The sequence below is a fragment of the Brachionichthys hirsutus genome, chromosome 13 (assembly GCF_040956055.1).
Source record: "Brachionichthys hirsutus isolate HB-005 chromosome 13, CSIRO-AGI_Bhir_v1, whole genome shotgun sequence".
In the NCBI taxonomy this organism is placed as follows: Eukaryota; Metazoa; Chordata; class Actinopteri; order Lophiiformes; family Brachionichthyidae; genus Brachionichthys; species Brachionichthys hirsutus.
Window position 1 is genome coordinate 2608769 of NC_090909.1, and position 135403 is coordinate 2744171.

At 46.5% G+C, this 135403-nt stretch overlaps 15 protein-coding genes across 19 annotated transcripts in view; 8 read left to right on the forward strand and 7 right to left on the reverse strand.

Moving 5' to 3' along the window:
• Window positions 1–18647: 18647 nt before the first annotated feature.
• hey1 (hes-related family bHLH transcription factor with YRPW motif 1) lies at window positions 18648–20875 on the forward strand. The gene is given in 7 exon segments (XM_068746889.1): window positions 18648–18733; window positions 18817–18880; window positions 18997–19080; window positions 19165–19246; window positions 19386–19506; window positions 19508–19870; window positions 19872–20875. Coding segments are annotated over 7 exon segments (987 nt in total). The 3' UTR covers window positions 20059–20875.
• Window positions 20876–23477: 2602 nt separating this feature from the next.
• On the reverse strand, window positions 23478–28527 carry stmn2b (stathmin 2b). The gene is made up of 5 exons (XM_068746891.1): window positions 28509–28527; window positions 24548–24643; window positions 24293–24465; window positions 23652–23843; window positions 23478–23544 (listed from the first exon to the last, which is right to left on the reverse strand). Exons 1-5 carry the CDS (start codon window positions 28525–28527, stop codon window positions 23485–23487), a joined length of 540 nt encoding a protein of 179 aa, XP_068602992.1. The 3' UTR covers window positions 23478–23484.
• Window positions 28528–30546: 2019 nt separating this feature from the next.
• On the forward strand, window positions 30547–37505 carry si:dkeyp-120h9.1 (Y+L amino acid transporter 2-like). The gene is made up of 12 exons (XM_068747426.1): window positions 30547–30560; window positions 31280–31483; window positions 31639–31814; window positions 31976–32118; window positions 32453–32578; window positions 32679–32823; window positions 32952–33075; window positions 34418–34521; window positions 34668–34764; window positions 34903–35052; window positions 35828–36011; window positions 36166–37505. Exons 2-12 carry the CDS (start codon window positions 31361–31363, stop codon window positions 36258–36260), a joined length of 1467 nt encoding a protein of 488 aa, XP_068603527.1. The 5' UTR covers window positions 30547–30560; window positions 31280–31360; the 3' UTR covers window positions 36261–37505.
• A 7901-nt stretch (window positions 37506–45406) lies between these two features.
• Window positions 45407–71040, forward strand: ripor2 (RHO family interacting cell polarization regulator 2). Its single transcript, XM_068747298.1, has 22 exons — window positions 45407–45500; window positions 56916–57036; window positions 59343–59498; window positions 59647–59725; window positions 59926–59949; window positions 60261–60314; window positions 64685–64834; window positions 65146–65209; window positions 65404–65447; window positions 65898–66023; window positions 66207–66355; window positions 66445–66574; window positions 67473–68192; window positions 68603–68784; window positions 68943–69105; window positions 69192–69324; window positions 69416–69577; window positions 69849–70004; window positions 70206–70408; window positions 70512–70595; window positions 70750–70840; window positions 70940–71040. Exons 1-22 carry the CDS (start codon window positions 45422–45424, stop codon window positions 71038–71040), a joined length of 3171 nt encoding a protein of 1056 aa, XP_068603399.1. The 5' UTR covers window positions 45407–45421.
• A 389-nt stretch (window positions 71041–71429) lies between these two features.
• Window positions 71430–75967, reverse strand: gmnn (geminin DNA replication inhibitor). Its single transcript, XM_068747266.1, has 6 exons — window positions 75911–75967; window positions 74529–74630; window positions 74267–74411; window positions 74103–74185; window positions 73897–74007; window positions 71430–73806 (listed from the first exon to the last, which is right to left on the reverse strand). The coding sequence occupies exons 1-6, from the start codon at window positions 75965–75967 to the stop codon at window positions 73636–73638; spliced, it is 669 nt and encodes a 222-aa protein (XP_068603367.1). The 3' UTR covers window positions 71430–73635.
• A 562-nt stretch (window positions 75968–76529) lies between these two features.
• On the forward strand, window positions 76530–80081 carry c13h6orf62 (chromosome 13 C6orf62 homolog). The gene is made up of 5 exons (XM_068747050.1): window positions 76530–78081; window positions 78217–78393; window positions 78479–78604; window positions 79061–79195; window positions 79282–80081. Exons 1-5 carry the CDS (start codon window positions 77953–77955, stop codon window positions 79405–79407), a joined length of 693 nt encoding a protein of 230 aa, XP_068603151.1. The 5' UTR covers window positions 76530–77952; the 3' UTR covers window positions 79408–80081.
• Window positions 80082–80086: 5 nt separating this feature from the next.
• Window positions 80087–81710, reverse strand: acot13 (acyl-CoA thioesterase 13). The gene is made up of 3 exons (XM_068747051.1): window positions 81362–81710; window positions 81084–81268; window positions 80087–80991 (listed from the first exon to the last, which is right to left on the reverse strand). Exons 1-3 carry the CDS (start codon window positions 81443–81445, stop codon window positions 80832–80834), a joined length of 429 nt encoding a protein of 142 aa, XP_068603152.1. The 5' UTR covers window positions 81446–81710; the 3' UTR covers window positions 80087–80831.
• Window positions 81711–81904: 194 nt separating this feature from the next.
• Window positions 81905–85581, forward strand: tdp2b (tyrosyl-DNA phosphodiesterase 2b). The gene is made up of 7 exons (XM_068747315.1): window positions 81905–82289; window positions 82494–82618; window positions 82732–82881; window positions 83074–83165; window positions 83768–83886; window positions 84309–84479; window positions 84606–85581. Exons 1-7 carry the CDS (start codon window positions 82143–82145, stop codon window positions 84885–84887), a joined length of 1086 nt encoding a protein of 361 aa, XP_068603416.1. The 5' UTR covers window positions 81905–82142; the 3' UTR covers window positions 84888–85581.
• Window positions 85582–86043: 462 nt separating this feature from the next.
• On the forward strand, window positions 86044–94646 carry LOC137903392 (protein shortage in chiasmata 1 ortholog; the record flags this gene model as incomplete). Its single annotated transcript, XM_068747544.1, has 26 exons — window positions 86044–86082; window positions 86149–86278; window positions 86365–86455; window positions 86573–86757; window positions 86853–87015; window positions 87128–87233; window positions 87562–87622; window positions 87832–87961; window positions 88210–88304; window positions 88583–88760; window positions 88958–88977; window positions 89869–90072; window positions 90190–90384; window positions 90498–90590; window positions 90753–90934; window positions 91194–91266; window positions 91530–91599; window positions 91688–91863; window positions 91934–92039; window positions 92269–92380; window positions 92476–92597; window positions 92691–92778; window positions 92995–93126; window positions 93295–93444; window positions 93577–94213; window positions 94533–94646. Coding segments are annotated over 26 exons (3624 nt in total), but the record flags the coding sequence as incomplete, so codon positions are not given.
• A 3078-nt stretch (window positions 94647–97724) lies between these two features.
• On the reverse strand, window positions 97725–101717 carry tmem64 (transmembrane protein 64). Its single transcript, XM_068747648.1, has 3 exons — window positions 101013–101717; window positions 98445–98600; window positions 97725–97913 (listed from the first exon to the last, which is right to left on the reverse strand). The coding sequence occupies exons 1-3, from the start codon at window positions 101715–101717 to the stop codon at window positions 97725–97727; spliced, it is 1050 nt and encodes a 349-aa protein (XP_068603749.1).
• Window positions 101718–103583: 1866 nt separating this feature from the next.
• On the forward strand, window positions 103584–115311 carry necab1 (N-terminal EF-hand calcium binding protein 1). The gene is made up of 13 exons (XM_068747377.1): window positions 103584–103673; window positions 105008–105032; window positions 106453–106561; window positions 106961–106986; window positions 107148–107245; window positions 108542–108678; window positions 111544–111665; window positions 111857–111933; window positions 112158–112205; window positions 114432–114544; window positions 114816–114893; window positions 115020–115111; window positions 115283–115311. Exons 1-13 carry the CDS (start codon window positions 103584–103586, stop codon window positions 115309–115311), a joined length of 1044 nt encoding a protein of 347 aa, XP_068603478.1.
• Window positions 115312–116533: 1222 nt separating this feature from the next.
• On the reverse strand, window positions 116534–121487 carry pip4p2 (phosphatidylinositol-4,5-bisphosphate 4-phosphatase 2). Of its 3 annotated transcripts, XM_068747151.1 has the most exons (9): window positions 121323–121487; window positions 120284–120432; window positions 120001–120107; window positions 119799–119922; window positions 119531–119599; window positions 119109–119161; window positions 117941–118031; window positions 117616–117778; window positions 116534–117547 (listed from the first exon to the last, which is right to left on the reverse strand). In XM_068747151.1, the coding sequence occupies exons 1-8, from the start codon at window positions 121426–121428 to the stop codon at window positions 117635–117637; spliced, it is 843 nt and encodes a 280-aa protein (XP_068603252.1). In that variant the 5' UTR covers window positions 121429–121487; the 3' UTR covers window positions 116534–117547; window positions 117616–117634. The 3 variants fall into 3 exon arrangements, with proteins under 3 accessions (XP_068603252.1, XP_068603251.1, XP_068603253.1); XM_068747150.1 differs by having other exon boundaries at window positions 116534–117778; XM_068747152.1 differs by lacking the exon at window positions 119531–119599 and having other exon boundaries at window positions 116534–117778.
• A 2708-nt stretch (window positions 121488–124195) lies between these two features.
• chrac1 (chromatin accessibility complex subunit 1) lies at window positions 124196–125594 on the reverse strand. Its single transcript, XM_068747422.1, has 3 exons — window positions 125381–125594; window positions 125090–125216; window positions 124196–124806 (listed from the first exon to the last, which is right to left on the reverse strand). Exons 1-3 carry the CDS (start codon window positions 125537–125539, stop codon window positions 124727–124729), a joined length of 366 nt encoding a protein of 121 aa, XP_068603523.1. The 5' UTR covers window positions 125540–125594; the 3' UTR covers window positions 124196–124726.
• A 770-nt stretch (window positions 125595–126364) lies between these two features.
• On the forward strand, window positions 126365–127602 carry gatad1 (GATA zinc finger domain containing 1). Its single transcript, XM_068747444.1, has 5 exons — window positions 126365–126544; window positions 126708–126830; window positions 126930–126989; window positions 127163–127346; window positions 127415–127602. The coding sequence occupies exons 1-5, from the start codon at window positions 126365–126367 to the stop codon at window positions 127600–127602; spliced, it is 735 nt and encodes a 244-aa protein (XP_068603545.1).
• A 5043-nt stretch (window positions 127603–132645) lies between these two features.
• Window positions 132646–135403, reverse strand: part of LOC137903516 (rho guanine nucleotide exchange factor 19-like) — a 2857-nt gene continuing 99 nt past the window's right edge. Inside the window, exons 1-3 of one of the 3 annotated variants that reach the window (XR_011105765.1) lie at window positions 133585–133643; window positions 133355–133437; window positions 132646–133097 (exon numbers count right to left, since the gene is read on the reverse strand). Coding sequence is in view for 2 of the 3 variants with exons in the window: in XM_068747666.1 (XP_068603767.1) it covers window positions 134739–134759; window positions 135017–135099; window positions 135247–135351 (209 nt within the window). In the remaining variant the exon portion in view is untranslated. Of the gene's footprint in view, window positions 133098–133354; window positions 133438–133584; window positions 133644–134629; window positions 134760–135016; window positions 135100–135246; window positions 135352–135403 lie in introns of those variants that run through there. The other 2 variants (XM_068747667.1, XM_068747666.1) reach the window with 2 other exon arrangements.

Consider the following 135403-nt stretch of genomic DNA (forward strand, 5'->3'; position numbering starts at 1 on the left):
CACACACACAATCGCAGACGAGTTGCTTTTTTTTCCCACCAGCTCCAACTTGTGGGAAAATCCTTTGCTGGTCAGTAATTGATTCCGCCCTGCCAGCTCCATTAGTTTACAGCGCACACACACACACACACACACACACACATTGAGATAAAGGCAACCCAAACCTGACGTCCCATTGGTGCAGGTGTTTCTCCTTTTTTTTTTTTACTTTCTTTGTCCAACTAAAGCTTCATTTTGTTTTTTTTCTTACCATTTGAAAGGTTGCCTCCATTTTTTTAAATTTAATTTTGAATATTGAAGATTTTATTTGAATATTGTATATATCGCTCCCGTCCTCCTTCTCCCTCCCTACAATTCATTTTACTACAGCGTAAAAAATACTGCACAATACTTTATTTTCATGGGGAAAAGAAAGAAAGAAAAACAATAGAAAATGTACAATCAAAATCAAGAAAAAAGCTGTGAAATTTTACTTTGTGTTTTCCTTCCTGCAGAAATATTGCACGGCTGAAGCCTCTGCTGAACATGCAAATCCAATATTCTGTCATTTCTTCTGTGAATAAACTCAGTTATTAGACAGACAACAGTAAACAATGCAGGAAACCTTGAGGACAAATCAGAGAGGCTGTAGTTCAGGGTCCAGCATCTTAATGTTGCCCCCCTCCCCCCCTTCTTTATAATCATCCTGACAGTGCATGCTGGTTTGCGATCATTCAACCACCTGCCATGACCCACAAATCAAATGCATTCATGCACACATACGCCCACTGACCCTTACAACCACTCTCCCAGCAAGCCACACGTACAAAACACAGCAGACACGCACACGCATGTGCTTGGGAGCCCACACCCACACCCACACCCACGGACGCAGCTCCTTATCGCCGCCGTCCCACCCAACCCCTCCCGTTTATTATCACACAGCCCGAGGCCTCGGCAGCATCCAGTCTGGCTTCCATTCAGCACTTCCTATCCCCGCTGAACTCCCATCAGCCGTTCAGCTCACCATTATCAATTACCGTCATCACTATTATTACCACGACTGCCGCACTTCAAAGGCGCCATCAAAGTCGTCTCATCAGGGAGAGGTTTCACATCGGATAGAGATTTCAGTTTGCTAAATGTCAAATTGTGTTTGTACAGTTTTAAGGAAATCCTGCTTTTCTAGTTTGACGGCGTTGAAGTTGAGTTCTGGGGTGTTTTGAGGAGAAAGTGTTTTCATGTAATAAATAGATTATGTTAACTTTATTTATTCATATTCTATCTTTTTCTATTTTGCTTCCTCCGCCGCCGGGCAACGAGCGGATGTTCAGCAGGTAAAATGTTTCCCACTGTGGTTTGTGCAGTCTAGACAGAACTGGTCCAGACCAACTGACATCTCCATGGTTACAGCCGCACCTCATTATTCATGTTAACCCTATGGTGTTATTTTTGATTATTGATGTAAATTAATAATACAATAGTCATCGTTTGGTCATTTATGACATATGAACTATATAAAATAATTGTTTATATTAGCATTATTTTACTTTGTTAGTTTACCAGTGGATGCACAGTGACAGGTGTGTGTGTGTGCGTGTGTCACACACACACACACACACACTGCCTGGGCTTTCCATTTGTTGGCTGTGAAATATTAATCAGAGTCAGCTGTTGTCCTGACAAGGGAAGGATGCAGAGCATGAAACCTCCTGCACACACACACACACACACTCGACCTGCATCACACAGACATGTACATGCTCACATGCATACCAGTAGCTAGTCGTCGTCCCCCCCCCCCCCCCCCCCCACACACACACACACACACACACCTCCACTCCTTGCCCGTCTCAGAGCTCTCGTTGCAGCATCTGTGAGTCCGTGGATCGCAGCTGTCTGAGGGATTACAGCAATCGAAGGGTGATTCTTCAGGGTGGTGCGTTCAATGACCCGCAATAACTAGCCTGACGAGGGTGACGCATGTTTGCGTCTTCACTTCACAGCTCTCCATCTGATCCAATCAAAAACCGATGGGCCCTGTTTTATTTTCTGAACCACAGATCATCTTTGGATAAACACAAACAGTCGATGCAGATTATTTCTTGAACCGTAGCAGCGTTCTCCTTTTGATTTATATATATACTGTGTATATATATATATATATATATATTTAATGTCTTCCCGTCTTAACCACATATTGCATCGTTATCACTGCTGACAACTTTTTTTCTTCTTTTTTGATGTTGGGCTGCAGAATTAGCATCCAATGGTAAAGTTCAGAGCCAATGCAGAAGACAAAGTTTAGGACACATCTGACCTCCTTTAATTTATTTCCTTTGGCCTCAATTAGAAAAACACATTTATATTTTGCATTCTTTTCTTACATTAGGAATGCCGCCGACTGGAAGGGAGGAAAAGTGGATTTTCTTCCTCCTAAAACTTTCCCTGAGCTCCGGGAAAAAGTTGACAGTAATGTTTGCAATGTTTTTGCCGCTAAAACATAAAACATAATGCTCTGGTACCTTGATTTCATGACGAGCGGCTTCGGCTGATTGGATCTGACCCACCAAGAAAGGTTCTGTGAAGCCACACGTAGCGATAGAGACGACTGCGACTGTCGTACCTCATGCCCTTGTTCACAGCGTGTCACCCGGCAACCATCAGGACTGTTTTAAATCACTGTCCGAACCACTGATCAACGGGACGGCCGGGGGGGGGGGGGTTCTGGATATTTAACATTCCTGCAGTGGCTGAGAGCTATGAGAACCCAAAGACGCACAAATATCCATGGGTTTTTAATAGCTGTTTGTGTGTGTGTGTGTGTGTGTGTGTGTGTGTGTGTGTGTGTGTTAGGGCTCGGGTCTGAATCAACCACTGAAGGAGCGGAGTCCTGCTTGTCAAAAGTTGAAGAACTTCTGTCGGCGTTTGGTCGATGCCCCTCAACCAGGAAGTCACAGAAAATGAACCCGAAACAATCTGGAATCTGAAAGTGCAGGGTAACCACGTTTTATTTTGTCACGTAAACAGAATACAGACGAAATCTTTCAGCTCACAATTTCCATATTCAACAATTGAGAGCTATGGAAGCTAACGTACGATTGGACAATGACCCTTTGGAGGCGGGCCTTATAGAAAAGGTCAATTAGACTAAAGACTGGGATCTTTTTGTCTCTTGTCATACTCAACAATGACTCATTATATCATAGGTCAGGCCAATAATATAATTGTGCTGTATATGTCTGTATGTGTCTGTGTGTGTGTGTGTGTGTGTGTGTGCATCGATTACTTACAATTACAGTTAAGAGAGGCCCCCCCCCGCTCATTGTGGAGGCCTTCCCATCCTAATCATCGCTTTACCATTACTGGAGGGTGTGTAACTGCCCCCACTGGGGACCTGACAGCTGAGTGCCCCCCACTTTCCCATGCTGTCGGGGGTGAAAGGTCGCCGTTCAGCTACTGCCGCAGTTGTTATGACCCCTCACACACAAGGCCTCTCCTGTGTGGCGAACGGTACGCATTTCTAGTTGCATGCAGACGGAGTGACAACGAGGGGCCTAGTGTGTGTGTGTGTGTGTGTGTGTGTGCGTGCGTGCAACACTTGTTCAAACCAGACTTTGCAATTTATGTATGTGTGTTTGCATGTCAACCGGTCGCCTCAGTAACTGGCAGCAGGATCCGAGGGGCCTCCTGTTTGTTTAAATTGAATGACATATTGTGTGTATATTTATGCATGTGTGTGTGTGTGTGTGTGTGTGTGTGCGCGTGCACCTTTCCCACCTTCCCTGCAGCTTTTGAACTGTTGGCATTCGGCATTCAACGCTTCCTGCTTTTCTTCTAAATGAAAAGCCGTCGACCTTCATTTGTTTTTCCTGCCAGCCTCGTTTCGGTGACCGCATCTCCGCTCCCGAGGCCAGAAGAAAACAGAAAACAAAAAACACAGAAAACATCAAACTGGGGACTTGACAAGGTGCTCTTGAACTTTATCCCCTTCTCCTTTTGTTCCATTGGGGGGGGGGGGGGGCATTCAGAGGGCCGGTAATCAGCGCAGGTGCAGGTGAGGTGTCGTTGGTTGCGTTGGGCTTCCTGCCAGGTGGACAGGCCTGCGCTGCCGTTGTGTAAGATATAAGAATTACCAGCGCTCTTCTGTACGTTGTTAAGCTCTTTTGGCACCCAGTAAAGCAGTGTGCGTGTGTGTGAGTGCGTGCGTGTGTGTGTGTGTGTGTCGCTTTTGATGTGCCATTCACCCCAAAGGCCAAATGATTCCGACCCTGGAGCTCCGCGGTTCTGCATGTAAGATCATGACTCAGGATGAAATGGTTTCCTTTGTAGACGCTATCGTGCTGGGATTCTTCATCGCCCGAGGATATAACAACCTTTTATATTAAACAGAAATGTTGGGGTTTGAAGGGTTGAATAAATACCGCTCGTCACTTTGTGAGGTCGTTAAACGGGTTGGGAGGCAACTTCAGAGCGGCTGCCAGGCCGCGGCCTCGACCGCTTTGGCGTTAAACCCCGTTGTAATCCCGCAGGGTTTGGCTGGGATCCGGCTGGATCGCAGCGGCGCAGGTGCCGGGCTGATAAGACCCGGGATTTACGCAGCTAATAAGGAACTTGGGGAATGTCTTGCATCTTGGTGACCTGACAAACGGTTATATATAGACGAACGAGTCTGAATCTACTGAGTCACAAATCAAAAAATTGAGTTCATTGAAGTATTCTCACATTTAATTTTGAATATGATTTCTTTTTTTTTCACATTTGAAATTGATGTGCTGATGTTAAGGGAAGCTGAAAGAACCACATTAAAAACTGTTCCTCATGTTGTAGTTATTTATCCCCCAAAAAAGAAACTCTGGCTGACAGGGAAGGAGAGTCGGGAGAGATGATAATGGCCAATAAAGAAAAGATGCACTGTGAGGAAACAGATAGATAGAAACTCCTGAGCGTCTTTCCTGTCCCTTTGAACGTGTGTATTGTCGACAGTAATTCCATGTTATGACAGTGACATAGTCCATCCGTCCATCCGTCCCACAGGTTGGAGGGATGAGTCAGGCGGCAGGGAAAACAAACCAGCAGGCAAGAACCTGCAAGGATTACAGTCTCATCATGTGGAAACGAGACACCGCGACTGCAGCCACCTCACCGGCGACGTGTGTGTGTGTGTGTGTGTGTGTGCGTAAGCAAAGTAAGCAAGTGTGTGTTTTTTAAGGGCATACATCTCTGTATTTTATGTTTTTCCAGCTCATTTTGCGAGGTTTGCCTCTCTGTCTTATTAATAGCAATATCAGGTAACGTCATAGCAACGTAGCGCCACGGCAATGTTAGCAGTTTTTGTTCATACTACCAGGGGGCTCCGGAAGCTGTGACTGCAGGGTGGATATTTTTACAAATATATGAACAAATGAATGAAGCGCCCGACCAGCGTCTGATTTGAACCCACTAATAAGCCATGCCTCTGTAGCCACAGGCTACGCCATCGCTGGGAACGGGGGTCACAGATTCCTCCTTTGAGCCGGTATTGATTGGGCCCCCGTGGCCCCAGGCCTCCTATAGCTGAGACGATTGAAGACTCTTACGCTCTGTGTTGCGTGCCGCTCATTGCCGCACGAATCGCAACCAAAACTTTCAATCTCCCCGAGAGCGAGTAAACATCGACACAAGGGCGCTCAGGTTTCCTGCGTTCACGAACGCAGCTAGAAATAGCTGAATAAGCTCTGAGACAGCAGCTCTCTGCAGATCTGATTGGCTTTTAAGGAGAAGGGGGTTTCCACGGTGGTTTGCAAGAGTGGACACACGCGCGCACACACACACACACACACACACTTTTCAATGGAGCGTCGGGGTCATTCTTGTCTTATGGAAAACACAGCTACCCACAGAACGTCAGGACCTCAGGCCAACTTTGAAGTATTGTGTCTTTCAGAAGTTTTCGTAAGAGCCTGAGACTGTGTTGTTGTTTCTCTGTGTGTGTGTGAGTGTGTGTGTGAGCGTGTGTGTGAGCGTGTGTGTGAGCGTGTGTGTGAGCGTGTGTTTCGCTGCAACGTGCTTGGCTAGTAAAACAGCTGCGGCGACCATAATTAGACAGTGATGGTTTATCACGGTTCCCACATCACCCAAACGCTCTAACATGTTCCTGGAGTCCTCTGCTGTTTGGGCCGGCTCTGTCCTGTCTGCCTGTGTGTGTGTGGTGGAGAGAGAGACTCCACGTCCCCCTGTCTCCTCCTGTCTCCTCCTCTCAGCCACTGAGTCTGGGGACCCAGAGGAGAAGCCAACTTAAAAAAAGCCCCTCTCTCCATCTTTGTTCTGCGGGCATAAACCACTCCTCTGCTTTTTGTTTTCCTTCTTTCCCCCCTTCTTTGGCTTTCTGACATTCTTCATCCATTCCCACCGTCCCTCAGACTCCCACCATGCCCCCTTTCATCACGGAGACATGTAAGCTCACTCTTGTGGCTGGAAATAGCCGCTGTGCTTCCTGGCCCTTCATCAGCGGCACATCTTATCATATTTGAAACGAACCGCAGGGTGGGGTTGGTCCTTAAGCCGTCTGGTATGACTACATTATCCCAGGATTAATTTGATGCTGAAGAGCGACTGTAGTCGCATATTTCTCAAGGGATCGTTTGTTAGAACTCACTGCTGTGGGCAGTTTGGGATTAATGTAAAAAGTAGCATTTGGGGAAATGAGGAGAATTGAGTTTTGAATTTCCAGATCTGCTGTTATTTTTCTGATCTTCATTTCCCGACGGGGTGAATGCTGCCAACCTTAGATTCAACCTTTGACCTTAGAGAGTGACAACATTTTACCATCATCAGAGGATGATGAAAATCTGCTCCTAATTCAACCTTTGAGATGCTGATGAAGGTCAGTTTAACCGCCGCTTGGGGGGGGGGGCACCCGCTTGTGTTATAAATATCTCATCTGAACAAGCTGATGAGTGCTAACATGTTGCTAACTGGCTAGCGTCCCCCTGCTAACAAACTGATGAGACCATAAAGAGGAAAATGGTGGGTTGGTCTGATGGTCCAGCTGTGCTCTCACACTCCCAGGCAGATTTTCACACAGCTTGACTGTATGTCTCCCACACACACACACACACACACACACACACGCACACACGCTGTGTGTCATACGTGATAACACACTTTCTCCCACACTCAGACTCGCTCTCCTTGTCTCTCCGTGTCAAATAAAAGCACTAAGAGCTGCATACATAGAGCTGGAATCACCGCCCAGCGTCCAGCTCTGGGCGCTGTTCCCATCCTCGTGGCCTTTCCCAGCACAGACAATGCTTTGTGTCCCACAAAGGACGCTCTCATCCAGGAACTGGGGCCCTGTTTGGCCCTACGCAGCCCCCCCAGACCCCAGAAAGGACCCCTGAGCCACCCCGCCATAACCTGCCGAGGTGCCAAGAGGAACATCTGTGTGACTCTGCTGAAGAGACCTTGCCGAAGTTCTCACACTGAGCGATGCTATTAGTCCTCTGTGTGTGTGTGTGTGTGTGTGTGTTCGTGTCAGTACAAGCCTCTGGGTCCTGGGAGTCTCCCGGTCCAGATAATTAATGGTGTGAGAGGAAAAAGTGAGTTGCCAGACCCTCCCAGTCAATGAACCACGTGTCCCAGCAGCCGGGCTGCCAACCATAGACTCTGAAACGGGGTCATGCTATGAGATCAAACAGGGAAGTTTGGGAATGGATGGATGGATGGATGAATGGATGGGTGGATGGATGGGTGGATGGATGAATGGATGGGTGGATGGATCCTATCTTTGTTGATACTTCTTAAACTTGTGATGATAAAAGGAGCTGGTAGTTTGAAGAACATCACAGCTGGGTCCACACCCTTTCTCTCTCTCTCTCTCTCTCTCTCGCACACACACACGCAGGAAGTGACATCATCCACCAATGGCCAAAACACTTTTTTAATCGCCAACGTGTTCATTAGAGACTGTTGTTCATGATTTTCTCAGTAACTGGAATGGATCACATTCATGTTTGCCTCGTAACGAAATTATCTAAAGCCCCATGTGACACTTTACAGATGTGACTTTGAGTTATGAATGTGTGTGTGTGTGTGTGTGTGTGTGTGTGTGTTTGCTTTTTTTTGATTGTGCCCATGATTTCCTGCTGTCATGTTTGTCATGTGCTCATGTTTAGATCGGGTCGGCAACTCTTCACACAAACACGCACAGAGCGGCATTTGTCTTTCCTCCCGGCCCTCGCCGTCGTCGTCTTAGTCGCACACATCCGTCACGACGCGGTGGCGTCTCTCTCTCTCTCTCTCTCTGTTAACCTTTAACTCCTCCACTCTTGTTTCCCCTCTGTCCCCTTGTTTCTCCTCTTTTTCCCACTCCCACACTCTGAACTAAGAACTGTGTATTGATAAGCACAACACCGCAGGCACGAAGACGTACCCAGAGAGAAAGCCGCTGTCGCCTAAACAGCACGCTCCCCAAACACACTCATAAAAAGACTACAAAGCAAATATGTGTGGTGAACATCTGGGTGCATCTGGGTTCTGCGATCACTGCATGGATGTCACAAATTGGGCTTCAGTTATTTCTCCTCTTCTTCTTCTTTGTTTTTTGTTTTTTTTTTGCACTCGACCTAATCGCTGTCTAACGCAGCAGCATTAGCGATCCATATAGCGACGGCTCTGCTACCAACAAAGCATTTCCTGTTTCTGTGAAAGTCCAGCCTCTGTCTATTTCCATCTGCAGGGATAACAAACACGCCGCGAAGCAGGCCGGTGCAAACATAAACACGGGGAATATTCCCCAGTTTTCACATGGCAGGTCCGAAATACCGCGAGGCCCTCAACAAATAACTAAAATAGCGCAGACTCCTGCAGTCAAAACATTTCCAGACGAAACTATAAAAGGACACGGCGGCTTACATAACGAGGTCTGTCGGCCTTGTGAGACACGCGGTCGCACGTGATGCGGCGCGTTTCACGCATCGTTATATCAGCTGGAAGAAAATATCAATGGAGCCTTTCTTCATAGCACGAGTGGGGGAGGGGGATACCCCCAATCTGGGTACTGTAAAGCTGCCCCCCCCCCCCCCCCACAGGGACAATAAAAGTATGTATTCCCGTCAGGACCGCTTCCTGTTAATTATGAACGACTTCCTGGTGACGGAGAAGCAAAGCGCCGGATCGTACCCTGAAACACGCTGCTGCCCCTGAGAGCATTTTCAGCTGCATTAAACGTGTGTTGCGCTTTAATTCCGTGACCCTGAGAGGTCATTAAAGGTCAAACCAGAGGGTTTCAGTTACTTTTTAAAGCAGCCTCAGTCTTGAGGTAACTTTAATCGCTCTCATGCAAAGAATCGGAAGAAACTTTGGCCCCAACTGGGATCTCCAGTTTCAGAGTCGCCTCAAACACTTCCTCGAGTCGTCTTTACAGCATCATAATAGCTGCAAGGTGTCGTTGGGAGCGGCACAATAAAAAGAACTTCTCGTCCCTTTTTAATTTTTTTATGTGTTTTTTTATTACTTTTATGCTCAGATCAGACCAGGCATGGTTGCAACAGAAAACTCGAGTGCAAAGTTCTTCATCTTACTATTATTACTGCTATTATTTTAACTTTAGCTCCACTTCATATCCCTGAGCATATTTTACTTGTTAATTAAGGCATCGTTCTACATTCTGAGCGCTCTGACTTTTGCGTTACATTGTGTTTTGTTTAACACGGAACGCTCGTCGCCACATTTGAACGACCGACTTTAATCCCATACAGAAGCAGCAGTTCTGTTTAATCTGCTCCTCACACTCCAACACATTTTTAAGATAGCATTTGTATATGTGTGTGTGTTTTCATAGTGTCTCGTGTGTGGTTGCTGGTGTGTCTATGTGCCGTCTGTGTGTGTGTCTCTGTGTGTGTCTGTGTGTTTATGTGTGTCTGTGTGTGTCTGTGTGTTGTCTGTGTGTAATCCCTTTCAGCCGTTTCCCTCCCTTTCCTCCCTCTCCGTCACGGGCCTGGGAAGCAGTCGTGGGGGGGATCTCTCACAGCCGCTGAGTGTGTGTGTTTGTGTGTGTTTGTGTGTGCGAGTGTGTCCTGCAGACAGCTGTGTGGACGGCCGAGAGCAGCCGCTACAGCAGAGACACACACACACGCACACACACGCACAAACAATCAGCCTGTCTCATCACGCCACTCCTCTTGTTTCCCGATACTCTCATTACTCCTCAGTAAAGGGAGATGTCAGCTGTGTGTGTGTGTGTGTGTGTGTGTGTGTGTCCCAGAGTTCTGGTGTTCAGTTTATCATCTTTTTATTTTTTTACTGAAAGTCTGGGAATTTTAATCTGGTTTTCGTTGACATCTCAGCCTTCAGGTTAACATGAACATTTTTGGTGAATCCAGCCGAACCAAAAACTAAATTTTGGGTCACTTTGCTCTCATTTCGCGTTAAATTTATCTGATCATCAACTAATGAAAAACAAGGATTTATTGAAGACATGTCAACATTTTCAGATTTGTCATAAACAATATTGCATATTAATTTTGTCTAATGACATCATCAAAAAGGTCAGAAACTATTTTTTTTTAAGCTTTCATCAACTTAACTTTTCAGCAATTAAGTCAGACTTAAAAGGCTATTACATGGCGTGTGTGTGTGTGTGTGTGTGTGTGTGTGAGGAGGGGGCCTCACTACCAGATGGCAAAGCGCTGACCTCTTTCTTCATCAGTGTGTGTGTGCTGACACATTACAGGCTTGACTAAGTGTTCATGTACCGTTTACCATCTTGAACATGTCAGCGTGTGTGAGTGTGTGAGTGTGTGAGTGTGTGTTTGTCTTGCTGTCGACTGTGTGTGTCGGAGCTGACAGGTCGTGTGTGTCGATGGTTCACAGTGTTGCGTGTTCAGACTGAACATTAGGTTGGCGTTTTGTTTGTTTGTTGCATATTTGATCCTTTATTCATCGTCCTGTCGGTGTTCTGGTGGCTTTTTCAACATGATAGATGCAGTATTATATATATAAAAAAAATATTACTTAGAAAAGTTTCTCTGTATTTAAAAGTTAGAGTCAAAGCTGAACAAACAATCCACCAACAACAACATGGAGCGCGTTGAGAGGAAAAACTACCTTTTAACAGGCAGAAACCTCCACCAGGTCGGAAACTCAAAGTGGGCGGAGCTTCTGCTTTAATGGTTGGGTGGAGAGAGAGCGAGAGAGAGGTGGACAGGAAAGTAGACAAACTGAAATGAACAAAACAACTCGTGCTTTATTTGATTTCGTCTCGTTTGATCACGTGATTTACCGTCTGCCCTTTGGAAGCTCAGACAGGAAGTCTAGTGTCGGGGTCTCGGGGAGGCGCAGGGGACAGCGGGAAGACCCTGACCCCAGCCGGAGCGTTTAGCGCTCAGGCCACAGGGACCCAATAAAAGCAGAGCTGTTAGCGGCGCTCCTGAGTGTTAGGCCCTGTGTCAACCCACAGACCAAATAAACAGCAATCAGTGCTACGCCAACCACGCTATGACGAAACGCACACACACACACACACACACGTTCGATCACTCACATGCGTCACTCACAAGTCCAGAATCAAACAAGCCAGGGAGGGCTGGCTAATGAGTGTTTTGACTCTCTCCTCTGAGTGATGTCATTACAACACGTAAATCTGCAGAGCGTGCGACTTCCCACAAGCCTGGATTTAAAGTTACATCCTCATCAGCTAAATATGTTGGGATTTACAAAGGGCATTATTCTCTCTTTTATGCATATTATTGATTTTAAAAAATGAATTTTAATCATCAAACTTGAGAAATAAATGCACACAGAATATTTATTTATGTATAGAGCGAAGCTGGAGCCAGTCCCAATCGACTTTGGGCAGAAGTCAGGGCTTCGACCGATTTCAACGTTCAATTTAGATTCAAGTTGAGTGGAAGGAAGTCGGGAAAAACCCCGGAGGAAACGCACACAGACACAGGGAAGACATGCAAACTCCTCACAGGAAACCCCAGCAGCTAAGGGGGGGATTCGAACCCAGGTCCTTCTTGCTGTGAGGCTCCGGCGCTTCCCTCCACACCACCATGCTGGATAATATTATCATATCCTATAAAAAAGGGCACAATTTTATTTTCCACAAAATTAATGACTTAAAATAAGGTTTTAAAAAAAAAGATTCTCTCTCTCTTTCTATCCAGCGAACCGCAAAGAATTCCTGAATGCGGCGTGCACGGTGCACGGCGCTGGGATCAGACACCAGAAGTCCCAACTAATAGATCTGATTGTTTCAAAATGTCTTCGCAAAGCCTCAGAGAGGGAATGGCCAGACGGCAAAGCTCACAAGATCCCCCCCCCCCCCCACACCCCACCCCCCGTGATTGAATAAGCACAAGGAGGGATTGGGTTGGAGCTGCTATAATGAGCCTGTAGATACGACTGAAGTGGTCACATTTAAACGGGCCGAGCAGACAGACAGGTTCGAGGTCTGACCCGAGAGCTCTGAGAAGAATAGCAGATGCTGAAGATGAAAGAGGCCTCGGCCGTCACTGGAGGGGTCCGTCTCACGGATAGCGACACGCACACACACACACACACACACACACACACACACACACACACATGTGCCGCACACTTCCTGATGGGAATTCATCAGGGAGCCCGGTAGACGATGTGACACTGTGTGTACTTTTAAATCTACAAACGCTTGACCTTCCTCAAAAGACTGAACTGATGCCGCAGTTGTGATGGAGAGAAGCAAAGCCGAGTTGTGAAGTTGTCATGGCAACGCACCGTTTGCTTATTTACTTATTTCTGAGAGTTAGATGATCAAATTTAGGCCACTGGTCATATTTGTTCATTATGAATAAAGCTACTGCCGCCTGTCTTTTAGAATCAGACACACACTGAAGAAGAAATATTTGCCTCCATAAAGGAACAAATGTTCCTCTTTTTTGCTTTTGTTTTTATTCAGATTAAACAAATATAATGGAATAGTTCAATTTTGAGTATTAGCTAAGCTAACTGGGAGCTAGCTCCTGCTATACATACACTAATGGGCTCACAAATTTGAGAGCGGTGTCATGAAGCGAAGCTGTTCTTCTCTCGGTCGGACGTTTTACGGAGTGAGAGCGCCGCGCTGGATTCTGCCGTTTCAGGGAAATAACTTTCAGATTTCCATTTTCTCTTTTAAATCCCCTTTCTCGCTCTCTCGCGGCAAAAAATGAAGTGCAAAGTTATCTTCTCCTTCACCGCCTCCCGTCGTTCCCGCCATCGACGTTACACTCCTTTCACAAGGCGAGACACACGCACGCACACACACACACACACATGAAAATAAATACACACCACCGCTGGAGAGATCGATTTCACAGGATCACACAAGGAGCTCTGGTTCCCAGGCGCTCCTCACGCGCTCGGCCGACATAGACGGGTCCTCCACACAGCCTGACTCCTGACCCTCAATCATTACAGGGGTCAGGAGAGCAGCCGCCCCCTCCCTGCATGTTGGGGAGGCGGGGGAGGCGCTCTCACCCAAGGCTGCGGCGATACTGAGCGTTCTGTTCGCTCTTTATTTCTCCGTGAGGCCAAATGTCAAACGTTAAAACATGTTGCAAATGTTCGGGCTCGTTATCGAATTAGTGAGTGAGAATGAGTGATTAGAAGTGTGTGTGCTTTTGGTGTGTGTGTGTGTGTGTGTGTGTGGAACTTGGAACCATGAAATATTAAATCAGGATAAATTCCACCTAAGGCTGGTCTGAAAGTGTGTCTGGGTCAAACTCAAAGCGAACAATTACCTCAGGCTGAGACGAATGTTTAAGAGCCGCCTTTGTTCTGTATGACTCTCCGCCTCTCACGGTGACCACCCACCGGGGGGCCAGACATGAGTCGCAAACCCAACCCCCCCCCAGCAGAAACCAGCCGCTCTGCTCCCATCTTTAGCTCCTGATTAAAGTCAGACGGCTCTGATTTTCGCATCCTGCCATTATTCGCCGGCAGGTACGTCTGAATGCGACAAATGGGAGTCAGATTCTTCCTCCCGTCCACCTGTTGAATCCGGATATCAAATGTACCAGACCGAGGATTAGAAGGTCATTTAGGAGATCTGAGAAGTGCAGATGAAGGGGCCGCGTCCGCCTCGTCGGAATTTTCTTGTAGCCAGAATTAAAAAAAAAAGGGAACTAGAAATCTCAGACATGATCCTTGAAACACGCGTCCGTCACCCTGCTGTCTGGGAAATGATGCGAGCTCCACATCCAGACCCGACGAGTCGACGACAGACTTTACCCACAGGCCGGACTTACGCTAATGCTAACGGTATACTTTGCATTGATTGGTAGAGTGCTGCATTTTTAGCTGCGTTTTATTTTTAGCTGAAATGTTTAGCATCTTTTCAACTTTGAACAAGAACTTTAAGACTTGCAAAAAAATGGAATTTAGAAAAAAATTAAAGAAGAAAGAAGTAAACATTCATCCTGCGGCATTGCGATGCTTTCGGCCTCTTTCTGCAGTGTGACAGGGGGGGGGGGGCTTAAACACTTCCCATGTGGGGGGACAAGACAGAGATGAGTGTCAACGGGTCAGCTTTGACACATCCTTCACTTCCTCCACACACACACACACACAGAGAAATTAACCAGTGTGAAGGGGACGACCCATTAACACAACCCACAGGGGAACTGTCAGCGATACACAACAAACAATGAAGCCATGTCCAAGCCCCCCCCCCCCCCCCCCCCTTCCAACAAACAGACAATACCAGGGTGTCTCTCATGCACACACAACCCTCACCCCTGCCTCCGATACAGCACACCCCTCCTAGAGACACTCACATGCTGAAACAATGCCTCTCCCGCTCTACCTCACCCCCCCGTCCCTCTCTGAGGCACAATGGTCGGGTGTCACACACGTCTGGAGCAGAATTAGCCATTGCTTCCTCTCGCCTTCAGAGGAAACAACGCAGGCCTTCCTCGGCGCTCCGCACAGCTCTATTTATAAGCAATGACACGACTCGCCCTCCGGAGGGTTTCTCCTCGTTGCATTGTTCCAGGGAGACAAACATCTCTCTCGGCTTGAGCTTTGGACGCAGCCCCGCTAGCTGCCCGGCTCAGAAAGCGCGTGCTGACTTAAAAACCGTGCAGGATTGAGGAGTTTGACACCGGAAGGCTGGATTAGTATTCATGAAATGCAAAGTTTCTCTGTGCTGCTGTGAGATCTGGGAGCAAGATTGAATGTCTGGAAGCAAACTGGAGCTCCCTTTTAAACCATCTGCAGCACGGACACTTTAAACCTCTTTAAACCAACACCAAGAGATGAATTGTGATTGATGAGGAAATGCTCGGAGCTTTTATAGTCGGTGCAGATTAACCAATATATAGTCTTTTATTTTTACATTTAAATTCCTCTAAAATGAGCAAATATGATAAGTTTCCGACAAAATGTTCACTTGAGTCATTGCGTGAGTTTTCAATCAAGTTTTCAATCAAGAAACAAATAATCTCCTCTCTGTTTTATTTCATTTGTATTTATTTTAAAGTATGTTTTATGATGATTGCTATATAAAGTTTTTGCATTATAGTCCTGCAAATTTTTGAGTATAAAGATAGATTAAGAGGAGTGAAATTACACACCTAAAAAAACCCGGCTTTGTCATCATCTGACTTTACGCCGACTAATGCCTGTCGGTGTTTTTCATCAGAGCTGGATCCTTGTTTGGTCTGTACAACCAGAGCCACGGTGAGAACTGTGTCCGGGTCAGACACCAGCCGGGAGTCTTTCACCGGGCTGGTGAGACGTGGAGGGGCTAACTGAGATTTCCTGAACGCGATATCAACATCGTTCATCAACGCCGCTCTGTCAACGCTCCATTTCCCCCTCGCTGGGGTCATGTGACGCCACATTAGCGGCCCTGCAGGAAGTCCAAGCCAAACAACTCGATGCAGCCAAACACCTGACGGCACGTGGAGCGGCGACTCGAGACCTGCAGCGAGCTGCCAATATCTGGGCTGGGCTAGTAGTAGTAGTAGTAGTAGTAGTAGTATAGTAGTAGTAGAAGTTATTGACCCACTCAAGCCAGTCTGAATTTATGTGATGACATGTTATTGTTGAGAAAAATGTCCTTGTGGCCTTCCCACAAACTGAAATGTGAACTCCTCTATGATTATAGAGTGTGAGTCGGCGAAGAACATGGCATCCCTGAATCTCTAAATACTCTCAACGTCTCCCGTTTTACACATAGCCCCGAAATCGTTTGCATCAATGGACGAGGAGAGGAGCAAATGACCTTCGGCTTGAATCTCACAGCTGCTCCGAATCCCGATTAAGTTGAGGAAACGAGAGATCGAGGACGCGATCGGGACCTGATTATCTGAGTGGGATCAGTGGCCTGATTTACATCGAGAGGAGCGGAGGAGAGCTGATGATGTTGTTTCGGGGGCCGCGCCTTCAAAGGGCGGCCTCTGAAAGGCCCGGCTAATCACAACATGGGATGAGACCGGTAGAACAAAGACAGCCGTGCAGAAAATAACAGCGTGGGAACTCTGGGTGAACTTGAGATACAACAAGAGATCTCACCCCCACCCCCCCCCCCCCCTCCCAGGAGCCGCACACACACACACACACACACAGACACACGCATCCAATATGGAAGCACACCTGTGTTTATTGTGATGAAGGCTTTGGGTTGCATGAACTTAGAGGAACGAAACTCCTCTCTCTCTCTCTCTCTCTCTCTCTCTCTCTCTCACACACACACACAGAGGTCACCAATAATCAGTTCGATGTGCATCGTGTGTCTGTCCTGCTGTAAGCGTAGCCTTGTGCAACAACAATAACATGAAAACAGTCCTAAGTGCTTCCTCTCATTCATTTAAACTAAACGAGGCATCCTCCTCCTCTTCATCCTCCTCCTCCTCCTCCTCCTCCTCCATCTCTCCGATGACCGCTCTCCTTCGTTGCTTTCCAATGATAACAATCACGTACTACTGCGCGCTCGTGTGTGTGTGTGTGTGTGTGTGTGTGTGTGTTACTCGAATCGAGTAAAAACTGCAGATTTTTTTCCCCCATGGTTGGTAAAAACATTTTTATCTCCATCGGGGTGCAGATCCACGCAGAAACATTCTGTTACATAATCTGCCTTTTTTTTTTAAGGAAACTATCCATAAAATAATTATGTCAAAAATCGGGTGCAGATCCGCGAAACAATCCTGATCTGCTGAATCAAAATGTGCACTTTAATCTTTATTTATTTATAGTGTATTTATATAGGCACGCCGCAGTCCGGCCCCCCCGCAGGGCAGGCAGACCCTGCAGTGAAGGGCTCCGGCTCCACACGCAGTAACAGGAGCCACTCGTGTACACAAACACGCACCAGCAGACCCGTCAGATTACTCGAGGCGCGCAGCCCTCGCTGGAGCCGCCGGTCCTGCGGCGGCGGCGGCGGTGACGTGGAAACTTGGCTTTGATTGCGTTGTTCTGCTCTTTTGTTGAGCTCTTTCACAAAAGGCTCCTTGAAGTCCCCACGCACCGCGTCTCGGCCGCGCACGAGGCCTCTCTGTGGGGTAAGATTAGACTCGGTGGCTTCCTCCGGTTGCGGCGGTGCTCCCTGTCTCTCCGGGCTGAGTTAGTATTGGATTACAGGTTCACACGCTCGCTCGCAGACCGCCCGTCGCCCGACCCCCCCCCGACCGATTGCTCCATTCATTGCAGCGCCGGAGACGGCGGTCGGCCTGTGATTGGTTATCAGCGCCGGTGGGGGAACTTTCCCACGGCCAGCGCGTGCTGACAGCCGGCCAGCCACTCCTCATCGTCACCGGCGGGGGGGGGGGGGGGGGGGCAGTCACGGATCGAAAGTCTATTGGACCGCTGTCAAAGTTTTTTTTTCTTTTCCCAAAGATCTTCTATATGATGAAGATGAAGGTCTCTGTAGCTCTATAAAGCAGCTCTGGCTGTTGATGCGCCATTTAGGGACATTTAAATAACCAATGATGAAGCCGTGTTTTCGGTATAAACAGGCCTATATATGCCGCCTCCAAATGAGAGCCTTGGCATTAAAAGCTCCCGCTGAAAGGGTTCGTTTGAGTGTGTGCGTGGAGGTTGTGGAATTATTCTTTATTCCAATGCACCAATAGCTTTCTGAGTTTTATCCAGATGTTAAATCCTAATTAGTCTTATTATTATACAGGAAGCAACAGCTGTCAATCTAACTGCAGCAGATCCGAGGTCAAAGCGAATTTGGGGCAACCACCGACCAAATATGGTTAAGAAAAGGAAGAAATATTTATTCAGCGATAACTTAAATCGCCTCAATAAAACTCACAGAGTGGAACGTCTGAACTTTTTTCTCCTCTCTTGACAGCGCTGTCACTCAAACCCACCGCTGATCTATGATTGGTGGATTCTCCTTTAGTCCCGCCCCCCGCCGTCCGGGGCCCAGAGTTGAAATGACACCGTGGGAAAGCCGAGCGTTTCAAAACCCGAGTCTCTCCGGTCAGAGTCGGACAGACAGGCAGCCGCTGACGGAGAACCGAGAACCGAGAACCGAGAACCGAGGGCGGACCGGGCACGAACCGAACACGAATCGAGCACGAACCGAGAACGAACCGAGAACGGGCCGAGCGCGAACCGAGAGCGAACCGAGCACAAACCGAGCACGAACCGAGCACGAACCGAGAACGGACCGAACACGAACCGAACACGAACCGAGCACGAACCGGAACATGAAGCGGAGTCACGACTTCAGCTCCTCGGACAGCGAGCTGGACGAGCCGGTCGAGGTGGAGAAAGAGAGCGCGGATGAGAACGGGTAAGTCACCCTTTAATCAATGAGCATTGATCCGGCGGATATCGAACCGATATATTGATTGATGACGTCACCTCCCTTCGCAGGAACACGAGCTCTCCTCTCGGCTCCACGTCCACTCAGGTGCAGGCGAGGAAACGGCGCCGAGGCGTGAGTGGATTTAAATAAACCTTCTTCTGCGTTCGCGCGTGGAGATCAGTCGATCAGAAATGATCGCGCGCGCGTGAAATCGATATTAATCCGCGTCCGTGGGGGTTTCCCCTCAGATAATCGAGAAGCGCCGGCGGGACCGGATCAACAACAGCCTCAGCGAGCTTCGCAGGCTGGTCCCCAGCGCCTTCGAGAAGCAGGTGAGCAGCAAACCGGCACGACGTCAGTGTCTGATCGATCAACGTGATTATTGATCTATTGATTTTACCCCCCCCCCCCCCCAGGGCTCGGCTAAACTGGAGAAAGCAGAGATCCTGCAAATGACCGTCGATCACCTGAAGATGCTTCACGCAGCTGGAGGCAAAGGTATGGATCGATCTGCCCCCCCCCCCAAAAAAGACGGTTTGATCGATACTTAGAGCCCATTTACATCAGAGAGCTGCTTTGATTCTGGACGTGTCTGAACTGTCCCGTCCTCTTGCCCCCCCCCCCCCGCCCCCCCCAGGTTATTTTGACGCCCACGCCCTGGCCATGGACTACCGCGGTCTGGGTTTCCGGGAGTGCCTGGCGGAGACGGCCCGCTACCTGAGCATCATGGAAGGCCTGGACGGCGCCGACCCGCTGCGTCCGCCTGGTCTCCCACCTCAACGGCTACGCCAGCCAAAGGGAGGCGCACTCCGGGCTGGGCCACCTGGCCTGGGGGTCGGCCTTCGGCTCCGCCCCCGCCCACCTGGCCCACCCGCTCCTCCTCCAGCACCAACCGTTGGGACCTCTACCCCGCAGCGCCACCAGCAGCCCCCAGACCCCGCTGTCGTCCGTGTCCACTTCGTGCAGCTCCTCCTCTTCCTCCTCCTCCGCTTCTCCGTCGTCCTCCTCGCTCGCAGAGACCCTCACCCCCGGCAGGCGCGGCGGCGCCACCCCGCACTCGGACCAAGGCCCCGTCCGCGTCGCCCCCCCCACCGCCACCACCGCCGCCGCCCCCGCCGCCGCCCGCCCCGCTTTTGGTTTCCTCCTCGGCTCCCAAGCTCGCCCCCCCTCTCCTCTCGGCGTTCCCCTTCCCCTTCGGCGCCTTCCCCCTCATCTCCCCCGCCGCCGCCGCCGCCATCGCCCCCCAAGCGGGGACGTCCAGCGTGGGCAAACCCTACAGACCCTGGGGCATGGAGATAGGAGCCTTCTGACTGAGGTGACCCCCCCCAGGACTAGACTTTCTCTTTTCCCAGATTAACAAAGTGCTATCGTTTCCATGACGATGACGTCCCACAGAGGCTACACTTATAGCGATAGGACTTTTATTCTCCTGCCAATGTGTTGTGTTTTTGTATAGAAGAAAGTCAGTGGGGGAGGGGGGTATTGTCATTGATCTCCCACCCTTTAGAAGTTTCACCCGCTGTCGGCCTATCAGGAATGATTTTTCCAGATGGTCAAGCAGTCGCCGTCCGTCAAGTTTCTGGGTGAAACTGCCCCCCCCGGTTTCATACATAAGGGGGGGGGGGGGGGGGCGTCCCCTTTTACAGCATTTTATGGGGTGGAATAACCGAAAGCAGGTGTTTGTTTGACGTGACGCCGGGACCAGAAGTCCGGCTCCAGCTTGGTTGAAGTAAAACCGTGACTTCCCCACAAACGGCTCGCCGTCCTGACGTCTTGGCTCCGCCCACAGATTGTTTCATTTGACCAGTTCTCGCCCGAGGTGATGCAGTTCAGTTCTTTCTAATTCCAAAATGCCACCTGTGGATGCCCCCCCCCCCCCCCCCCGTGTGTCAGGAGAACCTCACTGAGATTGTATATTTTATAGTTACACAAAGCACGGACGCATCAGATTTCTTAGCCTTTCGACGTCGTTGCTGGTGGGAATGTGAACCTCCCTGTAATAAAGAGTTCAGATGAGTCACCTGCGTCTTTATCGGCGTCTTTTTTGTGTGCGTGTTTGTGCGTCCGTTCGCTCCAGAGTGTTTGAGATCAAGGATAAGGTTGCGAATGCGTCTCTGAATGCATTTACGTTATGTATTTTGTTGCTTATCGGTGTGTGTGTGTGTGTGTGTGTGTGTGTGTGTGTGCGTGTGTGTGTGCACAGGAAACCATTAACAAGGAGGGATATCCTGAACAATGGTGGCCCGGCTGGCCCCATGTCCTGCGTGGGAACCAGAGGAGGGAGGGAAGGTTGGAAGAGGATGAAGAAGGAAGGGAGCGAGAGGTAGGATGTTGAGGGAAAAGAAAGAAATGGGATGTGGGGGGGTTGAAAGTCTGAGAAAAGGAAGTGTGCGGAGAACAGCTGCACCTGCTGTTCTCCAGACGCCGTCTCTTCTCCTGCCCACACAGTCGCCAAAATATCCTTAAATGATCCGGTCTCCAGGGGAGGATGTCTATTATCATCCTCCGTTGCCTGGTTGTGAGTAAACTGGGCTGAAGCTGCGAGGTCAAAGAAGCTCTCAGTCGAGACTGTTTGTGTTTTAGCGCCCCCAGCTGGTCATAGATTATATTACACAAAGCAGAGCAAAGAACAATGGCTCTGAGAATTTGCTTTTAGATGTGTAAAATAATATTGCAACACTCTTCCACAAGCCAAAGTATTGCAATGGTTTTTTTTTTAATTTTATTCCACAAAACTATTTTAAAGTGCTTTGATGCATTGGATTATTATCTGTATTTGAATGTGACTTCACAATAATTACAATTAAACATGAAAGAAATAAACATACAAACATATTTCAGCCCTAATTCATGATATTAAATGTCCTTTGACAATTGACATTTTGGAACTTTGCACAACTGTTTAATTGTAAAACAACGTCTAACTCGCACAGGAACAACTTTTTGTTTCATCTCTCGTTTCTGACGTGATAAACTGTGTAACGCACATTAAGACCGTTGGACAAATCACCTGAAACGTCTGAAAGAAGTCCTCAAAGACAGTTCTCATTCACTGGACACACCCCCAAATCTTTATTGACCACTGCTTGCTCACAAAGATACACGTGGAGAGGGCGGGGGGGGGGGGACACGCAGAAAGAGAGAGGCAGGCGGGAGAGTCGCTGTCTGATGTGACAGCCGTCACACGCCGTGATGTGTTGCTTATATTTCACCGGGGTCAATATCGCATGCCACAAGCGCTCCCTTATCGACCTGCACTCTCTGAAATACGCACCCAGTTACACACACTCACACACATCTATGGGCCTGTCATGCGTGTGTTGAACCTCAGGCTTCGTCGCCCCCGGTCGCTGTTTGGCCGCTTTACTACGCTCACGTACTCCTTTACAGATGGCGATACTGTGTTCACGACTCGCCGTTGCAACGATGTACCTCTCGTGGCTTCAAAATCTTCCCTGTGGCAACGTCGCCGTGGCTTTTACAGCATTTCTGAGTGAAGCGTGATGATTCCAGCAGGCGATGCTGACCTCTACATGAAGGAGAAACTATAGGTTTTATTTGTGGTCTCTCCGGTGTAAGAGTCTAAATCTGGTCTCACGTGGGGGCGGGGGGGGGGGGGGGGGGGGTTCAGCCTCCACCCTCGCTTGTGTTGTATGTTGAACAGTAAATCAGGATTGAAATGTGACTGGAGGCTTGTTTCTGACGAATGGAAGAAGCTCAGGAAGGTTATGTGAGCTCCCCGGTAACGGATGGACGCAGTTAGGTGAGCTGCAACCGAGCTCTGTGCTATGATTGGCTAAAAGCCTGCCTGTGTGAAGAGCCTCTACGGGATATATGTGCGTGTGGAAAGATGAAGAGGTTCCAGATGGAGGGGAGGAGGATGAGGATGAGGATGAGCTCATTAAATGCTGTAGTGTTCTCCTGTGGTACAGTCACCATCTAGCTCACAGGAGAGGGATGTGCAGCGATTGCCTGCAGTCCCCGCAGAGGGCAAACTTCCCCCTTTCCCCTCTGCCTACTGCCTACTTCCCTGCAATAAATGGAACGCTGACAAAAATCACTCGGAGCGAACGCGCATCCAAATCTGTTCCCGGATCGAGCAGGGTAAAATGCTAAAAACGGCAGCTCGAGGGGGGGGGGGGGGCTTTGCGGGGACGCAGCCAATCACAGCAAACATCAGCTAACTGGCAAACTCACAACAAACACCTACGCCTGAGAAAGGATGCCCAGGCTGAAAGGAACAAACGTGGAAATGAAAGTACACCCATAAATATGCAAGGAGAGCAAACTCATAGAGAAAATGGCACACTGCAATCAATACTTCTGCTCGTATCGTACTGTATATAACAAAAAAAAGAAGTATTTACATAAACCGTTACCCACTGGCGCCTGTCAATTGGATTTTTTATTTTCTTTTATTCAGATTTGAAACTGAGCAAAAACATTCATTTTTGAGAAGAGTGGGCGGGAGACATTAATGTTTTTCTGTTGTTGTTAATTTTGCTTGTTTGTTTGTTTGTTGTTGTTTTTTTCTTTTCTTTTTTTTTTTTTTGGCTCCACCCCAAACCCCATCGAAACCTCCCACCGTGTCGGGCCATGGTAGTTTCATAGTAGAATGGGGGGAGTATGGCAGGGAGGGGGGGGGGGGGGGTACGGGGAAAAGACGGGTGTTCCTCAGGGTCAGGGTGGATGGTGGGAGGTTTGAGGGGGAGGGATGTAGAACCTGCTGCGACCTCTCACGCCGTCACCTCCTCTTTCAACTCCTTGTTCCGGCGCACCTCCTGGGCATGCTTCTCCTGGACACACACAAACACAGAGTGAGGACGTCATGTTTTTCTCGCAGACCTTTACTCCTTCAACTTGGGAGGTGCAGCGGGTGCAAATCTACGCCTCCACTCCTCACCCTCTCCTGCAGGCGCTCCATCATGGCGGTCAGGTAGGCCATCCGGTTCTCCTCATTTTGCTCCATCTTCAGCTGGAGCTTCTCCTCGGCCATCCGGCTGAAGTTGCTGTTCTCCTCCATGGCCTTCAGCAGCACGTCGCGCTCGTGCTCCCGCTTCTCAGCCAGGACCTGGAGCACCTGCGCCTCCTGGGACTGGAGGACGAGGAAAGAGGAGGAGGAAGACCGATGGACGACAGAGAGGATGAGTCAGAACCGGTTCGACCAATCACACACGCACATATTTACAGGAGTCCATGACTCAAAAGAATTCCCCGCTTGTCCTCTTCCATGTTTGACTCACAGCACTGGACATTACTGGAAGCTGTGACATTTGATCCTGTCATTGATTTGCCGGTATCTGATTGGCTTGGCTTGAATGGTCATATTGACTTTTGGGTTAATGAGATGCAGGATTTATCTGCTGCTGCTGGATGAGATGCTGACCAAAGTAGCAAACTTCAGTTTAGCCCTCAAACTCAAGTTGTTAAAAAAAAAACGACGAGTAGTGAAGATTGTCATCTTTGATTCGAGTCCTAAAAGCTTTCGTCACATCTTTTTGGAACTCGCCCGGTGCGATTGCAACAATCGTAAAACCGCCTTACTCTCCTTCGGTCCTCAGCTGCCTCCAGTTTCTTCTGGATGTCCTCCAGGGAGAGGTCCCTCTTCGGGGGGTTGGTGATGCAGTGGGAGACATCGGACACGGGGGAGGGCGACTTCAGGATGACCTCGAAGGCCTGGCCCGAGGCGCGTTTATTAATGGCTTTGATGTCCATGTCTGCATGCGTGCCCAGAAAAAACACGCATTAACAACCCCACGTAACCGTACGTTTCACCGGATCCTTCCGCGTTCCACATACCCTCAAAGTCGCCCATGATGTTTTTGTTGCTCTCCGGGTAAAGACAAGAGCAGATGAGCGAGAAAACCGAGATCTCCTTCATCTTCTCTTTGTAAGCTGCGGAGGAGAAGGTGAACCAAAGTGTAATAACTTGTTTATTACCGCCGCAGCCGTTGCTGAGACACATCCACGCAGAAAAGAAATATCAGTGGCCTACTAACACACAAAAAGATGAAACTTTATTAGTCTATTTCCACGTAGGAAGGTCTTGATGTCACAATCCTGATTTCAGGTTTTAATTATTCATTAAGACGCCGCGTGAAGCTGAGCTGCTCTGGGTATTGTAGGCATATTGTAGTCTTTGTTTAAAACAGAGGCTCCGAGGGAAGTGCATGGGTGTGTCCTTTCTTGGCCTAATTTTCACGACAGCCGAGCCACGATAACAGAATTCCCTCAGGATCCTCCACACATCATTAGCTATGCATTTCATTTCGGTCTATTATTTATGAACGCAGCCAGACCAACGCCCTCCTGCCTCTCAGCCGCGCCGTGGAAAACACCAAGAAGCAGCACAGATTAGGTTCAGGTTTGTAGGGGGATTTAGGAAAGCACGGGATTTAGGATCTTTGAGCTGTTATCTAATAGATCGTAGCCGAGGGTCTTGCTTATGGGCTGTGACTTGACCTCCCACCTCTGAACCATATCGGCTGCAGACTGCAGTCAGAATTCTCAAAAAGGGAGCAGAAAAAGAGCTGCAAAGGGCAGAAAATGACAAACCAATAAAAGCATCCTTGTCTAACCTTGATTCCTTTTTTTGGCACCTACTGCGTTTGTAATACGAGTCCAGAGTTTAGCGGCAGCCCCTCAGGGGGGAGTGCAGCAGAAATGACTGCTAACGCTGCAGCTTCTGCAATATTTTGCACATGGCTGCTGTGTTATGTCGAGGTGCGGCACCCCCGGTGAGGAGGTTTGCATTGTGGCTGTCACATCGGGCCATAATGCATCACCCGGCGAGCCTGCAGGGCTGAACGTTTGCCTCATTGATCCCTGATTTGCTGCAGGATACAGTGGCGAAATCAGAAATGAGACGTATTGAGCGGGAGCGTGTCCGTGACGGGCTGCAGTTGATCCAAAGCCTCTTCCTTAACATATTCTGCTCTCTTTGTCTTCACTCTTCGCACTGCAGACCGGCAGACGCCACAGTAATGTGATTAACCCTCAGATGGAGCTCTCGCTGCTCTCTGATGGTCTTGTTAACCCATTCCCTGAGGAGGAAGAGGAGGAGAGAGTTGTGTGTGTGTGGGGAGGGGGGGGGTTGAAGGATACAACGTAACCTCGGAAGAAAGGAGACGGGGGTGTGAGAAGGAGTTGGAGGAAGATGGGGCGATGTCTGGCGGTGTGGGTGGGGCTTTACTAAGGTGGTCTGATTTAAACAGACAGAGAGGAGGGGGTTAACTCCCAGTGGGACTTCCAGCTGTTCTTTTTTATGTCCCTAATCAAAAATATATGAGATTCTCCATGGAGCAATTTTTTTTTTAATTGTAGTGTTATTTATCCTCAGAGAAAAAGCAGCAATAAAATCATTCTCAGTGAAAAAACAAGCAGAAAAGGTCCAAACACCAGCAGCACCTGTGCAGAGATATCCTTCCTTTAATCTGAGTCAGATTATTCTGTCAATCTGAAAGACACAAAATTATTTCAGGAGACAAAGCCAGTTTAATGTCCCCCCCCCCCCCCCCCTCTCCTGGAGACCGGTTTCAACCAGTCAGCTCTCAGAAAGCTGTCCCAACCACAAAGATGCATCCGGCACACAGCGCTTCCTCTGCCAATCAATCATCAATCAGCCAAAGAGCACAGATCATCAATACCTCCCGAAAGCATCCCTCTCCTGTTCCCCCCAAACATCGCTGTACTACCCGTCTCCATCCCACATCCTCATCCTCCCTCCGTGGTGCTGCTGCATCTCCTGGGAGACTCTTGTTTGTCCTTCATCTATTCCTCTCCTCCACTCTCTTCCTCCCTGCCCCCCTCTGCTCCTGAAGCCACCCCCCCCCCCCCCCCCCCCCCCCCCCCCACACACACTATGAGAATCAAAACCAAGACTCTGTTGATTGTGATGTGAGCAAAGCGGCCATTAAAACAGATTGTGACTGCGTTCATCGCGGTGATTTCTGCCCTCTTGGTTCCCGTAACCCGGCAGAACGGGTTCGGCGTCTGTGTTTGGCACATACGGGCCATTTACAGCAGCAATATAATTGCCAAATTGCAAAGGCCTTACTGGAGCAAAATGGCTTTTAAATGAAGCATTATGGCCCCCGGATGACCGAGGGCTGCAGTACTGTTAAACAGGAAAGACGTGCTTGCTGAGAAGCATCACGTGCCATCACCTCTGACACCGTTATCCGACCCGGTAACGGGAGCGCCCGGCATCGATTGACTTTTTGATTTTCTGGAAACCTAATGTCACCTGAGAAAGCCTTTTGTTTCTCTATTGATTTCAAGGAAGTGGCTGAACGACCACGCCTAATTGGATACGACAAGTGTGCACGATAAGGATCAGGGAAACGTGCCGAGAGGCCTTAAGGCACGTGGGCGGGGCTCTGAGCCTGACGCTGGCTCTGATAGAGTCGATGCAGCTTGTGGAATCAGTCTCGTTTGAGCTCTCAAAACAAAAATATGATGACATTTCACATTTACATGAAGATATTTATCCCTCGCCATACTACTAGAACGCAGTACTGAAATATTTACAGCTGACATGAACTCTATGACCCGGCTGGGTGCCGACCGGCACCGTGAAACAAGCGTCTGCTCTGCACCCTTCAGGCTCTGCCTGCCGTCCACATCCCTCGTCTGAAATGATGGGGGGGGGGATGGAATAACTACAACAGTCGGGGTTTACAGACAGCAGCACCCCTACAGCTGTCTGTCTGCATGCTCGTCCATCCATCAGGGACCCAGTCACCCAGAAAAGAAGCAGCCCAGACTGGAATCACACATTACAGCCGACGTTCACGCAAAAGCGGTTTCCTTTTCCCTTTGTGAAAAATAAATACATCTTAAATGTATACATTTAATAAAGAAATATCCATCTGTAAATTCAAAAACTGACAAAAACACGGCCCTGTACATGCAGTAGCTCGCCGTCTCCATACTGAGTACAGTTATCACTATTATCTGGGCTCGATAATAACAACAGACTTATGAATGCAACATTCCGGCATTGGCTTTCATCACTGGTTATAAATTCTTTCCTCGACTGCAAAGAAATTCAGACGAGGGACGCTCTCTCTCTTTCTCTCTCTGTCTCATGCTCTCTCTCTCTCGCTCCCTCTCACTCGTTCATGTCTTTAACAGTCATACACAAATTCGTTTCAGCAGACTTAACGTATAGACGCATGCAACGGCCCAGTATTTTTTTTAATTTCTTTTTTTAAAGAAATCTGTCACGATGGAAATGTTTGACAGCCTGGGGAGCGCCTGGCTTGCTTTGTGGGGATGGGAGATGTTGGGTGGGGTCGCTGGCGCTGCATTATGCAGCACGGCTCTGAGTCAGGCGATAAGAGCAGCTGCGGCAGGCGGCATCGCCGAAACGCTGCTGTGTGGTAATAAGAGAAATATCACCTTCCTCCAATCGATTATAAATTCCTTTTAATCTTCTTGATTTATTCTGATTTTTTTTTATTTTATGTGCGTCACTGATTTGGCGAAGTCCATCACCCCATATTGATCAGAAGCGATTTATTTTGGGATAAAAGAAAAGCCACGACACGACAAAAAACAAAATGAATTAATATGAATGAAAAGAAATGGAAAATAAATTCAACCATTACAACTTAATATCATGCTGAAGAGTTTGGCCGCTCCCTCTCATCGACCCTCAGCATCCTTTTGTGCCATGGGTGTCGCCACAGCTCCTCAGCATCCTCAGAAAAAAAAAATACAATTAAAAAAAAAAATCTAAATATTGAGTATAACTTACCGATTGCGGTTTTAGCCATGTCTGAACGGTGGTACCGGGTCGGGCTGACTGGAGGAGCGTGCCTCGGCTGCTGGATGCTATCTCGGGTTGAAGGTGCTGCTGGTAAAGGCACTGAGTCAGCAGAGACGGGGGGCTGCCGGTGCGCCTGGTGGTCTGCAGTGAGAACCGTCAAGTCAGCGGGAAATAACCGGCAAGCAACCGGAAAAACACAAACGGACCTGCAGAATAAAACAAAAGCCTCTCAATTAGGAGGCTTTTATTGATTTATTTTGCTTGCTATGACAACAGAGACTGATTTTTTGGGGGGAACATTTTAATGAAATTATTAAGGTTCATGGGAACTATTTGTATTTATTTCTTAATTTTTATTTTTAGAAGCGCTATTTAAATAAGGGATCATTTTATTTTATAATTATAATTATAATTTTATTTTATAATTGTTCATGTTTACCTCGACCTCCTTGTAAAGCTTTTGTGTCAGAATATCATCCAAGAAAATCTTATTCCTTGCCACCAACATATAGTGACGCGCTTGCTTGTCATATACTTTATTTTGAAAGGGGTAACAGGAAGTCATGACATGTGACAGGACTATCTGGACACTGTACCGGTGATTAGCGTGCATGAGCGTTTTGGACCGACATCTTTTAACGCCCCTCTTAAACCATAAGGTCTGCAAATGCAACGCACCCTCATCCTGGAGACCATCAAAGAGAAAGAATGACTCTAGAAAAAGAATGACAAGCACATTTAGTGCGCTTTATTTCTTAAATTTTTATTTTCTTCGAGTTCAACCATTTAAATGTGTTGCCATTCAAGCAGAGAAAGAAACGCAAAACCTATTAAATGACACCGAAAACCTAAAAATACAGAATTTATAGCAATTATCGCCACTTGATAGTTGCAGATAGCGTAAACCACTAGGTGGCAGCAGATCTCACGTTACACGAGACTGAGAAATTCATAACTAGAAAAGCACTCGGAGAGCGCAGACCTCCGCCAAGCACCTCGGTCTTCCTGTGTCATTCGTAATCCAGATCCGATCCAGATGAAAATCAGTGTTAGGATAGAAGAGAGATGAATAAAGTCTTATCTTTATCTTATCTTATACTATCTAACCACCAGTCAGACAGACAGACGTCAGCAGAAACATAACCTCCTTGGCGGAGATAAACATGCGGTTGATCCTGTTTTTTTTTTTTTAAGTGTGAAAATTCTTCTCTGAAACAAAAGCCACACCTAATCACTCAATCTTTAGTGGATTATAATCACACAGATCCTGCGTCCTGTCCCCGAGGCGTTGCCAAGGTGACCTGGCTGCGCGCTACCGAAACCGGACATGCTTAATCAATTTGAGCATATTTGCACAGGCAGCAGAGCTGCCTAATGTTTATCTGATCCCCACTGGGTTGGGTCGTTACACATAAAGTTTTATTTAAAAAAAACAAAAAAAGAACTTTTAAAGACAGATCACTCAAAAGTAATTGTAATCAGGCGGTATTACATGAGGGGGGAAATCTGTAATTAGGATTCCTACATTTGCCTGATAAAAAGTTTTTATTCTTCTTTTTTTTTTTTACTCCACAGCATCCGCGTCACCGAGTGGGCGGGGCCAGTCGTCGTACGGTTGGCGGGGAGGAGCTAACCGCAGACGTTTTAGTCTGTCAAACGAGTCTGTCATTTTAGGCGCCGGAGGGATTGATCACGCAGCGAAGGGTAATCAATTCCGATTGTGTTGGTTTTCAGGAGGAGAGATCAGCCTTGGTTCGGGCCGCTTCCGCTCGGATCGATGTTAGCCATCGCTAATATATCAAAGAGCCTAGCTTATCAGAGTCGTTAGCACATAATAAATAAATAACGGCGTCACGTTTGCACTAATTGTGTGACTTCGTTTATCTCCGGGCTGCATTCCAGCACGATGACGTCAGATTAAAGGGATTCCAGTGAATCCTTAGCGCGATGACCCCCCCCCCCCCCTCTTTGATCTAATACACGAGGCCAGTGATGCTGCTTCTTCATTTATGTGGTTAATCGATAACAGCGAGTTGCGAGGTAACGGGGGGGGGGGGTCGCTTGAATGATGAAATGTTAAATCAGGATTTACAGGCAGCATTTGTTTATTTTCCAATCATATGTCTCTCTGCACTTTTAAAGCGTCGACTCTAAGAATAAGTTTTATTTATTCTCCTTAACTCGAAGCCGTAAGAATGAATCGATCCACTTAGTCCGCAAAAAACTCGTGAATCACTTTTACCTCGTGAATTTAGTGAATTTAGTGAACAAAAGTCGTTCCCACTCCTGAGTTGTTCTGAACGGGGTTTCCTGAACGCAGCAGGTCGCTCTTTGTCAACTTGTCCTGTCGCTAAAGCAGTTTTATCTGATATAGTACTCTAATATAAATACTGTTACACATTACTACATTCGTGACTAGAAAAAGTTTTTCTTTTTTTTTTTAAATCCGTATTTTGTTATTTGTATTTTGAACAACGTGCAACCTTTGACAAACTCATGCGTGAAATGACTGAACAAAAACAAAGGTGCGTGCGTGTGTGCGTGTGCGCGAGACAACGTAGCACACACGTCTCTCCTTAACTCGAGTTTTATGACCCGTTCCGTTGCCATGGTGATTCTTTTTACAGTTTTATCAGCGATCAGCTGATTTTCCTGAAAGGCAATCTCTTTTTTTTTTCCCCCTCTCGTCTCGGCTTGACTCCTCCTCCTCCTTTTTTTCTTTTCACCTTATCCTTCTACTTTTTTCCGCCTCATCTCAGTTCGCCGCGGCGCCACGAAGCATCCCCGTCCTCTCCGCCGCCGCCTCCCGCCCGCCGTCCGCTCTGAGCACTGAAGGGGTGATGGAGGGAGACGCGGCGTCTCAAGGCGGCGCCCTGCAGCTGAAGCAGTCCATTTCCCTCCTGCACGGGGTCTGCCTCATCGTGGGCAACATGATCGGGTCCGGCATCTTCATCTCGCCAAAGGTAAAGCGCCTCCGCCTGCATTTCCATTTGATTTGAATGTTTGTTCCCCCCCCCCCTTCTTTTCCTAAAATTTAAATGGCGCCTTTTGCTCCTGAAAGATGTTTGAAGTGCTGATTGTGGCGTCTGTCGCCATGCCTTTCTTCCCGTTCCCGCAGGGCGTTCTGATGCACACCGGCTCGTTCGGCTTCTCCCTTGTGGTGTGGGCCATCGGAGGGATCTTTTCCGTCTTCGGAGCCTTGTGTTATGCCGAGCTCGGCACCACCATCCGTAAATCCGGAGCGTCCTACGCCTACATCTTGGAGGCGTTCGGAGGCTTCCTGGCTTTTATCCGGTGCGTGGTTTTCCCCTCCGTTTCCTCATTATTCCTGGGAACACCGACTTGATAATTACTGTCTGTGTAGTGAAGCGTCTCGCGGGTTAAAGAGCGGCGTTAGTGTGGGACGTCCTCAAACCTAGAAGCTGTCTGTCCCCCCCCCCCCCCCTCTGCTGCAGACTGTGGACGTCCATGTTGATCGTGGAGCCGGCTTCTCAGGCGGTGATCTCTCTGACCTTCGCCAGCTACCTGGTCCAGCCCTTCTACCCCACCTGCACGTCCCCCTATCACGCCGTCCGCCTCATCGCCGCCCTCATCATATGTAGGTATCTCTGTGATCTGCAGAATGCGTGTCTGCCGTTGGCCTCGAACGCACCGGGAGGGAACGAGGGTCACGCAGTCATTCGGAACCTCAACCTGCGTTCTGCTTTGGTATTTTTTTTCTAGATGTGTGTGCGTGAGAGTTGAGGGAGGAACTCTGTGACTTTAGGAGCTAATTGTACCATCAGAACAAGAAAATCTGGTCGTCGCGGATCCTGAGGCGGAACCGGAGTTGTTAAACCTTTGACGATGCCGATCCCAATGGAGAAAAGCGTTAGACCCCCCCCCCTGTGAAACTGTACATTGATTTATCTTCTCTTCTCTTTCCTTGTCAGGTTTGCTGACTTTCGTGAACTGCATGAAAGTCAAATGGGGCGCCATCCTTCAGGTCATTTCCACCTTCGGCAAGGTGCTGGCTCTGATTGTCATCGTTATAACCGGCCTGGTTAAGCTGGGACAAGGTGAGACGTCCCGCCGGCCTCGTGGGGCACATTCCAGCTCTGCTGCTGCTGCAGGAATTCTGTGACGTGATAAAAGCGCGTGTGTCAAACCGTCTCGTAGGTTTTGACCAGAACTTCGAGGACTCGTTCAAAGGCTCCAAGCTGAATCCCGGTGACATGGCCCTCGCCTTCTACGCCGCTCTCTATTCCTACGCCGGCTGGGACACGCTAAACTACATCACAGAGGAGATCAAAGACCCAGAGAAGTACGAGGTGTCGTCTTGTTTTTGCTTGGAATTCCACATCCAAGGAAAACGAGCATTTAGGCTCAGCTTTAAGGATCTCCGGCCTTGAAGTGAACGATAACCACTCCTCTCCCGTCCCCCCCACGCAGAAACCTGCCCTTAGCCATCGCTATTTCCATGCCCCTCGTCACTGTGATCTACGTTTTGACCAACATCGCTTATTACACGGTTCTGGACTTCGACCAAGTGCTGAGCAGCGAGGCCGTTGCTGTGGTGAGTACGTGCAGAGCGGCCGTTTGGGAGTCCCACGCCCAGCCGGTGACCGGACGGGCGGCCGCTGTTCCACAGATTGATGTTCCAGGAGCTATTCCTGACGTCATGGGGAACAATGTCTCCGGCGTAGCAGCGGGGCGCCCCCATGACTTCTGCCCGAGTCCGGATGTTCCAGCCGAACCGGTTCTACAACATTAATCTGACGCTAACGTATAGAGCCTTCATCTGCTTAGAGTCCTTGCTACACGTGGGCTCCAAACCACATGCATGCTAATGTCGGACCCTGTTCGGGCACCGCAGGACAAATTTAAACGGCATCTGCTCCGGGCCCCTTTTAGTCTGGCCCGGCAGCCACCGGTGTCCGGTTCGGCCCCGCCGCGCTGCTATCGGTGACTGTTGAGTCGAGATGACGGCAGGAAACCTCATCTAGCTAAAGAGGTTAGCGCCAAATAAGAGGGACATGGCGGTGATGTGATTACTTCAGTGGGGGGAAGAGTTGAGCTCGGTTCTGCTCGCCGTTGGTATTTGATCATAATTCGGCCAAACAGGTTTTGTTGGCCGAACATATTTTGTTTGCGAGAGATGGACGTTGATCGTTTTTCAGGAAATGTTGGGAATCTTACCAGAAGCAGATTATTCTGGATTTTTGTTAACGTTGCAGAAAAGTGCAAACCGGCATTTAGTCCGTAGTTCCTTCAGAGTGTGCTTCAGAAACGCTCAGCGCAGTGGACAGATCCAAACAGGTGTCGGCTCCCGTTATGTAACCGAGCAGCGCTCAGTTTATTTGCGTGACAACGAAGAGGAAGTAGTGAAATTTTAGATCTGGATCTTGTATCAGAGAAAAACTTTCACACTTATCTTATTAAAAAAAAAAAAAAAAATCAAGATCAGCCACCTGTTTATCTCCGCCAAGGAGGTTCTGTTTTCGGTGGCGCCTGTCCGTCTGTCTGTCTGTTAGGTGATAAGATAAGACGTTGGAGAAATTCACTGGTTAAAGCAGCTCTTTAGGACAGACGGGTGCAGAAAGTAGTTAAGTAGCAACATAACTCAAAAAAAGTTAGACGGGATCCTGATGAATGTTTCAGGAGCAGAAAATAAAGGATGATCCAGAAGAGATCCTGGATTCTGGATCGCTTTGATGGATCAACCTGACCGTGGTGTCTGCATAAGTGATTAAATTAAATCCAGGAGACAAACGGTTTCTTTTCCAGTCTTTGGATGCTGTCAAACTTTCTGAGTGTTTGTTTTAAATTATTTGCTGTGTTTAAGCGTCCCAGGCTTTGCCTTCTGCTTACGGATGCACAGATACGAGCATAAAGCGCTTTGCTGGGTGTCTCCGCAGTCGTTTGCGGACGAGGTGCTGAGCTGGGGTCGATGGCTGATCCCTCTGGCCGTGGCCATTTCCTGCTACGGAAGCCTCAACTCCACCATCATCGCCTCCTCCAGGTCAGGACGGGAACACGCGATGCCCTTCGGATCGGCTCTCACTGCGGACAGAATTCCCTTGCCATTCAATCAAATCCTACTTTTGCGAGCTTATTTATGAGAATAAGGCATGTGTCCCCCTCCTCCCCTCCTTCCCCCCCTTGCAGGTTGTATTTTGTTGGATCCAGAGAAGGCCACCTTCCTAGCGTCCTCAGCATGATCCACATTAAGCGTTACACCCCAATTCCTGCCCTGCTTTTCAATGTTGGTACCGTATTTTGTAGGTTTTCAAATGAAACCGTATTTGCTTGTTTCAGCTTCGGATGCTTCGGCCGCTCCGATGCCGGTTTGTCGCCACACTCAAACGATGTGTGTGTGTGTGTGTGTGTGTCCCGTTTTCAGGCTGCCGTGGCCTTACTGTTCTTGACGGTACCCGATGTGTTCCAGTTGATCAACTACTTCAGCTTTAACTACTGGTTGTTCATCGGCCTGTCGATAGCCAGCCAGATCTACCTCCGCGTGAAAGCCCCGGACATGCACCGGCCCGTTAAGGTAACGTATCCCTACCTGTGTAACGTGCGCTTCCATTTCTTTATCGTGGGTCAAACGGGAAGGTGAAGGCACTCATGAATATTTACCGCAGGACAAGCTGTTCTGCATTAGAAACCGACGCCTGACTGGACTTCCTGTTTGTGTAATTGCTAGAATTGCTTCTATTGTTCTGTATAAACGGTTGGATAAAGCACAATTAGATTCACGTTATGATGGGATGGACTGAAGAACAGTGTAAAAACTTTCATTGCGATTTATTATTTTATGAATCATGAAGATTTCCATCATTGGAGCCCTGGATTGAACAAACGTGCTACCATAGTTGGCGTGTAAAGAAATAAAGCAGATGTATAAATACCTTCTATTTGCATCTGATGTGTTCATGATTTATAATAAATACTACACCGTAGCCGGCCCTTCTGCTTGCCTTCAACCGGCCAGTGAGGTATTTGCTGGTAATACGACACCGGAGCATCGCTGGCCCAGCCACAACCCTCGGCGGATATAAACGGAGCTTCTTTACCCGTCAACAGAACCTTTATCGGCAGCTTCAGCAGCGGCTCCTGACCGCGGCGACGCTTTCAATCTGACCGCTCGGCTACAAAATCCGTTAACTGGATTTCCTGGCCGTAAAAGTCTCTGTGCTGCAAGCTGGCCGAGCAATTTGAAGGGACGGTGGAGCCACAATTGCATCAGCGCAGTTTAACCCAATAAGCTTTGCATTTGTTCGTGTAATTGCTGTGCTTCGACCTCCATCTTTATTCCCTCCCTGCAGCTGTCCTTGTTCTTCCCAATCATCTACTGCTTGTGCAGCATCTTCCTGGTGGTCTTCCCCCTCTACAGCGACACCATAAACTCCCTGGTGGGGCTCGCCGTGGCGCTGTCCGGGGCGCCGTTTTACTACTTTTGCTTCCACCGCCCGCCCAGCTCCAGACCGGCTTTCCTTAGAAAATTTCTCAGTAAGGGAATACAAATCTTCTTATTTCATTGCAAAAAAAATAAAATTATAATTTCGCTTTGCAGCATCTAAGATTTCCCTGTGAAAAACTCATCTGGTGCTTCAGGCTGATTTTTTGCTGTGTCACAAAGTGTTTTCTTTTTCTATTTCTGCAGATAAAATCGCCATTTACACGCAAAAGCTGTGCATGTGCTGCATCGCCTCGCCTGAGATCGACCTGGACAATTTAGACCCGGATAAGATGGAGTGATGGAGCAACAGAGAGGTTCACACGAAGGAACGCGATCGCCAGACAATCGGGATTTGGAGAAGCGTGGCGAGAGGAGCTCATCACACATCCACCATGGAAATGTCCACTAGTGATCCAGAAGGAACTGATATTATTGGAACCTTCAGAGCCCAAAGATCACGAAGTTACGCTGAAATCGACGTTAAAGTTAGACGTCGTCTTTAATTCTAAATACCTTTCTGCCAAATAGCCAGAACTTTTCAGCAGCAAATTTGCACAACACATTTTCTTTTGCTGTTGTCGTCGTCGTCGTTGTCGTCGTCACGTAGTTGGATCGCGCGTGACGTGGCGGCTGATGAACCCGCTGGAAGAATAATCGCAGATCAACCGGTGTAAAACTCGTGAAACGTTTCCTACGTTTGGTGAAATCCTTTTTTCAGGGCTGTCTTTGCTTTCTGCCGCTTCTTAGTAGTTTTTAATATTAACTTCCTGGTTCGGGTTTGTCCTGAGTGTTGAGTGGTTGTTCAGTTTTATCCTCATTCCCCCCCAGCCGTTTACACGGGGGGGGGGCGATGAACCACGCTGAAGTTCACATTCACATTGTTTTAGTGCTTTTTAGTACAGATGGGATATTTAGCGTGGCGTTTGCGTTCTGATTGCATCACCGACTGATCGTTTATTAATAACCGGATGTCTTAACTAAGCTGGTAACTGTGCCGTTCGTGACGTAGGAACTCCTGGTGCCTTCTTGTGAGTGTCGTTTGCCAAAGGCCTCGTTCGTTTTATGACATCACAAAGTAGCTTCGGTGTCTTTAGCACAATCGTATCGAGTCCGCTGTGAGGCCAAATGTTTCTGTCGGGTTCTTGTTCGCCTCGGACGGAAACGTTCCTCAACACCAGCTTACTGAAGCACACAGACGAGTCTGATGTTACTGGACTGGAGCTGAAGTCATTGAACCAGTTGCTGGTGTGTGTGTGTGTGTGTGTGTGTTTATGAACTTACCGCGTATCTGCAGTAAGTACAATACTTTAAATGTGTTTGTGTATTATCAGATTACATATCTATATAACCACAAAGCTTTAATGTTATATACCGGTAATGTTCCAAATACAGGCCTTCTTTGTTTGTTTTTGTTGAGCTCTTTCAAAGTACTCAGTTGTATACGTTTTTCTATAATTTTTTTAATTGAACAAACCAAACTACAAATAAATTCTGTTCAGGGGAAGAGTGATTGTTTGAATAAAAGCAGAAACAGAGTTTGTGTCTTTTTATTATTTTCTAATTCTCTTTTTTGTCCTTTTTCAACAATGGCAGAGACAGAATCCAGGTCATGGAACGATGACTTTCCTACCAGAACCCTCGTTTCTCTTGCGTAAATATGATCATTTATTTATTTGATTTCGCTTCTTTCCAGTCGCCTCAGGTAGCGCGTTGGGGGGGGGGGGGGGGGGTTCACGGGCATCACATTTCAACAGTCTGGTGCAGTCTGACCGTCGATGGGTTTGTTCCTGGGGAGATTCTTGCCTCTGTCCCTCCCCAGGTCCAGAGAGTTGGGTTCCACACTGACTCATGCATAAAAGATGCAGCGGTGGATGGAATCTGTAGCCGAGGCAGCTGATCTCTCCTAGAGCGAGCAGGGCGAGCCGAAGAGGGTGAATGAGGAAGAACCTGCCGCCACTGGATGCCCAGCAGGGAGGATCTGTCCTGGGGGGGGGTGGAGGGCAGAAGCACCAGGGGTGCTGCTCCTGGATGGGTGAATGGGCCCAACGCACCGGCGCCAGCTTGGCATCATGGAGCTGCATCGACGCCTGAACTGGATACGGACGCGACCCTGGAGGCCTCGTGTCCGCCGCAGGGAGTTCAACCGTAAGTGCCTTGACCGGAGGATCCGTCGTCCTCCGTTCACTTCTGACCACCGAAGTTTTCCCCCTCGCTTTGTTTCTCCGAGCGCGCCATCCGGGCCTTCTCGTAATTGTAACCGAGTGGCTGCTTTGAACCCGAGAAGCTGGCTGGCGGAGTCCTCTCTCCGTGTTGCTGGTGATTCGGGCAGAAAGGGTCTGCAGCAACGCACAGACTCGTCCTGCTGTCTTCAGTAAAAGCATAGGAGACGGGTATCTGGTTATATTCATAGTTCCAAAATACAAGCGTCACCAACAATACAAGTACTCATTGGATAATTCAGAATAGTGTACATAGCAGTATTAAATGAAGTACGAGACTCTCTGCTGGGAGTAAAAATTATTCCTCAGGCTGTATACCTGAACACACAAATCCTCGTGCCTGTCACCGTCACATCTCATGTCTCGCTGCTGCAAAGCATCATGGGAGGAATCTCTCAGCCTCTCTGCTCCGACCCTGGCAGACCTGAGGAGATGTTATCTCCGCACCCTGCATTCATAGCGTCCAGCATTTGAGGGGATGCTTGTCTGAATATCGATGAATGTCGGGTTGCACATTCTTACCCGAAGATTAAACATCCCTTCGAAATGACACGAGCATCTTTTTTTTTTTTTTTTATCACAGCCATTAGATTAATCATCTTATCGGATTCCTGGCTGTTCCCATTCTTTGCCCTTTTCAATCCGTCTGCAGCAGCAGCAGCAGCAATACATCAAACAGGAGCCGCTGACGCTGAAAGTGATTGATTATTTCCTCTGGGAGCAGACTTTAATCGGCTGATCACCTCAGTGTATTTTCATAAATGGATTGTTTATGCTTGAAGGTGGCTTAAGGCCTGGTTGTTGTGTCTGTGTACATATATATTATAATCATCCTCATCTTTTTTTCACGCCAAATCACTAAAGGTGATGAGAGTTTTATTTTAGTGTCAATAAAAACCTGAATGCGCCACGTGTTTCTCTAGCCCACCTGCAGTTCCCACTGGTCGCCAGTAGGGGGCCTCCTCGGTTAATAATAACGTAACGGTGACGTGCTCGGACGCGCGTTCTGTTCTGTTCGATCCCCTGTCCGTCGGGAAGTGGAATCAGATTACACTTGAGCTCCGCTCAACGATGTCGTCATGTCTCTCGTGTGATTTAGGCGTTGTTTCTTTCTGTTTCTGCTGCAGGGCCTATTATCTGGACGATTTTATGAATAATGCATGAAAAAGAAAAGTAATGACTTCCTTGTGAGGATAAAACCAACAGATTTTTATTTTATTTTAAAGCACCTGTCAGGATGTCGTTTTTGCAGCTGAAGCCACAATAGAGATGATTTACATCAAACACTTAAGCACATTTTTCAGTCTTTGTCTTTCTGCCCTTCACCTCTGCCCTGGTTGCATTTGCTTTATTGCCCCCCCCCCTCATCTCACTCCCCATGCCCTTTGACCTCCTTTTTCTGCCACCTTCCTCCCATTCTAGATCTTCATTCTCCCCCTGCCTCTCCTCTTTCAACCAGATTCGTAATGGTGCTCGCTCTCCCAAAAGCCTTCCCACTCCATAGCAACGCGCCTCCTCGCTGCAGCTGATGCAGGAGGCGGCGTCGGGATGTGCGACTCCATCAGAAGAGATTACACATTGCCTTGGCTCGTTTTCCGGCTGACAGCTGTAGCCAGAAACAATTCCCCCTTGCTGCTCGTCCACTCGCTCCCCCTCTCCTCCTCTTATTATCCCACTCTCTTTGTTCCTTCTCTCTCATCGCCTCCCGGCCCCGATGCAGAAACAGTTTTAATTTGCAAGCTCTCAGGCTCGTGTGCGTACGGAATCTCACCGGCCTTTTCTCTACAATTTCACATAATACAATCTACGAGCAGGGCTGCTGCCGCGTGGGCGGAAGAAGAAAAGACTAATGGAAAAGACGGGAAGACAAGGTGGAGAGTGTAACAGACAGAGGTGGGAGAGAACAAAACAGTCTGCACCTCCTCAGAGGAGGAGGAGGAGGAGGAGGAGGAGGGAACATGTTGTACTGCAGTTCAGATTCATTGAAACCAGGATCTTCTGCAGCTGTGGTCTCGCCTTTCCCAGATGTTTTCCTCTAAGATTTCCTGACGCTTGATGCGAGATCCGTCTGTAACTTTTTTACTTATGATGCTAAACGCCACCAAAAGCATATCCTCCTTGGGGGGAGGCAAACATCTAAGAACTTGACCCACTGCCATCATTTCTTTCTTTCTCTGTTGGCTCCTCTTCTCTTTACTGTCCTAAAACATCAGTTCCTCTCAGCTCTGCAGAAATATGGACGTTCATGGACGTCCCACCAGCTCACTGCTCCGCTCGGTTCACTGGGACTCCAATAAAAGATGCCCAAGGTTGACGGATGGAACTTTATGCCAGTTTTGTTCCCCGGCTGAAGGATCTGGCATCCTCTGGGCTTACAGCTCTCGGTTCCTCTGTCACTGGGTTGCCAGATTGTTCTTTCTCCCTCTCAGCGGAACTCCTGAGCAGCCAGGATGTGGCTTTCTTGGCTGTCCATTAGCCTCTGATGGATGCCAGTGGAGGATAATTGCTGGTGTGTGTGTGCGTCTGTGTGTTTGTGTGTTTGTGTGTTTGTTCTCGTGAGAAACCCACGCTGGCTTCACCGATGAGAAGGAACATTCAGATGCTGATGAACCGGAAAGAAGGCCCCGGTTCATTGTCCAGCGCCGTGGGAGCGTTTGTGTCTGTTTCTGTTGGCGTTTACTAAAATCCAAAGATATTTATGGTGTTTAATAATCTCGTATATAACCTTGTCTTCATTTGATTCATACTTTTATCCTTTTAGAAGAGTTTTTTCTTTTATGGCTGCTTTGGGTTTGGATCAGATAAAATAATATTTGAGAAATTTGGTTGAATCAAAGGTCAGTTGTCTCGTCTTCTGGAGGAATGCGCAATAAGTTTATAAGTTATTAAACCCTGCGGCCGTGGAGAAGCGTTGAAGAACTGCGTGTTGCAATATGGGAAATGTAGGATCTAGTACTTTTGGAGGCTGCAATAAAAATCTGAAACGATATTAAACCTTGGTGATTGTGAACCGCTAGATCATACTCCAGGGAGGACGTGTTTGGATGACTTCATTTTAGAGTGAACACACACGCACACACACACACACACACATGCACACACACACACACACATGCACACACACACACACACACACACACACACACACACACAGACCCACTCACACACATGCACACATGCACACACACACACAGGGCCTAGATTCCTTCATGCATGAGGATGAGCTGTTGCTCCAGCTTCATGCCGGTTTCCTCTGCTCGCCCTCCGTCTGAATAAAGCCTCAACTCACTTCCTGACTACGACAGTAATGGCCGCTGTGGCACCGATGTTGAAACACGGCCACAAGAAGCACCAAATGTTATTTAGCGCTCTATTGCCAAACGTATAGCCTTCGTGCCCCCCCCCCCCCTTCCTGCTTCTTGTTCCTCTGTATTGTGACACCCTCCCTTCCTGTTCCTTGCGTTGCGTTTGCATAAATCTATGAAGGCCTCTGCCTGAACACTTTATTTTTTGAACGCATTGCATCTGCGTTTTAACCGTCGGTAGGAACACCTGTTGGCCTCGGGGGACGGCGCGGCCATCGGCAGCGAGGGCCGTAACGGTGGCTCCCTGCTTCACGGTGTGTTTTGAAAGATGACTTCTCCTTTCGAGCCAGCAGGTGTTGGCTGCGACGTGCGATGGAAGAGAAGCGGGTTCTTGTTGGGTGGCGTGGAAGAGGAAACTGTGGTTTTTGAAAGCTCTGGCCGCCCATTTGCTCCACCCTGCTGCAATCCTCCTCATCTGGCTTCTCGATGTCCCCGACGGCGATGACTTCCTGTCACAAATGTCACGCGTGTGTAGCGTGTGCATCTCGTTCTAAAAACAGTCTTTCCCATTTGGTTCTTTTGCTAATTTGCTAATTTATTTTCAGTTCCAGTCCCTTCGATATCTTTAAATATTTAATGTCGCTTTCACCGCCGCTCCAGCAGCAGGGATGCGGTTAAACACAGAGATCATCCTTGTAAATCCAAATCCAATAGGGCCGGGGACAGATCAAGAGGTTCGGCCGCTTGTCTCCCGCCAGCGGGAGCCCAACGCGGGCGCCGCCATCTCCGCGGTGCCAGTCTGCACGGCTGGTGTGCAGCGGTTGTGCTGCTGCATTGTCTGACGCCCTCTGTGCACCCCGGGGGGGCCGAGGTGGGAAGGCGAGGAGCAAGCGGATGAGAAAAAAAAGAATCCATTTGTGGAACAGAGAAAGACAAAATACAATAGCGGCCCGGGAGAGCCAGAGGGAGGGCCCAAAAATAGAAATCGCTTTTTAGGCTTCTCGTTGATGAAGAAGCTTCTGCTGGGTTTATTCTTTACCGTAATGTGCATGATGGGTACATTACTGCTGCCCCCCCCCCCCCCCCCCCCCCCTCCATCAGTGCGTCTCAGATGAGTCAGATAGTGCCGTGGCAAATTGGATTTACCATACGATGCCCTCATTATTGTTACCAGGGTAACTAGGTGCCCCTTTTTCAGTCCTCCCATTTCATCATTCCTTTTAGGAGGAGAGAAAACGAGGCAGAGGCCCGTGGAGGACGGCATGAAACAGGAACGATAGGAGAGGAGAAGCCTGTCCTTTCTTATGGGTCTGAAGGAAATGAAATCAGAGCTGAGCTCGATTCTCCGAAACGTTTTGGTCATTCCTGTCGCCTCACACCCTGCAATTCTCTGTTCGGCAAAAAAAAAAATGTCATAGTGACATCAAGAACTTTTTGTCTGTCTGTCTGCCATCTTCTCTTGCATTTGTTATCGCAGAGTAATCTGTCAGCATCACTCCTCCGTGCGACGGTCGCGTCCTCCGGCCTTCATTTATTCAAACTTGTGAATCGATTGCCTGTTAATCGCTTTAATTTAACAATCTTTCAAGCAATATACGGTAGTTCCTAAAAACACAGTAAATAATTAGTCAGCCAATTACTGCAATTGTAGTGTGGAGTTGCAGGATTACATCTAAACCCTTCAGCTTTCTTTAAGGGGTTAACGGTACTCATCTCAGAATGTGTGCAAGAAACTGCAAACATGCAAATGAGCTTGAACCGTAGAATTAGCCGGGATGCTAATGAATTGCTGCCTCCTTGCTAATAACGGAGATTGTAGTCCACGGCAACAGGGCGGCACGGCGATGCACATTGTCGGGGGCCAGAGCAGCGAGCGCGTAGGAGGCTGGGGCCGTCCATTCAGACGCTCGGGACGCTCGTCGGCCTCGATTCAGACGTCAAAGAGCTCTTTTGTTTGACCCCATTCAAACAATGCCATTGTACCGCGTGGCTCTGATTGTGCTTCACTTTGCAACGCTGGAGTAGTGTGTTTGTTTGTGTGTTTATGGCCTTTGTGTACTTTCTTCTTTGCCGTGCTCGCTGGCATTGTGTGTGTGAGTGTTATTATATGGATGCTTGAGTGGCTGTTTTGTGTGTTTGCGTTTCCCTGCTGGTGACATCAACGCATCCAGTTACTGAAACACAGCAGGAAAATGTAGCCTAAACCTGACCCCCCACCCACCCACTGACTGAAGGCATGCGCATGTGTTTGTATAAGACTATGTTTTTTTCTTTACTTGCTGTAAGTCAAAATGTCCCTTCTGAGCCACCGTAAACGGCGACCCTCAAACTTCATATCAACAGTAATATTTATGTGAGAATCACTTTGCTGCTCTTCATTCTGCATTTTCACGGGGCTCACTTGTTTTGTTACACAATCGATTTCACCTCTTTCTGTAACTTCCTGTCGCTGGTTCTCGCCTGTGGCTGCACGCTGGCTACTTTAACGTAGCCTACTTTAGTGTAGCCTTTTCCTTTCCTCTAGCCAGAGTGGGATATTTTGCTTCCTATTTAAGCTTGTGTCACGGTTTCAGTTCCTGGTTCACACTGACGGATAACATGGAAGTAAGTGCAAAGAAATGCCTCACTAACAAAAACCAAAAAACGACTCCCTTCCTGTAAACACAAACTTTCACGCCTCCTGAGGAGACGCTGTCTGGACCGGCCTTGGTGAAAATGAATTCATCTCCTGAGCTTCGCCCTTAAAGGGCGTCGGTGGCGGAGGAGAGGAAGCCTGAAGGCAAAGTGATAATGAATTAACTTGAGGCCTAGTTTCTATTTTAGTTCAGAGTGGGCTGAGTCAGAGGAACTACCGAGCAAAGACAAAGTTCAATGTGAGAAAGAGGAAGAGGAAGAAACCGTGTCTGCTGTCTTTTTCATGTTTTAATAAATTCAAGTTGGTGCTTTTTTACAATAAGGTCCTGGTAAAGGGGATTCCTGGGGAAGGTGCAAAGACTGGTGGAAAACCATTTTAGAGTTGATTGAAGAGTTGAGCTGGCGACTCATCCAGGGTGTACCCCGCCTCTCGCCCATAGCCAGCTGGGATCGTCTCCATCAGGACCTTTAACTTCGGATAAGCGAAAATGAATGATTGATAGAATATTATATGATCTGCAAAAATCTAAATAACATCAAACACGGATGTTTTCTGTCACTCAAATACCGTCTGAAATCCAAAAGTCTTTAATGAAGAATTATGAAGGAAGATTGTGAACCTGCTGTTCGGAGCAGCAAGACGACGGTCCCAGACGTGATCGGTTCGGGCCGAGGGAAAATCTAGATCTAGAATATGGAATTAATCGGTGTCCTCCCGTGAATTCCAGCGATCTGTGAAGGGATGAGAAGCAAAGCCAGCCTCACGCCAACGATGCCGAGCGCAAACGCTTTTATTCCCTGTTCAAAAAAAAAAAAGTGATAATCAGCAGCCACCCAAGCTGCCTCATTGTAAGAAGCCATACCGTTCATATGGACACGCACACACACACACACACACACACACCACTGACCGTCCACACATGCGCACATTTACTCTTGAGAATGCTCTCCAAACGGAACACTCTCCCTTCAGCTTAGTACAGGATGTTATGAAATCAGCACTGTTGGTGAAACTTAGTGAAGGGTAATGGGAGTCCTCTCTCACCAACCCACCCACACACACACACACACACTCTCCACCTGGCACTAGCATTCACACGCTCACTAGTGAAGCGCCGAAGCCCACTTCAGTCCCAGCAGCTCCAGCAAGGAGCCCGTTGGCGGTCGGTCTGCCCGCCCGAAGCGGAGAGGCCGAGCCGGCGTCGGTTCGATTTCACAGCCCGGCCGCTCTCGCTTGAAGCTCTGAGTCGGTCCGCCGAAGGAGAGGAGGGAGGATAGAAGACGGGAAGACGCGGCGTAGCGATGGCTGTGACCGGCATCGCAAAGGATCACCTGGATGAGTTGATGCGTGAGGAGGCAGAGGATGTCTTCTACGAGGAAGGTAGGGTTTGGGCGTGTAGAAGCAGATGTTGCGTTTGCAGGTGGGCTGCTGGAGGGTAGCGGCGAGGTCAGGGTGGGTATAGGTCAGGGTGGGGAGGTCGGGGTGGAGAGGTCAGGGTGGGTATAGGTCAGGGTGGTTGCTTTGTGACTGGTGGCTTGGATCTGAGTGAGGCTGTACGGCAGTAACAGCAGATTTATTCAGCATGTATTACGTATAATCAGTGTAATAATCCTTGAATAATGAGCTCCGCACGGCGGCTGGCCCCCGCTTCCCATTCCAGGAGCTCCGTGCAGAGTCTGCTTATTGATTTTCCAAACTTTTGCCCTCCTCAGAAAGCCGAGAGGAGCCAGCGTGGGCGTTCTTACGTAACGGGCAGATGTTTGCGCCTCAGCTTTATCGCGCCACGAGAAAATCTATACGGATAATTTTCGTGTGTTTTTATTTGAGCTGTACAATGAAAGAGTGACGAGGTTGAGGTTACAGGTCTTGTTTATTTACGTGCAGCAATTTGAATGTGATTATTTGACACATTCTTGTTGTCACCCTGTTGATACACAAAACGGCCATTATTGTTTCACACCGAGTTGAGGGACGCGAGCCCATCGAGGCTCCTCGAGTGGAGCGTGCAGAGGGATGCTCCCTGCTGTCGTCTCCTTTGGCGTCTAATATATGTTGATGCAACCACTGACCCACTTCCGACTGATGTGTAATTACCCAGGAGGCATGCGGGTCAGCTGACTCGGTGCAGCGATCCCACCAATCACAGCGTCGGCGTGTTTATACAGCTGAAGGAGGCAGAATATTCATCCATTCATTTGTATCTTTAACCCACTGACTTACGACAGTGGAGCTACTTATAGCCTGGCAGCAGAAATGTCTCACCTTCCTCCTGTCCTGCCTCTCCTCCTCCTCCTCCTCCTCCTCGCTCTGAATCCACTTCAGGTTGGATGATGTAGCATAAACCTTCCTCAGTGGGAAACGGTGAGTTTTAGCTCGTTGCCCTGCAGCCAACGTGAACGGGGTTGTTGAGATCCGGCGAGCCGTCGACCGGATTGCACCCTTTGTATTTAAGGATGTGGCTGACCTGTACGCATTATTTCACCGCAGAGGTATATTTATACAAACTCATGTAGAGACGCATCTTTAATGTGCATAAAGTCTCTCAGAACGGAGCTTGATAGATGCGAGATCTCTTTGTGGTGTGATGTCGGCTGAATTGAGTGACCCTTGACCCCTAATCTTAGTTTCACCACCATATTTGGTTGCGTATCCAGAGTTTCTGGGCCAAAGAACTGTCTCAGCTTAAATATAATGCAGCTCAAAGAGGTTTGATATTTAAATACAATGAGACGGTTCTACAAACGGCGTCCCAACTTGTCCCAGATGAGCACCCCTGCAAAAAAAATCACAGCTCTATAAACACCCACTCGACCCGAACGAATGCAGAATCAGAATCCAAATCCCTCAAGTGGTTTTTAGCCAGAAGTTATCACAAACACAGCGGAGCTTTCGGCCCTGTTATCACTCTTCACCATGCTCACACGCATCCGAACGCACATCCACAAATTAAGAAACCGGGTCAGATTACGTGCAGATCCGTTTCGGCCTCTTTCTCTCATCTGGACCTGCACAAGCGCGACAAACGTCAGGAAACTCGAGCTCCCTCTGAGCCGAGAGGACGCCCAACAAAGCTCAGGATTCCAGATCAAATGTTTCCCCGCTTCCTCTTCGTAAACTTTTCTATCCAGGTGTGTTTTCCAAACTCTTACATTTGAGTCTTTCCCTTTTTAGCTTTTAAGCAGCAAATCAAATGCTTGTCTTGACGGTGAGAAACTTGAGGAACGTTCCACCCAGCAGAACCGGGTGGAACTCGTACCCACACACACACACACACACACACACGTCACCCATGAAGATGTCGTCTCCGTCCACAGCGGAGCGACACGCCGTCGAACATGCTCTGTGCTTTAGTTTTGTGCATCTGTGCCGGGAATAGCTCCGACCTCAGGGAGCCGAATGTCACCACGCTGCATCTCGCGCCTCCTGTTCCTGACAGTTGGCTCCATTGACCTACTTTTACCACGAGACTTGAACCGCTATTATTTTTCTGCAGTTCACCCTGGAAGGAGATAGAAAAATAAGAGGAAGAGCAACAGAGCTGGTCGACGCACAAATCCTTCTCTCTCTGCGGACATTAGTGTGAACTGTTTTGCATTTAGCTTATAGCCACTGCTAACCTTTCCTTCGCGAGTCCCATCATGTGGTTGCCATGACGATCTACGCTACAGGCGACACTCGCGGTGATTGACACTTGGTCGTTTTGAGCAGCTCTTATATTGTCACATGCCCGTCCACGGGTCTTTGCGCAGAGGCAACGGTGGACATTTGGAAGTCGTGCTTCGCTCCTTATTGAGCTCGTTTCATAGGAAGTGAAAATATTCTGGCCTCTCCAGTCACATGGCCTCTAGGCCTCATCCTGGCTTCATAGTCGGACGCCGTCGGACACGGTTCGGACATGTTTGAAGGGGCGAAGCGAAGATTTTGGGATGAAAGAGAGGACAGCTACAGGAGTAGCAGAACGTCGATGGCGGCGACCAACGGCAGCGGTTTGCTGGTGCAGAAGGAACGAAGGAGCTGCCCTGCTTGGGGGGGGGGGGGGTCAGTGGGAGGCTGCTTTCAGGCGTATCGTCTGTGTATGAATGGGGTTTGTGATCGAACACGCTAATGATCCGCAATGAAATCGAGCGGGTGGTCTGAGCTGAGGGTCAGCGGCCTTGAGGGATTTCATTCCATGTAATTACGTGTTGTACTGTACTTGTATGTTGTTTTATATGTAATTGAGTACATGCTTGAGTGCTACATAAATATACTTTCTTTTCATTTCATTGCAATTTAAAATTCTGTGTGTGTGTGTGTGTGTGTTTGTGTGTGTGTGTGTGTGTGCTCGCTCTAGTCTACAGTATATATAGCTGCTAGTCAGGGGCTGTTGATGACAGACGTAATTACAGGCTGAGCAGTTCAGCAGCTGAGAGTCCAAGAGGAAAGAGGTGTGTGTGTGTGTGTGTGTGTGTGTGTGTGTTCCACAGTTCCCTGCATGTGTTCGACCTACTATTTGTTCATAATGTACTGGAATGTATAGGAAGTAGGATCTGACATGGGGGGGTAACGGGGAATAAAGCCATTTCTCATAGGTATATGTTCTGCACCCGTTTGCTTCGGCCTGAATTGGATTTGCAAGGAAACATCACGTCAACTTGTGAAGGACGTTTATGCTGGCAGGACGACGTCGACGTAAACACGGCGTCTCTCAGTTTACTTGTTGTTTTCTCCCCCGGAAAGAATCGCAGTGAACCCACCCACGGTGAATGGATTAAAAGGGAATTTTCTTTTTTTTTGGGGGGGGGGGGGGTCTGGCAGAGCTGCAGATGATCCCACCATCCTTTTCATCGCTTTTTTTGTAGATTGGAATCATAATAAACAAATGTCAAAATCTGGGACCCGGTAAATAACCGGTAAATAACCGGTAAATAACCGGTAAATAACCGGGTGATGCTGACAGAACCAGCTTGTTTACTTTTAGACAGGCAGGGGGGGGGGGGGGGGCGGCGCAGGCTATGTTTGATTCGCGCGTCTGTTCCCACGCGCACGTGCAACCCCGCCACACACGCGCACACAGACACACAGACACACACGCACACACACCAAACAAGTGGCCCCGCCCTCCCGGTGACGTCCCCCCTCTCGTCATTGGCTGGCTGCTGTTCAGGAGGGGCGCTGCAAACGCAAACAGGAATGCGTGTGAAGGTGGGCTGTTCAGCGTTTCCTCTGGACCGGACACGCGCCATCACGCACGCAGAGCGGCTGGTTATTTACCCGAGCACGGATTTTTATTTTATTTATTTATTTACAAAGACTTTTGACAGAGAACGCGCTGAATTAAAGGGGGGGGGGGGGGGGGGGAACGACCCTTTTCTTCCTTTTACGCATGGATGGAGAGGCGCAGGTAGACGCGCAGCGACGCCACTGAGGAGCCGCTCCGGTGAAGTTCTGCAGAGGTAAGTTAAAAACACGCTGAGTCACGTGGTGAGGGGAGGTCAGCTCATTCAGAAACTAACGCCGGTCCTCCGGAGGAGGGGGAAGCGGGGAAGCGGGTTCTCCGGGGGGGGGGGGGGGGGGGGGGCAGTGGGTTCTCCGGGGCAGTGGGTCAGTGGAACACAGCGGCGCGTCATCCGACCTGGGACGCAACTCACTGTTAGATCAACAATGAACATTTGTTTTCAGCACAAACCTCTCAATAGTTCACACGAGTGTGCGTTTCACGTGGTTATGACTTGTGTTTATTATTCTTCTGTTAAATAATAGTTTAAATATCCTGTCTTCGTAAAGAATAAAAAAAATATAATTCACAGAACTGGAGTATTTCTCCAAATTGTTATTGTTATTTATTTGTGTGTGTTTTTTTTGCATGACGTGTGATGTGTAGTCTCTTTGTGTGAACTTCTTGGAGACACAACATGCCGTTTAATTTTGCCTTTTGAGGCGGAGGTTGTTTGTGTGGCGCTTAAGTCAAGATATCCGTGCGTATCAATGTTTATCAACTTTCCTGAAAACAAAGAAACAAACCCACCCACCCCTGATGCACGCATTACTTGAGGCAGTCACGGCTGGGATAAATAAATAAAGCCCTTCCAGGTCTGCTGAAGGTGGAGGTCAAAGGGCATCAGGCTAAGGTCATCTGTTCCTCGCTGATACCGCCCACAGCGGCAGTTCCAGGCGAGCTGGAGCAGATAAACGTGACGTGCGCAGCCTCGACTCTCACGTCCGGAGATATCTCCAGACGGTCCGCTCACTTTCTCACGCTCATCTGGGCTTTTAAAAAGCCACGCCGCACCGCCGTGATGTTTTTTAAAAACCCCTTCGTTTGAATTGCAGCCACCAGAGCTGTCATTTCGTTCAGACTTAGAATTTTTTGTTTTGCGATGCTTTTGTGCACGGCTGCTCCCGCTGCTTTTTTTTCAGGCTAAATTCTCTTTCGGTGTGGAGCCAGGCTGGCTCTGATATGGTTAAGTAGAAGTGCTTTGCTTCCCTGCCAGCCTGTTCGGGGGCCCTGGTTAAGCTGCTTGAAAGGGGGGGCTGGAGTTTGTTTGTGCCAAACCCAGTCAAGGCTGCAGGGATGCAGAGACCAGCATCTGCTCCCGGACTCTCCTTCACCAGCAGCCGGCTTTCCTTTCCCTCCATCCAGCCCTCTTTTTCTTCTCCCTCCCTCTTTCTTTCTTTTATCCCTCCCATGTTATTCACTTTCTGTGGTGCACGCACACACACACACACACACACACACACACACACACGCATTCATTTACTTTCTGTCTGAAGCGTCATTAAAGGAATTATGACTGTGTGGTTTGGAGGAAGTACTGATGCTGTTGTTTTGTTGGGTTTTCCCCCCAAACTAACGTAAACTTTTTTTTTACCATCGCCTTGAACCCAAAACAATTTTCAGGAAGCGTCGGCTTCCCACAAATCATAAATCTCAGCCTTTAGGATGAGCGTTTGGGAGTTTTGTGTCATCGCCTGAACTATCAGCTGGAACTGTCAGACGTAATAAATGATATAAGCATTGATCACTAAGCTTTGATCGTTTTATTGGCTCTCCTATAATGCTGTGATCGAATCCACCTGAGCACGTTTCTGTGGCACCATCCTAAGAAAAACCCCTCCCAATCCAAACCAGGGTTTATTTAGTGCAAATAGAGAATTCATGTAAACTTAAATACAAAGTCTATAATTAAGTTGTGTGTTTGTTTTTTCCGTCCATCAACGTCGCTCTCAGAAACACTTGACCTTTTTCCTCTCCTTCAGAACACCCACTTGCACTTCTTGGGAATGTTGCCCGCCTTGCGTGGGTGTGTGTTCATGTTGCTGGCGCATGCATATATACGTCTTTCCATCTGTGTGTCCATATGTGTGGTTTCTCTGTGGGGTGGGGGGGACTTAAGGCCTTGCATTCTTACAGGAGGAGTGCCTCCTTGAAGGTTTTCACAGCTGATAGTTATTTCATAAGGCTGTGTGTGTGTGTGTGTGTGTGTGTGTGTGTGTGCTGCAGAAAGTTTTGAAGAGGAGTGAAATGATTTCACTCCGAATGCGCGGCGTGTTTTAAACAAAGACTGTTTAAATCATGAATTATCGTCTCCGTGATCCGCGCTTCTAAATTTAACACGCCGCCACCGCTTTGATGTCAAGAAGTCGCTTTAATTCAGGTTGTTTGATGAAACTTTAACGTCGCTTCGGCAGGAATTGGGTCATCCTGTTCTGTCGTTCTGATGGTTCGCGTCTCGGTCGCGTTGCACGAACGCTGGTTTTATTATAGAAGAAGATTCTCTCTTCTCACCTCGTGTTTGGAGGTGTCTTTTTGGAAAGGGTGAACAGTGACAAACCTCGGTTTTAGACTGTGGTTCGGTGACAATGGGGTCTGATAAGGAGGACTTCCTGTCGGCTCAGAGGTCATCTGGTGTCAAGAGGTTGGCCTGGCTCTGCTCACCTGTCCCGACACGTCCCATCCCATAATAACCGCTTTGTCAGAGGGGGGTGGGAGGTGTTTTTTTTTACTGGCATTAGAAACGCCAGGGTTTAGGAAGGTGGTTGTTGTGCTGAGGTAAAGTAGTATGTTGGGGGAGGGGCAGCGACAGGGAGGGACGGGTTGGACTGGGACGGTGGTGGAGACCACTTGCTAGGAGGAATGAGGCGTGGCGGTGGGAGGTGGCATCTCCAGGGAATGGTCGAAGGGAGGAGATGGAGATGAAGAATGTAACCTTAAAGTCCTTCCTAACCCTCCCCCTACCCCCCACAAAGAAATCTTCTACGCTGTCCTAGATACTGAAGGAGAATTCATGGTGGGGGTGGGACATGTACGTATTGTCCAATACGCCTTCCCACCAACTGTGTGACTGTCCCATCATGGGACGCATGCCCCCTGTGGCATGCTGCAACACAACACATGACATCTGACATACTGGCACACACACACACCTACGCACGCACACACACACACACACACACACGCACACACCTCTGGCCGGAGCAGCTGGGAGCTGTGGGATCGCTGGGATTAAACCTCACTTGCTTCTCTTTCTGATTGGAATTTCTGCTGTTAACATCGTGGTGAAGTCGAGGCTGCGGGATGAACAAAACAAATATTTCAGAAAGTGTGTTTATATCTTAAAGTATTTCTCGTTATATCATCGTGCATCGTTGTGTCCTGAAGGCCAGGAACACAATGATAGCTGGCTGGTTTCCCATGGCCGGCCAATTCACACATATCTGGACTTGTATTATCGCAATAGCAGCTATGGGGGGGGGGGGGGGGGTGTTTTCTCTTGCTGCTAAAAATAACAATTGGAGCTGAAATAACTGGCAAAATCCCGTTTGTATGGCTGCTGCGTTCCAGCGGCGCAGCATAGGTGGTCACATTCCCACACGTAGCCACACATAATGGACCAATCAAAGCTGTGGAAACCCGATTCTCATCCCGGCACTAATGCAAAGGGGATTCTGGTGGGTCGGAGCAATGTGCATGGAACAACAGGAAGAGGGGGGGGGGGGGTAAACTGAGAAGCGTCCCCCCCCCATTGCTAATATTTCGTTTTATTCAATCAGATTCAAATCAAATCTAAACTGAATTTTCATTGGCGGATTGGGTAATCAGATTACTTCAGTAGTTTGATGCATCTCCAACCTCTTTATGTCACAGCCCAGCTATCGATGCCTCACAATTTAAACTGAAAGGTGAACATCGGCGCGTCTGATCATGCCGTATAACAGGATTTATTTCTGTGTGTGTGTTCCTTTTTTTTTATAATCCGCTCAGAATCAAAGGCGAGTCGACCCATTCCGGCTTCTCTACGGCTTATCGGCGATGACGACGGCAAAGAGAGGGAGCTTTCTCAGCTGCAGTTTGTTGTCTGATAATGCATTAAGCAGAAAAACAAATAATTACCTATTTTCCTGAAACGAGGGAAACTGAATCAGTCGGCTGAAACCTTTAGGGAATCAGAGGTCTGATTTCATATTTGCATGGACACCTACACACACACACACACACAAAGGCTTTTTGATCATCAGATGGCTGAAGCGACCATCAGATGATTTTGGTTTTGTTGTGTTATTTATAGAGCCTGGAGCAGTTTAGCCGTCATCTGATGCGACTTATTTTGTGTTTTTGTGGAACGTTTACCACTGGAGGATGTTCGGGAGTCAAAATAGTCTCCGATGTTTCAGGATTTCAAGATTTATGTCTGGTCCTGATCGACAGGCTGAAGCATAGATTTTGAGATTAGAAGATTCCAGTGCAGCATTCCCAGCAGACGGTTATCTTACCTTTTTTTTTTTTTTATTGAAGCTTTGGTGAGAAAGCAAATATGTCAAACAGTTCCTGTATTGATTTTTGAATCAACACACCCTTTCTCCCCTCGATAGTTGGAACAATGAGCCGTTGTCTCCGCTGTTTTTTATTTCCTTGAGCCTTCTTGTGAAACGGTTCATCAGTGATTTGTCTCGGCGTGTTGTTTTTGTCGAACCTGTGCATTCTGATTCAGGAAGACCGTTTCAAAACGGCTGAGTCTTTATGGAGCTTCTGATTCTTTTCCTACCGGACTCCTGACGGTCCTGCGTGTTTGCGGCTTCCTGATGAACTCTGGTAACCATCGCATGACTTAGTTGTTTCTCGATTGAATTTTACTGCTCTCAGGTAGAAACATCATGTAATATGCAAACTTTTTTGTCTTTGTGCATCTTATAAAGTCATCTTTTTAAGGTGAAATATTCATTATCTTCTCTTATCTCTGTTTTGTTCTGCAGTTCTCTGTACCTGCTAAAGGCGTGCCGTGCATTTTTTACAGCTTTATTCTTTAAAGTCTGATGCTGCTAAAAAGAAGAAAAGAAAATGCTAAAGTTGTAGCCCAAAAACAAGACAAAGCGCTGAAAGATGCTAAAAAGAACTGAAGAACATAGTAACGCCTTTCATGCACACTGATGTAATCGTTTGCAATGACGCTTCCTACACCGACAAGACGGCTTTCTAAGCATCCTTATAATTAAAAGCGTTTCATCGCTGCCATATTACACTTGTGTCTTTTTTTTTTTTGGTCCTGTTAGCACTTTCTGAAAAGGCTCTGTCCTCTGGAGACGCTCTCTGTCTTCCTCAGCAGGAGGATAACGAGGCTCTGTTAACCTGGAGTAACTTTACCTTCTAAAATCGGATCTGTTTGCGCTCGCGAACCTTTCCTGGAAATAACTGCGGCTGTGATTACGGACCCGCGTCACACGCATGACCTCTGACGTGCTGCATTTCACCTTGAAATGAATCTTGTCGATGAATAGGTCAGAATTTCTGTGCTTTATTATGACCCTGCAAAGTGAAGCCTGTCTTTCTGACTGCAGCTGGAGGGCTGATGATGTGTTTCAGTGTGTTTTGGCTCGGGGACGGCAGCCGGGCAGCCGGTTATAGCTCAGCCCAGAGATGCCCCAGTGGTTCCCCCTCCTCACTGAACCAGCTCACATAAACACAGACTCCTGCTGCATGAAGCGCGACTGGGTCGGCTTCCAGGCACGTGCTTGCAACCTGCAGGACGTGTCGGAACGCGCCGGTCCGTTTCCAGGAATATGTAGACAATCCGTCATTACTGTAATCTGTCTGTTTTTAACCGCTGCATCTTTTTCACACACGTTCTCCTCTTAAACCTCTCATCTCTGCAGGCGGCCTTTATTCTTCCATTTCTACCTGTTCTTGTTCTGCACTTCCTGCCCCTGCTAGTTTCACGGAGATGAAGGGACGATGGAAGGCAATCTCGGGGATGCTTTTCATGAAGTCGTTGGCACGTTTTAAAGCAGCATCTGTAAAAAAAATACAATGTAATGTAAGAATCCTCTTTCCAAACATTAAAACTGCCGGCCGTGCAGCGCGAGGGCGCGCTGACCCGCTGGCGTTGTTTACGTAACGCACTTCATCCCATTTTGCCTCCTGTTGCCATGGTGAGGCTGATTTATACAAGCGTTGAGAACTAGGCTCTTGTTTTTCTAAAGTGTGTGTGTGTGCTGGTTTTTGCACACAAGTACACACTTAAAAACAGACGTGCACGCTCTGTTTACAGGTTGTGTGTGTGTGGATGCAGATATTCTGTTTGTCTAACGCCCACATCTTCATCTCCTCCACTTTTACTCGGGTTCACCTCGGGTGCTTCATGGAAAGAGGGACGGTGTCGACGTGGTTTCCAGAATTTCATTTAATTCTCTCAGATGTCCTGCTTTCTCACGCCGGCCCCGTCTTTGCTGTCGTCCGGCGGCCTACTGTTCGATTCTGAAGCTCACGTGGTCCACAGAAAAACGCCTCATCTGGGGGCATTTAAGGCCGTTAGCAGTAGCGTGAGAGCGCCGGAGACGCGACGCCAGTGAAAGGACTGACTGGCAGCTTTATTCAACGCGGGTCGCGACTGGCACCAAACCAGAGCACTCTGCGAGCCGCCATTGTTGCTCCCGTCTTTGGAGCATCTTTAGACGACCCTAGTGTTTCCTCAGGCCCTGCTCGGAGGAGGAGGAGGAGGAGGCGGCGGCATCATGTTGCTCAATCGCTTGTGTGACGAAATGTATCTGTGGAAAATGCACGACACTCAAAGATACATACGGTGTCTATTTTTTTTTGCTTGTCGTTTTGTGGAGTCGTTAAACTGGTAATGCTGCAGGGACGGTTTGTCTCATTTGTGTGAGCAGCGGCACGGGACATGAAGGACGTTTTGAAGACTGAGACTTCACAGGCGCATTCCTCCGCCTGTCGCCGCCGTTTAATTTGATTCGACAAATCTGTCTCGCCTGCAGGCGCTCCTGTGTCGAACGTACAAACTGTGAACTTAATTTGTCTCCTCGTAGCAGGAATTGAAAGAAACCCTCCGATATGTTAACTCGATGAGGTCCGTATCGGATCCTCGCTTTCTATTCGCCGAGCTGCTCCGAACTTTCTTCCATTAGCTTCCCGATCTGGACTAAGTCCCGCCCGGGACAGTCCATCTCGTCCCACCTGTAGTCGGATGTCTTCCAGTTCATACACACTTCTGTCCACTCAAATCAGGTTTAAAGTGTGTGAAGTGTCTTCCTTTGAAGGAAAGCGACACGACATTTGAAGTATGTTAGGAGTCGAATGGCGGCAGGTAGGCCGGCGGTGCTGGAGCGTGTTGGCGCAGGCTCTGGATGCCGCTGAACCGCATCGAGCCTCGCCGGCGTGGTCGCCGCTCTCTGCACCTTCGTCCCGACATGGTTCGTACGATAATTGAGTTCAGAGGCCGCTTTTACTGACCCTGACCTGGAGTTCTTCCTTGTAGTCCAGATGTTGTCGGTGGATACTTATGCGATGTCCGTCTTTTTCTTCAGGTGTGTCTTCCCGCATCCCGGATATCATGGCGGCCGGCACCCACTCCCCCGGGGGCCCTAATGGCATAATCCGGAGTCAGTCCTTCGCCGGCTTCAGCACGCTACAGGAGCGGCGCTCTCGGTAAGCGAACGTCGCGGTGGAGGCGGAGCTACTTTAGCATTTAAAGAAGGTTATTGATTTAATAGTCCTTTTATTGCACGCTGTTTTTAAAGGGGTGTTTCACCACTTTGCCACTTGGCTCTCATCTTAAATTCTCCATAAAGCGTTTTTAATTGGACTGAGGAATTTGCTGAGTCGGTAATCTGGAGCCACAGGAAGCCCTTTAGATCCCTGAATTCTTACGGCGGCCAACCCACGTTCCTCAAACTTGTCCCATCCATCACCAGAAGTTAGAGATCGAGATTTATCGGCGACGTCTCTCTCTCTCTCTCTCTCTCTCGCCATCACAACGAGACAAAGCCCTACTCACATCCCGGAGATGTCTTGACGGCTTTCTTTTCAGCAGCCCTTGCCCTGCTGAGCGAGTTATTTGGAGACTGTTGCCCCTCTTTGCCTCTGCACTCAGACAGCGAGGGGGGTAATTGGTTGGAACGACTGCGGGGTGTGGGCGACTGACAGCGACTGACGCGTTACCCTTCTGATAACGAGGGAGGCGAGCGGCTGCAGGATGTTGGATGGATTCTGAGGCCGCCGGAGCGTCTTAGTGTCTCCCCCATGCATCCTGCAGCATTTGCAGCTCCGGTTTCTATGGAGCTGCATTTGCATCAGGGCTCGCGTGTGAATCTGCGCGTCGCTGCTCAGACCCCTCCACACTGCAGCTCGCGTGACCCCCGAGGCTACGCAGCTCGCATTCTGCAGTGTCCTACATTCGCGGCAGCTTAGCCTAACTTGTGCCGCCTCCCCTGGCGAGACTTGGCTTGTTCCTGCTTGTTCGAAGGCTGGAATTAGTCGTTGCCCCGTCCCTGAGATGATGCAGGGATTGGCTCAAGTCAAAAGGGAATTGTCGTTCCTCTGAAACATCTGGGATGGGGTTAGGTGAAATCTGATTGGGGAAGATGAGCGTGGCCTAAAATGATTCCATGGGAGAAAATGCTCAATGTATCATTTTTCTTCAATTTGTGATGATAAATTAATGACATTTTGAGTTTTAATTTTTTTTATCCTGTGCGCTTGATGGCCAGAGGGATGACTCGGCCATGAAAAGCATCATTCATTCTAGATATCCAGATATATTTTGCTATGTGAGAATGTATCGCCCATTTGACAGATAATTATTATCACAATAAACTCATATTATCATACATTTAAAGCCCAAATGTCAAATTTCTACCTTTTAAATTGCATATTTTGGTGTTTATTTTCATAAATGAAACAATTGACAACAGAATCCACACTTTATTTTAGCATCGCTGAATCCTAAGCGCTTTCTAAGGAAGCCTCTTTGACCGAACTCAAGTAGGTCACATGCTTGTCTTCAGCAGCTTTGTCTTTGGCTTCCTTTTAATTAGAGGGAAGGGACGTGTCTGTCCAGCGTCCAGCTGAAGGCTAGAAGATTTGTTTTAAGCATCACGTGCTGAAAGCTTCTCATTTATAAAGCACGAAGCGGCGGGGGGTGTCAGGACTCGCCCTCAGGGGTGAGGAGCTCAGCCGTTTGGAGGGGGGGGGGTCCTTCCCCGTGGAGGCATTCCAGGCATGTCCCGCTGTTGGACCGCGCTGGCAGGTACCGACTGGCCCTAAAGACGAGCTCGTATTCTTAAGGTGCTTTAAAACAAGTTGACCTGATGATGACGAGTCACCAAAGTCGTTTCGGTTCGTTCACCAGTTCTGACCCAGAAAACGACCTGTTTTAAGATTTCTGATTAATTGCTTGAACAAATATAAAACAAGAGAATGAGATAATTCGACTGCTTTTAGGTGATTTTCATTGGTCGGATCCTTCGTGAGCTCTCTCTACTCTACTCAAACACAGACAGCGGGTTGTGTTTGCCTATGTTTGCTGACGCGTGTGCGTTTGCATGTCTGCGTCTTTGAGGCAGTGTTTGTGTGCAGGTTGATGGATCATGCTTAGACTATAGCTAAACACGCTCAGGTCGTACAAGTCGAGCTTTACACACACACACACACACACACAGTGTAACAGTGTGTGTAGAATGTCAAAGGTTGTGCAGGACAACACAAACGGCAAAGCAGTGCAACTACTTCAAATTTGAATTAGACTTAAAATGATATGATGACATTTGCAAATGAAGACCTTCATAAGCAGCTCTTTATTTGCAAAAGTCATCAAAGACCGGAATGTGCAAGTCACACGGAATCTAAAAATACCCGTAGCCAGCGTTCGTCTTTTATTCCTCTCCTCTGTCCTGTTTGTTGAAAACGATTCTCAACCTGGTGGCGCCGAACTTGTCTGTTTTACGTTCTTCTAGATGCAACTCCTTCATGGGGAACTCGGCGGTGCAGAAGAAGCCCCAGTCCAAGCCGAAGAAGCCCCACCTGTCGGGGCACAAGGGGGGCAGCAGCTGCAGAGAGCCGCAGCCCAAAAGGCTGGAGGAGGTGTACACGGCTCTCAAGCAAGGCTTCGAGTGGGTGACGGGCGTGATATATTTAACTACGCGGCGGCATTGTATTTGTATTTATTATATTGGATGATGTGCTGTTATTTATATTGAAAAGGTACAAATAAAATAATAAATGTTGTAAACCTGAAATGTTTTTCTCCTCGTGTCGTAGTGAGTATCTGGAAGTTCACCAAACGGAGCTGGACAAGCTCACGGTTCTGATGAAGGACATGAAGAGGAACTCTCGCCTGGTCAGTTTACACTCGGGGGCGACGTCCTCGCCCACGTCTGGGACGCGTATTTGGACATTTTAGGATCTGCGTCTCTGAGCTTTCTCACTAGTGAGATGCTAAAATCGACAGCACGCTCATGTTTTCATTATAAACGAGCGGCCTCGGCTTCGCCGTCTTTCTGCGCTGACCCTGATTGGATGTGTGTTTCCTCTCTCCAGGGAGTGCTGTACGATCTCGACAAGGTGAGCCGGCGGAGGGGGGAGGGGCTGCTGCTTCAATTTTGATAAGTGTTGGGAGGAATGGGGTCTTTGATGTAAGAGAGAAAAAAAAAAGGAGTTGAGTGAGGGGAGGGGGGAAAATGGATGAAAGAAAGCCGGGAGGCGACGGCATGGGAGATGTTTGCATTTTGGTTAAACATTGGGACTTATTTTAAATATAAAACGCTTGATTTTTGATGTTCTTGCCTCAGACTCTCATTATATCCTGTAGTCATTATATATTTTTGCAGCCTTGATCTCCGGTCCGTCATTGTGCCCTCTCTGTCTCTCTGCAGCAAATCAAAACCATCGAGCGGTACATGAGGCGTCTGGAGTTTCACATGAGCAAGGTAAGAAGATGGGAATCCGCTGAGTCTTTGTGATTTGCTTTCAGTAAAAGGCTGTCGAAGATTTCGCCTCGCGACTTCAAGATTCTTCTCGTTCTTCACTCACTTGCTCGGAGTCTCCGGCCCGGCCCCCGCTGGCGTCTATTTCCACTTCTGTACAGAAACAGTTTGACATCACTGGAAGTACTTTTTTTGTCTTCCTGCTGAGAGTTTGATGAAGAGATCGATACGACTGCAGCCGTCCGGTCAGCTCAGCTAAACTTCTCTCTAACTGGGCGAGGTCTGCAGCTTCTCTTCAGTAACTGGGTCAAGATTCTTTTTTTTTTTTAAAGGACCTTTGTCCTCCATCTTTGTCAAAGTGGCTCGAGGTAGAATCTGTTCTGTTATTTTGCTTCGGGCGTTGATTTACTTGAAGATTCTTTCTCGCTGTGTCCCTTTTTTTTTTGTGGGCCTCCTTCCAGGTTGCCAGTTGGAGGGGCGTTAATCCCCGACAAGGTCCACGGCGCTGTGATTTTCTTCTGTAGTCCTTTAATGACCTCCCTGGCTGTGCATCGAATCAAACGTGACAGTGGGCGATCAGAATAGACACACCCAAACAACAGCGCCGCCTCCAAAGGCAACCATGGCAACCCAGAGACTCAACCTTTGAAGCCTTGAGGAGCACAGAGGAGCCATCTTCTTACGCATCCTCTCAGACCGTAAGAAGTCTCCTTCGGATGTCCATGACGAACGGGACACACGGACGGTCTTCGGACAGATTTGCAGCTCGAGTGCTTCTGCAGGCTTTAAGGCATCAGTGAATCTGGGTCAGAGCCGTTACTAGGCTACAGCCAGAAGTGACTGACGGGGTGAAGATGGAGAGAGCGCAGAAGAAAGGTTTGATGAGCGTGAAAAGAGGTGGTGTCAAAATAATCATGTTCCTTGAGGCCGTTCAAACGCGCTCGAAGCTTTTCAACTTAACATCCAGCATGACGCTCATCGGGCAGGCTCTGTGCAAAAAATAGAGTTGAACGCACTTGTAAATATTGGAAGGAGCGACTAATTCATCTTGTCGGTAGGGTGAGAAGCCTCAAAGTCAAAGGATGAGTAAAAACGTCAACGTGCACCGTGCGCTCATTCAGTCTCCATCAGCGGCGGCTCGCCCTCGTCTTTTCAGCGACTGTCTTGACTATTTGCTGGAGAGAAATCAATTCTGAAGCCTTTATTCCCAAATTTCCCCCACATTTGACTGTTTCAGTTTTACTTGATGCTTTTATTCATTGTGCAGTTAATTTGAAGTGAAATTTTAGCATAAAGTAAAAGAACGGAGGAGGAGAATTCTAATGCCAAATGAACGTGCAGCATGAATGCCCAGTCTGCCCCATAACGGCTATTGGTTACACACATGCACATGCACATGCGCACGCACACACACACGCACACACACGCACACGCACACACACGCACACACACACGCACACACACAAAGAGGACCGGACCATTTTCCAAACCTCAGCATCAGCAAATAGCTCCTGACTGAGATTAACTGTGGATTGTCCATTTAAGAGAATCAACCAACCACAAAACGATAGTCAGGAAAATACATCACACACACACACACACACACACACGTTTGTTCATCCGTTACTTAGACGGATGATTTCACCAGTGGGCAGCACGGTGGCGTAGTGGGTAGCGCTGCTGCCTCACAGTAAGAAGGTCCAGGTTCAGATCCCCCAGACTGAGTCTGTTCTGGGTAGAGTTTAAGTGTCACGCGGGTTCGTTCCGGGTTCCTCCCACCGTGTTTGTCTTGTAGTTTGTTTGTCCTGTTTGTAGTTGTGGCTGCTTTATGTCAGACTAGCACTATTTCTCCGATGGTGTCATTTTGGTGGACGCGGTACATTAGCATGAAAAGGCGTTCTGATGATAAATTGCTCGCCCAGAGACGTCTGTGCACGCTCTGCTGAGGGTTGGACCATCAGATCATTGATGATCCATTTGCACCGTCGGAGGGAATCGCTGACTCAGTAGAGCAATGTACATGAAATTGGCAATAATGGACTCCGGCGTGCCGGGAACCTGATCTGAAAGGTGATCAGTCAGCGAGTATTTAGTCCCGCCTCTACGATGGAAAAAAACCCAGCATGTTCGTTACCTCGTCTCAGAACAGGACGTGAAAAAAGGTCCAGCAGCTGTGAGCAGCAATAAGTGTGCACGTGTGTGTGTTGGCATTCAATCACAGGCGCATCGCTTTGTGCGGAACAGCTGGGCGAGGGGCGACTTAACAATCGTCCGTCAGCACATTGCAAATGTGTGTGTTTGCGACTCGCATCAGCACCGGCCTTTTGTTCTCGCCCGTGCTAGCTGGCCGCCTGCAGATGCCCCCCCGGGCAGTAATTGGGCACACGTGGAGGAAGCAGGTGGCACAGAATCTACGGCGTCCTGCACGGGACAAGCGTCTGTGGTGCGTGTGAACGTGTGCGCCGGCTGGCGATGTCAGCGGAGCGTCATTAAAGAGATGAGTGACGGAGGCGAGCGACCGCCAGCTGTGTCCCCCCCCGAGAGAGAGAAATTCAACCCAGAACGAGCGGGATTATTTTTAATGTATGTCCTTTTTTGACTTCCCGTCTTCTTTTGAACGCGAGCACGCACACACACACACACACACACACACACACAGAGGCCCGCATCTCCAGAGAGGGGCTTGTGTGTTCTACGCTTTTTGAAGTGGTCCGCCTATTTTAATCTTGTTTTAATCACTCAGCCTCTGGGGTGTGTGTGTGTGTGTGAGAGAGAGAGAGAGAGAGAGTCAACTATAAATTGGACACGGTGCCAAATGTAAAAAGAACTCAATTGGATTTTTCACCATTTAAAGAATTCTTATCCTCACGCTGGTGATTTTCCCATAATCCCTCACTGCACGGAGACATGCAGGTTTATTCATCCTGCTCATTGTTGTTAATAGAGCGACTCTAAGCTGCGTTTAGAATACATTTACATTTTATAATCGTCACATCTGGTAAGAGTTAATTAAGCGGGTTCAGGTGTTTTTCAGGGGATGGACTCGTGTAGAAAATTACTGCTGTGGGGGAAACGGTAAATGAAAATCTTTCATTGTCATTTTGTTTGTTTGTTTGTTTCTTCTTTTTCCTGGGGTGAAATGAGGCGTGACGAGCTGCTGCCGGGCCGCCCCTCCGGAGTGGCGCTTGGCTGACCTTCAAAAGGACATTTCCTTAAAGGCAGCATGAGTCGGTTGTAATTACGGGGGGCGGGGGGGGGGGGGGGATCTTAATTAGCAGATAATGATATGATTACTTATCGCCTCAGAAAAATGATGGCTGTTCTTCTGCCGTTGTTGGTGAAGGTTTTGTTACAGAGGCGTGTAATCTTCTCCTCATTTATGGGAGTAAAGAAACATTTGTTGGTTTTATCAGTGCAAATATTCACTTGGATGAATGTTTGTTCTGTTTTCAGCTCGTGCTGGAAACGGAACATGTTTTGAAGCCGTGGGCTTGTGTGTCTGAACCAGCCCAATCACAGCTGTGGTTGGAGGGTCTTTTCTAGCTGGCTCAGCCCCACTGCATACCACAGACAGACAGACAGACGGGTTGGGCCCCAGGCTGGGGCGAGGGGTGCTGAGGCGGCAGGTTGGATCCAGGAGGGTGCTTTTTGGTACATTTGTCCCCATCCTGAAACATCTGACTGCAGACAGCTTTTCATTTTGCACAGCAGCTGCTGTGCTTTAGACGTGTCTGCATGTCCTCAGTTGCAGACTCCGCCCCCGCAAACATGCTGACTGCGTGCGGTTCAGACACAAAGATGCACTCACAGAAGCCGTTAGGATGGCGGGGGCCTAAACGGCCCATTTTCTGCCACTTCTCCCTAATGAGAGCCACAAAGAGCCCGAGGCATCAATATTTCAGGCCTCTCGTCAGACGGGCTGCAACGTTCCCCTTTTGAAGAGGCTCATTAGGAGCGCTTTGTTCCCGGCTGCCACTCCGATCGTACGTGAAGCCAGGAAGCCGGGAAATTAGACGGACAGGGCGCGGAAAATCCGGACTGCCGGATAGATTGTGGTTCCTGGGAATCACACGGAAGCGTTTGAGCTTCGTTTGGTTCCGTTTGGTTCCTTTGTCCTTTGCTTTCTGGAGAAAGTGCATTTCTGCAATGTTGCAACCTCGGAAGTAAATCCCAAAGAGATGTGAAGACGTCCCGATTCATGTTGTCACTCGGGGACATTCTGATGTGTTGCGTTTCAAACTTCAAAAGACTCGCCGCTCCTCTCGCATGTTCGCCCTGCTCCGTTTGAAGGTTTGTGCACGGGATCTGGGCCTGTGCTTGCGGGGAACCCTCGTGCATACGGATGACGGAGGGCATTCTGTGTGTGCTTCCAGGTGGACGAGCTCTACGAGGCCTTTTGCATCCAGAGCCGCCTGCGGGAAGGCGCCAGCCGGATGAAGCAGGCCTTCTCCTCTTCTCCTTCCACCAAAGGCACCAAGGAGAGCATCGCGGAGGTCAACCGCCGCTACAAGGAGTACACTGAGGTAGAGATGGAGGAGCAGCTCGTCAATGTTAGGAAAAGGAGGCCTGGTGCGGATAATGTCTGAAACTGAAGCGGGGTCAAGCGGGGGCTCATCTGTAAACGCTGACCTGCAGTCAGTTCTTGGAGGAAGAGCTTTAGATCCCAGTAGAACAGCTGCACCTGTCTGCGGGGCTTAAACCAGCCGCCGTGCCTGTAGTTAAGTGTCGGTTAGCTTTTTCTTTTAAGTCTCTGCAGATGACTTGATTACCGTTGTTGCTCGGTTCCAAATAGCTGCTTACAGGATCGGTATTATCTTTCTCGCCCCTCCGACAGAATATGAGCACGTTTGAGAGCGAACTGGAGAACCTGCTTGGAGAGTTTCACATCAAGATGAAGGGTGAGATTTTAAAAAAACAACTTGTTTATATTCCAAGATCAGAAGAAAATAACTCAAAATGATTCTGGGCTGAATTCAACTTTGGTCTGGATCCAAAGCTTTATATGTTGGATTTAACCATAAATAAAGACCATTTATCCACAGTTTCGATCACCCAGCGAACTTTTCAATCGTCTATTTCCTCTTTCTGGCAGGTTTGGCCGGCTTTGCTCGGATCTGTCCAGGAGACCAGTATGAGGTAAATAATGTCCGTCTGACCTTTAGCAACTCAACTCAAAATGTTACAGACGGATCTTGATGACATTTTCAGGAAATGTTGGGAATGTTACCAGGATGATCCAGAAGGGGATCCTGGATTCTGGATCACTTTGAAATTTTCATTAACGTTGCAGTAAATGGAGCTTCAAAATGTGTTCCTCGATATCTCAGTTGATTATTGACCGATATGTACGGAATTTGACGCAGTCATGTAGGGTGGGGATCTCGATCTCACCACCGAATTTCATCCGGATCAGGTCCAGGTTGCGGATATTAGCGAGATTTTGTTTAGTTTTCATTTTTAAGGAATCTAAAAATCAAAAAGATGTCTTAGACTTTTACCCCCCACCAAAATAAACAAAAAAAGAAACACACACACACAAAGCCAGAAAAATCATTTGCATCACCGTTTTCTCGTTCCCTCTTTCAGATCTTCATGCGTTACGGCCGCCAGCGGTGGAAGCTGAAGGGAAGGATTGAAGTGAACTCCAGACAGAGCTGGGATGGCGATGAGATGGTTTTCATGCCGCTCATCACTGACCTCATCAACATCAAGGTAGTGCCGAGGCGAAGTGGCGCCGAGCAGTAGAAAGGAAAGACGCAGATACATTGTTCGGGATTGTGGCCTTAGGCTGGAAGAAACCTGATTGTGCCTCGTGTCGGATTAAACCGTGTCGTCTCCGCCGTTACTTTCCCTGACCTGAGGAGAAACTGAACGCTGCCTTTCGGCCTCAATCAGGTGACCGAGCTGAAGGGCCTGGCCACTCACATGCTGGTGGGGAGCGTGATCTGTGAGACCAAGGAGCTGTTTACCGCCATGCCTCAGGTGGTCGCCGTGGACGTCAACGACCTGGGGACCATCAAACTCAACCTGGAGGTCACGTGGTAGTAAGTCAAGTCTCATCAGAGGGAATACGAATTCACTTACATGTGGGCAGGCGTGGATAAAAATCACATTTTGTACCCCCCCCCCCCAGCCCCTTCGACGTCGAGGACTTCACTCTGTCGTCTGGCAACTTGAGCAAAGCCACGGCGCTCCAGAGACGGGTGTCTGTGTACAGCCAGGGCACGCCGGAGACCCCCACCTTCCAAGACGCCTCCTTCTTTGTGAGTCAAACACGCGTCTCTCGCTGTCATGGGCAGGTGGGGGAGAGTTGCTGCGTCTCCCCGAAATAACTGGAGTCATCATTTACCTTGTTTTTTTGCATTGTAGTCTTCAGCTAAATGCAGCCTCAGAGGTAGACGGGGGGGGGGGGTCTCCCGTGAGCCGGTCCCAAGCCCGGATAAATCCAGACATTTCTGTGAATACAGCAGTAGTCGTGCTTTCCCTAAACTAACGCCCCGCCCATTTCCCCGCTACCCTCCTCTCCTTTGCATTTCCACACCCAAACCCTCTCACCTACGCTGTCCCACCTTACACGTTTGCCCCCCCCCCCATATCCCACTCACCCGCCCTCACTCACATACCCAAACACCTTGTCCTGTTTGCCTGCATGCGTTGTGTAAAGAAGTGGCGGCCACACCCCGCGGAGCGCCAGCGCCTCTCCTTCCTGCGCATCCTTCGAGACACCCTACTAGAGAAGCTAAGGCGCAGTCGCTCCTTTGGTGACCTGGCCTCGCTCCGGCCAAGGCCCAGATCCAGTCTGGAGGTCTATGTGAGTGTGTCGTGACCCCCCCCCCCCTTGATCCTCCTAACCCTGACCTTTGTGTGCCTCCCACCCCCAGCGACCTGATAGAGGTGGACTCCTCTGTGGGCTTCAGAATGCCGTGTGGCTGCTGCATGTCTATTTGCATGATGTGCTCTAAACTGCTGACTTTATTCTATTCATATTGATCTTTGTGAATAGATATGGTTATATGGATTTAGAAAGATTGATGTTTTTCTTTCTGTCGAGCTGCTTGGCGGAGGTCTCCGCTCTCCGAGTGCTTTTCCGGTTTTCCATGCCCTGATTTCCTACTGTATCTTTTACATCGTGCACATTCACTTCCCTCTCTCTCCTTTCAGTCCACTTTACCAGATGACGTCTTTGAGAACGGCGGCTGCGGGGCGGCCGAGTGCAAGCGTCTCTCCTTCACCTTCTCGGACACCTCCGGTTCCACCGCTAGCCCCAGCCCCGCCCCAAGCTCCCACTCCCCGGGGCAATCCAACCCCGAGATCACAGTCACTCCTCCTGGAACGGATCCGCTCCCGACACAAATCCTCCCGACGAGGGAGGACTCTATTGCAGAGGAGCATTTAATGGAGGAAGAGGAGGAGGAGGAGTATGAAGAGGAGACGGGTAGCAGAGGAAGTCGGGACACCACCGCCAGCCTGGCTAGTGATGAGGCTGAAGTGGCTGAGGACTCTGACTGGGAGCGGACCGAGTCTCAGCGAAATTCTGGTTCCAACTGTTCGGCTGCCCCGTCCCTGAGCTCCGATGTACACTTGTCCACGGTGGCCCCAGAGGACGTGTTCTTGGACCACAATGACGAACTGAAGCCGGTGGAACTGGACACAGAGGAACCGGGCAGCCTGACCAGGCAGCTTGTAAAGAGACTAACGTCCGCAGACATTGTGTTCCCAAGCGGGAGCTCCACCGAGGAAGGGGGGAGCAGGGCATTTCTCGAGAGCAGCCTGGAGGAGGCCATCCACAGCCTGCTGCTGAGGCTGGAGTCCCTCACCCACCGCTGTCGAGAGCTGCAGGAGCTGGAGCAGGAAGTGATGCGTCTGGAGGACCTGCTCAAGGTGCCTCGGCGCGTCCCGCGCGGGGATTGTTTCAGCGAGCGTTGTTTTCAAACCATTTCCAACCACATTGCTTGTTGCCTTGTTCAAAAATTGTGGTGGTAATTTAAATTTGAATAACAAATTATTTTGTTATTCTGTATAAACTGTATTCATAATAAACTGTATTCATAATAAAATTAAATACTCCTTTAGGGAATATTTAGAAAATAAAATAATCTTGTGATAGACTTTAACAGACTGTCTGCAGCACACAGGGCTTTTATTTTGAAGCGGTTTTCCGCGTAGCAGATTTGATGATGCACCGTTAGTATAGTCCACACTTTAAGATAAATATGAAAAGCATGATTTATAATTAACATAATTTAACAGATGAAATCATTACTTACCTTAAAGAACTTTGTCCTCCTCAGTGTCGACTCCCAGGTCACCGCAGCAGGTCGTCCAGCCTCAGCCTGACGGTGGAGAGTGCCTTGGAGAGCTTCGACTTCCTCAACACCTCTGACTTCGACGACGAGGACACCGGAGACGACAACGCCGCCCTCGGCGTCCCACAGAGGTCTCCGCTTTCCGACGCGGATGGCGAGCGAGTCGGGTGAGTGGGCTGAGACGGTTTGACAAAAGAGTACGTTTGTGTCATATCACAAAACAGAAAATATAGCATCTTGGCCCATCTGCCCTTGAAAACCAATTTAAATTCAACGTGATGGTGCTGCCACCTGGTGGTGACTCTGGGTCACCTGCCTCCTGCAGGGTCCTGCATCCAGAGGCCAGGGGACACCTGAGCGAAGCCCTCACAGAAGACACCGGGGTGGGGAACAGCGTGGCAGGAAGCCCCTTGCCTCTGACCACCGGGAACGACAACCTGGACGTGGCCATCGTCATCCACCTCCAGTACTGTGATCACCTCATCCAGGTGCAGCTCGGAGGCCGTTTTTGAATGAGAACTATTCAGTTGCATCTCCATACCTGACCTCTCCTTGTGTCCTGCGTTCACAACAGCTGTTGACCACCGGCGTGGGGGCGTGGCAGCGCCGCGGCCTCCTCCTCAAACTGTCGGGACAGACTCAGCTGTTGGAGGAGCTGGCGGAGATCGGCGAGGACAGACTCGGGGCGAATATGTCCGCCGCCGATGGTCGGTCTGCTCTGTGCAAAGAAATATTCGCGCCACGCAAACCAAAAGGTTGCAGCATTTGACCGGGCATCGTGCCGTTTCTTTCTCGCAGTCCTCCCGGGCCTCGCCGAGCGCCCTCAGCTGATGAGTCTGTGGTCAGAGTGCAGCGGGTCTGCAGGACTTTTCCACACCACGCTGGACCGAGTGTTCAAACACGTGAACCGGCGCTACGCGGCATCGCTGCAGGAGAAGCACCCGCACAGCGCAGCCACAGGTGGGCGCTTCGCGAGCTCGGTAGCGGTTCCGACTGGCGAGGTCGATGGGTTTTAAGCAACTCGAAAGGCTCAGCTCAGAGATGGGACAAAGGCGCCGCCGCCGTTTTAGATGAAGGAAATCACTTGTATGTGAAATGACGCTTCACCGTGACCTGTGACGTTGTTTTGGTAGCGAGGTTTTGGCTTTCGGGCAGGTTTTATGGCCGTTTCTTCGCACCTGTCTGAACGCTGTACTCTCTCCTAATCGTTAAATCAATTGCTCCTCTCCAGCGATCGGTGTCGTAGTCGGCGAGATGGTCGACCGGAGCGATCTGGTGGCGGCCGCGCTCTCCCGGGACGTTTTGACCGTGTTCCAGTTCCACAGTTATATTTTACAGCATGAAGTGGAAGACATGGAGACGCACCTGCTGCACCTGGCCAGAGAGGGTGAGGCTGATCTGTTCAGGTCTTATCCTTATTTGTGAGCGCCACCTGTGTCTCGATTCCTTCCCCCATGATAACATCCTGTACGCCGAGATGAATCCATAATTCTTTCTTCTTAATTCTGAAGAAGGAAGCGGATTTCAGCTAAATTCCCCCCCCCTCCCCCCCAGACTACTATATGCTGAAGAGTTTGCTTTTATTCAGATGCTTTTGCAGAAGCTCTGTGCAGCGGGGATTCTTCTCGGTGTTTGGCGGAGCTGCAGGAGGTGCCAGTGTCGTCCCTGTGGCCGAGGAGCGGCACCCTGAGGGTCCTGGCCTCCCTCCTCACAGCGGCGGACCCTCAGGTCAGCAAGTCTGCGGCTGACTACCTCTCCTCTGGAGCCTCGCGTAGCCACTTTAGGACCCGGGTGAGTAGCGCTGAGCGTGTTTGAGATGCACCTTTCATCAGATGCTGCAGGACATGTGTGAATATTGGTGTGTGTGTGTGTGTGTGTGTGTGTGTAACTACAGGCGGTGGAGTGCTACACCCAGGCACTGTCAGAGGGCGGAGGTCAAAGCCAGAGGGCAGCTTGTTCAGCTCTCAGCTGTCTGCAGGTATTCGGCTTTTACGCTGAGATGCATTCGCACTGTTTCACGTCACGCTTGTATTAGGAGTAAATGTAGCCACGCCTCCTCCATTGGCTGACTGAAGCATGCAAAACGTATGAATCGCTGTGTGAAGCTGTGACAGAGGGGTTTGCCTCTGCAGGCAGCGGAGAGCGTCGCGGCGGTCGTGGCGCTGTGCGACTCGGCCGACGAAGAGCTTCGCCACGTCGCCATCGAAACCCTGCTCGCGTTTGGTGAGCGGCAGATTGACACGCAGCGCGGCCTTTCTGCAGTACGGCCGCGACCCGCTTGTGATTTCAGTTTCCAAATTGCCCCCCCCCCGTTTATCGCAGGCGAGGACGGGCGGCTGGCGTATGAGCAGCTGGACACGGTGCCGGGCGAGATAGTCCGTCTGGGGACGCGGCGAGGAAACGCGCTCACCACCGCCTTCTGAGCCCACCGTGCCACGGGAAACGTCCCGGCCGACCTCCCAGGCCAGCGCGACCCCCCCCCCAGCTTAACCTCACTCTGCACAACTCACAGGGCTGCGATGACTGATCACCTACCGAAAGGCTTTCCGGCACTGACGTAGCCTCCTGAACCAGTTTTCACACACACACACACACAAACGTGCGTATAGTCTCCATTCCCAGCACCCTTCCTTCCTCTCCCTGCTTTCTGAGCCAGGCAGCACGATCTCACAGCCACTCTGAAGACTTGGAGCGTTGCACCTTCACTTAGCCTCTCTGTCAAGCTGTCGGACTGCGCTCTCTCTGATCCTCACGTTGATCGTGTCACACCTCGTACTATGATCTCTGTTTAATCACCGTTTAAGATGATGGGTTTGCGTTACAGACGGTTTTTCCGCCGCCGTGGGAGGGTTTGCCCTCTGGTACGGCCTTGTAGATACGGGCGCATTTCACACAGCCGGCGTAACGAGCTCGTATTTACAAGTGTGTGTTTCGAGGACGTTCCATTTGAGTTTCAGGGATTTTCCACGTGCGGTTGCATGATGAGTTTTGCGGCTGGGAGCACCACTGGTGAGAACCTCAGCTGTCTTCAGATGAACGGCAACCTGAAGAGATTAGGTCGGCACAAAGTTCACTCACTCCCCCACTTTTAATCTGCATTTTCCTCAGACTCGCAGTTGAACAAGTGCAATTTTTCTCTGTACATATCGGACTCTTTTTTTTTTGCACATAGCCGAGGACATTTGATTCAGTCAGCGTTGACCTTTTGAGCCTCGGTATGGTCGAGCTGGAATATTCTCCACATGCACAGGTGAAGGTGAAGCTGTAGTTTGCTTAAATGCATGTGATCTTAAATCAGGATTAGAAATCAAGCCTTGTTTGTGAGACGCTGCAGAACGGCGAGTTCCGTTTCCTCGTTTTGGTCTGCTTCATTTCCCCGTATCCTTATATGGGGGGGGAAATGACCCAGGTTTTGCACCTAATTCCGACTTTTCTCATCGTAACTGTACTACTGAGTGTTGTGCTAGTGCGCAGTGGCAAATACAATATTTGTTCACACATCTTATTTATTTACTCCTTGTAATTCTAGTATTCATTGAAGTTATACTGTAATTGAGCAGATGATGTTGTGTAAAGGAATTGTATATTTGTTCTATTTTGGAGCAGGTCTAATATTTGAAATACAGTATTGTTTATCTTGTTTCTTTTTAAAAAATAATGCAAAGTTTATCTCCGAGCAGATGCTTGACTGAGTTTATTTTGAAAGGATTTATAATAGATCAATTATTTTGAAGATCCAGATTTGCTAATAGTCATATAATGGTGTGGGTTTCTTTTCCCTAAAGGTTCCAGAAGTAATGGGACATTATATATTTGAATTTTTTTTGTTTCTTAATGAATAGATTTAACATAACCAAAGGAAATACCAATTTTTGAACAATTTTAAGGGATGTATTTTCAACACGTTTAGGCCAGAAGAAACAACTTAACTTCAAAAGACCCTTCTTATAAGAATAGTTTCATTTGGTTCAACTGTCCAAAAGCCATATTGAATAAAATGAGTGATATTTTTATGAGAACTTATGTAAATGTGTGAAGTTACTAAAAGCTGAGGTTTAAGTATTTTTTCTTTTCATCCTTGTGCAAAACATGCCCCCCATTTTAAGTAACATTTACTTTAATGCTATTCACATCATGGAAGTAATCAGTATTTCGGTACCCAATCCACCCGCTGTGTTGGTACTGGTTTCTTCCTGCAGACTTGCGGTTGACCAGTGCTCAGTTGATTTCCTAATAAACCACAAGCTGTGACAATGTGGGCACCTTTAGAGTGGTTTTAATAACTCTGAACATTTAGCTGAAATTGATCTATAATTAACCTGATCAATAGCTTTTGTACTAATCCATTTAGTTGCGTGCTGTTCTCCATTGTCAGTATTTCTTCTGCTCATCAAAAGCTGCAATAAAGTTTATTTTTGCATTAGTGAAACATGGAGATTACTTACAGAAAGAGCCGAAAGGTCTTAAATGTCAATTTATATCAGCTATCAGAAACAAAGATCTTCTTCAGGGGGGTGGGGGGACAGGAAATGAGTTTATTGGTGTTAGATCAGGAAGGTGGACTTGGTGTTTGTCAGACACAAAATCCATGCCCCAAAGAAAAGAGACTGACAAAGGCTTCTATATTAAAAACTTCATTTTACAAAAGACTCCTGTACATGACTGAATCGTAACAGCGTAAACCAGAACACTCGAAGGCCACGCTGCAAGTCACTTCAGCGGGCGTTAGAACATGCCCCGGACCCGGAGAGAGACACGCCCAGCCGTTAGTCGCATTCGGTCGATTCATCGTGCAAAATTAGACTTTGAAAACAGATAAGTAAAAACAAATCAGGTGAATGACAGCCGACCGGCGTGATAAAAAAAAATCTAAGCATTTAGTAAAGAAATGCGAGACACGCATTGAAGGCCGATTTACTTTTGATACCTTTTACAGCTGCCAAAGCGCAAGTTGTTTGAAAATCTGTCGACTTGTACAGGAAGGTTTATACTCCCGACACGCGGGAGCCGTTTCAGTCTTACGCAGAGGTTTTGATTTCATCCTCATCTTCAGTGTCACTCTCACACTGATCGGAGTCTTCTTCCTCACGCCGACCCTTCACGTCACCGTCGTCAAGCTCGTCCTCGTCCATATCAAGGGCCAGCGTCTTCAATTCCTCCAGATTCTCTGGGCTCCTCCCAGTCAGCCTCTGGTTTGAATGTAAATACCAGGTCCCTCAGAGAAGCCGGTGATCAGATTACATGGAGCACGCATGCTCGACTCGTACAGGCGTACCTACCTCCACCATATCAGCCATGTACTGGACGTGCTGGGCCAGCTCCTGCAGCTCTTCGTTTTCACCCTTGAGCTTTGCTATCCACTCATCTTTGGCCCCGATGTCTTTGTGCAACTGGTTTAGAAAAATAATGCCAACAAAACTCAGCGGGAACCGTGGGAACCGCTGAGCTGACGGCTAAATGTTAGCCTCCTCAGCGATTAGCTCACCTTCTCGTTCTCCTGTAGAACTTCGTACAAGGCCTTCCGACGTTCCTCCGCCACTTCTTTCCAGTACGCGGACGGCGGCGTTTCTGCAACAGTACGAACTCGGGTTTAGGATCAAATTCAGACACGCCTAGTTGAAGGTTGACTGTTCCAGCATGTGAACCCACCTTTGACCATAAGCTCATACGCGTCCTTTGACACGTCATCTGTCAGACACCGAGATTCTTCGGTTTGTGTGGATTTGACTTCGACCTTCACCCTTTTCGGGCCTCGCGCTTGTTCTGCACTCCAGTGTTTCCGTTTTGGATTGACCTTACCCGTCAAAAGAAAGCTTGTTTAGAGGCATTCTATTTTGAAACAGTGAAGTCTGCACAGTCAGAGCACAGCTTTAAACCCAATGGAAACAAGAAATATGGACAAAATGCATACCTGAGAAGACTTTCCCAGACCCTTGCTGGCAGCTGTGGATTGGATGACCTGTAGGGTTTTCCTGGGGGGTCCCATTGGCCTTTGAGATGGTTCGAAAAAGTTCTAGAAGATTTTACAAACGCCAGTATTAGCTTAGTTTTGTGGATTCTTTTAAGGCAATATCCACGGGACATGAGAAACTACAGATCGAGTCACATGGGGAAGCCAACACAACCCTTGTTCTCGTTGTCAAGCAGGGCTTAGCATCACTGTGCACTCTTTAAACCGTCACCATGGCAGCGAGTAGGAGCCAAGTGGTTGAACAACCAAGAACAGGAACGCTCTCGTCTTACAGCTGAAGCGGGGGGGAAAATGACCTGGACTATTCACGAAGAGCAAAACGACATCGAAGGGGACTCGTTTGAGTTTGGTTGAGGACAGTTCACCTCTCATCCAGGAGGCTTCTTCATTTGGGGACACCCGTTAAAAGTCCAGATACTTCTACTCCTGTTCAGAAAAAGGGCCGAAGCCACCAGAACAATAAGACTCATCAGGAGTCATTAACATTCATAAGGTGTTAACGCACACGCAGGTGAGCCGCGTTGATTAGCTGCACCCAGGAGCAGCTGGGGGGGGGGGGGGGGGGGGGGGTCGTAGATTTTGGGGACAGAGGTCAGTTCTGCATTGTTTGTCGCTGATCTTAATCATCCTCGTCTGTTCAGAGATGGCTTCTTTAACTCCTCTCTCAAACGGTCCGTCCTCCCTGGCCAAAACCTGGACATGACTGTCCTCAAAAAAGGGGTGTCCCATTCCTCTCAGGCGGAGGTGGACTGCTGAGTCTCGTCCCGACACGTTGGCGCTCCTGTGTTGAGCGGTTGTTTGGTCTCCCTAATCTACATCGCTCTGTTTGCGTCTGGGTGTTTGCCTTTCGGGTGGACGAGCATCTGCCTCATTGTATTTTCATGTTTGAAGTGTTCCAACAGGAGTACAAGTCCCAGGACTCTCCATCTCCATTTGGAACCGAAGAAGCCTCTTGGATGGAGAGGTGAAACGTCTTTAACCAAATCCTGTTGATCCTTCGTTCCTGCCCGGCGTGATTTACCTCGACCCGATGACTGACATCCGGTAAAAGTAAAAAAGCCTTCCCCCAACACAACGGCCTTCACGTTTACATTTCTTAAACAAGCGACATAAGCTAATTCTAATGTTTTATCTTCTGCCAATAGACAATTAGAATTCGAAACGACATGCGTGACACCATCAAAGCCAACAATGTGGCTATCAGTGTAATAAACGCAAGTTAAGCTTTGAGTCTCGTCAGTAAGACTACAGAGTTACGGAATGCAGTACATTAGTGATTTTACAGACTGCACTTCGAACCGGAAATGAAATCAACCACTCACCTTTATGTTCTCGTCAGACATCTGGTGGCGAGGTTTGAGCTTTCCACTTAAACTCATTTTCTCTCTCGTGACCTGAGAAATAATCGCAACGTCACTTTAAATTGTACGCAAATGTATTTCCGACGAAAAACAAGAAACGGCACAAACATGGCTACGTTGTTTTAAAACTTTATTTAAACTACGACGTTGTGAGATTTACGTTAAACGTGCCACCACCGGCGTACAGGAGGCTAACTGAGTCAGCTAATGCTAACAAAAATAATAACACAATTGGACGGGCCACAGCTAACGCTGTATCAAATATAACTGTCGTCAACATTAACTTGATGCGCAGCGGCCTCGAACGGAGGTCAGAAGAACCGAAGTCAGACATTGCGTAGATAAATAAACGTTGCGGTAACTTACCGTATCTCGACCGCTAACGCCGCAGGTCTCGACTGCCTCTATTCTCCTTTCAGTAGAGCTCGCGCCTCCGATCTTAAATACGCCCACATAGTCACGTGGTTAAAGCGGAAATAGTTCCTTGTTCGTTTTTTTTGCCTGTATGTGTCACGTGACATTGACGTCGTCATCTTTGTGGCCGTCTGCGCGCAGCCATTTTGAGAAGGCTGTGGCTCGGTGAGCTTGTCTCTGCCATTATCAGCTGTCAGAAAGAAAAAAAACACGCAAAGAAACGAAACGGACAAACGCTGGACAACAAGCTCTTCAATATGGGCCCGCCGGGAGATAGAACACGCCACACGTCGACTGAAAGAACGGAGGATTTCAGCTGGATTGTCGATTTATCTTGACATGGCATGTAGCAGGGCGAGTCGGAGGTTGTGACGACTGAAGAAAAGAGAAAGAAAACAAACTTCAGACGTGGAAAGGGGGAGATTTTGTTGAGACAACATTTATTTCGTCGTTCAGCGTTTCGTAGTTGGTCGGCTATCGGTTCCCTGGCTGGTTTCTGTCGATGCAGTTAGCAAAAACACGAGTGAAGCTAATTGTACCATGCTAAAAATGCTGAGCGAAAGCAAAACCAGTTAGTCGGATTCATCTCTGGAGGTCTGTCGACTTTCACGGCGCTGGAAAGCACGTTGAACCGGGCGAGAAAATGTAAACGAGTGGAAAGATGACTGTACGCTAGCTAGCCGACCCCTCTCATAAGCCTCAAAGTAAACCAGATAGCTAGAAGCTAAGATGTAGCTACATCGTCGGTTCACTACTAGTTAGTGTTGAAAACGAATGCCTAGATTAGCTTGCTAGCTCGCGTTAGCTAGTGTGCTAAAAATACGCCCACGTCATGACTTATCAGCAGTGGCAGCGCCGCGGGCCGTGGGCCGAATGAGTGGTGACGGGCACGGAAAATGTTAAGGTACTTTCGCAGTAGTGCTCGATGTTACCCGGTGCCAACATCTCCTGGCATCTGTATTTTCTTCCCATGTTCGTCTGTGTCCCTAGTCCGTCTGTAGCACGCTCATAACGCAGTCTTTACAAACAAAAACAAACAAACTGCCAGCCATGGATGAGGGACTTTGAAATGGCCCAAACATAGCATATATATATATATATATGTGCGTGCTAGTCTCTGTACTCCTCGATCTCACTCACGAAAGTATATTGAAGATAATATGAGTTGTTGCGGTATCAGTCGTTTCTTTTCATTTCAGTAGCGCAGCAGTCAAATTTGAGTTGCTCTTTTCGTTTAAATCCATTGCAATCATTTGTCGTTGGCAGGTTGGGAAAAAAAAAATCGAGGCAAAATTCGGCTTAAATCTAGCGTCTTAAAACATGGATTTCTGAATAAGTAATAATGAGACGGAGGCTGAGCTTGTTGAACATTCCTCTCCTCAACGCTGCCCTTTTACAGAAATTAAAATGACCTAATTTTGCTTTGTAATAGCTGACATTTTCAGCTGGTTGAAATTGGGTAACTCGCAGTTCCAGCCTTGACTTCGGCGCAAGGTTTCGTTGGCTTCAACCTACATTCAGTATATAAATACACAAAAATATAGCCAAAGTATTCTGCGTAAGAGAGGAAAACGACCAAAACGTTAAGCATGGGAGATCCAACTTCACGAAGAAATCAGACAAGAAATCGACTTCGAGCTCAACTTCGGAAGAAAAGGGAATCTTTGGCGGATCAGTTTGACTTCAAGGTTTATATAGCCTTCGTTTTCAAAGAAAAGGTTTGTCAGTAACGTCGAAGCACTAATATTCGCTTACGGTCTTAAAATTCAATTCATCTGTTGTACGATAACTTTTGACATTTATATCCAAAACAACTTCAAAATTATGTGTTTGCCCTTTATTTTTCTTTGCAGAAAAAGAAGTCTGCACTTTTCGAAGTCGCTGAAGTGTTGCCAGTGATGACCAATAACTATGAAGAAAACATCCTTCGAGGTGTGAGGGATTCCAGCTACTCTCTCGAGAGTTCGATAGAACTCCTGCAAAAAGATGTTGTGCAACTACACGCTCCCCGATACCAGTCAATGCGAAGGGTGAGTCGGCCTGCTCTTTAGGATATCTTTAAAAGGTCGTTGTACGACTGTATTTTACAGAGTTGTCGTTGTTGTTTTGCTGCAGGATGTGATCGGCTGCACGCAGGAGATGGACTTCATCCTTTGGCCACGCAATGATATTGAGAAGATTGTCTGTTTGCTGTTCTCCAGATGGAAGGGGGCGGATGAGGAACCCTTCAGGCCTGTTCAGGTCAGAACCCCCGGGCACATCGCATGACAACATAGCGAATCACAACAAAAGTTAGCTCAGAGCACTTCCCAAATATATAAATGAAATATTAAAGGACTTTTTTCTGTTTTTAAATTCAAAGAATTAAGAATGATTATTAGACATTGTCACCTGCTTGGTTGAAACTGATTTTTGGTGCAAGTTCTACAAACTGATTTTGATGTTTTCATGGAAACTTGATGTTTAGAATAATCCTCAGTGGTCTTCGTCTTGTCCAGAACGTAGCTCGCAATTTCTGTATACGAATGAGCCTCACTGAACTTAACATACTTCTGTATTATGCTATCAACAGATCGTTTGTGTTTTAAGTGAAAATAATCTTCTAATGCATCTTGTAAAGCAGTTTACATTTGGTCAGAACGGAACCGTGACGGCGAGTTGATCCTGGATGTAATGGAGTGTTTGATTAATACACAGGCCAAGTTTGAATTTCATCATGGAGACTACGAGAAGCAGTGCCTGCATGCTTTGGGTCGTAAAGACAAGGCTGGAATGGTCATGAACAACCCGAGTCAGACTGTGTTTCTCTTCATGGACAGGCAGCACCTGCAGGTGAGTCAGTCCACCGGAAGGACGTTAACGGTGTGATGGAACGGGGATGACGACGCGCCTCACTGAAATGTGCACCTCTCTTGCAGTCTCCTAAAACTAAGGCCACAGTTTTCAAGTTGTGCAGCCTCTGCCTGTACCTGCCTCAGGACCAGCTGACGTGCTGGGGCGTGGGAGACATCGAGGATCACCTCCGCCCCTACATGCCTGATTAAGGCCTCCATCTTAACCACACAGGGAAGAGCCCTCCTCCCTCCAGAAGCATTGTGATGTACTCATCTCCACTAGTTTCCTTGTAAAGATTTGAACTTATGCTTGGATCTCTTTTTTCTTTTTTTTTTTGTTACCTACTCGTTCTCCCCTCCCTGACCCGAAGCTGATTAATTTCCCATCCTTTTTCCTTAAAGCTTCCAATGTTCATCCTGTTGTCTCTGCTATTTTTGGATTGGTTCCCCCATTTATTTAATTTCGCCCCCCCTCCCCTCCTTTTCATTCCCTCTTAGTCACTCATCCAGTTTTGTTTATTTGAACCTGCACGAACATTGATTTTGAGTGGTTGGTTGTTCTCTTGGAGCCGCACTGTCAACACCACCGGCCATTGAAGGAACTCTTCATGTTGCATCAAAACAGGATCACACGATACACAGGTCTTCACTGTGGTTCTCAGACGGACATGTTTGTATATCCTTGTTGTCGTAAAGGATTGTTAAAGCTTGTTTGTAACATCAATGGGTCTCTAGAGCAACGTGACACAATCTTCTGACAAATGGACGGGTGTGAATAGGCATTAAATCACCTGTATGAGCAAGAAACAAGATGAACAATGTTTGTCAAATCATATGGTGTAGGTTTTGCTTCTTACAAACTGCCTTAGTCTTTTTTTTTTGGGGGGGGGGGGGGGGGGCGGGCTATGTCGTTCACTTTGCTCTGATGCTAGGCAGGCATTTTGCTCAAATCTCAAGTGACTTGAAAGGCATAAGTTCACAATTTCAGACCTGTTAGATCGATGTTGGAGGCCATTGTCGCTGTTCATGCACCATTCATTTTGGCTACTGAATGTTTTGTTTCTTTATTTGTGGTGTGGGTTGCTGAAATGGGGAATGATTATTGTTTAACGCCTAAAAATGTTGAAAGTTAATTGATTTTTATTTAATCAGACCGACTAAAATTTAGGTATGCTGCCGTGCTTATCAAATTAAAAACAGATCTTTACAGGCTTTTTGTCAGACAGCTTGAGGTACATGGTGCATAAACGTTCTTGCTCCTCGTTGATTCAGTGCGTTCGGTCGGAAGGTGTAACTTCTCGTTTCTTTTCTGTTTGGATTCTTAAATCAATACTGCTGAGCATATCCCAATACAATGCAAAAATCTGAAAGCTTAACTGTTGTCTATTCATTTTATTGCATAGCCACAAGTCATTTTTAAGTGGTCTATCAAACTTGACTTCACAGCTACAAGTTTCTTTGTGTCTGATTAATATTTAAATATGGTTTTAAAAAAAACAACAACCTCAAAACTAAGTAACCAGATGTGAGATTGAGGGTGCAGGACTGCCGACTAGACTTTTACCAACAGTTTAATGTGCAGCTTGACTTGTTTCAGCAGCGTAACACAGGTTTCCAGGCAGGCACGGTCTTGTTCAGCTGCTGCCGAGGTGTTTGGTGTGTCTTCCCTGTGCTATGAGCCTCCCCGTGGCTTTATCCGTGATGTCCACCGTGGCGAACGCCAGCGTGCGTCCTTGCTTCAGAACCTCGGCAGTGATGAGTATGTCCTTCCCCAGCTTCCCCGCATTCATGTATCTGGAAAGTATTTACAGCGTCTTCAGCCATTATGGAGTCATAATTCAGTCCGGCCTGGTAAACAGTGTTTCTAGAGTCTGATTGAGTCTCACGTAATGTTCATATCCACACTGACTCCCGGCGATCCTCTTTCACTATTCATAATAGCCAGCGTGGAGATGACGTCGATCAGGGTCGCCGTGTAACCGCCGTGGAGCGTCCCTCCGCGGTTAGCGTGCTCCTCTCCTACCCGCAACTCGCACACCATCTTACTTGGGCTAACGGATAAGATCTCCACCTGAGAAAGACGCAAACCCAACGCAACGACGCTGGTGTTAGCCCGACTCATTCAACCAAGTAAGCGGCAGCCGCAAAAGTAGAGTATCTTTACCCCGCGCATGACCCTGTCGAAGCAGTGAGAATCTGTCATCACTTTCAAGATTTTCTGGAACGAATTTAAACCCATTAAACTCATGGTTCACGCATATAAAAGCTTCCAATGTCAAGTTCTTGTTTACGTTGTCGCAGCTGCTCCAACCAGAGTGCACGCCCCCCTTCTTCTTATTTTTCATTTATTGGCGTTTGGAAATCAAAGTGGTGCATTACCGCCACCTGCTGGTTTGGAGTGCGAGTCGGTATTTGTTTGGATGTCAATAAAGTTTGTGTTTTGAAGTTTGTGCAATCCGATAAACTGTCCGTCGTTGAGACCAAAAACAATTCATGAAGTAAACAGTACTAAAATAACAACACGTGGTCGTATGTTTTTGCACAACAATATAAATAATATATGAAGTAAAATATCACAAAGTTTGTCATTTTTACCCACGAAAAAGGAGGTTGCTGCGCACAGATTTCTTCACCCGGAAGCGGTTCACGGTGACACACCCTGAGGACGAACGCCAACAGGGTGTAGCTGTACTCTGTTGGTGAACATGCTGTAGTTACAAAAGATGGCTTCTATAATAAGGATGTAATAATATTTTTACTGGATTACCGTCACATTATCTTCACGTTTCATCAAGGTTCACTTTTCTTCTGTAGATTCTTGTCCTAATGTCAGCTGACTGTGACGACAGCAGATCCATAAATCATCAGCAGCTTGAATCATGTGGCCGGTGAGCTTTGGATATATAATCAAACAAGCAGCAGCACTAGTAAACTAGTTACAAAAGATGGCTTCTACATCCAGTTCGGAACCCGCGTCCGTTTCTAACGTGGAGGAAAATCGAACTCGTATCTGTGACGAGTTTGCTGCAATAGCAGGAACAGACAGCGCCGTGGCTCAGTGCTACCTGGCTGACAATGAGTGGGAGATGGAGGTATAGTAGCGACACTTCCGAAACGCGTTACAGTGGCCAGTGTTTTTCTTTTAATACAATTTCCACAGAGTTTCATTTTATTTAAACTTGCGTGCATATTTGCATAAATACCGAAGTGAGTATACTAGCCTCTGAAGCTAAATAAGCTATTCAATATGGTATTCCATAAAAATCTCCAGGTCTGAAGATTGTTAATTTTTGCAGAAAGCGTTGAACTCGTTCTTTGAGGCAGACATGGAGAGAGTCTTTGAAGTAGAGAATTCACCAGAGAAAGAAAGCATTCCCAAAACAGAGCAGAAGAAAGTTGAGGAAAAGCCTCCGGGAGACTGGTTAGTCTACCGCCTTCTCATTACCTTTGTCATACATTAAGATTTATAAATGAGTTTTTGTTAGAACCAGCCAATAGTGGGAGAACTGAATTAACACTCTGGATAATATTCAGTATAGATTTGACTGAAGGCAGCCCAGCCTCCGCATGCAAACCCTCAGATGAAGATGATGATAAGCTGTCACTGATCACCTGGAACGTGGATGGAATTGACACAAAGAACCTCGCAGAACGTGCCAGAGGCCTCTGCTCATTTATTGCCTTGTAAGTATGTTTTGATATTCCATTTTTCCCGGTTGGCGTTGCTTGATATTCTATTTGCGGGTGCCAGGACGAGCACCTCGGACCACTGTAATCAACGGACGACACTTAACTCTTTTGGACAGCCTTCTAAGGTTATTGCAGAGACCTTTGTCACTTTGTGACTCGTGATGAGTGAATCTTCTCTCCATGTAGATATACTCCCGATGTGGTGTTTCTGCAGGAGCTCATTCCACCTTATGTCCAATACTTGAAGAAACGGGCCGTCAGCTACCTAATCATTGAAGGTGTGTTGACATAGAAATCCCCACCCTACATGACTGTGTCCACTTCCATAAACATTGGTCAATAATCAACCGAGATATTGAGGAAAGAATTTTCAAGCTCCATTGACTCCAATGTTATCGAAAAATGCAACCTGTTCCATAAACCAAGATCTCTTCCGGATTGTCACCAAATTCTATTCATCTGTTCCTGGTGTCATTCCCAACATTTCTAGATTCATCAAGATCCGTCGGAGTTCATTAAAATATATCAGATGCCTAAAACCATGTTAGAACATAGCACTAGTCGTGGAGGAAGTATCACAGACTTGATGTAAAAACAGGATTTAATTAGTGATGAAGCTTGTTCAACAAGACACAGCACAGATATACAGAGTACAGTTACAACATTAAAACAGGAAATAGTACGACTGTACTTAGCTTATGCACAGAAATGTGCGCCACTTAGTTTTGAAAATTACCGACTCAAAGTTACAAAGTATCCAGAGAAAGAACAAAATAGAACGTGTGCTTATTTACTTCAGTAACCATACAGAAACCGCAGTTTCGGTACAATGTAAACCGCAGTTCATGTAGTAGTTATTTTGTCTTTTTCTGCTGACCAGGTGGCGAAGAACAATACTTCACTGGGATGATGCTGAAGAAGTCGCGAGTCAGATTCCTGGAGAGTGAAATATTCGCTTACCCAACCACACAAATGATGAGGAATCTGCTTGTAGCTCAGGTTTGTGTGCAGACAGTGGTCAAAACACGGAGTGTTCTGTTCTGACATTCGGCTAAACTTAATAAGGTTTTAGCAGCATTTAGCAGTTCATGTTGGAAACATTATCTTCTATCAAGCCTATGGATTCAACGGAATTAGTCAGACATTGGAAATATATGAATCACAATCAGCACAGCAAATCTGATCTCTCGACCCCCGACTTTGATGAGAAACAATGAATTGACAAAAAAGGAAAGACCTTAGAAAACCTCAGGCAAGATGGGGCAGTAGGTGCCCTTATAATCCTCAGATTCATTGGTTTTTGCTAATATTTAGCTTCAGGTGATTGTGACAGTTTCTATTTTGCAAGCAAAAAAAAAAAGAACACCTGATATTTGTTTTGCCTAATTTCAAACTAAAAGCGGCCTTCTCTTTGAAATCAGGTGGAATTTAGAGGCCAGAAACTGTGTCTGATGACGTCGCACCTGGAGAGCTGTAAAGCCCATGCGAAGGAGCGCATGAAACAACTGCAGGTGGCGATGGACAGGATGAGAGAGGCGCATGGCGATGTCACCGTCCTGTTCGGAGGCGACACAAACCTGAGGGACACTGAGGTGCGTCACGTGCACTTCTGGCGTGTTAGAAATAAATGTATTAGGGAGGCCTGAAAGCTCGTATAATACCTGCAGACATTGAAGTGACACGTTCATGTTAACTAATTACTCTGGGCTCCGACCCAGGTGGCCAAGGTCGGTCTGCCCTCCAGCGTCTTTGATGTGTGGGAGCGACTGGGACGGCAGGAGCATTGCCGCTACACATGGGACACCAAAGCCAACAGCAACCTGGCGGCCCCTTACGTCAGTCGCTGCCGCTTTGACCGGGTCTACGTACGCCCTGCCACGACGGATGGCGTCCCACGCCTCTTCCCTGATCACATGGCCCTAGTGGGATTGGAGAAGCTGGACTGTGGCCGTTTCACTAGCGATCACTGGGGAATCTACTGTAGCTTCACTGCAAGTTAGACATGTTTTAAAAGAATCTGGAACGTGCGAGTTCAATCTTAAATTTGAAGGTAAATGGTCTAGTTTGATTTGTGAGTTTTACATTCCTGATGCTTTTAAATAGCTGTTCTATAATGGATCCAGGCCACAAGGGGGGGATATCACTGTGAATTAAGATTTTATCTGAGGTTGGTTATGCGTCTGTCTAAATTTGATTATTTTCATCTTATAATGTGTCTCATGTTGGAGTATAGGCCCAAATATGTTTATGAAAACGTTTGTGGTAAGAAATACAGTAACACAAACCCGATTTCTATGATAAACACATCTATATTTTACAGTTTTGCATGTATTCAGATGACCCATATTTTTCTTTTCAGCTTTATGAAGTCAACAAAGCTCAGAGTTGATTTGTTTTTAGATGCCAGTAGTTTTATATCATGTCTAATAACCATGGATGTTTCTTTCTATGCTGATTGTAATAAAATGTTTGATTTCGAAAAGGCTAGGACATTGTTCAGGAGCATTAATAGTTTTGTTTCTGGCACATTAAATTAATAAAAATGATTATGAACCATACTGTAATTAGTATAACTCTATTGAAAAACTATCACGCCACTATGACTATGTAGAAATGCACACTAGAGGGCAGCATATACTTCATTTATAATTGCTCAGAATGTGGAGTACAGTATTTGCAATAAAAAGACAAAGAGGAATCCATTGAAACAATCAGAAAGAAAACGGATTTAAACTAAAAATTAGAATTGGGGAGAAAAAACTTTCGTCATCCACGTAACATACTCTTCATACCAGTGAAGCTCCGAGGAAGAGGAGCTGGTTGAATAGGCCGCCATTATGTAAGTTTAATGCGAACAGAATGTGATATTGTGAATAAAAAGTTAAATAAGTGTTACTCTATTTTTTTAAATTCAGCTTATTCATTGGCGGCGAGGCTTTAGTTCTGGACATTGTTGAAAAGTTTAAAGATAATCAAAGTTAGCTAAAAACGTATCTGCGTAGTAGCTAACAAGCTAATTATGCTAACTTGTTTAGAAACAAAAAGAGCCACACATTTTTAAGAACCATTTGTTTAATGTAATTTGTCAATAATGTAATGATAAGGAAGCAATGGTTTATAAATCTTTTTTCATAAATAATTTTCACTCCACGCTTTTCTGCTAACAGATACAAAGCTCTTGACTACGTTTTTGAGGTGAGTTTCAGCTTGTTCATGTACGTCAGACTCATTCAACCCTAATCATTTCTGTCTTTTTTTTAGATGACCACCAGCCTCAAAGTAAAGAAGAACCTGTTAGAACTGCCGGCACCTTACTTCACCGGTACCAGTGACCTTTACCCCCACACTGGCAGGCTTCCGGAGGTCACCTACAGGACACCGTGGGTCAGAGGTATACGAGTGTCCCCACTCAGGTCATCATAAAATGAGACAAACATTTAGATTCTATATTGACTTTTCTTGCTTTTTATTTTATAGGAACCGTCATGTCCAACTGCAAACTCTTTGTCAGTGGGTCTGTCCTTGATGAACTGGGAGAAAGAAAACAATCGGTTCATTCGCTGGAAAGGTTCTGTCTTTTATTTCTGCTCACAGATAAATTGTCTCAGGGCATAATTCTACTCTCATTATGTTTGATGTTGTGACTTCTGGTTGTTTATTTATTTATGCTTTTTACATTTTCCAGATTTAACGTGACAATGAGTGAGGTGAAAGGGTGTGCGCAGGTGATTCCCAGCTCTAAACCTGGAACACTAAAGGATCGAGACCTCGATGAGTCTGTTTGTCTTTTAAAAGAGAAGAATGATCCATGTCAGGAATCATTTCTCAAGTGGACAACTGACCAAATGAAAACCGAAAATAACAACAGAGGTGATTTGATTTTAGCGTTCTTCGTGATAGTATATTAACTATTTTCACCAAATGATCGTCTTATCTCACAAAAACTATGTTTGCATTTCTCAAAGATCTCCTCCTGCCAGAAGAGCTTATGGTGGTTCATTATCTGCCTCAATTTAAAAGGCATTTACCCACGGTCCAAGCCAAACTGTCCAGGCTGCGCACCCTTCTTGTGGCTGACCCGCTCCTGAGCTCAGTTGGAGACACTGTTTCTGAGGATACCATATTCAGGTCGGTCTATATATTTAGCTTTTGTTGCATCACCAAATCTGTATTAAGGACAACAAATTTACATCACTGGTGTAAATTAATTTTGTAGTTTGCTATTTTAAACCTCTTTCAGATACTGCACGTGTTATGAAAAACCTCCTGACGTGAACAAAACTCGTATTCAGACGTGTGTGGACACTCTCGAGGAGTTTAGTAAAGAGTCACCGATGAAGGAAGAGGTAGCTAAAACAAATACTGAATAATGTAATCTACTCGTGAAAGGTTTTAATAGTTAGCATCTTGTGTCTGTAGACATTGTTGTTGCCAGATCTTGTGGACACACTGTCTCTCAGTAAAGAACACCTTTCAAGAACTGGATATTTAACAAATGCTGCTCCTGAAAATCTGGATGAGCAGCCTTCAGTTTTGGATGTGCTTCTCAAAGGTGAGATTTTTTTGTGGGGGGGGGGGGGGGGGGGGGAAATCAAATTTAATGCAGAGAAGTAAATCTTCCATCACATTTCATCAGGCCTTTCTCCTTCAGACGTATCAGTGGATATTTCCCAGTATGAAATGCCAGATGAGCCCATAAAGATGAATGGAAGCCTGATAGAGTCAGAGTCAGCAGGTACGTTTCCAGACACAGAGATTCATTTGATGGTTGTCGTAGCAATAAAAGCAGCATTTGTGGGTGATGAGTGTGTAAAACTAAAAGTTAACAAATGCTTTCATGCTCTAGTGTACACCATGCTTTTGTACGTCACTTTAGTACTGGTTCATTACGTCTGCGTAGATGACAGTTTCTGGAGCGTGCTTAAACATGTTATTTCATTCAAGGACACGTGATGCTGCCGACTGATCTGGAGCTGGACGTGACTTTCATGTCAACCCCTAAAACCAGTCCAACCCAAACCCATCTGTCCACCCGTGAACTCCGGAGGGAGGAGCTGTCGCCGCCCTGCAAGAGGTGAGCGATGACGCCAGGTGTTGTAATCAGACTGCAAGTAGGACACTGAATATACGATTAGCAATAATAATTTAATTCATATAGGAAACGTACTTAAATGGTTGCATGAGTGATTTGAAGACATTATTATTACTTAGATCTCTACATGAATGACAAAAATCCTTTTCAGTCATCACCAAATAAAATGTCTCTCTGCCTGTGAGCTGTTGTGTAGAAAAGCTTCTGTAACGTTAACGACTGTCATGAAGGTCCCTGCTGTCAGCGAGAGCTCAAAGAGAGATGGAGTCAGCCCTTTGGAAGGCAGAGAAGCATCCAGCCTTTGTGGCGGGCCTCTTGCTGGCAGGTAATTACAGGAATATGTGAATAAAATGCTATTAATGATGCATTGGGACATAAAACTACAGCTCTGGAGCCGATTTCAGTCGTAGGAAGGGGAACTCTGAAAAGAAATTCCTCCCACATTTCCATGATTCAATGACAAAATGTAGCCTCCGTGGTAGAGGAAGCAGATAGACAACAACGAAAGGTTTTAGCATATAAAAGTTGAAGGATCTCTCTAAATAAAAAGCCGTCATTTGTGATCATTTGTTTTTGATGACGATTCCCCGTATTTCCCTGCAGAGCCTCAAATGTGTGAAGCCGCTCTCAGCTTCCAGCCACTGTCGGAAGCTTTGAAAGTCATTCGGCTTGAGAAGCACAGCTTTGTCTGTGTTGATGACAAACTACCCTTACAGACAGTTACGGGAGCCCCACATAGTGCGTATTTGTTCAACAACTGTGACTTCATAGAGAACATAAGGTCTGACCTTCCCTCCAAAGAACACGGAATACTGGAAGACTTCACTAAATTATCACCCAATCATGTGGAGTGTGAGTAGTCTGATCTTTGAATTTAATTAGTTTAGCCTTAAGATACTTTTTGATGCTAAGGGGATCTGAAACAGATTATTAGAAATGTGCATTTGTTGAGTCAGACTTCATCTCCTCTCTTCTCAGCCTCAGACAGATCGACCTTGGTGAGTTCCACCGGCGTAGGTCTTCCCCTGGAGAAATCTGATGCTGTTGCTTTTCATGCTAAAGCTACGACAGCTGTCACCCTTATTCAAAAAGAATCAGATAAATGTCACAACAACCTTTCGATTCATGGTAAGCAAGGAAAGCCCACGGCCGTGCTCTCAAAAGCTGCTGCTGTTACCAAAAATGAGGTTTGGGAAAAGCCGGAGCAGAGTGCCCACGTTCCTGAGAAGGCTGTATCCGTTGGACTGAATTTCAAAGACAACCAGAGAGATCTGCTGGCTAGGAAACAGCCACTAGAGGAGGACCTGGACCCTATTTCCACCTTCATCATGCTGAGATCTCAGCAGACAGCGCCAGTCACTACAACATCTCCACCAGGTAGACTAGTGATGCTGAAGAGATGATGCTTTTCTTTTTATTTTAAACCCCTTGCAGCACTGCTTTTGTATGTCTTGTTACAAATAATGTTTGCCTAAAGGTAAGTAAGGGCTGTAGGTTGATCCCACAACTAGGCTGCCTCTAGTTTAGTTTGTCAGGGTGTGAATTTTATAAAATAAAATATGTTTGGAGATCTAGTCTTCAAGTTCATAACAAGTTGTCATTTAGGATACAAATGTAATTTTACTTGCTGACGCATGTCTTTTTACACTGATCAGTCGTGTATTTTGAGTGTTTCTATTACCGAGACTATAACGTACATTTCGATACATCTTTCTGAGTTGCGGAAGGATTATCAATCAGCAGAAGTTGAATAATCGGTCTCTGTAATATTTGCTCATGTTAAAATGTAAAATTAAATATCAGTTATTTTGATAATCACTTTACTTTATGCACTGTGCTGATCGTATTGACCGATTCCTTCACGCTGTAAACTCATCTCTTGTTTTTAGCAGCACCACAGGATGACCAACAAAGGGAGCTGCAGCTGCCCACAGAGCAGATGCAAAAACCAGATGTGACGCCAGCATACATGAGTGGTGCTACGTCACAAAATATTACCCGAGAGCCAACAGGGGAGCTCCTCGGTCATCCAGGCATCCAGCCCGTCACTCAGGACAGGCGGAACAGCAGAATCGTACAAGTCCAAGCTACCGGTAGGACACTTCCATCACCTTCTCTCTAGATAACACCAGAACAGGTGACTTCAGTCGCCTTCATTTGAATTTAAAAGTGTTATGAGTTTGTGTTTTAAAGTGCCTGCTGCCTTACAGACAGCCAGCAGCAGGCGTATTACGAGCTGCTAGCTTTTGTTAAGCCGTGTTTGAGCGCCGCCGGACAGCTAGGACTCAATCTGCCAGTATGGGGAGACTTCAGCTGTCTGAGCCCGGATCAGACTCACTTCCTGCTGAAGCAGCAGGAGAGGATGCTCTACAGGACACAAGGACAGAGCGCAGAGCTGGTCAGAGGTGCATGAAGCCGAAATATATTTCCACCACCTTATTCGGAAATTGTTCCTGTATTTAGTTACTACGATGGCAGAGGTGTAAAACTCCACCACTGGTCTTGTTCATTCTTTCAGATCAGGAAGTGATTTTCACTCGGGTTGCTCTGATTCACGTGTTGGTGACGACGAAGGAATTGCTGCTGAAGTGCAACCTCAGCACTGCACTGGGTCAGTGTAAGCAGATAAACCGGATCACAGCAGGAAGTTATCTCGAGGCACTTTACTGTAGCTGAATGAGATCGTCTATTTTCAGCTCCTTGACTTTTACCTTCCATATATATACATCTGTGATATTTATTTACGTCATTGCCTTCGTCTCATGTGCTGAAGAGTACATCTCCCAGGAAGCCGAGACACGTGCAGAGCCAAGGCTGGAGCAGCTGGTGAAGAGGCTGCAGCTCATCCTCTACCTCAGTCACAAGAACCCAGAGTCCAACTTCAAACTCCTGGAGCTGCAGCAGCTGCTGGCTGCATGGCTGCAGAGCAGGAAGGGGCGGGGCTCGACAGACAAAGCCATGGACAAAGTCGGTGTTCATAGCAGGAGCAAACCTGCTTCATTTATGGCACACAGATTGTGTCACAGCAATTAATTAAATGCATTTAATTGTTTAACATTTAGAAATGTTTAACAATTGTTCTGTCTCATTATAAAAACTGGCTGCAGGTGCAATTAGTCAAGAATTTGCAGAATAACACAGATGTAATAATATTTTTACTGGATTACCGTCACATTATCTTCACGTTTCATCCAGGTTCACTTTTCTTCTGTAGATTCTTGTCCTCATGTCAGCTGACTGTGACGACAGCAGATCCATAATCATCAGCAGCTTGAATCATGTGACCGGTGAGGCTTTGGATATATAATCAAACAAGCAGCAGCACCGGCAAACCCAAAATCATCCGGTCATGACAGATGACTCCCCGCTATGCTCCATTCCCATAATGCACCAGAATATTAAACTCCTGATCAGCCTTCACTTTACTGGGATACAAATCCCAAACAAAAGCAGAAGTTATTTCATCCCTCCTGAGTGACAACGGTGCAAACACACAAGCGTGAATCTTTCACACAGTTATATATTTTACTCTTTTTTTTTGTCGTCTCAGGCGACGCTGCATATTCCGTTTCTCCTGAGGATGGCGAGACGCTGCTGAACGGTGCCAGCGTGGTGAGCAGGTAAAACCATATTTTTGTTAGTTGTTCATCTGCAAATGTTTTCTGGAGGAAATACTTCTAGTTGAATACTCCCATCCTGCTCCGCCAGCGTGCGCAGCAGCGTGTGTGTCGTGGCGTGCGAGCAGCACGTTGGGCCCGATTTCCCCTGGAGCTGCTTCTCTCTGATGGTGGAGTACGACCATCCAGGCCAGTCGCCCTGGACCTCAGTCTGCAGGGAGGGGGGCATCCGGCACCTTCGCTTCAACGCTGTCGTCTCTGGCACTGGTCCGTCCGCCACTAATACATACATGTTCACTATTCTACAGCCAGTCTGATCTGTTACTTTTCTCAATAGGGAAGGAAAAGGGCTGCCGGTGCTTGGAGGAGACGGTGCCTTATGTGTTGATTGTGACAGAGGGGCTCCTGAACTCTCCTCTGCTGCTGCAGACACTTGAGTCGGGGTACATTTTCACTTTCTGAGATTTTCATCTTCCTGTGATGTATTACTTTTCTAGGGGGCCGTGAGAACATAATAAAAGTTCCTTGGAATGCGAGGCATAGAAAAAAAAACCCTGAACTCGAGGATGAAGATAACCCGCACACAAATCGTACACACAGGCTGCGCTGCAGGTTCACCATCACCCCGAGGACACGCGCAGTGACGGGGCTCGTCTTCGTCTTGTGTTACAGGTTTAACATCACAGTGCTGGAGAGGAGTCACTGTCCTTCCCTGCAGATGCTCGGAGGGACCCATCACTACGCTGTGATTACAGTGGATGAATGCACCGCCATCATCATTCAGGTGCAGCGACGCGTACTGTCGGAATGCTAAAAGCTTTGATTGTGTTTCTGCAACTGTGTGTGTGTGTGCGTGTGTGTGTATGTGTGTGTGTGTAGGAGGAGAATGGACTGTGCCAGGAGCGAGCCAGTGATGGGCTGGTGATGAGGCTGACTGCTCTGTCCTTGCAATACAACTGCTGTTGGCTCATCCTGCACTGTCCAGACAGCCAGGGAGGGGGGTCAGTACGACTTCAGCACACACACACACACACACACACACACTCGTTGTGCACAAAGCCTAACAATCACTGTTTCTGTCCTTGTAATGCCAGATTTTCCAGTGAAACCTTCAGTAACTTGGCGTTGGTTTATTCGTCTCTGGTGCTCTTTAGCAGGAAGTCGGAGGATTTAAATGTGAAGGTAGAGCATCACACGAAACTCTAGATTCATTCCCCTCATCTGTTCTTCTTTCTTTCACTTCTTTGATGTGTGATCTGAGTGCGTTTACTCGAGGGAATTCGAGGTACTTTCCATTTAGCTTCATAATGAGTATTTTTCGTGCCGCTGATACATCGATATCATGAATTGTAGATTGTTGTGCAGATCGATTACTTTTATAATCCACTCGGTTCTCAGGTCCTGATCGTGTATGAGGTGATGGAATTGGCCAAGTGGATCAGTCAGATCTGCTTCCACAGCCTGCTGGCCAATAAGAAGGGGCCTCAGACCTACCTGGACAGAGACTGGCTAACTGTGATCCCCTCAGAGGTGAGCTATAAACACACGGAGCTCATATTTGTAATCTCATTGTTATTCGTATTATTGATGCATCATGAACAACAGAAAAATGGACGTTCTGTGGCTCCCTGACGTTCCCCTGACATGAAGAAACCGATCGTATAATTCATTGATCCCTGCTTTTCTTTCTCCCCTCAGGCAGAAAAACGTCTGTTGCAGTTCCCGTGCATTAACCCTTTAGTTGCGCAGCTCATGCTGAGGAGGGCGCCGTTCTTCCAGTGGCTGTTCGGCGCCTCCCTGTCGCAGCTGGAGGAGCTGCTTCCAGAGGTTCCACAGAAAGTTCTCAAGGTGAACGCTGGCACAGTTTATACGTAGAATATGTCCTGCATGGGTTTATTGTTTTTAGCTTGTAGCTTTTATGTTAGATACAGTTTATTCATTGGATGTAACGCAGAGTGTGTCTGTTCCCTCTGGGTCTAGCTGTTCAGTGATATGACCTCGCCGTGCGCACGGACCGCGGAGCCGAGCCCGTCCCGTTCTCAGACTCCACCCAACAGCCCCTGGACCACCTTTTCTGACCTCAACCGCATGAACTCTGATACGCAAACAGAACTTTTCACCAGCCCACATCCAGAGCGCTTCTATAATGAACACGACACCGACTTCCTCTGCGGAAATGATCGCACCTTCTGCGATCCATGCTTCGCGCTAAAGGGTGGCGACGCGGATTTTACCCTCGGCCTGGATTCATCGGTCGGCAGCCCGGATGTTCGCCCGCAGAGATGGGCCAGCGGAGATTCATGGAGGGAGCAGCGCGAGGGGCGTTCCTCTGGCTACATGGGCAGAACTGTGGAGGGAGCTGACGAGTGGCCACGGGGGGCTCCTAACAGTCCTTTCAAGCTGGACTCATTTTCTCACAGTCCTGTCGCACAGCTTCCTGCCGGCAGCACTTCCCTCAGACTGAGCACCCCCAATGAAGTCATGCTTTGGGGGCGAGCTCGAAGCAGCGACCACCTCACGGCAGTGAAAAGGACAAATTCAGCTAATTACGGCTCAAAATGCTGGATTGGACAAGAGCTGAAGAGGAACGGAGACGTTCCTGGTTCAGTTGGAGCAGGTGAACGAAGCTGCTGCATTTCCATCCTTCTGTTCTGTCATGGCCCCTGCTACGAGCTGGCGTCTCATCCGGGGTGTGCCCGGTAACCAGCCCGTAGATGAGGCGATTGCAGAAAATGGGCTAGACTTAGCGCCATCTGCTGTTCATCTCAAACATCCAACTCTGAATAATCACCAAATGGTGGATGGAAAAGTCATTTTCACGTCCTTTGATATGTTTTGATAATGATTTGTAATGCATTTGGATGAAACCTGGCTTTGTTCCCTTTTATCCTTTCATATAACAGGTTGTGATTAATTTTCCTGTGTTTGTTTTGCAGCGTTGACGCCGCTGAAGAAAAGCAGGTTAAGCTACGAGAAGGTGCCCGGCCGGATGGACGGCCAGACGAGACTCAAGTTGTTTTAGGACCGCGCTCTTCCTGCAGTGTTCGTAAGGACAAGAGAGTCCTATACCATTAATGATTTGTTCATCTCAAGTTGTTACATGATTAGAAACATAATTCAAGTTTAGATTCAGAGTTTTTATTCAAATGAAATGAATCGATAAATTTAGGTATTCCTGGTTTGATGCAGTTTCAATTTCAAACTAAACATCTAATTGTTTCAAATATCAACATATTACTAATGTATTTTACATTTAAGTGTTTTTTTTTTCCATTAAATGTTGTTTGGGATGATAAAGTACAGTAGTTGTTTGCAAAATTATTAGAAATAATATAACCCCTGTCTTAACCTTTGGGCAACCCCTGGACATTTCTGTCCATTTCAGAAATTCAAAACTCCCTCAAGAAATCACCCGTGTTTGTCTCTACATATGTCCTTTGTCTTTTCTATATATAGAAAGAAAAATGTATGTACTGCAAATTCAAGTATGAAAGAAAAAGGACCTTTGTACTTGTCTTATATTAAAAAAAAAAAATGAAGTAAAAAATTATTCAGAAGAATATTGTAACAAAGTTGGACAGATTTTATTTTCTTTGCTTCATAAATAATACTGAACAAGCATCATACAGCAATAAATATCTATATACTGTAAAATTCTGTATAACAAAATACAAGATATGTATAATGCACTTGATACAGATGGGAAGTACTGCATTTCATAGCACCGAACGAGACCTCTAACAACCGTTTTAAGATCATATCAAACTGTGCTCTAGAACATTCCAGGTGCCGAGTTCATCCCAGATACAGGTCTTGTGTGGGGGTCTATGAAATATACTTCCCTTGGGAATCAGTTGTTGCATAACTATATCTAAGTTAAGTACAGTCCACTTTACTATAGAACACCATCTTGCCATAATCTCAAGTTTTCTAAATCCCAGTTGAGACTAAAATATAAAATATGCCCACAAAGTAACCTTCATGTACCAATACTATACTGGATATATATATGTAGTAGCTTCTCCTCAAATACTGAGCAGTACAGCTTCGTCTAATCACACTTTGTTTGGAGGGATATTTCATAAAATATTTGACTACAGTTTGGTGAAAACGCATTTGCAAGACTTTATAACACGGAATGAGAAGAACTAATTTCCAAACCCTTAAAAGTGAATTTTCCTTGCAGCCGTAAATTGTAATTCTCTCATTGTCAGCTTTAAATTCAGGTAAGAAACGGTCAGAGATTTGGATTGACAAGATCAAATAAGCAATCAGTAGGTTCAGAAACTCTCCAAACAAGGTGGTAGAAATGAGAAAAAGCTGTTCTGGTCACAGGTGTTTTGTGCATCCACATCATTTGCATCAGAACCAGAAGCAGCGAGGTTTCAGGCAGCTTGAGCCCGAGAACGAATAAACCTGGGAATACTGATGCTCATCCTCACAGCGGAACACAGATCGACTAACAGAGTGACTTTAGAAAACAACTATTCAAACCAAGGTGGGATTCTTCATATATTTTTTGCTTTAAAACATTATTGCTAAATTCATACGGTGAGGAGAAACATTTCAACCGTCGTTTAACATGAAAATAAGTCAGATTTTAGGTAAACCAACTGCAATTGAATGTATTTTAGACATTAAATCTGGCTTTGATGACAGAAAGAACACAAAACGGTTGTGCCAGCAATCTGAAACAGGCTTCTGTGAACAAATGACAAAAGATGGATATTTCATAACAGGAGCCCTTATTATTCATCAATCAGACTTTGTCTGAGGAGCAGCATCGTAATAATTCATGTAAAAGTAAAAAGTATCATCACATTCATCACCTAGTGTCCATGTTGTGTTTGATTGTCAGCTTGGGAGACGCATCACTTTCAATATTTGACCAATCAAACCCCTTCATATTTAAACGTCTGTATGAAAATAATGTTAACCTGTTGGACTGTGCAAAATAACCTACCTACCGGTACATTATAACATGAGCTCTGTCTTAAATCTAGAAGACACAAGCTCACAGATAAATGTTGTAAATACCAGCGACATCAAGTAATAAAATATGCTATAAATCAGCATAAAAAGGGCCAACGTCCCTGCATCTGGGACGCTTTATCAAATTATGGCACGTAAAAAATAACAGCGTCTTCATGTCGAACAGCCCGTTCTTCTGTAATGTAAATGAAACCTTAAGCACAGATGTTGATCTGTTATTCTGTATGCATGTGAATTTTGATTCGTTTGGTTTCAGCACTGAAATACGACGTGTGCCATTTTGACACCAATCAAATTGAACTATGCATGTAATAATTTTAACGCAGCCGGATAAAAATGCTTCACAAAAAAAAACAAAATCAGATCAAAGTGAAAGTAAACACTGACTTCGCGGTTTTAGTTTCGGTGTGGGAATCTGTCTGCGCCGCCGAAGAGACGATCGCTTCAACTTTCTTGGCAGAAACATTCCTGCGGTCTTCCTGCTGGAAATCTGTTCTCCATTCCAGCTGCTCCCATCAAAACTTGCAGAAGCACTAAAACGATCTCCGAGCAGCCAAAGGCGGATTCAGCTGACGTGGTCTTAAGCCAGCAGAAATCAGGCAGAGGAGAGGAGCAGGAAATGCTGCGTCCTAAAATAATGAACTGGAAAATGCCTTCATCATCCGGGTCGTCATACAAAACCTAAACAGAAACAGATGTATGAAAGAAAGGTGCGTAGGTTGAAATGGGGGGGGGGGGTCCTTGGTTCACTAGAAAACTCCGGATTGCACATTCATCGAGGCCGGGGCTCACCCTGGATGGGCTGCAGGTTGGGATCTGAACCCCCCCCCCCCACCCCCAAACCTTGATGCTGCGAGGTGACCCCGACGCCATTGCAGTTCTTTGACATCTCAGGGTAAACGCTAGAAATACCATAATAAAAACGCAAAAAAAAAAAAAGAACAAACACGAAACCTTTCAAAACAATATCCCGCTAAACCATTTCCAGCAGCGGCGTTTCATCACAAAGGTGTTCCGGCCGTCACATCGTGACCTCGTGCTTTAACGGCATCGGAAACGACAAACCGTTCCAAACCAACACGTTTCAGGCAAAGTCGCCGCGTCCTTCCAACCGCCTCCGTGTGCCGATTGGGTTTTCACACCACGTTGACGCAGTTCCCGCCGCCAGCTGCCGCCCTCTTGCTGCAGTAGGCGAAGCCTCCCTGATTGGCGGAGGAGCCGTTCATTCGCGATTTCAGTTCCATCTGGCACGCGGCGATGGCCGCGTTGAACTCCACCTGAGCTCGGTGCACAACGTAGAACATCAGTCCGATACTGATGATGATCTGCAGAGGAAGAGGAGGAGGGGGGAAAAAAAAAGACTGTATGGTCTTCAGTTGTGCTTAATATTTTTGTCTCAAATTAAACCACAAGGTGAGAAAAAGTCTATTTAATATATATCAACAATTAATCAAAGCACAAGCCGTTACCTCAAACCAAATTAATTCAATGCCAAAACGTAGAATGTGGTCAGAATTGTCAGCTCCCATTGAGCCAATCGTATCAGTCTATCCTTTGTCGCTGGGTAAAAATGGAAATATTACTCATGATTCTTTACTTGACATTTACAGCAGCTGAGAGACGACACGACATTCACAAATCTAAGTCGGTTAATGATTGTTTTTAAGCCAGCAAAGTCCATGTTGTTCTGTACACAAACGTTAGAACGACCGGCTTGCCTCTGTGCCGCTCACTGTTATTTACAGGTGAACAGACCTCGTCACTATTAAAGTATTTGAGTCAATACCAAAAAAAGGAGCATTTCCTGCTTTTAATCGTCACGTGATTGAAAACCTTTTTTTTAACCGTCGGCTCACCTGCAAGCTAAACACGAAGTAGCCGCTGACGTTCTGCTCGGCGATGACGTCCTCCATGGTGCGGAGCGTGGTGCCCAGGTAGGAGTTAAGGAGCTGCGTGGGCAGCAGACCCACGGAGGAGGCCACCAGGTAGTTTGGCAAGGACACGTCTGTGATCTGCAAGAGAAACGTCTCACAAGCTGATTGGCTGCGCTTGTTAAACTGAAATGAATTCTTTCTACCGTCGAGGATTATCTAATCCGGAGCCGCCGCTTCGAATCAGAGAGTTGGAGGAAAGTCACTCAGAAGATGAACTTCTGCACATTTTTGCTTCCGATACTTTTTCTACTCTTAAGTTGCATCATTGTCCTGGATGAGTCCTTCCTATTCCTGCTTTGACTGGTGAACACGCTATCTGATGTCCTAACAGTCAGCGTCACCCTTGTCTTTCCCTAGCGTCACCCCCCCCCCCCCCCCCCCCCCGCTGATAGTGGAACATTGGGAATTGCAAGAATCCGCCGTCGTCATGGGAACGAATTGATTTCAGCACGATCAATCCCTAGAGTCTCCAAACCATTATAGATCAGAGACTTTAATCGCATCAAATGCTGCCGAATCCGCGCGTTACACCTCACGGGACGGCACGGCTTAACGAAGTCGATCACGCTAATGTTGTCCTTTTCCCCCTCGTTACGCCGAGCAGAGCGTTTCTTCCTCTCGCTGCTACGACACGGCGGCCCGTTCTCCTTGAGAGATGAGCGCTGACGTGTCCGCGCCGCGTGTCAACACAGCCCCGACGCCCTGAGCTGATCTATGAGACGGGACGTGAGCGCCTGCGAGAGCTGCAGCAGAAAAGGAATGCGCTCTCTTCATCCCCGGCTGTCTTTGCACTAAAGGCCGACAGACAAGGCGCACGCGTGACCTGAATACGTCGAACGCCTCCAGGTTCACTGAGACGTTTTCCTGAGCTGTCCCTTTTTGTTCGGCTAACCGCTGCCAGCATGCGACGTTTTGAGTTACCAGCTAGGATGCAGCACCATCCACTTAATGAGGAAGAAGAGGGTGGGACGCGATGTCCCCCCCCCCCCCCCAACCACAGAAAGTGCTTACCAAGGGCAGACGAGGCAAACACGCGCCGCCAAAGTGAGCCGGATGGTTTGACCTTTCGCCGTGCGAACACAACGTCACCTCGGGTTACTAATGAGCATCCGGGTATGATGGACTAAAGGAGCACAGCGAGGCGCCGAGGCGGGATGGAAACCGCTGAACAAAGTAAAGCGGCTCCACTCGGATCCGCTTCCGATATCCGCTCTCCTTGACCTCTTTTCTTTGGCCCCCTCAAACCGTTCAGGGGGGAAAATCTCATTCCTTAGACACAACATAAGAAAGCCTAACCTTTTGACGTTGACACCTTATTTTCACTTCTGGAGATGAAAACACTAAATTCCACATTGTAAACACCGTCAGAGGTTTAGACATAAGTCCCGGGACACTTCAATCTGTGCACGTGGAGCTCCGGTCCGGCCACGGAGCCGCGAGGACGGACCGACGACAAAACAGAAGCAAATGAAGCCAGTCAGGCGAAGGGAAAGCATCTGCCAGATCTGTAAGTCCTGTTAGGAGCAGAAGCCTCTTGGAGATTATAGTTTTACTTGAGCAACCTTACAGAGAATCTTAAACCACCAAAGGAGAGTAAATACCAGGAAGGAATTGTCTTTTCTTATTTTGGGGTTCTTTTATAAACTTAAACAGGAATCAGCAGTTTCTCTCTCTCCTACAGATTGTGCCTCGACTCAGTGAAAGTGAGTAATTGCAAAAAGAAACGAGGTTACCGCCATTTATTTCCTAGCAGTGCAGGTGAATGGAAGTGGGAGCGCACGCAGGCGCAGGTAACTGTTATTTGTTCTCACGCACACGCTACAAAGCACGTTTGTGAATAAACAGGTTGTGTCTGTTTCATTGCTAGTGCTGCTCCATTAGGCTGCAGAAGCAATGACTCATTTTCATTTGTTCAATTTCTGGAGCCTGATCTTGTCAAGATTTAGAGTTAAAAAAAATATATATAGAATAGATTTTAAACCAAAACAGACAATTATGTGAAGAGAACTAAAATCTAAAAAGTGTCCACACCCAATCTCATTTTTGTGCCGCTTTACATATATTGTTTGTCACATTGTTTTTGTTGTATGAAGATATTTTCATCATTAATATGTTAAACTCACCAGATTATAACAGTTTTCAAAATGCAGAAGTAGATTTCAAAACTACTTCTGTAGGTTCTAACTAATAACGTAACTTAGATGTCGTTGGGCTAATAAACTTTTGTATTGCTCTTCTGCTATGGAGGAACCGGTTTCCTCCACTCTCTGTGTACTTTTGTCTTGTGTCTTTTGTTGGGCTACCAATAATAAAAATAATTTCATTCTAAAAAACAAAACAAAAAAGTCTTAAGATTTGGATTTCATGACTGCATGAAATGCCCTGCAGTGGGGCAATAACTTCTGCAAAACTGCACCATTGCTTTGGACTCTCTGTGTGGATCCGGGAGTTTTTTTCTAAAACAAAAATAAACAGTGTCGCCATACTCACCGAGAAAACGGCGTTTTGGAGGCCGAAGGGTATGGGGGTGAGTCTCGCTAAGGCCACGATTTTGAGTCCACTTCCTCCTTCCACCACTCGTATAACAGCGCCGAGCTGCTCGCTGTTCCCGATCTTGTGCAGCACCCAGCCGGTCAACAGTCGCTTGCACGCCAGGTGTGCCACGAAGGTCCCGATCAAAACCCCCACCATGACCAGGCCCATGCCCAGCACGAAGCCGTAGAGGTAGCCAGCCGCCACGTTAAGAACTATGTACCCCCATCCAAATGGGAACGACACGACAATCAAGCCCACGATGAACAGCAGGGCCCCGACGAAGCTGTCCAAGCTCTCCATCCAGAGCAAAAGGTCCTTGAGGTACTGGCGCACAAGGGCGACGGAGGAGAAGCACACGCCGGTCAGGATGCACGCCAGCAGGGCGCTCTTGAAACAGAAGGTGGTGATACAGCACGGGTGCTTAAAATCGCCACCGCTGGTGTAAGCCGTCCCTCCGGCGACCCCGGTGACCTCCGAGTCTCCGTCCGACTTCCCGATGCCCGCCGCCGTCTCGTCCAAGCCGCTGCTTATGAGGATGTCAATCTCGTCGCACTCCTCCGGGGCGGTTCTCTGCAGCCAGCGGTTCACGTGAATCTCCGTCTTGCCGACAGCGTGCTTGAGCAGCTTGGTGAAAAGCTGCACGGTGGTGGACCCCGACATCAGGGGGGCCGGCAGCGGGGGGGCTCAGATGAACGGTGCAACCGTGGCAGAGCAGCGAGGATGGAGATTTCCGGTCTGCTTGTCCATGCGGTGCAAATTTACTGAGCGTCAACTCATGAACTCCCGAAGAGGAATGGCTTTACCAGCGTAGATCCACCACTATGGATTTGTGCAGAAGGCAAATATAAAATCCGTCACTCCTCGTCATAAATGAATTGTTCAACGTAAGAGCATTTGTCGTTGATAAACTGTCCGGACACAGCGCCGGTCCAAAGACTTTAAAGTGCCCGTGTTGTACTCTCTTCCTGCCGGACTCGCCATGGTCGCATATCCCTCAGCTCAGAGTCAATGGATGGAGCTCAGGGTAGGAAAAGAGACAAAACACCCCCCCCCCCCCCCCCCCCTCTACTTCTTCTTTGGACTAGAATCCAAATGGTGGACGGACGCAAACTTTTTATGGCTCCACAAGCATTTCCATTCAGCTAGCGTTGGCACGCTAGCCTAAATATTTACCGGGCTAACTTAATCCTGTCCGTAAGCTAGCGGTTCCGTTAATAACTATGCGCGAATAAAGTCCTTCGTTGCTTTCCTAAACCGTCGTCGCCGTGCAACAGAGGGGGAAAAAAACCGTTCAGGAAGAACAAACGCGAAAATCCAGATCATTCATGCTGCACGTCTGGGTGTCGTCGCTTCTCCCTTCGTCTTTCCTCAAGAGCGCTAGCTTAGTAGCTTCTGCTGTTGCTGCTGTGTTACTGCTCTGTTTGTGTCCCAGAATGCCAAGTAACCCCAAGATCACGTGACCAATGTCCAAATCCAATCAAAGCCCTCCATTCCTTATCGCGAGATTTACCGAGGTTTTCACGAAAATGGTATGTTTGTTTTGGATCGAACATCCCGGAACAGTTTCTGATGTTAATTAATTAATAATTAATTAATTAATAAATTTCCAAATTCTGTTACAGTACTTTCCTCCAGTTATTCAGAGTGAATTCAGTGTGTTAAAATGCTTTTTTTTAAATTTCCACTAGATGGAACTGTTGTTCGGTTTTTAACAGATGATCCAAACAAGGCTTATTGTTGTTTCTTTGATTTATTGGTTGATTTCTCTGCATTCATGGAGATAAATAAAAATTTTGTAACTCTTTGGCTTCAATTAAATAATGAATGAAATGAAATGCGTTTTTCAACCCACAACTGTTTTGTTTTTTCCTTTGTCGAAGAATTATTATTATTTTTACAACAAACAGTTTTATTAAAGACACATTAAAAGTAAATGTTCCGATGTGGTTCTTCGCTCTTTCGCTCTTTGCTCTTTCTTTTGTTAAATTTGTATTGTTAATTGTCGATGATTTATGTACTAAGGACTTTCAACGGAAACAAGACCGCAAGGGCTTTTTTGAAATGCTCCTCTTAGACAGGATGTTTGACTTTATTTGTACTGTAATACATGCTACTGTGTGACTGTACTTGTTCTCTAACATTCTATCTAATAAATATATTCATCATTCATCATTTTATGAAGGTGTACAAAAAAAATAATTGACTCAACAAAGCAGCAGCGATTCTGTTTTCAAAATAAAACCACGTAGTTTCAGAAAACCTGTCTTTTCGTCGTTTTAGGACTAAATCAAAAGTCTAAAGTCAACATGATTATAACGCTGCATAACGGCGGAGTGAACCTCACGCGAAACGCGACGTAGCGCCGCATTGCAGGACATAATCAAGCGTCGCATTGTGAAACGAATCATCCGGAAGACGCGCGTCTCGTCGCGGCTGACTTGACGGTGGGAGTCGCTCCTTTCCACCAGCATCTTTAATCCGATCAGGTTGAAAGGCGCACATTCCTCCACGGCAGCGACATCGTGAATGATGGATTGTTCAGACGAGGTCCGGTGTGTGTCCGAGGAGCCCGACGCTCAAGTGGAGCTTAAAAGGGGAATGTCGATTTTCAACGACGTAAGTGAAACTAATTTCAAACCAATGTTTAAAGTAAATTGATTTCATTTTCATTAGTATTGCCAACACTGAGTTATCTTTTTTCTTTTTTTGCTTAAGGATCAATCACTGTATGACTGTATTATAATTTGCTATTATAATGTAGCAAATAGAAAATAATTGAGGAAAGAGACTTTTAAATAATATATATAAAATAAAATTGTGCATTTGAGTGCTTTGAAAACGTATTTTTAGAGTTTTTTCAATCACACTGATTGTCCACATTAGAGAATTAATTAATTTGACACGGCTGCCCTTTAATTCATCTTCATGGTGCTCGGATTACAAACGATGGCCGTCCATCTTTATGTCAGCGTCCAAACCCAAATACCAAGTTAATGAAGTCTACTGATGACAAAGACAGGGCGAATTTACTTTGCCTAATATACCTTAAAGTGAATATTGATATTGTAATATTTAAGTCTTCATCTTGCAGTGGTATCATGATCCTCCTCTACTGTTTCTCTCTTGCCTAATTATATTGCTCTCATTCCTGCACCCTTTCACTCACTCCCCTGTGATGTCCTGGCTATAAACCTGTTGGCTTGCCTGCTCTGTTTGAGAAACAGAGGGGAGGATGCACATATGGGATCCAAGAGTTTATTAAAGCCGGAAAGCCTGTCCACCACATCAAATGTCCCACGGATGTCAAAACATGGCTGCTTCAATGTCAGATGATGAAATCTCTGCTTGTCTTCAGAGACGAGCTTCTGTCGCTGTGGTTTTCAGTTTCAGGTTCAATTAGCAGCGTCTCCATGTTGTTTTTCTTCCTTACTCGGCTGCTGCTGTGGTACCAGGTAATAAATGAGATCCAGGAGAGCCAGCAGATTTCTATTCTTGGACAAGTTAATGAATTTCACCAACGAATCAAAGAATCTTTACACGGAAGGAGATGATGTGAGGCAAATGAGGGCAAATTCTGATTGCAAAAAAGTTGAGACAGTGTAAACAAAATCAACAACAAAAATAGGAGGTCACTTATTGTTTTCTTTCTAATCCTACTTGATTCTATTTGAATACACTCCGGGAGCTGTTCAGAAATGTGGCGGCACAACGATGACAAGAGAAAATGCAGGATAAAGTTATTTCAAGGAGCTTCGACCCGTTAAAACCGATATGGTCATCGTACCTCTCTCTTTCATCCCTTCTCCATGCCGGGACAGCCCTATCAATAATTTAATGGCGCTCTGCTTTTGAGAGTTGATCGATGATCCACCGGCACACGCTTACTTTAACTTTGATGATGTGAAACCTCTCTGACGTTCCCTCTTTTTCTTTTCTCCCTTTTCCCCCAGATTTTACGGAGAGCTGATAAAAACGGTAAATTGTTCTCACACACAATACTTCAACCTCTCTCTCTCTCTCTCTCTCTTTCCTGTTTGAAAACAGACACACTTTATCAATGAAATTCTGATCGTGAGTCTCTGCTGCCGATACTCTTTCAGTTTCCATGGAAACTGGGAGCTGACCGCTGAGATTCCGTGCCAGAACATTAAAAATGAAAAACAGACATCATTCATCATTTTGTATGTTTGTTCTAGCGGTCCAAGCTAAAGGACATAAATCTGCTATTCTTTCACCTTAATTATTTAGTGACTGTTTTAAACTAAATATATAACCAGATACTTACATCTTTGCACCGTAAGAACACATCCCTGAGGGGTTGTTTTAAAATTGAAGTATAATGTGCTCTCTCCAGGGAATTAGATTGATTATGGAATCTGATTTTCAAATCCACATAGTGCATGTCCTGCAGATGAGATTATGAGAGTCAATTGCAAATTAAATTACCTGTCAAGCTAATATGTGTCATAAGATATAATGGTTTGAGGAAAACAAGATGGTTCATTCTTGTTATTCTCCTAATAAACTGGAGACACTTTAATTTGACGCTCTTTCATACACGATGTTAAATATTTGAAATTGAATGTTTTTAGTCGAACAACTCGCTGAAATCGGATTTTAAGCGATACGTCGACAGAGATCCTGACATCAACAATATGTCCCCGTACAAATGCAAAAAATAGCTCATCAGTATTTATTATTCGCTTGGCTTGACATGCTTCATTATTCATTAAATGTCCATCCCACGCTGTGAATAATTTGAGGGGACGTCATCCCACTGTTGTGTTTTAGTGTTGTGCAAACAGCGTCGTCATATGTCAAATCTGTTCCAAGTATTTCAGAGCTCATTAGCGGCGAGTCACCGTGTGCTTGACTTATGTTCACGCTGCGCTTTGCCTTTTGTGCGTCTTCCTAAATGCTCTGTTGCTCGCAGCGTCTCCAGTGTCACGCCATTCATAGCGAGCGCCGCCTCCAGAGCAGCAGGTCAGCGGTAAACGAGTAAAGACCGGCCTCATCACAAAAGAGAAATCATTCGAGAGAAAACATCTTGCCTTCATTTAGAACTCATATTAAATGTAAACACCCTGTGACTGACTGTTTATACGTGTGGCTGGTATCAAATTCTTCATGAGGAAATAAGCAAAAGCATTAAAAAAAAAAATCTGCTTAATTTGAAATGTATCCATTTACATTTTATAATATATTTATTCCATTGGTACCGACATTAAATCAACGCTATAAACGCGCTCTTCCACCACTGTTACACAGCACAGTCCAGATTTCACATTTGAAAACAAAACAAGTCTTTTATTTAGACAAGGACCGCCTGGCTTCGCAGGATGCTGCCGTCCTAACTGAGCTGTTGGTGTGTCCGTCCCCCCCCCCCCCCCCCCAGATGATGGAAAACTATCCTTTGAAGAATTCAAAGCCTACTTCTCAGATGGAGTCTTGACAGCAGAGGAGCTGAAGGGTCTCTTCCACACAATTGACACTCACAACACAGAGTAAGTCCATGAAGCAGCGGTGAGAGTCGAGGCATTTAAACTATAGCATATTTGTTCCAAGACCCCCTCCCTGCAGAAAATAATCCTTAAAATGTGTCGATGTTTATCTTGTAAAAAACGCACAAACAGATGAGGATGTTCGCATAACCTCCAAATCTCATTGTTAGATGATGAACATTCAAATTAAGCTTTAATAAGAAAAAATATATTGAAGTGAAGTTTTAAATCTTAGACTTCTATTTGATTGGAGTATTTTCACTGCACATAAAAGAATATAATTTAAATGATATGTACAATATTAAACCCTCAGACGGCCGGAAAGGTCATCATTTCCTATTTTAGCACACACTTCAGTACTAAATAAAGGTTACTTACATGTTTATGTTTTTTGTTTCTCAGTAACGTGGACACTGATGAACTCTGTGGTAAGTTGGTTCCTCACGACAATTAAGACAACTTTCAATATCTCTTATAGCATCAGTGAAGAACCGTGTTAGATGTGGTCACATGACCCGCGACAAAAATTCCTAAAGGCCATTTTTACCCGATGAACATTTGTTCTTGTTTTTGTCCCTCTGCGGTGAAGAGTATTTCTCCCAGCACCTCGGCGAATACGAGAATGTCCTCGCTGCCTTGGAAGACCTGAATTTGTCCATCCTGAAGGCGATGGATAAAACAAAGAAAGTAAGTCGTTGAAAAGATAAACTAATCAAAGAAAATATGCAACCGCACCTCAAGACTTCTTAGCTGCAGTGACTTCAACATTCCTCTCATATAATATATAATGAAAAAAATCAAGTAGAATCAAGATATTTAAAATGACTGCAGTGTGGAAACACACACACACACACACACACACACAAAGGTACTTCACATGAGGCAATCTATACTCAGATGGAAGATGAGAATGACCTTTACCAATTTGCTTGTGACTCACTCTCCCTTTGTGAATGTGCATTCATGTGCAAATTCACATCTGACCGTGTGTGTGTGTGTGTGTGTGTGTGTGCGTGTGTGCATGTGTGTTTGCTGATATTTGCTGGGTTCAAGCCGTTTCTTTCAGGACAAGCTGTTGTTCAACGCTTTGTTCAATGCACAGCAAGTTCCGTCTTTCTAATAATGCTTTTGATTCATTTTTCATCGGCCTTCAGAACAAGCTTCGGGTCAACAGGAAATGAACGGCCTTGTTTCACAAAAGGACAAATCATAGCCCAGCGTGAAATACTTCCTGCAAAGGAATTCATCTCTATGATGTCATTTGTTATTGGAGGGGGGAATAAAGGCTTCACATTTTTTGATGCTATTTTAAAAACTAGATTTGTTTTGCTCGCACATCACTTGTTGCAATAGTCGGGACAAGATGCGTCACAACTCTGCGGTCCTAACGACGATGCTTTATGATATTATTAACTTGTTTATTGCTTTTGTCTATGATTTATTTTATTTTACATTGCGTTTGCCTCTTGTAACAAAAGTATTGAATTATTTATAGGATTACATCTTCAATCGCTTCCCCAGTCGCTTGTAACCCGCCTGAAGCTTGCTGACGACAAGACTTCAGAGACCTATTCCAGCCTAATTATTTATTAGCTGATATTTTCATGACAATACTCAACCAATGAAAAAATGTTCATTAAATTCTCAGCCCTGTGGATAAAAAAAAAAAAAAACATTTAAGTGGGTAATCCGGCTGGAATGAGTTGGCCCTTTGGGATGAGAGTTTAACGGCTGCAGACTCTTGATCTTTTCCTCCTTTTTCTTTCTCCCCCTCCTAAAGTCTTCCTACGTAACCTTCCCTGAATGACTGATCTTTTCTGGCGTCGTTTAATTGACAGGTGGCATCTGGATACCGAGTGATTCAACTGCCGAGTGTAACTTGCCACCGCTCGCTTGCTTCTCACTTCTGCTCCCTCCATCTTTCCTCCCACGCTAACGTTTCTCCCTCCTCCTCCTCCTCCTCCTCTGACTCTCACTTGACAGGATTACCAGGAGTCGACACACCTGGAGCAGTTTGTGACTCGCTTTCTGTTGAAGGAGACAACCAATCAGCTCCATTCACTTCAAAGCTCGCTGGAGTGCGCCATGGAAACCACGGCGGAGCAGACCCGCCAGGAGAAGTGAGCAAGGCATCTCTGGCCCGCCAGACGCACACGCGAACACAATGAGTCATCAAAGTGAGGACAGCCTGTTCTCACCCTGATCACACACTCGAGCAGTTATATATTATGGGCTGATGCTTTGATCCATGGAGACCGTCCATCTGTAGCGGGTTCGATCAGGGATGTGCTCGGTCCGCATCCCACTCGAATCATGGGCTAGAATTCAATTAAGTAGCTCAAGTTTCAAAGGAACCCTAAAGGAACATTCTGTTTTGGTGTGTTTTCTTGTTTTTCTTTTTGTTTGTTTTTGCATTGTTCTTTAAATCCAAAATCCAAATCCACATTTTTGTCACCAGATGTGAGCCTCGAAGGGATTAACATGCATGCGTGATTTAAGATGAGTAACTCCCAGTTTAAGCCTGGTGGAGATCTACGCCCTACTGAATCATCGTCTTCTGGTTTATATTAATAATAGATAAACTGATAATTAGCAGCTCTGTTTAGAATGAGCTGCATTAAGATTTTACATAATGTAATGGCATTTAGGTAAAATACTTTATATGATCAAACTGTTTATACGGCAGATTTACACACGTACGCTCAAGAAATGTGTCTTTTGTGCTCCTAATTTTCGAATATTTTTAGAAGGGAAACATAATCGCCTCCTGGATGACGTTCAGAGACGGCTGTTGCAGGATGGAAGGTGTGATTAGAAACTCCCTTCTGTGATGAGGTTTAGGCAATAAAGGCGCTTTGGTTTGTTGTTTTTTAGCATCCCGGAGAACAAATGGAGCAAAGTGTTTGTTTATTTTAGGGATTCTGTGAAAATGTTTTAGTCGTTCACTCAAAATGAAAGTATTTGATGGCTTCTCAGTAGTTTTATACAGACTTAATTTAATGAGACTGATAATTAACGCTCCTCTCTGGCTTTGTCTGTGGACAATGAGATCATTGATGGTGCGTGTGTGCGTGCGTGTGCGTGTGCGTGTGCGTGTGCGTGTGCGTGTGCGTGTGCGTGTGCGTGGAAGGAAGATGCAAATTCCCCATTAGTATGGTTCAGCAAATGAGGCTGATTGGTGCTCGGTTCATTAATGACAATGACTCGCCGCTGAATTGTGTGTGTGTGTGGGGGGTGTGTGTGTAGGTGTGTGTGTGCATGTGTATGTGTGGGGCCATGACCTCACGCCTATCTTTATGATATAAAATCCCAGGCGATGAAAATAGTTTTCTCTCACCATGTAACATGTAATCTTGTAATGATGTGATCAGATAGATACTACATATGTGTAATTTCACTCTGCAGGGCCATTTGCGGCGCTCTTCTCTTCTCTCCTCTACTCATCTTTTCTTCTCTTCTTTTCCTCTGATCCGATATTCCTCTTTCCTCCATATTAAATTCTTACTCTCACACCTGCTCTCCGGTCGTCTCTTCTCCGCTGTCCTTTTTCTCTTGTCTTGTAGCCATAAAAATCTAAATTTTCATTCATCACTTGAACTATGTAACTCTCATATTAGACTCTAGCTTTCCATTTTAAATACATTTAAAGTTAATGAAAGAGAGAGAGAGAGAGAGGCTTTACCGACCCGCTGCAGCCGAGCAATGCTTTAATCAGATTTGATATCTTATGATGGCAGGTTGGGGTATTTTTGAACATTTTGGAACATTGTGTTCTCTGTAGTTTATTCTATTTATTCTATGACCTTTACCGTCACCGGTTCTGCTTTTGTCAGAGGATTTCTTTCATGTTTTTCTAATATCGACGTTCGTCATCGGATGCAGCATTTTACATTCCAGAAGCATATACTGTAGTTGATTCGCTCTGACGTGTGTGAAAGGATCCCCGTAGGACTGTCTTCGTGCTCTCGAGTTCCTTTTCTCACCATTATCGTGTTCTCACTTATTCTCTGAGGCAGAGCATGGTGGGCTTGGCCTCTGGGACTTCCTTTCTTTCCTCTCCTCTTCTTGTCCATTCTGAAACTGTCTCTCTTACTTATCTCGTGTCATTTCAAAAGCTGGCCGTCCCTCCTTCCCAGCGCAGCGGCTTCCTCTCCTCCAGCACCTTTTTCTGAGTTGCTGCACTTGAGATATTCCCTCATGCATCAAAATGCAATCACATCTCAAGGACCTGGCTGATTCTCTGGTGGCTTTAAATAGACTTCTGAGTTCTCTTTGGAGCACGAGGAGGAGAAATGGCCGCTTATGCTCATAGATGCATGGTTTACTTCAGATAATAACACTTGCCTCCTGGATTTTGTGGTTTTTGCCAACGGGTGACCTCAGTCGCACTCTTAACCCCCCCCCCCCCCCCTAAATCCTGTAGACTAGGAAACATGGAGATGCAAAAGCTGCTGATCTCCACTCTTCCATGGGTCTCAGACGACTTTTGCAATTAAAGGTGCCAAGAATAAATCTGCAGCCTGACTCACTGGCACAACAACAGGGGCCGGCCATCAGCGCCTCCTGCAACATCAAGCACACATGTTTGACTGCAGCTCGTTCTCGACGTGAACTTTCAAACGTTGCCCGTGGCTTAGATTAGATTAGGTAATAAACTTGAAATTGTACAAAAAGAGGAAATTGCTTTACAAAAAGGAAATAATAAAGAAGAAAACGGTTGCACACACATTTATTTGAATGTGCACTTTAAAAAAAAAAAACCTGAGGTCTTATCAAGGCATTGGACAAAATAACTTGACGGGTTGAGGATAAATTTGAGGTTCGCCGCTGGTAACAACCTAAGCATCACCAAATCCTGAAACCTTCTTTATATTTTGGTTATAGTCCAAAATCCAAGCTTATTAGGAGAAACACAGAATACAAAATACAACAGAAAGGCTCAGATATTTTTCATGTTTGAATAACCCCCGTTGTTTTGCCTCTAGACAGGGCCCGTTGAAGCCAGAGGTTCTGTCCATCCAGTGGTCGGGCCGTCGCTCCAATCGAAGGCTTCAGAGGAATAGTAGCCTCTCGCCCAACAACCCTCTCCTCAGCCTAATCAATTCAGGTTCGATTGAACTGCGTGTTCAAAGCGTCTCTGCTGACGATCGCAGTTGTGCGTAGCATCACTATAATAGGGTCGCATTCGAATAGCCAATGTGTTTAAAATGTTGCTGATGGGCATCCCTCCACCTTTGATGTTTATTCTCTCCATCTGACCCCCCCCCCCCCCCCCCCCCCTCTTTGTGCCACCGCCAGGCGTTTATGACGAGGACAGCCAGTGGATGACGCAGGTCAACAGGCTGCAGAAGCTCATCGACCGCTTGGAGCGAAAGGTGACGTCCTCTGCCCTCCTCCTTTTCATTTTCTCTTCGGCTTCTGATATTTTTATCTTTCCGTGCCCCCCCCCCCCCCCCCCCCAGCTATCTGGTTTTCACATCCCTCCCTGTTAAATCTCCCGGGGTGCGTTTTGTATAATGTACGCCGCCGAGGAGGTTACGTTTCTTGCCGGCATTCATCTGTCTGTCAGCAACGTTCCCTCTGCTTCTTGTTCCTGCAGGAGATCCGTCTGGAGCCGGTTGAGGAGGAGGTCTTGGAGAGCAAATCGGTCAGTGCCATTCCACTCGCCTCCTGTTGCTGTTGTTGTTGTTGTTTTTTTGTAGTGACCACTCTTTGCCACTATTCCCACGTGACGAAAAACCACTCAGTGGTTGTCATAGCAACAGCAGGGATGTAACTTAACAGGGATGCTCTCTTTGCACAGTTTCTCCATATTTAATTTCAAAGACGAGGCTCCCAGTCAGACACGGAGTTAGTGTTGGAGCTATTTGGATTCCTTTTGCTCTTTAATCGCTTCACAGAAAGTCGTCGTCAAGCGGCTGAACAATATCTGATGCCAGTGCCTCATTGTTGTTGGCAGAAAATATCTGCAGCTATATTTACAGTTTAAATACTATGGCAGGAAATGTGTGTGTCTCAGTCAGCCGTGTGTGTGTGTGTGTGTACAGTGATCAGCTGTTTATGTTCAGCATTAGCACGGCAAAGTGAAGGGAGGCCGTTCATATTGCTAATTTCATGGCCGAGCCACAAGCCGACCAGCACAGACACTCGCTGGAGGATTCTTCATCAACTGTGGAAGAGGAGGAAGAGCATCTGGAGTGGAAGAGATGAATACTTGTGTTAGAAAATGCTTCGCTAGGTATTTTAATACACAAAAGAGGAATTCCCACACATCCACTGACTTGCAAAATGATATTAATTGCAGCGTTTGCACCCCATGAACAAAATGAATTTGAGTCCACCGTGATTTCTTCAAATCTCGAGGAGGATTTTACTTTTAAGGCAGCAGATGAAAATTATAGATCAATCCAAACATGTCTTTTCTTCAAAATATCACGGAAACTTATTGGCCCAGCGTTCAAAATAAATAAATAAATGTAGGCATGTACAACTCGTCGTCCCACCACTATGTGCCACTGGATCCAAATCATAATCATTAAGAAATAAATTTATGTGTAGACAAAAAAAGTCACATAAGAAGATTATATTTGGTCAATTTCTACTGACATTGAAGATGATTCCAAATCCTAGCAGTGGAGTTCAATTTTTAAGGAATTACGCCTGTAATACATAATGTGGTGTGAGGCAGATTCAAATGAGGTCGAGTTGCCATGACGACGAGGCTTTTGGGAATGCTTTGCCCGGGGTGCAAAGATACAGTGATTGATTAGTGACAATGAGGATTCAGGACCGCTCTGAGTGCTTTCTATTTTTACAAAAAACTATTTTTTATATATGTGGTCTGCATCTCAGTGTTTGCTCCAGTAGTATCATAGAACCGTGCTACGACCGGAACGGTGCCTACAGGTGACCCCCGTTGGGTCTGGCCAGCGCCGCCTTGCACCAGCATCAGATTTGGTATAAATAAAACGATAAATAATTGAGTCCTTGGGTAGAAATGTGCTGCAGGGAGGATGTCAGAACCTTTAATACAGTCGATGTCTCTGACCCTCGACGTGAATCAGATGTCTGATCTGCATGAGTGTGTGATCCTTGAGTTTCTCTCAAATTAGCCGGCAAGAGACGGCCTGAGGCGTTTTATGATTAACACCTCCAACAAAACTCAGGCCGATGGGAACGCCATCACTTCCTATTCCCGTCAGCCTTCTGTTCACATCCTTATGCAACGTGCAGACATTTTATTTAAGTTCAGGCTGTGTCGGAGCAGGAGGGGAATGCTTTTGGTGGCAGTCCTTGTGTCGATATTTGCGCAGTGGATTCAATCTGTTCTGAAACTCCTTTTTGTAGGGCAGGTTTGGGAGGCCGGAAAAAATGACGCCTGATGGCCTGCATCCCGGTTAAATGTGTCTCACGATGAAACTGGTCCTGGTGGGACACCCCTGCAGCAGCAGAGACCAGCCTGTGCATCCCATAATGATTAGAAGTGGTCCGAAGCATGATATACTTAAGATGCACTGATGGTCTAATGTCTTTTACTCTCCAGGCAGACATCTTTTTTTGATCATTATTTTTCCCTTTTTCATGAATTTAACCATTTTAAGTTAATAAGGATGAAACTGCTGTTTCACAAACTACCCAAGCAAATGTAAAAATAAACACAGCGGTGCCATTTAGATCCCTTAAGTGCTTCATAACATTCTATTTCGAAATATACCATAAAGCCGTCCCAGTGTTCGCCTTACAGTTCTGCATTCGTCACCAGTTTTCTGGAAACTTAACCATTAGCCCTCCCCCACCACGGTGGGACTCTCTCGGGGGGGGACGACTCCGACCTTCTGACCTTGCATGCTTTTTCTTGTTTTTGTCCTCGCAGCACATCCTGATCGTCCAGAAGCAGCTCTCCGTGCTAGAGGAGGAGCTGGAGGAGTTTCGTTTGGCCCTCAGACAGTACATGGAGTGCGCCTCCGCCCAGACGGGGTGTCTCCAGTCAGTCTGCATCGTCTGTGTTCTGATGATGATGTGATATTTTTACGCTGCCTAAGTTTTTAGTCGTTTTATTAGGAGAGGCATGAGAATAAAAAAAGAGAACAACTAGAAAAGCCCTCGGAGAGCGCAGACCTCCGCCGAGCAGCTCATTCCCCTCCTAATTGGATTTACACCGTCCACATGGTGATCTGGATCATCATCAAAATCAGACACTGCATGACTTGCGCTCTCTCTCTCTCTCTCTCTCTCTCTCTTGTTTTGCATTTGGCAGCGTCGCAGTTCAGCGGCTTGCAAATGACTCACGCTTCATTCTCTATGAATTCTGGGAGCACAACAACGTGTGGAAGAAGTAAGTATTCATCCGCCGCTTGCGGGTCAAGGTTCACGCAGCAAAGGCCTTTTCAAATAACCCAAATATAAGGTTTATAATGAATTAGACGATGGGATAACAGAATGAACCCTTTCTCCTCCACAGTCACCTGCAGACCAACTACAGTAAAACGTTCCAGCGGGGGAACGTTGACTTCCTGGAAACCCCAGAGACCGTTACAACCATGTTGGTTCCTGGTGAGAACGTTCATCATATCTCCCTGTGGGGGGGGGGGGGGGGGTTCGCCACTCACTTCACACACATCCGATTGTAAAACTATGAGCCTCAGCAGACCTTCAGAATTGATTAAAGTATTTATTTTGGGAGGGGATCAGTGAATCTTTTCTTCTTCTGCGTCTCCTTCGCAGCCTCGTGGTGGGTCCTCAACAACAACTGAACGCAGACGAGCGCCTTCTAAGACGATCTCCGACGGGTGCAGAGATCCACGCCGCACACAGTCGTAGTGATTAGTGTCACACTTAATGCATCCATGTCCCTTCATTGTTTAGCGGCGGGAGAAATAGCCCACGTGTATTCGTTTAAACTCCTAGATGACACTCTGGCGTCGTAAAAAGTCATGGTCCTCATCTGACGGGGGATGCTGTGTGACGTCATCACTGTGTTTTGATGCCTCCTGCGGTCCAGCGGGGCAGAAGTGTTGCTGTGAATGTGCATGAAATATAGTGAGTGTGTATGAGAGTGGAAAGAGAGGGGGAGGGGAGGGGGGGGCAATTATAATTGTATTGTTTGTAAATTTAAACGTTATTTTGCTGTTTATATATTTAATGCGTCAAACTGAGATGAAACCTGTCAGTCATAAATAAAGACATATTGTTCTGTAAGCCATGCGTATTCTCCAGATAGAGAGATATATAGTTATTTACTCCCACCTTGTGGGCATGTAGCAGTACTGCAGCAGGATGTAATTATTAAAGCGGCATCTTAATATTTTCTGTGACTTACTTATCATTAAAAAAAACTAATCACGTCAAAGGAAGCATATTTATTTTCATGCAATATTACAACAACCTATTAATTTAAAGTAATTTTTAAAAAGAGAGAATCTGAAACGATTTGGATAGAAATTATGGCAGGGTGCATTGGCTAATTAAAATATAAGTGGGAACACCTGTGTGAAATATAAGAACAGGAGTTTCTGTGTGTTTAAAAAATATCAGACATCTGGTGATGATGTACAATTTCATAATGATCTACATTACTGGTGGTGATTATTCTACCTGAAACCAATTAAAAGGTGAGAAATGAAATGACTAAGGACTAATATTTATGATGTAATCTTTGCATTCAGAATATCTGAGTATATATTTTGCCCAGAGAAGTGACTTTCTCTAGTCTCGCATTTTACGCAAATCGAAATTTAAAAAGATTAAAAAAAGTATTCATTGTTCACCAGATTATCGTCAAATTTGAAGGTAATCCCAGAAGAAGAAAATCTCTCTCCCTAAAAAAACAGGGACCTTAGTAGATATCTTCATCCAAAATATTCAAGAAAATAAACTGTTTTTCATTCCCATATTTCATAAGATGCCTTAGTATCTGAGAAATAACCGTTTTAATAAATGTACAAAAGTAAGAAGCGATCAGACAACAACGCAGTCAGTTTTTGAATTTTATTGATAAATTATAATTTTTTAAAAGACCCACAAGTCACCTTCTCTCTGCTTCCACCTCTCCTTCCAGCTGTGTTAATTTCAACTATGCACACAGTTAGTAGTTTCTGCTTCATGGCTGACATTACATTCAAAATAAAGGTTAGAAGTTTTTAAAGTTTGCATCAGGGTCAAACCACAGGATGCTGACGTTAGCCTACAGAGATGCTAGCCAGCACAGAGTTCACTGGAGGACACAAAAGGAGGAGGAGGAGGAAGAGGAGGCTTACAATCTACAGGCGGATGAAGAAAAGACTGGCGCATCAAGCACTTGAGCCATCTCTCCAAAACAACAAACATCACCTCAGTGGTAAACAAACAAGTCAACATGCAAACATGGCGTCGGCACAATTTCATCTTCCACCAGTGGCAAAAACTCAGTGAAGTGAACAAACACAGGGAGCAAAATAAGTGAAAGTGTTATTGAGTGAAAAGCTGCAAAAAATAAAAATAAATAAAATACATTTAAACAATCTGCTGATGCTCGGCTAACGCCGGGCGGCAAAGAGGATTTATTCTAAGAGTTCATTCCAGCAGGTAAAATCATAAAATGACATGTCAAGTGTTTAGAGGCAGGATGTTCGTTAGAATACAGGATGGATGCACCGCCTTCAGCAGGCGGCGCTCAACTAGCAGCAAAGTAACACGCGTCTGCATGCAGCTGCAACGCGGCGGGCAAAGTGTTCTCAGTTAGGCCAATGAAAATGAAGCGGCGATCAATCGTGCTGCTGAAAACGACCAGTTTAGCTCAGCTCGCATTTTAAAATCACCGTTATCATTTATCAGGAAGAAGAAAAACAACACTTTTAAAATGATCACTTCTGTATTATGCTTTTGATAAAGAACCCCAAAGTTGACTTCTACATACAGCACCCCCCCCCCCCCCCTCAAACTTACAGAACACCCCCTCGCACACACTCCAATCCAGACATTCTGCTCCGTTGAACATGACCGGTTTAAAATCTGAAAAACAAAGAAAGTAAAAATGGGGTTTGTTCCAGCCGAGCCGGCCTGGGGGGCCCGGAGCTGACCTGGGGGGGCCGGCCCAGTCTAGGCGAAGCTGTTCTCTGGGTAGCTGATTTTGATGGCGCCCCAGTAGCCGGCCCGTATCAGACAGAATAGGCCCAGCAGGTAGGCCAATGCCCACATCGCATACATGCCGTTGCACTGACGGGCAAAGTCCCGAGTCCCAACCTGTTAAAACAGACAGCAGGAGGAGGAGGAGGAGGAGGAGGAGGAGGCGTTTTAGATTTTAGCCCCGACCCCCAGAAAGGAAAACAGAAGCAGTGCCGCTGTCAGGGTTACATGGACAAGCCTTTACTGGCGTGTTGAGCTTCTGACAGAGAGGGTACTTACCGTTAGCCCCACGCCGACGATGATGAAGATTATTCCCATCGTTATATAAGTACAACAGCGCCTCCTAGGGAGCGCGCTGCCAACAGACGATCTGCAGAGAGAGGAGCAGAAGGCAAAGGTTCAAGAAGGACATGACAAATTCAAGCAACAGCCTGGATACAAACATAAAACTAACAGACAGATAAATGTGATAAAACCTTTACTTGGTTGTCATGGTTTCTGAGCTGCTCACACTTACGTCTGGAAACATTTACATGCACAACCGCACAAACGGGTTTTAAAGTGCAGCGTGTCGCCACTTCACACTCCAGCTGACCCGGATCAACTTGTTTCGTCGCATGCTTCTCATGTGACGGGACTCGAGCATTCTTCTGTATCGCTGGTATGCGGATGGCTTAAGGGAGTCTTAAGGGAGAACTGGTCTGATCAGGGAGTCAGATCACAGGACTTCTTACCTCCTCTGACTCCGTCTTAAACAATCTCCTCCCGCTTTCACGTCTGATCTATGCAGGACTACCAAATGAAAGATTAAAGTCTCTTCTTTCATCAAAAAAAAAGTGTGTTCCTACCATGTCTTTGTCATTCTTATCACTTGTCTAGAGTTCTCCTTAATTTAGTGGGTTTTATAAACGCACTATGGCACACAAAGCTCAGCTAAGAGTCCCTTCCAGGAAGCAACAATGACATCACATGCGCATTCTCTGTGTATTCCCCGGGACACGTCGCAAACAATCCCTCAAACCCGACATGAAGTGATTGAAGAATGTTCTTCAACAGGTTAGGAAACAACCATCCAGGAAGTGAAATACATGTGAGCAGCAAAGGCATAAAAATGATGGACGTCTTAGAGACAGTGTCTCTGAGGAAAAGACAGGAGGCGGAGCTAGAAGCGGCGGAGATGAAGATGCTGAGGTTCTCCTTGGGAAGTGACCAGGTTGGATTAGAAATGAGACAATAAGGGGGACAGTGAAGGTCAGAGAGGACAGACTTTGATGGTTTGGACATGTCCAGAGGAGACATGAGGAACTATACCAGGGGACAGGGCTAGAGGTCGACCCAGGAGACGATACGTGGACGTAGTGAGGGAGGACGATGCAAAGGGACAGGGGGAAGTGGAGAGCGTTGGTTTGCCGCGGTACGGCGGTAGTAGAGTAAAATCAACACTCACATTTTCTTGCAGTGTGGACACTTGGCTAGCGTGTTAAACCGTAGCTCCATCCACTGCAGGGGAAACAAGAGAAGAGGCAACGCTGAACACCGGAAACGCTGCAATCCCAAACCGAAGCGAACGATCGGGAGCAAACGGCAAATCTATCGCGTCCACATTTTGAGAAATCAGCATCTAGCTCTGATGTTACGACAGTGTGCGTGTCCCCATCACCGATCAGCGGAATGCATATACACAGGTTTAAAGCGCGACTTCCGACATCCCTCGGGAAAGAGGAGGGACGGCGAAAGCTGCTCCCGAAGCAAAACCGGGATCCCAGAAGCCGTCGTTCACACCCAGACGCGGATCAGATCGTATTAGTGAACGAGGCTGCGGGTTAGGCTGTGGGGAACACGTCCACCGGTGGGACCAGCGTTCTCAACCTGCTGTGGGTAGTAGCCGCCGATGAAGAAGCCATACATTAGGTGGGATGACCAGCCGTCGTCTCTGCCCTAGAGACGGCGCAAGCAACAGTGTGGGACACGTTAGGAGGACAACAGGACATGCAGGTTTGGCGCCGCGGCGACTCGGCGAGACACCTGGAAGTTATTTTACGTCACAATACAACACTATAAAAAGAAATCTGTTAAAAGCAAAAACACTGATATTAAGATGGAAACGCAAACGGCTGGTTCCGGTGGGTGTACCCACCAGGAAGGTGTTGCCACAGTGACCGCAGACCACCCTCGTCCCCTCGTCCTGGACGGGCAGCGCCGCCTGGGCCGGCTGCTCCTCCGGGATCACCATCACCGGGCTCAGGTTGATTGTGCGTCTGCTGCCGGAAGAACAAGCAGAAGGACATTTAATTCCATCTGCAAACCGAGACTGGGTCAAACGGTTTGATTGGACCTACCAGTTTGGCCGAGGACATCCTATCCTCCTGGATGTGTCTTTACAGATGAGCAGGCAGTTGCACGGACACCTCACGTACTTCTTCCCCAGCGGGGGGGTCTTTATGGGCTGAAATGGAACGCAGCCGATTCAAAATGCCGTTCGCTTCATGTCTTTGGATGCTATTTGATCAATCTGGATTGAAATAATCGGCAGCATCACAACGATCGGGGCGCCGCCTTGGGTCCATTGTGACAGGACATCGTCATGGTTACGGGATGCTGTCACTGGAGGCCTCCGCTCACCGTGGCTTCGTTGCAGACTGTGCACTTGACCACGTGCTGATGCAGCTTCCCGTCCAGGTTGATGAGCGACTGGCACACGCGGCAGTTGATGACGGGAACGCTGCCGGCGTCGGGGCTGGCGATGGCCGTGTAAGGAGGAGGAAGTTCGGCTTCGGGGGGAACACGGAAACACAACAGGCGTGAGAGAGGCACGTGGAGAGAACTCCAAGGTGCACAAGGACTAAATTCAAGGTCAGAATGTCCGTCTGACAGGAAGTGGCATCAATTATCGACCGCAGCGGGACGTCTGACCAATCAGGTGCAGCCAAGGTCATCGGTCTCCGCCCTGAAACACCAAACGGCGAACCTCCACCTGGAACCGACCGCAGGTTAAAGTGTCACATTCACGATCTCTAACTCCATCTGGATGATCTGGTGGTGAAATATGAATTATGTGGGATCAGACTACTTCAGGTAACAAAATCATTCGACCCAATCTGGATGTTTTTTATTTTTAAAAAAAGGTTTCTCCTCCTCCTCCAGAGAGAAATAATCCACGCACGTCTACAGAAATCGATCTTCTGCTCCTGGAAAATGAGAATCTGATCAGACTAATTAGAAACGGCAGATTTAGGGGCAAAGATTTTAATGATGGAACCGTTACTACGCGCACGACGTGAACGCTGACACTTCCCCAATTTACATTTACGAGACGCCTTTGCCAAATATAGATCAATTTTTCATTATTATCATTATCCTCAGACCCATTTTCATGCAAACTAATATAGCAGTGCCATCCATCTGGATCCGTCAGAATTGGACACATCTGGGCTTTTTTTTTATTTTTATATAGATTCGTTTTCTAGTCGGACCCCCCCCTCAAACATCCCACGTCCCGGTGGGTCGTGCTGTAGAAAGCGAGGCTCGCTGTTATTGTAGGCCTCCTCTCCTCTAACCCGCTGATCCAGTTCTCACAGTGGAAGCTCCACCTTTCCCTCAGATTCCACGGACTTGGCTTCGCAGGGCAAAAAAAAAAAAAACGCCTCCTCATCGTGTTTACCTCCGGGACTTGAATCCTGCAGGTATGGGGGCGCGACGGGGGTCACGTTCTCCGAGGTGGGTCCCGACAGCAGCGGGGATCGTTCGTCCAAGCCGTCGGAGGCCATGACGCGGCGGGTCTTCCCTCAACGCGAAGGAGCAGCCGGGTCCTGGTTGTCGGTGCTGCCGAGTCGCTCCGGTCCAAGCAGCGCCGGTGACGGAGACTGAGAGAGGAGGAGCTACGGATTAAACCACGCCCTTCTCTAAATGCCCCCCCCCCCCCCCTGTGAAGGAATTTGTATGACACATAATTCACAGAAACGCGATTAAAATTAATTTATTTTATACCATATTTTCAGAGATAATACAAATGTGCAAAAACTGTTTTTTTCAAACCCCGCAGGTACATTTATTTATTCTTTAATAAATAAAAAATAAAGAAGTGAATCAAAATGAGAAATATCCGGGTTGGCCGCTAGATGTCGCTGTGGTCTCACTGAAAATCCGAATTTAGATTATTAAATTTAAACCCGAACCACTGAATTTTAGCTACTATAACAAAATGTTTACACCTTTAAAACAAAGCAAAGCAAAGCGGGGCGTCGCCCCAGCAGAGCTTTATGACTGGAAACGCCCTTGTTAGAACATCACCAGAACATCTGGCAAAGGCCTGAAGTTTGAAATTCAGATCACATATTTTATGTTTGGTAATGTACAATCATCACATAATCAATAATCACCTCGACGTGTGTCCCAAAGTGTTCTTTTTTTTGGTCATTCCTTCCTGCTTATGTCAGGGTCTACGTATTTAAATCCACTCCCTAGACGTTCAAAAGACTCACTAAATAAACACAGATGTGGCAATAAATCCAGAGCTTTGCTTAACGTTATAAACCATTTATTCTACAAGCAGCAGGATATTTGTGCAGGCAATGCTTTCTTACGGCTTTTGCTCATTTTGAGATTAAAAACCGGGTCAAGTTAAATACTAGTAAAGAAAAACTCTCCCATCTTTAAGTAAGTTGCGGAAACCCCCAAGAACAAAACATTTTCTGTTCCCATTATGTGTGTAGTTTGCCTTCAAATGACTCTGACGGGAATTCAACCCTCAGATGTAAAAGGCTGGAACCTACTGCTCACTTTTTCCGACATCCAGAGGCACCAGAGGAGGAGGAGCAGCTCTCTCACACTCCGCTTCGTTGTCGCTTTGCAGGGTAATAAGATACATTTTTCACCCTTTTCTTGTCAGTAAAGATGTGAGTTTGTGTTTGTCTTTGTGTTGCAGAGAAGTAAAACATTTCTCTCATTGCTTGCTTGATGTTCTTCTCGTTTCAGCCGGTTTGGAGATGATCCAGGAGGCGGTTAGTGCTGAGCTCTCCCTGTCCTGCGCCCTCCTGTTGGGGCTTTGCTTTGCAGCAGAAGGTGCAGGAGCAGCGGGGCCTCTTCCTGCCTTCTCCCCTGAACCAGCGTCTAGGGAACCAGACTTTGAGGATTCGGAGTGGGGCTCCGGATCGAGTCTTTCGCACCTGATTGATAGCTTCCCTGCCGACAGCTCCTTCTTTGAAGAGACCCCGAGGAAACCAGTCAACTGCACCCAGAGATTCTGGTTGCCACCGTCCTCTGATGTCTGCAGGGGCGACACGGCTGGACCTGAAGAGTTTGCGATGTCTCGTCTGCTTGTTCTCCAGAACAGGGCTGCACTACAGGCCTTGTCCACCTCTAGCGGCATGGAAACCGGAGGGAGCTCCTATGAACATCAAGCCCGAGAGGAGGTCCAGGGGATCATTTCAGATCATCAAAGTATGGTGGAAACTATGCAGACCATGGAGAGGGTGTTTGTCACTCTGGAGGAGAAGAGGAAAGAGGGGACGGAGCAGGGGATCCTCACAGGGTGAGACATCGTTTCATTCATTAAATGACTTCAGGCTGTATATTTGCGAGTAATGCAATGAGGCAATGCTGCAAGATAACCACTTATGCCAAAACAAAATAAAAAATACACACTTATTCTTTGTTCAACCCCCTAAACGTCCAGATACGCAAATGAGTCCTTTCAATGGTTGCATATTTTTTTTGCTGTGTGTGAAGTGAATGCAACTTAATACTTCCTCTAGATAAGAGACAAGCGTGCCACATTCCTGGATAATAAAGAATGTTTTACCATGTCGTGATGTTAACTTGTGGTCTCGCCACTTTTAGCTTGAAGAAGCTTCTTTCCAACACGAGGGACGACATGGACGGAAGAGAGCAAGTGGCAAACACCCTGGAGGATCATTTTTCCAACTTGGAGAAGACTCTGCTCAACGTCCAGCTTCGACTCTCCAAACTCAGACAGTGGCCATGACGACCACCTGTCGCTTCTTTATCCAAACTCACTTCAAAAGGTTTTCTCACTGCAGTTGATTGATTTTAACCCACAACACTGTTTAATGTGCAAATTCATGATCAACTTTCAAGGATGATCATTAATTAGTGATGTACAGATGTTTGATCAAATGTAAACTAGAGACAGGTAAATGGTGGGTTTTAAAATCCTGAGTACGAATTCATGGATTGAAGAATGTAGTGATGCACGATCAGGATCACGTTAGCCTCTGTTACGAGGATGTAAAGACGTTTTTATGCACCGAATGTCAATAAAAACACCCTCAGTGTAACTGTTTAAGTCGGGATGATTAAACTTCATGTTATCAGGGACCTGCTGCTCTTGTAGTTTTTATATTTCCCTTGTTGCCCACAGGTTCCACATGGAGACCTCATAGTCTCAAGGCGCTAGTGAAACTTGGCCAGCAGCGTGCAACACATTTGCCATCAAAGTGCACAATTCTCAAATACACAGTATTTTAACTAATTTGTAAATCTCTGAATGACAAAGCACTCTTTAATATAGGCTTTAATATAGGCTTACCAAGTTGCCCGATTGCAAACTTTCATTTGAAGATACAATATATTCAGCAACTATTTCTTTTTTTTAAAATTTTTCATCCAAAGGGCAGTCAGTCTCATAATAAATGAAAATTGCTCCAACGAGGCAGTTATTTTAAAGCTGAATGACATCAGACAGACTTTTATTGTAGAAAATAACTTTGTGTTTTCCTTTTGATAAATCAGACAACAAATATGTAGCATGGCATCATTGAGTTAATTTTCCTCAGGCTTTCCTTACATCGTATATTCAGCTATATCATTATTGCACAAATGCACTCTGCAATGCCAGAGCTGAAACAGTATATTGTGCAGCCCTAGTCTGACTCTTTATTTGATCTCATGTTTGCACTATTCGTTACAGTCCATTAACCTCTTACATAACACCAACAGCTAAGCCGACTCAAGCTCAGAATGTCTCTTCCGTCATTTCGATCTCAAAGACTGCCATGTTCTTTTGGCAGCATCTGACCAGACATGAAAGGCAGCCAGTGTCCTTTTTCAAAAGTCAGCATCCTCGTCTTGCATTTGTTCCAAAGACTTGAGGTAATCTCGAGCCGAGATCTTCCTGGGCAAGATATCTGTGAGTTAATAAGAGAATAAGAAACTGTGTTTAAACTCATTCCTACAGTCGCTGCTCTTCCTCTTACAGCTACACATCAATACAAATAAATAAAACTCCAAACCCAATGACTATATACAGTAAAATATTGGGTGCTTGCTCTCTTTGCATACTATAACTATATTCAGCCATTATATAACATTGACCTACTTACATTCTGAAAAGGACCCAAGTTAATTTACTGTTTAACAGTTAATTAGCCATTAGTAACCAGCCCCTGGTGCAGAGGTTGTGGGTCTCACCTGTGAGGAAGTGAAACGTCTCTGCCTCCTCCGCGGTGTGAGCTAGATCGCTGTACGACAGGGAATGGGTTTCTTTCCCGGAGCCGTTGCTGAATGAGGACTGAGCCAAATACTCGACAAAGAGCTCCTGCAACAACACAAGAGCCCGAAACTGATGAGAAACTCACAAAAGGTGGATCTGAAATGGAAAATGGGCCAGTTTATTAGAGAAGCTAACGCCATGCTAGTCCCCGTTAGCATCGGGTACATCAGAGCGCTTGTTCATTTCGCGATGTAGCATAAACCGCTTACTGTGGCCTTGGTGGTGAGAAACAGAGCGTCCTGGTTGATGCTGGAGACGTCAGGGGAGCTCTTCATTATTAACCGCACTCTGGAAATAGGAAGTGAGATGTTCTTTTTGTCGGTCGTCGTTCGGTCGTCTTTGTCGGAATTGTTTCGAGACATCTTCATGAAGACGCGGCGCCAGGCAGACAGGCAATAATTCAAGTATTGTTTTGAACTGTTGCGTTCTTCTTCTTCTTTAATTAACAGTAGTTGCCTTCACTCTCATTTCACTACCGCCACCTGCAGGAATCGAGGCGCATCGCCAGAAATAACGCAATTACAATATTGTCAGTCTGAAATCCACCACTGGAGGAGGTGGTCGAAATGGAAGATTAAAACGCGCCACTCGTTCTTCATGGCTCAGATTAAGAAAATATATTCTCTACTTTTAAAAATGTCTGCACGTGTAGCGCAGATTCTGTAATAATTATCATCATACAATGTTTGGTTACATTATATAATTAATGTTCGTGTATCTTTGAGGTGTAAAATGTCTTCTGATACTCTACTTAGGTATAAAAGCTCACAAACTTGTGCTCTTGGAGAGTCCCGAGCAAGTGACTCCATTTAACGTCATTCCCCGACACCACAATGACAACACTGCGAGTCTCGTCCCTCTTCTTCTGACGTCACAACAATGCGCCAGCGCTCAAGCGTCAACCAATCAACACAAAGCTTACATTAGCAATGGCGGCGATTCTGCTCTGAGGCAGGATGGATTTGGACGCTGTCGTTATTACAGTGTTGAGTTATTCGCCTTAGAAAGCTGTCTGAGGTCCGTCTTTCAGGAATAGGAAACGTCTGTCTCTACGTGTCCTTTTTAGGGGTCGCATTCGCGTGCGGTCGGCGTTAAACCGTTAGCAGGAGCTAATCGAACAACCACCTTCAGTATTAAGCACGTAATTAACATTAATTTCTACAGCGGTCGCGTCGTGGTCCTGACCATTCGCTATGCCTCTGGGCATAAAGCCATGTTGTGCCGTCTGCAAGACCAATTCTTCATCCATGTGGAAGAAAGGAAACCAGGGCGAGATCCTCTGCAACAACTGCACAGGGAAGAGCAGCGTCGGCGTCGCATCAGGACCCTCCATTTCATGCACCATTCAGCCCAGCAATGGCGGCGTGAAACAGGTTGGTCAATATGTATAAATGGGTCTTTTGCACGGAATTTGTCCCATATTAGGGCTATAGTAAAGGGAAGAGAGCTTATATGCTCAATGATGTGATTATACTTTGATAAGAAGATGTTTACCTCCTATTATAAAGATATGGTTCGTTTGGCTTTTGCTTTTAGTCCAAGCAGGAGATCCATAGGAGGTCTGCACGGTTGAGAAGCACTAAATATAAGGCTCCTGCATCTGAGAAGAAGGTGTCGACAAAAGGAAAGGGGAGAAGACACATATTCAAACTCAAAAATGTAAGTTGCAAATAGAGTTTTAATAAGCAAAGGTAGCTTTTTATCAAATTATTGTGCTGCATCAGGAATTTATGTGTTTGATCCATGCGTGTGTTTCAGCCAATAAAAGCTCCAGAATCTGTTGCGACAATTATCACGTCGGAATCTGTATTTTATAAGGTATGTTGTTTGAAAATAAGCTCTTGTTACTGTTCAGACTCAGAAATAATACTGCAGCGATCTATCGAATTTATTTTTATATAATTGCGTCTTTACTTGCTAAGCTTTCATGCTTTGATACATATAAAAGTGAGATCCGGGTCCTCGCCATCCTCAGTGTTTTATGTTCACAGGGCGTATACTACCAGACGGGTGATGTGATCAAGGTTACAGATGAAGAAGACGGGAAACCATATTATGCGCAGATCCGAGGATTCGTTCAGGACCAGTACTGTGAAAAGAGCGCTGCACTAACCTGGTTGATCCCCACCCAGTCCAGCCCAAAGGACCAGTTTGATCCCGGGACATACATCGTTGGTAAGCTGCGTTTTTACATTATCTGGGACAGCTGCGTCATAATTTAAGAATTGCAACTTTTCTACAAGGTCCAGAGGAGGATCTACCAAGAAAGATGGAGTACCTGGAGTTCGTGTGTCACGCCCCCTCTGACTATTTCAAGTCAAGCAGCTCGTTCCCCACCATCCCCATCCGGCCAGAAAAGGGCTACGTCTGGACTCACATAGGACCCACGCCAGCCCATACTGCCAAAGAGTCTGTCAGTGGCAGCAGTTAATGTCACCGCAGCTTGGACCTGTTCCGTCATTTTTTTTAACAAACATGTACATTTGTGAAATACAAATATATTTTTTTTGTTTTATTTCATACAAAGGAAACCTGCTATTCAAGCAACTTTTATTCACAGAAGCCACGTTGGAATTAGTTTTCTATTTTGTAATAAACAAAAGCCTCTTTTTTTTCCACTATAACTTTGTCTGTGATTGTTCAAAAAAATAGTACTCGTTCGTTTATTGAAATGCTGTTAGACGTGTATTGTTTGTTTTTTGTCAAATATTTATTTTTTTCCCCCCTTTTGTATGTAATTTGTGTATACAATAAGCTGTTAGCACCGTCACTGATAGAAACGGTAAAGGTCTACGGGTGGAATCAGTACATAAAGATCTGAAGTGCACAGCAGATTCGATGTGTGTTTATTGCAGCATCTTCTTAACGAAGGTTGTTACACCGAGGTGAGTTCTTGAACAATCCTGCGTCAGCCTGGGATGTCAAAAATACAACTTCCGGTCGGCTCTTTGTCATCTGGATACAGAATTTAAAATAAATTGTTGTAGTATAATTTCTCAGTTTGTAATGTGTGCTTATAATAATACATTTATTACACAATTGTTAATATACATTACATTTTACTTTATAGCAGCAACACATTGATATCTTAGCCTATGTTGCAGCTTGTGCAACAGGCTGTTTATAGCCTCAGCAACCATGTGACACGTAATTTAAGAGTGACAGTGTCACGGCTGTGCTGCTCCCCACGCCCACTTCTCCGCTCTGCAATCAGCTGATCCCTGTCACCTGTGCTCCCGTCACCAGTTGCAGCGCATCACCAATCAGCCCTGGCCATTACATAAACTCAGACAAAAGTAGACATCCTGCCCGGTGGGATTGAGGAGGTCTTCGAAGTAGTCCCTCCACCGATTTGCGGCATCTCGAGTCAGGGTCAGCAGCGCACCATCCCCACCATACACAGTGTTGACCGTGCACTGCTTCCCCCTCCTGAGACGCCGGATGGTGGTCCAGAACCTCTTCGAAGCCGTCCGGAAGTCGTTTTCCATGGCCTCACCGAACTCCTCCCATGCCCGGGTTTTTGCCTCAGCAACCGCGGTAGCTGCGCCCCGCTTGGTCTGTCGGTACCTGTCTGCTGCCTCCGGAGTCCCACAGGCCAAAAAGGCTTCTAGGACTCCTTCTTCAGCTTGACGGCATCCCTCACCACCGGTGTCCACCAAGAGATTCTGGAATTGCCGCCACGACAGGCACCGTCCACCTTACGGCCACAGCACCGATCGGCCGCTTCGACGATGGAGGCACGAAACATAGTCCACTCGGACTCAATGTCCCCTGCCTCCCCCGGTACATGGTTGAAGCTCTCCCGGAGGTGGGAGTTAAAACTCCTTCTGACAGGAGATTCTGCCGGGCGTTCCCAATAGACCTTGTGCTGTTCACGTCGAGTTGATAGCCGAGTGTTCCAGTCCATTCAGTCAATTGTTCTATATCTTTATTGCCGTTATTCTAAAACCTTTTCATACTCTTACATGCAGCTTTCTGGCAGAGTGAATGTCTGATGATGATGATGATGAATATATTTATTAGATAGAATGTTAGAGTACAAGTACGGTCACACAGTAGCATGTATTACAGTACAAATAAAGTCAAACATCCTGTCTAAGAGGAGCATTCCAAAAAAGCCCTTGCCGGCTTGTTTCCGTTGAAAGTCCTTCGTACATAAATCATCCACAATTAACAATACAGATAAAAATAAAACCAATATTAAATTACACAATTGATGCAACGTAACATTAGAAAAACAAAAATCAAATGATCTTACACCGCCAGTGCAAACTAACAATTAATCTAAAATAAATTACACCACTGATGCGAAATGACAATGGATGACAATAAATAACTTACATAAATTACAATAAACTACTAAAGCAATTAATACGTGCAACGTAGGTGGACAAAAAAAAGGAGGGGGGGTTTGATCCGGAGAGAGTCGTGATGACTATCTCCGTTTCTGTCCTCCTAAAAGGTGTATTTTTAGGGCCTTTTTGAAGGAGGCCAAAGAGGTGCATGTTTTGAGGGCGGGAGTCAAACCGTTCCACCCTTGGGTGGCAGTATTGTAAAAAGATGATTTACCCATGTTAGTCCTATAGGAGGGGGTAATCAGGTTGTTGTTTGAGCTCCCTCTAGTGTTGTGGCTGTGGGTGTCACTAAATCTGTGGAGGTGTTCCGTCAGGTATGCAGGGATTGAGGGGACTGAGGGCAGAGCTGCATTGACTATTTTAAATGCCAATCCCATTTTGAGTTGTTTAACCCTGTCTTCTACCCTGAGCCATTTTAGGCTGGCAAAATGTCCAGGAAGAAGGTGGGTCATGGGCCCCAGATTGAGGAGTAGCCGAATCAGTTTGTTTTGGGAGGTTTGGAGCCTGGTTTTCAGGGACATTTTGATGTTTGAATACCAGGAGGTGCTAGCATAGTCAAAGAGGGGCTGAACGAGGGCTCCAGCAAGCGTCCGGAGAGCACTTTTGTTGACAAAAGCAGACATTCTGCCCAAAAATCTTGTTTTCTGATTGACCTTTTTGATCACCTTAGTTGCCATACTATCACCAGACAGGTATTTGTCAAGAACACAGCGCCGCGCCGTCTTGAATTCCTGTGGGGCGTGGCACTGATTGATGGATAAATTTATCAGATGGGTTACCACGGGGGCGATAGAGACAGCTGCGTCTCTGAGGAACCGGGTGGGTATGTTGTCAAGGTCTGTGGCCATGTTAGGGCGAAGGGCAATTAGTTGTTTTAGCACATCAACAGTATTTACAGGTGTGAAAGAGAAAGTGTCCTTTTTAGCACCTAGCTTCTCATAGTGAGTTTGGATGTGGTCAGAACCATACAGACCTGAATGTGGGGGGAGTTTGCTGACTAACAGGGTGGCAATAGTGGTGAAAAAGCTGTTAAAACAATTAGCTACCACCAACCTGTCGGTCTGGAGCGAACCACTTGAGTTAATGCAGATATTACTGGTTTTTGTGTGGAGTCTGTTGCTGCAGCCTAATTGTTTTAGGGCCTCCCACAGTTTTTGTGGGTTGCTTTTGTTTGCCTCAATGTTCTCATTTAAGAAATTCTTTTTGGCATTTTTTATCATTTTGTTAACCTCATTGCGTAGTTTTCTGCTTTTTTCAAGTAGTTCCTCGTTGTTGGTTTTTCTGTACTCAGAGTAACATTTGTTTCTGAGCTTGATGGCATTCAGTATTTCCCCCTTCATCCAAGGTTCTGTACGGGCTCTGACCCGAACAGCTGTTATGGGTGCTATCTTATCGATTACGGACAGAAATGCAGATTTAAAGGAAGACCAGGTCCCCTCGACAGAGGCGGAGTTTAAAGTTTCAGACAAATCAGTTTCCTCCAGCGCTGTTGTTAGAGCTTCTGGGGAGTAATGCTTCATGGTTCTGCAGTTTATTGTGGTGTGACAATGGGCTGCAGGTCAATGAATTTTCGAGTGCAGAAGATCATGTTGTGATCACTTAAATTGCACTCGATGACACCACTGTTTTTGATTCTAGATTTGTCCGATGTCAGGGTTAGGTCTATGATGGTTCTAGAGGTGGTGCTTACCCTTGTAAATTGCTGAATCAGCTGGGTAAAGTTATGCAGATTACAGAAGCTGCTGAAGGATTTGAAAGTCGGGGTGTCTTTCCGAAGGACATTGGTGTTACAATCTCCTATCAGAATGACCTCCGAGCTTCCCAAGCCAATCACATGCTTCTCCAATAAATCATAGAATGAATTTTGGTCTGGGGGTCTGTATACTGCGCCAATGACCAGAGGTTTAGCTCTGGGATAAATGATCTTTACCCAGACAGACTCTGTGTCTGTTCCTAGTTCTGGTAGAACGGTGAAGTTGAGGTCTGATCTGACGTAGATGCTGATTCTGATCGTAAAGCGGGTGGAGCAGGACCCGTTTGTGAAGGGAACTGCGTGTTCTAATCCCAGTACCCGGATCTAATGGGCAAACTTTCTAAATGCTTTTTAAGAATCTACAGTCTAGAAAAGCACGCTCTGGCTCCTCTGCAGGCCTTGAGTCTTACTTGAAGGGATTTCATTTCACGGATGAGCCCCCAGACGTCAGGCGTATAATAAATATTTAATGACAACATAAAAACGAAACTATATATACATAGACGTGAAGCATAAACAGAATAGACAGCATCTAAAGCAGGGGTCAGGAACCTATGGCTCTTTTGGTGGCTGCATCTGGCTCGCAGACAAATCTTTAACTATAAAAAATTTGTTACACTCCTTTGTGCATGCGCAAACCGGCGACGGTCACCAGCGACTAGAAAGCCGGTTCGCTATGGGCAGCGATCAGAGGAAGTCCGGCTTATATACGGCGTTCTGCTCACTGGGAAAGGGACAAACGCCGTTCGATAGCGGGTTGATCTGCGTTCAAAAACAGTGTCAAACCAGTAATTTCAGTGGAAAAGTGGCAAACATACATGTCGTTGTTTCTATCTATCTTTCTATCGCGTAGGTAACGCAGCCGAGGCAGAGACACTGTTCAAGTCGGGTTGCTGCACTTTGCTGTGGAAAATAGCGGTCGATGTGCAAAAGGCTCCACACAACGGACTGTTGTGAGATCAGGAAGTACATTTCCCTCGTTTTAATCGCGTTGTCAGCTTGCTAACTTTAGAAACCCTTTGGAGAAGATGGCTGAAAGAAAAAAAGATGAGGAGAATCGTACTTTTCACTTTGCGGTCACAAAGCCATCAGCAAAACCACGCAGCACCAGAAGTCGCATTAATGGTAATAAATATGTATTGTTGGTTAGCAACAGCATAATTTATAATTCAGAGACTTATTGTACTTTAAAAGTGTTATTACCTATACATAAAATGCACACATGTACTTGTATTTAGTTTTAAACATATTTTATGGCTCTCACAGGATTACATTTAAAAATATGTGGTGTTCATGGCTCTCAGCCAAAAAGGTTCCCGACCCCTGGTCTAAGGTAATAAATAATAATACATTTTATTTACATAGCGCTTTTCTGGAAATTCACAGACACTTTACACACTGTACATAATACAAAAACAGCAAATAAATACAGAAATACAGACAAAGTGAACACGGTTATAAAATCAATAGAATTCAAAGAATTCTATTTGAAAGGATAAAACCCCTTGAGATGAAACCATCTCGTTTTCAAGAGGGTCCTCAATCAAAACAAAACAGAAATAGCAAAATTACAGCAGTGCAGATATGCAAAAAAACAACAATAAAAAAATACTCTCTCTTTACATACAAACACACATCCACACTCAAACTACACACATACAAACATGCACACGTAGCTCTCTGTCAAAATAGTAATAATAAACTAAAATTGCAGTTATTGCATGAGAAAATAAGATAGCAACACAAAGTTAAAAGCAACACCTCAGTTATCACGAGCTCGAACTTGGCCTGAGTCCAGCACACAGCCCATCAGTTCACCTGTAAAAGACAAACAAACAATGACAGACTCAATGCCGTCACAGCATAAAGTCATTTCTCTTGGAAAGACAAGAAATGAAGTGTGTGGTAAAAAGTGTCCGAATGTGAACGTTCAACTTTTATTTTGAACTGAAAAGAGCATTAGATGATTGGCACACAAAGACCTTCAAATTGCTATAAAAATGTTAATCTTCCCCCTCCAGCTTGCGTGTGACACATTCGATGCGGATATTTTCTCGGAGGTTGCGGAGTCTTACACTGCGACTTGTTATTTCCTCCACATAGATTTTGGGGAACCAGCCCCGTTCCCCATCAGACAGCCTGATGCCTTCAACCCAGCCTGGTGAAAGACAAATAATACGCCACACATTTCCATTTGGGTGTTTATATAGCTCATGCAGCCATTGAGCAACACAAACCTTCTAAAATCATCCCAGGCCCACAAATTCATTTGGATGCAGGTTTACTGTGTCATAGAGAGTCTTACCATCACTTGTCTGTGTCTTAACATGAAGAATGTCGGCCTTCTCCAATGATAGCTCGTCATATTCCTTGGCCTGATAGCCCTTGATGCACTTGACCTGGGCTATATCTGAGGTAAAGACAAAAAAAAGATAAATGTCTGATTGAAAGATTTACAAAGCTTAAAATGCTCCTACAGCTCCTGCACTGACCAATATTTTTGCTGAATTGCTCGATGTCTTCGACTGGATCTGATGGAAACATAGCTGTGATCCATCGCCGCTTCCCGCTCCTTTGCAAACACAGGAAAGAGGTCGTGAGCGCTTCCTCTGTGAGATGGTCTCATTTATATTCCGCCTGTATGTTGCTGAGCGGGTGTTGTTACTCACTCTGTGTGTGATTTGAGCAGAATCTGGTGCTTCAGCTGCTGGTCGTCACACAGCGGCAGTTGGAAGACGAAGCCTGAGATTCCGTGCGGTTTCTGGCTGAGATCCGTCACTTTCAGCTCGCCTATCTTTGCATGCACAAACACCATGAACTTGCAAGTACTGTAATAAAAGAAAATACCGTACCCGGATCTAATGGGCAGACTCTTCCTAAATGCTTTTTAAAAATCCACAGTCTCGAGAAGCACGCTCCGGCTCCTCTGCAGGCCTTAAGTCTTACTTGAAGGGATTTCATTTCACGGACGAGCCCCCATGTTGTCACGAGCGGCTCAAAGCCATGACAAACGAGACGGGAGAGACGTCAGACATATAATAAATATTTAATGACAACATAAAAACAAAACTATATACATAGACTAGACAGCCTTCTAAGGTAATAAATACATATAATATACATTTAATAAATATTTAATGACAACATAAAAAAAACTATATACATAGACTAGACAGCGTCTAAGGTAATAAATACATATAATATACATTTAATAAATATTTAGTGACAACATAAAAACACAACTATATACATAGACTAGACAGCGTCTAAGGTAATAAATATATTTTATTTACATAGCGCTTTTCTTAAAACTCAGACGCTTTACACACTGTACATAATATAAAAACAGCACAAGAAAGACAATAAAAAAGTGAACAAGGTTAGGGTTAGAAAAATATAAATAGAATATAAATAGAATTCAGTCTCAGCTGGGTGGACCACCAGGCCCAGGTGAGGACATCACACAGCCCACCAGTTCACCTGTAAAAGACAAACAAACAATGACAGACTCAAGGCCGTCACAGCATAAAGTCATTTCTCTTGGAAAGACAAGAAATGAAGTGTGTGGTAAAAAGTGTCCAAATGTGAACGTTCAACTTTTATTTTGAACTGAAAAGAGCATTAGATGATTGGCACACAAAGACCTTCAAATTGCTATAAAAATGTTAATCTTCCCCCTCCAGCTTGCGTGTGACACATTTGATGCGGATATTTTCTCGGAGGTTGCGGAGTCTTACATTGCGACTTGTTATTTCCTTCACATGGATTTTGGGGAACCAGCCCCGTTCCCCATCAGACAGCCTGATGCCTTCAACCCAGCCTGGTGAAAGACAAATAATACGCCACACATTTCCATTTGGGTGTTTATATAGCTCATGCAGCCATTGAGCAACACAAACCTTCTAAAATCATCCCAGGCCCACAAATTCATTTGGATGCAGGTTTACTGTGTCTTAGAGAGTCTTACCATCACTTGTCTGTGTCTTAACATGAAGAATGTCGGCCTTCTCCAATGATAGCTCATCATATTCCTTGGCCTGATAGCCCTTGATGCACTTGACCTGTGCTATATCTGAGGTAAAGACAAAAAAAGATAAATGTCTGATTGAAAGATTTACAAAGCT

Bases quoted from the DNA above. Each gene is read 5' to 3' on its own strand.
- stmn2b (XM_068746891.1), bottom strand. The intron at 24,466-24,547 runs GTATGTGGAACG...GCACGCATGCAG, and splicing joins CATCATGGGCGACTTTGAGG to ACATGGACATCAAAGCCATT. The intron at 23,844-24,292 runs GTAAGGCGGTTT...CTCGTCCTCCAG, and splicing joins CAGCTGAGGACCGAAGGAGA to TCCCAGGAGGCGCAGGTGCT.
- si:dkeyp-120h9.1 (XM_068747426.1), top strand. From the start codon at position 31,361: ATGGAGGGAGACGCGGCGTCTCAAGGCGGCGCCCTGCAGCTGAAGCAG. The intron at 32,824-32,951 runs GTACGAGGTGTC...CCCCCCACGCAG, and splicing joins GAGATCAAAGACCCAGAGAA to AAACCTGCCCTTAGCCATCG. The intron at 34,522-34,667 runs GTCAGGACGGGA...CCCCCCTTGCAG, and splicing joins ACCATCATCGCCTCCTCCAG to GTTGTATTTTGTTGGATCCA.
- ripor2 (XM_068747298.1), top strand. From the start codon at position 45,422: ATGGCTGTGACCGGCATCGCAAAGGATCACCTGGATGAGTTGATGCGT. The intron at 65,210-65,403 runs GTGAGATTTTAA...TCTTTCTGGCAG, and splicing joins GTTTCACATCAAGATGAAGG to GTTTGGCCGGCTTTGCTCGG. The intron at 68,785-68,942 runs GTGAGTGGGCTG...TGCCTCCTGCAG, and splicing joins GCGGATGGCGAGCGAGTCGG to GGTCCTGCATCCAGAGGCCA.
- gmnn (XM_068747266.1), bottom strand. From the start codon at position 75,967: ATGAGTTTAAGTGGAAAGCTCAAACCTCGCCACCAGATGTCTGACGAG. The intron at 74,412-74,528 runs GTATGCATTTTG...TTGACGGGTAAG, and splicing joins GTCTGGGAAAGTCTTCTCAG to GTCAATCCAAAACGGAAACA. The intron at 74,186-74,266 runs GTGGGTTCACAT...GTACTGTTGCAG, and splicing joins GTATGAGCTTATGGTCAAAG to AAACGCCGCCGTCCGCGTAC.
- c13h6orf62 (XM_068747050.1), top strand. From the start codon at position 77,953: ATGGGAGATCCAACTTCACGAAGAAATCAGACAAGAAATCGACTTCGA. The intron at 78,082-78,216 runs GTTTGTCAGTAA...TTTTCTTTGCAG, and splicing joins CCTTCGTTTTCAAAGAAAAG to AAAAAGAAGTCTGCACTTTT. The intron at 78,394-78,478 runs GTGAGTCGGCCT...GTTTTGCTGCAG, and splicing joins GATACCAGTCAATGCGAAGG to GATGTGATCGGCTGCACGCA.
- acot13 (XM_068747051.1), bottom strand. From the start codon at position 81,445: ATGAGTTTAATGGGTTTAAATTCGTTCCAGAAAATCTTGAAAGTGATG. The intron at 81,269-81,361 runs GTAAAGATACTC...CGTCTTTCTCAG, and splicing joins TCGACAGGGTCATGCGCGGG to GTGGAGATCTTATCCGTTAG. The intron at 80,992-81,083 runs GTGAGACTCAAT...AATACTTTCCAG, and splicing joins AGTGTGGATATGAACATTAC to ATACATGAATGCGGGGAAGC.
- tdp2b (XM_068747315.1), top strand. From the start codon at position 82,143: ATGGCTTCTACATCCAGTTCGGAACCCGCGTCCGTTTCTAACGTGGAG. The intron at 83,166-83,767 runs GTGTGTTGACAT...TCTGCTGACCAG, and splicing joins CAGCTACCTAATCATTGAAG to GTGGCGAAGAACAATACTTC. The intron at 84,480-84,605 runs GTGCGTCACGTG...GCTCCGACCCAG, and splicing joins CAAACCTGAGGGACACTGAG to GTGGCCAAGGTCGGTCTGCC.
- tmem64 (XM_068747648.1), bottom strand. From the start codon at position 101,717: ATGTCGGGGTCCACCACCGTGCAGCTTTTCACCAAGCTGCTCAAGCAC. The intron at 98,601-101,012 runs GTGAGTATGGCG...TTTCTCTTGCAG, and splicing joins TCCAAAACGCCGTTTTCTCG to ATCACAGACGTGTCCTTGCC. The intron at 97,914-98,444 runs GTGAGCCGACGG...CTTCCTCTGCAG, and splicing joins ACTTCGTGTTTAGCTTGCAG to ATCATCATCAGTATCGGACT.
- necab1 (XM_068747377.1), top strand. From the start codon at position 103,584: ATGATGGATTGTTCAGACGAGGTCCGGTGTGTGTCCGAGGAGCCCGAC. The intron at 106,987-107,147 runs GTAAGTTGGTTC...TCTGCGGTGAAG, and splicing joins GGACACTGATGAACTCTGTG to AGTATTTCTCCCAGCACCTC. The intron at 107,246-108,541 runs GTAAGTCGTTGA...CTCACTTGACAG, and splicing joins CGATGGATAAAACAAAGAAA to GATTACCAGGAGTCGACACA.
- pip4p2 (XM_068747151.1), bottom strand. From the start codon at position 121,428: ATGGCCTCCGACGGCTTGGACGAACGATCCCCGCTGCTGTCGGGACCC. The intron at 120,108-120,283 runs GTGAGCGGAGGC...GTTCCATTTCAG, and splicing joins CAGTCTGCAACGAAGCCACG to CCCATAAAGACCCCCCCGCT. The intron at 117,779-117,940 runs GTAAGTACCCTC...CTGTTTTAACAG, and splicing joins TCGTCGGCGTGGGGCTAACG to GTTGGGACTCGGGACTTTGC.
- chrac1 (XM_068747422.1), bottom strand. From the start codon at position 125,539: ATGAAGATGTCTCGAAACAATTCCGACAAAGACGACCGAACGACGACC. The intron at 125,217-125,380 runs GTAAGCGGTTTA...GTGTTGTTGCAG, and splicing joins TTCTCACCACCAAGGCCACA to GAGCTCTTTGTCGAGTATTT. The intron at 124,807-125,089 runs GTGAGACCCACA...ATTAACTCACAG, and splicing joins GACGTTTCACTTCCTCACAG to ATATCTTGCCCAGGAAGATC.
- gatad1 (XM_068747444.1), top strand. From the start codon at position 126,365: ATGCCTCTGGGCATAAAGCCATGTTGTGCCGTCTGCAAGACCAATTCT. The intron at 126,831-126,929 runs GTAAGTTGCAAA...CGTGTGTTTCAG, and splicing joins ACATATTCAAACTCAAAAAT to CCAATAAAAGCTCCAGAATC. The intron at 126,990-127,162 runs GTATGTTGTTTG...TTATGTTCACAG, and splicing joins CGGAATCTGTATTTTATAAG to GGCGTATACTACCAGACGGG.